Source organism: Vipera berus (genome assembly GCF_964194415.1).
Source record: "Vipera berus genome assembly, chromosome: 2".
Taxonomy (NCBI): domain Eukaryota; kingdom Metazoa; phylum Chordata; class Lepidosauria; order Squamata; family Viperidae; genus Vipera; species Vipera berus.
This window is the reverse complement of record NC_138203.1, coordinates 171,464,644-171,608,822: the sequence shown is the minus strand read 5'-3', so window position 1 is coordinate 171,608,822 and position 144,179 is coordinate 171,464,644. Positions and strand designations below refer to the sequence as shown.

Here is a 144,179-nt window from a genome sequence, read left to right as displayed (position 1 = left end):
TTTCTTTTTCTTTTTCTTTTTCTTCTTCTTTTTCTTTTTCTTTTTCTTCTTCTTTTTCTTCTTCTTTTTCTTCTTCTTCTTCTTCTTCTTCTTATTATTATTATTATTATTATTATTATTATTATTATTATTATTATTATGTTTAATCCACTTGCACTGTTTTATGTTTACATGTTTGATGACAAACAGCCTTATGTTTATAAGTGACAGTTTTCCTACTAAGTACCTGCATGTCATAAGCATTTGAATTAAAATTACCATATTAAAATCAAATCTGATGTTTTTTAATTTTTATTTGGTGTGCGTTGGAAGAGGGGTAGTCTTATACGGCGAGTATAGCCCAAACCCTATAATTTAACAGGAAATGTAGGGGGTTGTCTTATACGCCCAGTCGTCTTATACGCCGGAAAATACGGTAGTTTTGATGTTTGTTGTAACTGTAAATGGTTAAGCGACCATTGGTAAGTTGAGGACAGCCTGTACTTTACAACTTCTATATCAGGGGTCCTCAAACCTGGCCATTTTAAGACTTGTGGATGCAAAGTGCTGGCTGGGGAATTCTGGGAGTTGAAGTCCACAAGTCTTAAAGTGGCCAAGTTTGAGGACTCCTGTTCTATATTGTCTGTCTTTTCTAAATGATGAAAACAGCCTTCATTCTATCAAATGTGAACCAGGAGTCAAATACCCATTTATTGTATTTGTGGCAACACGAGAATGCACTTTAGGTACATCCCTACAAAGGCTTCTGATGTATAGGAAAATTATAAAGCACATAAAACCAAGCAAAGGTATACCAATATCATACCATTAAACTCCTTTTTTACAACCCTATAATCCCTTAATTCAGGGTAGAGTCAAGGTGACTGAAGAGAATTGAGCATTTACTGGGCTGGATGCCCTTCCTGACACCACGTGGAGTTCACAGCAGATATTTTTCTTTGCGTCCTAGGAGAGAAACATCTGCTGCTACCTAGGATTGAACTTTCAACCTTCTGAATGGGATGCGAGCCTCTTCACCACCATGCCCTTACCAATACCATACCATACTATCTTACAAATATGCTCAATGACCCATAAGTATAGTTATAGAAGCAGTACTTTCATCTTACTTAGTGGGGCAGAGTGTAGGCAGAGAGCTGGGGAATTTACTGAAAGCCAGTGTTGGATTCTCTAAAGATTCAGAGAACTTGGTGAAGCTTATTTCTTTTCCATTCCCTTCAGCACCCATGGAAGAAGATGGAAAGCAAAAACAGACTCTGGAGCCTCACCAGATGTATAACCAGCACCTTCCTTAGCTAGTCTGTGGCTCTCTTTTGCCTTTCCTGATTGTGCGGCTTGAGAAATGAGCTCTCTTCCCTGGGAAGGCAGTGACTTTTGCCAAGGGCTGGCAGCATAGAAGGTGGGAGGAGTTTGTTTGTGCTAGTGTGAAGAAGATAATCTAGCAGCTTCCTGGGCTCTTTTTGCCAAATGGGCATCTGGCATCTCCTTCAACCCCTCTACATCTTCTCCTTCAACAGAGTGGCCTTCATGCTTAGCAGGGACTGAGTCTGCAAACATTCATCCACTGCTGAGTTGGTTTCCTTACAAGGAGGCTGGGGTTTCCCTTCCCTGCACTCAGCAATGGGTTTAGTTTATAAAGTGCACCAGGTATGCATGAGTTAAGAGTCTGAGGCCTGAATTAAAATACAGCCACATTGCATGGTTCCATATAAAGCAGGGATTTCAAACTGCCGGCCCATGGGCCCATTTTCATCATACCGAAGCCGTGCCCACCCGATTTCCATCAATGCAAAAAGATGTGACATGGCGAGTTTGACACCCGTGGTATAAAGCAAATAGCAAGGCAAATTGAAGACAGACTGTTAAGGTGTTGGAGGTAACCCTTCTGCTAAATTTTGGTTAGACTCAGTACTTTCTGATGCAATGGCAATTGAGCAGAATTTTATCACATCCCTGGAGGAAATGGTGGAAACTCTGCAAGTAGAAAGCGGATGTCTATGGAGATTCTCAGTCATCTAGGTCATTGTTGTCCAGAAGGTGCTTTTTCAAAAGGCACCTGGACTTTCTTTGCTTTGGCATGAAAACATTTTGCTTATCCAAGAAGCTTCTTCAGTTCTGAAGAACTTCATTTCCGTTCACTTCTGAATTGAAGAATCTTCTTGGATGAGAAGCGAAACGAATTCTGAATTCAGTTTTAGTCATATGTCTTGAGAGTTTTCCTCCCTCTGTGGCAGTAAGAATACAATAACAATAATAACTGAAGCTAAACAAGAAAGAGGTAGGATGACAACTAACAGAAGAATGAGGCAGCATAGTCTTCCTTCAGGTTCAGAAAGGTTTTTAGATCACGGGTGCAAGCAGGAGAATGTGACAAGCGGTGACAGTTTTGGGAAAACAAAAGTGAAGGGAACATCCTGATGGTGTCAGGAAACATGAAAGACAGCATTGTGGTGGCAGGTGCTGTGCTTTCAGCTCTTTGTATTTAAATGCTTCTGGGAGAAGATTAAAGAAAACTTTCTCAACTTTTGGGTTTGCTGGTTGGGGTATTGTGAAAGCTGACATTGAACACATCTGGAGGGTTGTAGGTTGAGGGAATGCTGGATTAAAGGAAAGAATTAAATGTAAGATTACAGAGATGGGGGTGGGGGAGGGAATCCCAGTTCTAGCTTCATGATGAGTCCAATCCATTCCTCTCAAAAAGCCTTCTACTTTCATCTATAAAGCAGATGTTGCTATAGAAGACTGTACCTTCTAGCAACCACATAGCATGCACAGAGTCAGGAAAGATTGCAGGAATTGGGTAGGTTTACTTCAATGGAAAGAAGGACGGGGGGGGGGGCAACATGATAGCAGTGTTCCAATATCTCAGGGGCTGCCACAAAGAAGAGGGAGTCAAGCTATTTTCCAAAGCGTCTGAAGGCAGGACAAGAAGCAACGGATGGAAACTAGTCAAGGAGAGAAGCAACCCAGAACTAAGGAGAAATTTCCTGACAGTTAGAACAATTAACCAGTGGAACAACCTGCCTCCAGAAGTTGTGAATGCCCCAACACTGGAAGTTTTTAAGAAGAGATAAAGCAAATTAGAAATCAGGGTCCAGCACATATTAAACGGATATATCTTGCCTTGATAGAAATTGACTCAGAAACAGAACTCGTTAAGGATTGTATGATTAAATGGGCCCAAAATATCCAAGAAGTTATTACAATGGACACGTGGGAAAAGATTTGGGTGAGGAACGTAAAATTTACACAAGCTCAAAATTTAAGAGAGAACTTTTATAAAATGTTTTATAGATGGCATCTAGACCCTAAAAAGCTTGCAAGTATGTATCCGAATTATCAGCCAAAATGCTGGAGGTGTGGTGATGAAGATGCAACATATTTTCATGTATGGTGGACTTGTAAAAAGATCAAGGTTTTCTGGATAAAAATTTGGTGGAATATGCAGAAGATTTTTAAGCAAAGGATAAAGTTTTGTCCGCAACTCTTCTTGTTGGGAATAATTACGGATGCTACGGTTGTGGACACTAAGTTGATGTTAAATTTAATTACGGCAGCAAGACTTTTGATAGGTCAGTATTGGAAGAAAGAGGAACTGCCGACCATAGAAGAATGGACTTTAAAGGTTTCCGACCTGGCAGAGATGGCAAAGATTTCGGCTTACTTGAAAGATCACTCGCAAGAACGTTATACTATGGAATGGAGAAAATGGATTGAGTATATCCAGAACAAATATAGGGTTAAGAAGTTTCACGTAGCATTTGAATAAATCTTCTTTCTTTTTTTTCTTTTTTTCTTTCTCTTTTTTCTTTCTTCTCTATATATATTTAATATTACTAAGGTTGTATTATTCTATATAAGCTAGAGAGTGATGGATCTTAGAGTTTATGGTTGTTAGTATATGGTTGTTTACGATTGTTTTTTTTTATATATATACCTTGTATTTAGCTCTGGGAAGTGGGGGGGGGGAGGGGGGAGGGGGGAGAGGTAGGGGGGGAGGGAGAAGGGAGGGGGAGGGGGGACTGTTAAAGATAAACTGTATGTTAAAACTTTTCAATTAAAAAAAAAAGAAGAGACTGGACAGCCATTTGTCTGAAATGGTATAGGGTTTCCTGCCTGAGAAGGGGGTTGGACTAGAAGACCTCCAAGGTCCCTTCCAACTACTTCTTCTTCTTCTTCTTCTTCTTCTTCTTCTTCTTATTATTATTATTATTATTATTATTATTATTACTATTATTATTACTATTATTATTACTATTATTATTACTATTACTATTAGTACCTCCAAGGTCACTTCCAACTCTGTTATTCTGTTAAGGTGGAACTGATGATCAACAATATCTAGTTCCTCATTCCTGGATCTAAAAGGAGAGATAAATTAAGTTCTGTTTGTCCTCCTTTCTGTGAGCATTCAGGGATTCATTTGGTAGCCACCTCTTATGTTCAGTTTCCACCACTATCCTTTCCCCTCCATCAGCTGCAACTGATTAAAACTTGCAACTAGAATTAGGTAAGTTCCACTTTTCAGAGCTCTGAAAACACAGCCCCACATTGTTCTGAATGTAGGGTTTGTACATTCTTGGCATAGAGCTTTCCCTTCTCTTCAATAAAAACATTTTGTTTTACATCATACACAGCTGCTTTCTGAGAAGTTGATGGAGCAGAAGGCTTTTTCCTTTTCCACACAACTATTCAATTGATGCTTGTTTTGTGGAACTCCAGCTTCACTCGTATCCCAAAAACAGAGCTGACAACTCTTGAGAGAGTCCCGTAATCCCTTCTCTTAAACACAACAAAGTGAGGGCAAAAAAGAATGGCCACAGTCCAAGGCAGTGTTGCACTTTGCCATACATCTGCTCAGTGTTGTGCTTGTCTTCTGTAATTGCAAATTCTCCCTCCTAGTAATACAGCCTTGGCTAAAAGAAGTCTGCTAGCAAAGCAACTTTCTGATGTTTCAGCTGCTTCCTCCAAAGAGTGGATGGCTTCATTTCCCACCCCCAACACAGACACACAGTTGTTTCCCAGAAACAGCAATTTTGCTGTCTGCCCGTCATTGCTTTCAAGAACACATCAATTAAGCTTTAAGGGGACTTGACTTGGGAGTTGTATTTCAAGCCGTTCTGCTGTTGAATCTGCTGGAAAGAAATTGGCTAGAACCATCCAGCTACTTCACCCAGCCCAGCTCTCCCAATCTCTCTGCTTAGAAGTTACAGCATCTTCAGAGAAGAGGCATGTGGGTAAATCTGCAGAAACTGCCCTTTGCATCCCTTGACAAGATGTAGGCAGCGCCTACTGTGGTTCATCTGATGCACTTCTTTCCCCATTGGGCAAGGTTACTAGATAAATCCATAGGAGTTGACCTATTCAAGCAGCTTTTGACAATCTGGCTGGCTTCACCCTCATTCCCCCCCCCCTTTTTCCTTCTCACCCTCCCCAGTTTTATACATTTGGAGTGTCTGCTTGTAAGGCTACATTTTCTCTTCACTTCTAACTCAGCCTCTCCTCTTCTTAGTAACCTCAGTCCCTTGCATCATCTCTCCCTGCACTTCTTCCCAAATCAAAAGTGGCAGCTGTGATTTATAGGCTACCATGCTGAGAGCCTTCTCAGTTTCTGTTTATTTGAAAAGCAAGGCTGGGAAGAGAAAGCCAGAGGATTTCAAAGTCCCGCATAAGCAGGTCAAGAGGGGGAGAAGGGGAAGAGGCCAGAGGACAAGTCCGAGAAAAGGAGGAGAGTGGCACAAAGGCCCCATGCATGTGGGGGATTGTGGAGGTGATAAATGGATCCCAGACAGTTGCTCCCAGCGAGGTCTTGACCTGTTGCTGCCAGCAGTTTCTGGGAGACATTGGGGTGTTTTTTTTGTCCCAGCCTCATACCAATGCAATGCTGTTCAAATCAGCTGGAGAGAGGAAACACAGCTACCTTTTTGTAAGAACATTAGATATTTGCTATCTCACTTTCGACATACACACACACAGAGTACTTGGCTCCTCATAAGTTTGCCATTATATCATATAAATCCAGTTCTCACTTTTTCTGAGGCTGATCAGCCATCTTGTTCTCGTGATAACAGTCACCAGTTTTTGTCTAGCAAAACACATACATTTTTCTGTTTTCATAATCCCTTATTCACCACAACAGTCATCAACAGAAGCATCCTGGCTAGCCTAACTGAAACAAATGCCAGACTGAGCCCCTTCTAATTTAGCACTAAAAAAAAGGACATGGAGGCGGGGTTAGGCAAGTCACGTGCAAGGTTTTCTCAACAGCCATTTCTAGTTCAGATCACATCACTACTCACTACTCACAGGGTGGTTGGGTGAGAATCCAGAAGTACATAATAAGTGCATAATCCTGGTGGCAGTGTTGGAAGCTCCCAGTAATTCGACTCTTTCATCTATTATATAAAATTTCCTTTTCTTAGGAGAAATTTCCTAACAAGGGAGAATTAACCAGTGGCTTGCTTTCAGAAGTTGTGGGTGCTCCATCACTGGAGGCTTTTAAGAAAAGACTGGGCAGCCACTTGTCTGGAATGGTATAGGCCAGGGGTAGGCAACCTCGGCTCTTTTATGACTCATGGACTTCAACTCCCAGAATTCCTGAGTCAGCTATGCTGACTGAGGAATTCTGGGAGTTGAAGTCCATGAGTCTTAAAAGAGCCGAGGTTGCCTATCCCTGGTATAGGGTCTCCTGCTTGTGCAAGGGGTTGGACTAGAAGTCCTCCAAGGTCCCTTCCAACTGTGTTATTTTGTTCTATTCTGTTCTGTATATGAGATGCAAGCAGCAAAAGCCTTAGGCTAAATCTGAAAACCTCTGCCCAGTATTTACAAGTTACGTTTTTCTCCTCTTTTCTACCAGGGTTTCTCACATTATCTTTCTCCTTACTGTTCCCATGTTGTGCATTCCATAGACATTGTATGTAGGCTTCCTCTTATTTGGAAGAGGCATCAGGCTTGGCTCCAGAAGGAAGACCTGTGCCTCCTGCCTAAACTAACATTTAATGATGTTTTTAATTGCATTGGGAATTGTAATTAGGGCCATTGCTTCCATCTGTCATTTTTTTAAAACAAGCAATCCTCATCTAGGATCCTAATCCAGAGAAAGGAAGCTTGTTTCTCTCCAAATACCACAGTTACGTTGCCCATCATCCACAGCACTGGATCATGATAGCTGGTGGGGGAGGGAGGCATCTCTCTTCCCTCTTGATCTACTATCAATTCAAGTATGACAGATCCACTTCTACCTGGTACGTGAAATACATCTGAAAGCATACCCACAGAGGAGAACCATGGGTCCCAGATTTTAGCCCATTATTTCCTCTGCCTTGCCAGGATGAGAAAATTAGAACTGACTGAATGATAAGGAAAGAATGAGTAATAGAAAGTGTGAAGGAAGTTAAAGACAGTGTCTACAAGGAGCATTGCAATGAAGTACCTGGGAATTAAAAACAAGGGAAATGGGCAGGAAAATCCCCCAAGGCAGGGGTCTTCAAACTTGGCCCTTTTATGACTTGTGGACCTCAACTCCCAGAACCCCTCAGCCAGGCATGCTGGCTGAGGAATTCTGGGATTTGAAGTCCACAAGTCATAAAAGGGCCAAGTTTGAAGACCCCTGCTCTAAGGGGCTCATCATAACCAGAACGAATGATAATATCTTATTCATCATTAAACAAAGAGGCATTACCTCTGAAAGCACAGATCAGCATTTGCTACAGTTAAAAGAACTGCAGGAGATACCATAAATCCTCCCAAAATTTCCACTTGGGAAATGAAATCACAGATACAGTTGATGGAATTTCACAGCAGTTTCTCATTACAACTGGAAAGAGTCTTGGGGACAGCTTGTCATAAGAACCATGAGGGTGATTTAATATACAGGAAGTATCAGTACTATATCACCCCATTTCCCTTTCAAGGCTCCTCAATCCCAGTGAGATATTCAGAACATACTTCTATAATTCTGTTCCAGTTTATTAAGCTCACAGGGTAAGTAAAACTATAAGGAGTATTGCTTGGATCTCTCTGTCTATTTTTCCATCTATCCATCCAACGGATTCATAAAGCCACCTAATTTGCAAAACAGTTCTGAACAACTTACAGTTTGCAGAAGCATAACAACAACAAACAAACCAAGGAAGCAAACAATATCATGAACATCTGGAACAGGGAAAAAATCCAGAATAATTTAATAATAAAGTAACTATCTCATTCAAGACCTTTCATTCTGGATGGGCTTATCCCATATTCTGGCCCAATGCCTCGTTTTCAGGACTTTTCAGAGGGCCAACAAAACATGTCTTCTGCAATCTGCCAGGTAACATTGTTTTCTAGAAGAGAACCTCAGCATGTCCAGTCTGCCAGATCTCATGGAATGAGCAGAGATAATTGGAGATAGATGGTCCTGCAATTAATCAGGACTTGTGCCATGAAAAGCTTTATAACCAGCACCTTGAACTGTATCCAGAAACTTACAGGGAGCTAGTGCACCACACAAAGTTGTAGTGTTTACATGGTCATACTGCAGTATGCCTACAACTCCTTGCACTGCTACATTCTAGACCAATTCAAGCTTCCATGTGGCTTTCAAGGGTAGTTCCATATAGAGTGCATCTCCATTGGTAGGAAATCAAGGAGAACTAAGATGATCCAACCAAAGTAATCTCTAAATGTGAACCAGTCCATCTCAGTATTGTGTCCCAGCCTGAAACACAAAATCAGTTATTCGAAAAGGCTGCCTTCATGGATGATTTCCACCATGGACACAAATATCATTTGCTGTTTTAACTCTTCATCCAGATAGCCTTCAAAGACTCCCCCCCCCATGGCCAGACTACCCTCAAAAAGCACACATCTCCATCAAACAGGAAAGGGAGGGTCTCTTTAATCAATAATTTCCTTTCTTTTGCAGAGAAACCCCCCCTTTAAGCCTTTCAATAGCATATTTGGGTCATAGAGATCAAGATGGCCCTGTCTTCAGTTATTGAATTTTTTATTTATTTTCTCTCATAAAAAGTGCCACTGTCATGTTTGAAAAAGAACAGGAGGGTGAGACAGAAAACATCCAGACTCACTGGTTTGGCAACGTCTGGGTTGTCTGTAAAAAGTAATTAAGTAAGCACAAGAATTTAAAAGGAAAGGAATACTATGGAAGCAATCTGAGAAGCAGTATGCCTTCATTTTTTGTAGTGTATATTGAAGGCACTGTTCTGCATCTACCTCCGTAGCAAATCTGGATTTTATCATATGTTTATGGACTGTAATATAGTTGCAGCAGCAGTAAGTCTCCTATCAGGATTTGTTAATAGTGTCTAGATTTAGAGGTGGTTCTTCTGAGAAAATAACTCCCACTCATATTCCACCCAGTTTCCTTTTTTTTTTGCTGAAGTGGCATGCATAATAAACTGCTATAGTATCAACTTAATGACATACTTGCAAATGATGTTTTTAGCAAATGCCATGATTTTATATGTTTAATATATATCTTAAGGCCAAAGGGCTGAAAGCTCATGAGTCCCAAATCTCCTGCCCCAAAAACCCTAGGAAACTTTTTGCACCCTAGTCAGGTTTGCATTTAACTCATTGTTCTCTGCCATTATTTTCCAGGGGGAGGTCAACATACTTGGAAATATTTCAGTAATATCACTTATATAACTTAGAGCACGGGTGTCAAGCTCACAACGTCACGTGACGTGCCGCGACATAGTGCGACTTTTTTCCCATTGCCGGCAATGGGGTAGGCACGGTTTTGGTGTGACGCATCCGGCCTGCAGGCATAATAGCTAGAGAATGTTGCCCTTCCTATCCTGCTTAGAAGATAAACCTATTGTATCTCACAGGACATAAAATATAATTTAAGTTTTTCAAAAGCTACAATGTAGAGCACCTTTTAAAACTTTAAATACTGTTTTATTAGCCAAAGATTCAGAGTTAACAGATACTTTGCAGAACTGCCCCAACCACAGGAAACAACAGTTGGCAAAAAAAAAAAAAATCAAAGAGAAAGCACCGTGTTCCAAACAGAACATAGGAAAAGGTTGGTCTGTTACAAATGAAGATTTTTCTGCCAGAATATCCATAAAAATACAGGAACTATTTCAAATTATTTTCATTATTGATCACAAACTCTAAAGAATATATAGTCTCATGCACAGAATTCAAGATATAAGAGGGATACCAAACATTTAATGTCATCACAAGCACACGCAGAGGGAGAGAGATTGTGAGAATTTAGCATGGAAAACAAGAATAAGTAATATAGTGCAAACTCCCAGGTACAGTTTTACCTTTTTCTACAAAAAGAGCAGTTCTTTTTCAGAGACAAACAATGCCTGTGCTTCAATCACCTTGCACTTCTACAGTTTCCTGGAATTTTCCAGCTATAATTCAAAGACTGCTGTAGAGATGGAAAAAAATAATAATCCAGTTTTGCTCGTCTTCCATCTAAGACTTCTCCTGGATTCTACCTTTGTTAAAAAAAAGAATTTATTTTCTACATCTAGCAAAAGGAGAGGCCTGGCAGTCTCATTTTACCTATGACTAGAAGCCGTGACCCATGTGGGATTATGCTTTGTATATGTCTGAAGTTGAAGCCTGGCATGTGGCTATATTCACAACATTATTTGCATCAAAATGTCTAATGCACGAGCAGAAGTCACAGCTTTGAATTATGACATCATCACACAGTTTGTCCCTCTTTGCTGACTAATATGACTCACTCTGTGGCTTCATTTGCACATATTACTAAATGATGATTTTTAAACTCATAGTTTGCTAAACCAGCAAACAGGATGTATAGCTTCGTGCGCCAAGCCAAAAACAAATAATTTTGCTATTTAATCTGTTGTGCAGATACATTCAGTAGGCCCCTCTGTGTCACTTTCCCCAATCTGTAGTTAGTCCTTGACTTACAACCGTAACTGAGCCCCAAATTTCTGTAACTGAGACATTTGTTAAGTGAGTTTTGCCCTATTTGTTATAATAAAGCATACGATGGCATAATGCACCTGCCACCCTTCTGTTCAGTAGGTAACTTTTATAAGCAATTTGTTTCTAATAGCTAGCAAGGAGCATAGAAAGCCATTGAAGTTTTTGTAAAGTCGCGTGCTTCACATAGAGATGGACACAGAGCTGGGGTAAAGATGAGTTTATTCTGAGCAGAACGAACTGGGGAAACAGGGAAGCCTGGCGTCTATTTGTACCTGCCCAGGTGGATGGCATCCAATCAGTTCAAATCTGGGCTTCCTGCCAGTGCAGGTAACAATGGGTGTAGATCCTGGCTTCCCACCAGTCTGACCATGCCTGGGGCTGTCAACAGCTTAAGTCATTAGGCTTATCCTGAGTGAGCAGTTATCGCCCGGAGCTGTCCAGCCCCTCTGCTGATCTGCACCATCAGCCTTCTGCTGTGCTGTCCTTTGTGTATGCTGGGAGGCATACACTGCAGTTTTGATGCCTGAACATCTATATATTTTGGTACCATCTAAATGAAGACTGTCCTGCTTTATCTTGCACTACATTGAGGGAAGCCAGGTGACTATAGCCATTGGGATAAATGTGGGATAGGCAGAATCAACAATGGGAAGTTTTATCTGATAGCTTTCTTCTGAATGGAAAATGGGTGGATAGAACTTTCACTTAGCAGTGGAGAAAGGCTCTGCTTTCAATTTGTTCCTTTTTTTTTAACCTTTGAAAAACAAATCCATAGATATTTTGGGCATCGGCTTCCATCAGCTCCAGACAACACAGCAAAGGCAAGGGCCTGCAGAGCTTGTAATCCAAAACATGTCAGGTTCTATAAAGAGAACTTGTTAGGACTTTTGTGACTTGCTTAAACTTTATTACCTGTAATCATCAGTGTGGCTTTTAGAACACCAGGAGGCGATAAGACATCTTCTCTAGATGAAGTGCTGGCAAGGGTGATTTGCAGCAGCTACTAACCTCAAAGGAATGGAAATTATGCTAAGGGACCTGGTTGTGCAATGCTCACAGCTCAGCGAGATGTGCTTAGATTGGAAGTTATGGCTTTTGATAACAACTAAGCTGGAGATGTTCCTGGAATTGTACTCGGGTGGTGAATTGGAATGATTGGGAGATTCTTTAGTGAGTGAAATAACCTCTGGATAACAGCCGGGATGGCTGACCAGACGGAACACCCATGCTGTGGTTTAGCCTAGACTCCTAATGGGACAAGTTAAAGACAATGTTTCTTCTTAGGGCACTGATCCCAGATTTCTCAATCTCTGTGACTCCAGGCTCTTCCTGTTGATCTTCCCGAATTAATGGAGACGTTAATCCCTACTTAGACAGTGAGACTTGTGCATGGATGCCCATCCTTCCTCTCCTTAAGACAGGGAAGATTTGAACTGTCCATATTTTATAGCAGGGGTCTTCAAACTTGGCCCTTTTTTGACTTGTGGACTTCAATTCCCAGAATTCCACAGCCAGCATGCCTAAGGAATTCTGGGAGTTGAAGTCCACCAGTCATAAAAGGGCCAAGTTTGAAGACCCCTGTTTTATTAGGAATAGTTGCAAATTTACAATGAACTATGCAATGCAGAGCAAGGAAAATTGTGACCAGGCTGCCTAAGCAGTGCTGTGCCCTTGCACTCCATTTTAAATATTTCATAATCTTTAAACTGACTGCAGCAGGTGACAGTGCCTACCAGGTCTTAGTTGACCTAAAAAAGCTGAACAAGGTTGGACCTGCATAGTTTGCATGGAAGATCTCTGGAAAGTTCCAGGGCTTAGACAAGATGAAGTCAAACAAACATCCTGGAAGAAAGCAACAGTAAATCACTTCTACATTGTTACTTAAAAAATACACACATGGTTACCAAGAGTCAAGCTTGACCTGAGGGTTACTCTGTGTATGTGTGACTTTGAATCCGTGTTGACTCCTGAAGACTGTCTGGATAAGTCCCTGTAGTTTTCTTGGCAGAGATTGTCAGAAGTGCTTTGTCACTATCTTGTTCCTGGGGCTGAAAGAGAGTAACTGATCCAAGGTCATTTGTACCTAAGGCAGGATTTGAACTCACCATCTCCTGGTTTTTAGCCTGGTGCCTTAACAATTACCAAATTGGCTCTGTTTATCTTTCAAACAGGAGACTAGATACTGTGTTATGGTGTGGGATTATCTGGGTAGTATATTAGTACAGCTTCATTTCTTAGGTGATGGGACTTTATCTGCAGTGTAACCATGTTGCCCAAAATGGATGTGGGTGTAAGATCCTCTGTTTGCAGGAATCAATACAATCTTGCAAGGAAGCCCCTGTTCTCCTATTCTATTCACAGATTTTGTGTGAATGGAGCAAACTGGCCAAAGAACTCTTTCTTCAGTCACTGGATAACAAGCAACACCATCAATGGCCAGTTGGAGCGCAGGAGTAGATGAATGTCATCCCCACTAGGTGGTCCAGACAAAAAGCATAACCGGGTGTACTCTGCTCTACCTTTATTTTAAGATTACATTAACAGAATCTTGCAAGACTGTATGTATCCCCCACCCCTTTCTGGTAAACTAGGGAAGGTTCCTTCTGAAACATTTCCCATGCCCTTGCTCATTTGTGGACTGACACATCTTTTATCTGACGGTTGTCCGGTGTGCCTTTCTTCCCCACGTCTTCCAAGATTATTCCCTATAACATTACACTGGATTGCTGAGTGAGCAAGAGAACAGGTAACTATTACCTTGATTTCTCATTAAAAGTTTTCTCCAAAGAACTATGCACATGTGCATCATTAATGTTCAGTCTTGGCAGAATTATGTGTTCTTTCCCTTAACACATTGCAGGTCTTTAGTTTTAATAAGCCTTGTTCACCAAAGCCAACTTAGCCCTGTGCCACAGATTAGACTACAACTTTATTCTTCCTGGCTCTCAATCTCCAATAGATTGGGCATGCTCTTCATTCAAATGTAATTTTCACATCTGTTCTGTTTCATTTCTGCCTTTTAGTTCTTAAGCTCCATCCATATTCTGTCTTGTTTTCTCGTCTTACTTCTAGCCTCAGATAATCCCTCCCCAGAAACTATTTCCTTTCCAGCCCTGCCAGGCCTTGTCAGTAATCTATCCACCAGGGATTTTGTATCAACACTGACCGCTCACACTTTTATGGGAATTGGAGCAAAGGAAGAAAAAAAGACACTAATGGCTGTTGGAGTCCATGGTTGTTCTTCTCCAACTATCCTCATAAATGAGAGCTCATATAAACCTTATGTTCTGCTATGATCCTGAAACATTTAGAGTTTCTCATTTACTATAAACATGTTATCTCCACTAAAGCATGAATAGTATTAAATGGGATAGTTAAAATGTTTTGAGGCCTGGTGTTAGTCTACAATGGCTGGTTTTCTTCCTCCGCGGTTGCATTTCATCTTTTTTCGGCTCTGCCTGTGTTTTTTCTCAGCAACTAAAAGGGAATTACCTTTCCCATCCTCCTCTCCACCCAGACAAACTGGAAGAGAAAGGCTTAGTCCAGCATGGATTTGGATCACTCTCTCTTGGCCAGTTTATCCATTTGGGTTGGTTGTTGTGAGGATTAACAGAAGATGCTCTTCATGGAAGCAGCACTGAACTCCTGGAGAAATAGCAAGCTACAAATTGAATATTACTAGCCTTAGAACTTTACTCCAAATGCTGGGTGAATTGTCTTTCCATAATTCCGCATAATTTCCTGTTCAAGGAATGACTGATGAATCAGGCCTGACAATATTTATGACCTTTAATCAGAGGAAGCTTTTTATTTGTCCCGAGTGTCAATGAACTTAAAAAATGAAGCTAAATCTTCAAACTTTGTGGCAGTTTTCCCCCCCACACCCCACCCCAAGTCAAGCAAGGCGGCAGGAGAGTTCACCTCTGCCCTTTACATACAGCTCGCTGGGAGCATTAATGTGCTCTGCTGAGCATCTGATCAAGGTGTAATCACCAGCATGATAAATGAGATTATGGCTTTGAATTTGCAGCCTGTCTCTTTGGGACTGCAGATTGAAAATAATAAAAATGTTCACTAAAATTCAAAACCAAAGTCCTATGTAGGTAAGATAAATGAAGTCCATTATCATGTTGTTTTGGTGAAAGTCATTCTTTTGATAGGGAACTCGGTAGATTAATCTACTTCACTTTTTCTCTTCTGCAGGTGCAAAATGTCCTTCTTAATGTGGTATTGTGGTGAAAGTGTTGGAGTAGGATCTGAGCAAACCCAGGCTTAAATGCAACATCAGCTCTGCAGGCTCAGCTGGACAGTTTGGGGCCAGGCATTCCCCTCAGTCTAAAGCAGGCATGTCAAACTCACGACATCATGTGACATTGTGCGACGTATCATGACTTTTTCCCCATTGCTGGCAATGGGCTGGGTGCGGTTTTAGTATGATGCATCCGGATCGTGGGCGGGCAGTTTGATATGCCTGGTCTAAAGGATGGTGGTGGTGGTTGTCAGAAAAGCAGGAGGGTGTAGTGTTATACAAGACACTTTTTGCTCCTGGAGGAAAAGTAGGATCTAAATCTGACCAAAAAAGCCACACTGGCTGAATTTCATCAAATACCAGATGTGCCTCATATGGCTATGTTAACATATGATCCCACTGATCATATAGAAGGCTGTTAGCATGTAGATGTATGGTGGAATAGACTTTTTTTTTCAACTTTACAGAATTTTTAAAAAGTGCGACTAAGAAAAAAGAGGAACAATAAAATAAATTTGAAAATGTTTACAAGCTATGTAAAACCGAACACATATTTTCAAAGTAATATTAGATTAATTCTACATGTAAAGATACTCCTATTTCAATTTTTATTAAAGTCTACTATTAACAATGGCTACAAATACAGCAAGCATCACAAATCAGAATAAACAAATTCATTAATATAAATTTTTACCTAATTTAAGAAAGTCTATCTTTATTATAAAATCTAATATTTAAAAGCCTTATATTAAGAGAAGCCCATTTCAGCTATAATCTCATGAATGTACAGAGTTACAACCCATAAATAGTTCAGAATAAGTTTGTTCCACATCAGAGTTGTTTTTAAATACAAAGTTATTTTGGACACTGAAAAATATTCTCATAGCCTAATTATTAAAGAACATCTTTTGACTTCAGGTATGGCTAGCTCAATTGGCAAAGATTTCATCTTTTCTGATGTAATATATTTTATTAAGCAAAAATGATAACTAAAAAAGATAACAAAGATATGTAAGAAGATATAAGAAAATGCAGGATAATTGCAAAGAAAAAAATGTTATCTCCGTACATCTCTCCATCATACTGGTGGTTCAATTCCATTAAAGAAGCATGAAGACAAGAAGACTAGTTTCTAATGTAACTTTTTAAACAGCTTTGCAGACGGGCCGCAGCAGCTTTCTCAAAGAGCGGCGCCGCTGCCCGTTTGCGCGGAGGTGCGCGCGCACCTCTCCAAAGGTTTGGGGAGGTGCGTGTGCACCTCCGCCCGTTCGGAGAGGTGCGCACGCACCTCTCCAAACGGGCGGTGCCACTCTCCATTTGGAGAGGTGCGCGCGCACCACTGCCCGTTCGAAGAGGTGCACGCGCACCGGGTGGCTGGGAGCCGCAGGAGACGGCTCAAAGAGCCGCATGCGGCTCCGGAGCCGCGGGTTGCCGACCCGTGAGCTAGAGCCAAGTTACAAGTACAGTACCATGTCAGTTCAGGAACTTCAGGACAAACATCCTGGAACTAGAAGTAAATAGAATAGAATAACTTTATAGTCATTGTGTAACTCACAACGAAATTAAGTGCTGCCCACAGTGCACACTACACACAAGTAAAAACCACAAACAAAAACATACATTTTATATACACATCCTTCACATTCTATTCACCATTGTGCTGCCCCTAATATTGCACTTCAATGTTGCACTATACAGTAGTATTTAATACAGTCACAGCTATGGAATAAAAACTATTTTTCAACCTAGAGTTGAGAAGAGCCATTTAGACCACTGAGTTCAACCCTCTACTCAATGCAGGAGGATGAAAGCATTCTTGACAGATAGCTATCTAACCTCCACCCAAGCCTTATTGTTCAAGTCTGCCACTGGATACACATTTAACATTTACAGGTAGTCTTTGGATTACAACAGCAATTGGGACCAGAATTTCAGTCACTAAGTGTTGCAGTGCCATGTCACATGACTGTATTGCATGGTGACGATAATCCCAGCAGCACTGGTTACTCTCCTAATCCCAGGACCATGTGGGTCATTAAGCAGGAATAGACAGGAGTCCCAGGCAAGAAGGCTTTTGAGTGAGAGCTATAGGCCGAAAGTGGGAGTCACTTGCAACCTCTTGCTGTCTTCAACACTGACTTTGCTTGTGAAAGCCAATTGTTACAAATGGCAATCATGCGACTGAAGGATGCTGCAACTTTGTAAGTGTGAGTCATTTGCCCCCTTATAACATGAGAACCGTGATCATGCGACCAGGGGGATGCTGTAACTAGTTGTAAGTCCCCCTCATAACTTTGAACAGTTGCTGTAACCCAGAGACTACCTCTGCATGATAGTAACAAAGCCAGTGTTATCATGCGACAAACTCCAGATCTTGGTTAATCATGAAGAACAAAGGCTACATCATATCTAGCAGGAAAGCGTGTTCTAGAATGTTGTCTGCCAGACTCTTTCCTCCTAACATGCATTCTTCTTTTCATAAAAGAGAAACAAATATGGACTGGCTGATTGATTGATGCTCCAGGCAAACCAGACATCCAGGATTCCAGTCCTGGACTCAAGGCCTTATTCTGGGCTCTAAGCCTCTGCTTTTCAGTGAGAAGCACTTCAATCCTTGGTATCTTGAAGTGGGGCAAGTTGGCTGGCTAAAAAAGCTTGTGGGTAGGATTATCAGGTAGCTGAACAGGCAAAAGAGGACATGGACATTTGGAAAGGAGTACAAATTGGGATGGTGGTGGTAAGGAGAACACACTAACTGCTTAATGCTTTTGGCAGCCACAATAAAATTACCATGGAAAACTGGAAAAAATAAAATACATAGCTTACATGTATGTGAAATTCTTTTTTCCAGCATCAGAAAGATTGGTTTTTTAAGCACAGGAATGTGCTACAGCAGTTAGAAGGCAAAAGTCTTCAGAGTGTAACTAATTAAGATTGTGTCAGTTTCAGACAGGTACTAATCAAGGTCACCCAGTAGAGCTTGTTAATTTGCAGTTAGTCCTTATTAGGGAAGCCCTGAGCAGTGGAGAACAGCCGCTCAGGAAGAGGTTAGTTTGTAGATACTTAAAAAGCCAAACAATATTTGATGTTAAGACTATAGCAATAGCATTTAGACTTATGTACCACTTCACAGTGCTTTGCAGCCTTCTCTAAATGGTTCGCCGTCAGTGTATTGCCCCCAACAATCTGGATCTTCATTTTACAGACCTTGGAAGGATGGAAGGCTGAGTCAACTTTGAGCCGGTGAGAATTGAACTGCTGGCAGTTGGCAGAATTAGACAGAAAGGAGAAATCCTCTTTTTGTTGGTGGCCTGGAAACCTTGCTTGTGGATGAAGAGAATTTCTGGAAAAGGGTCTACTGCAATTTACCATTTTTTTCTCACTGCTCCATTTTCTCTGTAGAAGTGCTATTCTCATTTCCCTTCAGCCTGGGGCGTGGGACATCTGCTTTTTTCTTAGACCAAGTTCTAGGGAGGAACAAACACAGAGAGATGTGGTTTGGGTAAAGCTTGCAAATGGAATCAGCAGTGATATGGCAGAGTTCAAAGATAAGAAAGGAACAACAAATCTTAGCACGTCCTCTATGGAGACTTCCAAGATTTATTTCACACTAGACAGCCATCACATCAATAAATCTGTCCAGCACAAAAAACAGATACAGAATATAAAATATACAAAGAGACTGCTTCCAACTGACTGCAAGGCAAGTTCTGAGACAATCATTTTGCTAACATCGCACTTCAGTCGGAAGAACTCACAATTTCAGAATCGAGGCTTTTTTGTTGTTGTTGTTCAGATAAAACAGCAATCACACAAATGTTCAAGCAGATATATAACTATGAATTGCCTCTTTTTCCCTAGAGATTCTCTGGGGATACAAAGATGCTGGGTATAAGTACAGATTTGTCTTGCAATGCACCCAAGCCTTTAAAAAAGTTAATGGAAAAAGAGAATGAAAATCCTGGTCTTGTTCATTCATACCTCCTATATACATTTAATAAGAAAACCAGTGGTAGGAAGGGGGAGTGGGCAGAAAAACTGGGAAATAAAGCACCCTAGGCCCTATCCTAAGTAAGGCCTCTGACCCAAGTTCTCTTCAACTCTTGCTCTTACACTGTTGCCTTGAATTGTCAGAAGATACAAATCTATGTCACATTTGGCTCTACAGTACAGAAAAAGAGAAATGTAGCCTGGAGTCAAGATCACCCTTATTTCCAGTGAAGGTTTTCCAGCTAAGGGTTCAACTACATAGAGTTGCTTGGTGATAGAGTCTCCCAAAATTGAAGCAGACCCAATGGCTGTCAAAACAAGAACTTGGAAAGAGACCAGCAGTTCCTTCTCTGAAGCCTGTTGGCCCAATATAATCAACATCAATTTTGTGTGTGTGTTTTTCTCATAAAAACTAGCTGTGGTTTTTGGGTGATGGGAAAATAGCAGAATGGAGAGTTGCCCATTCCCACTCATCAAGAACCTTCTGGGACAAACACAAATCTAACTCCAGACAGTAAAGGCCAGGGGCGGGGCGGAAATCCTTGTTCAAAAGAGCAAATCCACCCACTATTAGGTCAGCCAGGGCAGTTTTCCCAGCGGATCTTCTTCCATGGAATACTAGGAGCAAAATGTTGTCTCTTAATCAAATAATGAGATGTTTCATTTCAAAAAAATGGATTACTCTGTATAGTATTATTAATTCTTGGACAAAAAAATATGGTATCTGGAGGTAGAATTGGACGGAAGATAAATTGTTAGAGCCCCAAATAATACCATCCATGTTTGAAGTCAAGACCATCCAATTATTGTATATTCCATGTACCAATTAAAAAGCTGTCATTAATACCACCTCACTGCAGTGGTTTCCTCTCATCCTTAAGGGAGAAGGGAAAAAGCCATTTGGGCAACTGTTATTCCCCACAGTTGACATAGGGCTCATAAAGTCGCTGCATTCTCTTCCAGATGTCAGTCATGCTCTCCAGAAAGCTGCCAGGATGGAATCAAAAGGAAAGAACAGGAGAGAAAAGTACTCTATCCCTGCCCCTTTACTCTACCCCCTTTCTCACACACGTGGAACTACTTTTCATTTTCTATCCATTTCAAATTGAAAGGAAAGGAGTTACCACTAGCTTTCTGCACCCACTTCTCAATTCATTCCAGCTGATTCTGGGCAAAGTCTTTGGTGTTGGACCACTTGCTTACTATCAAGCTATTTGGAGAGATTGAGTTTGGTGAGTCAGGATATTGCCCCAATGTAGATTCTGGAATTTTCTTGTGGCTGTGTTCTTGTACCTTTTGTAATTAGTGTCCACGTATGAGAAAGAGAGAGAAATGAGAAATGAAATCCTTAATATATTATGCTAGTTTTTCGAGAATCAACAAGCAGAACTGTAAGATAAGTAAAAGTTGCTGGTGAAGTCCTGCTAACTCCTTACTGGTGGGAATAACAGTTTCGTGGAGGGACCAGATTTTGATTTTCCATGAGGTAAATCTTCTTCTCGTTATACCACAAAACAAAAAAGAAAGAAAGAAAAAGAAAAGAAAAGAAGGAGACTGCCCTGGAGAACTACAATACAGTAGTTCTCTAGCTGTAGACAGAGACAATGAGCTCAATCACCAGATGGGAGGAAATGGACCTGCAGGTAGCCATTGGAGCTCAGCAGCTCTTTGATCTTTGGAAGACAATTCTGCAAAGTGACACAGATTGTTTACATAGATTGTCTCAGAAAATTCCACTTTCCTGCTAGGTCCCCTTCAACTGCCTTCCATCTGCCTTAGCAGCAGTTAGATAACCAGATGTCAGCTCAAGAAATGACATGTAAACCATCTTGGAATTGGGATTAAAAGGCTTATGGTGATGAGCCCAGGGAATAACCTATTTTCAGAACCGCCCCCCAAAATATTAAGTGCCAAAGAAATACAATTTTGAGGTTCTTCTTTGTGAATGCTATTGCACATTTGTTTTGCCACTTCTGAATTAGGGAACTGTGCTTTTCTAAACAATAATGTTCAATTGTTTAAAAAAATAAACATGGTTAAAATATATCTTCCCATTTAACACCAAATGTCTTCCTTAATTTCAGAACAATTCAATTAATTATGATTAAAGGAAACCAGTTTCTCGCATATTGCCACAGCTATCTTGCATAAGTGTGTGTGTGTGTGTTTATGTATATGTGTGTATATACGTATATATGTATACACACATACATATTTAAATTGACTAGCATGGAGTCATAAAAACATTTTACTGATTATAACCAAATTTGTCCAAATGTAATGGGACATCAATGCTGTGTTTTAAAATGTGATAAAGCTGCAACATAGAGGAAAGTGGGAAATATGTTACAAAAAATATGGTACAATGTACTTCTCTTAAACTTTACCAAACTTTTCCAAAGGGTGTTTATAAGCTTCCACTGTCCAGAGTTGACCAATCATACTTCTACTTCATACACTTTCTCTTTCTTCAGCCTTTTCAGCTTCTGCTCCCTATTCCCAGTCTCTCTTTAATTAGGTGTTCCTTCTGTGACCTCCCCTCTCTCTGTTGGCTAGTAATCAGCTACAAAAATGAAGAAGGCCCCAACAGAGTAGTGATTTTGATGACAGACATTATTTCCGGACCAAAAAATCTCATTAAGGATATGGAATGAGAGTTGTAAAGACTTAATGAAATGTTCCTAGAGGAGCAAGAAAATCTTATTACACAAACTTGCTAGTCATTAAGGTGTTTTTTTTAAAAAAAATCCCGAGTTAAAGGAAAAGTTAGGAAGATGTGAGAACTGAAATGTAAGCTTTTATTAACTGCCTCTTGGAGTTTATATTATTTATAATATCTTCCTCCAACCTCTACAAACAATACAGCAGAGGCAGGTAATGTGGTACCCAGGGTCATTTTCCTGCCAGAGTTATTGCTCCCTTTGATCTTAAAAAAAATCTTTTCATTAAAAATAAATAAGTTAGTGTGCTGAGAACAAATGCAGTAGACTCTAGGATTACAGGAATGTGATTGTACAGAGTGCAGAAAATGCAGAAAGTATACCGGATTGTCCCATACCATTAGTGGGGGTGGGCCCAGAGAAGATGATGGGGAACCTCATTTATCTGCTTTTGGGCAGATGGGTGCTTTGCAGTTGGCAACCCTTTTAGGAAAAGATCAGCCCCTTGATACCATTTTGTTAAGATATTCATGACATGCCCTCAACATTCAGAATGTGCTTACTCCTCCCAAAAGTTAACCTATCTTCTGGATCTGTGAAACTTTAGCTCCATTGTATAAATCTTGAATAGAAGCAATTCAAGCCTTCCCTAAAGATACTTTAGTTCCTCCATTCTCTTAGGCAAATGGTGAACTAACAGGAATAGTACCCCCACTGCTGAGTAGTCTTGCTCTTCTAGCTGCTGCTTAGATATTATATGTCAGTGGCTGTGAGCAAATGAGTTCACAGTAAAATATCTGGGTTAATTGTTTTCCAGTTGAGCATGGGACATGTGTGTTGTATTAGCTGAGTGATACCTAGCTGTGCATCTCTATTTATTTAAATCCCCATTTTGGATGTCTTGGTAGCTTTTCCTCCCCTCATTTCCATTCTTGTAGGAAAATAGCCTTCTCATCATTCAAAACAACAAAAACACTGGAATTGTCATGTTGCTAATTGCCTTTCTCCCATCCGATAGTTCTAGTTATGTTGCAACTACAACTCCCAGTACTTTGGGTAGCATAACTGCCTTGTCCTGGGATTGTAGGTACATCACTTCTAAAATGCAGTAAGTTAGAGAAAGTGAGGTTAGTGCTTCAGATCTGATCAACTGATGGTCTCTTCCAACCATCTGGAGGTGCTCTAGCCTAGGTTGGGGAAAGTTGGAGCAGTATTTATTATTTGTGGTGGAATCTCCATCTAGAGTGGGAGGGAGCACAGAGAGGGGCTGAGCTTAGAATTCTTGTACAGCAGGAAATGGTGCAGATATTACCTCTCACCCCCAGAAACCCTGAAGCCTTATCTGACAGTTCTCAAGAAAATGCAGTCAGATTCCTGCAAATAAGCATGCAACAAAAAGAGAAGTAACTAATCAGCTCACAGTGTCATTCTGGTTCCTTATGCCTGACATATATTTCCTATATATAAAGAAACTTGAGATTCAGAGCTAGCAAAGTAGATATTTGCATGCAACAACATCCTGGTTGAATTCAAGCGTTAAGTGCCTGAGCCTTTTGACTTCTTTCCTGCCCAGCCTGCATTTTTAATTACACTATTTTTCCCAGCCGCCGTTTCATTTTTTCATACATAATTTTTATTAAATGTCTTAAGAATAATAGTTAGAAGAACTTATATATACTAGCTAGAACAGAGGAGAGAAAAGAAAAATAACAGAAAAACCCCCTGAAAGTGCAACAATAGAAGAAAGTAGAAAAAAGAAAGGTATAAAGAAGTAGCTTTCAATATACTTCACAGCAGTTATAAGTACAATTATATTCTAACCCCCTCTCTAAAATTATATCTCTTATATCTCTTCTTTCTATAAACTATTGTGGGAAGTCAGCCTCCTAGAGAAGTAAATATTAAAAGGGCAGAAAAATATATTTCCTCAAAGGATCTTAAAGAGGCAGAAAAGCATGGCTCTTAATAGACCCAAGTCTCCCTCCCCCAAGCAGAAACCAGCTCTGCAGAATTGCAGAAAGACTGAAATCAGGAAACTGGGATTAGGAAGAAAGATCCCTAGAATCAATACCAAAAATCTAAGAGTCATCAGCCCCAGCCCCAGGGAAGCAGGATACGACCCTTGGGACATAATAGGATTAACCCACCACCATCAGAATTCCAGAAAGGCACACTCAGACTCAAGTCAAAGTTCATGCCACAGGAACAACTCCAAACAAAAGGCTCCAGAGGGTATAAAAACCCAACTCCCTACATGTGCTCACTCTTTTTTTTTCCCAGAGCCATCTTTCTGTCTGGTTCTCCTCTTCAATAAACTGCAACCTTCTTTCTAAAGCAGTCACCATGTTGTTTATTCCCGGCTTGGACTGAACCTCAATGAAGACTTTTCCTTCAACACTATCCTGTCTAATCGTCAAAACCATAAACTTCAAGTTGATTTTTCCCCATTTCAAAAAGTCTATATGTATCCAGTCACCAAGAAATGTACCTTAGCTGCCATCCCTATCTTTATGTAAAATATAGTTGGCTGTTTCTCCCAAATCTGCATGCTACGTATCTTTATACTATACAATGGGAGTAAGAAACTGTCATGTACAGGAAGATGGCAAGACAAACGAACTGTTTCAAGTTCATATGTGAACACTTCCAAATTCATATGTATTATGTACCCAACATGCTTTCACATTAATGCTGAAACACCTCTTGGTGCCAAGAACATACCATTAAATGGTTGAGTGACTGAAAACTCCAGTCACACCAGTTTCATCTAGTAGCTTGTACTCCTTGTTGATCCAAGAATAATTCAACTGTTTTGACTTTTGTTGGGCTCATGGGACTATTTATTTCTTTATTTCTTTAGGCATTTACATCTTGGGGAAAAGATTAAAACCACAACACATGTATTTTTCTCAATTTAGGGCCATGGAAAATGTTTCCTCCAGGGTATCTCTTCCCATTACTTTTGCAACAGCATGTTTCTGCAGGAGATCTTAATGCTGCCTTTTCTTGTCACTTGTGGCTTCTTTCTTTCTGTCTTGCAACTTAAAGGCGCAGTGACTTCATTTCTTCTTTCCCGAACTTTACTGGAAAACAATGGCCATGGTTACGAATAGTTTTTAAAACACATTCTTGTGATTTTTTTCCCCCTGGCTAGATTCTCTGCCTGGTATAAAGCATAATGCTTGTTGGGACAAGCTCAGGTTTTGATACAGTAGGTGTGACAGGGGCAAGTGTCATACTTCCTGCATGCCCCAGCATGAGTTCAACCCCCACCTGCTGTGTTGGAGACAAAAATATATGCTGTCATTCTCAACCTCATCCCACCCCAGGCTGCAGCAGATGCAACCTCCTCCCTGTTTTCCTTTCATTGCCTCAGAACCAGGGTTTTCCACTTCCCAACAAAGGTGAGATAACCAACTCATTTGTCTAGTTGTGTCTCACTGGATTGTCTGCAACTATCTTGGCTGTGATTGGCTAGTATGCAGTGCTGCAAGAATGCTGCTTCCCCTCTGTGCCCCGACCTTTTATTGGGCTGCTGAATTCCATCCCATTCAGAGGTCACTTTCCAAGGGTGATATAAGCTGAACCAAGGGAAGGCAAGATCATATAACCCACTCGGATTTAAACTGATCTGGTTATTTGTGTGACCAGCCTCTTATTCTCTGAAAGTCCCTGCACTGCCTTTGGTCAAAAATGGCTGCCTAATTTCTGATGAATCTGTTACTCCAAGTGTGCTTCAACAGCGTGCTAAGTATCATGCTTGCCTTATATGTGAACAGTTCCTAGTCCGAAACTGTCCAGAAACAGCTTATTAAAATAATATTAGTTTTCTTTCCTTGAGCTTCTCATTTTTCCACTGGGCTTTTTTCTTTTTCTTTTGGAGAAGAGTGGTGGTTAATCAATCCACTGGTAGACTGTTGAAATGCTGACCCTTTTTTTCCCTTTTTCAATTGGCCCCAGGTAAATGGAGTGGTAGTCCTTTGCAGCACTTACTCCTCTGAGCTATTTCAAAGCTGGGGTGAAACTATTCTACCTGAAGGGACATAATGAATGAGTGAACCATCCACTGGTGAGCCGTTCATTTGTCAAATGGATGGCTCAAGGAAAGAGAAATAGTGCATGTAGTCCTCAATTTACAACAGTTCGTTTAGTGACCTTTCAAAGCTATAGCAGCACTGAAAAAAAAGTGACTTATGACCGTTTTTCACACTTACAACCATTACAGCATCCCCATGGCCACATGATCAAAATTGGGATGCTTGGCAATTGGTTCTTATCTAAGAAGGTTGGCATATCCTGGAGTTGCCTGATCACTTTTTTTTTCACCTTCTGACTAGCAAAGTCAATGGGGAGGCCAGATTCACTTAACAACCAGGTTACTACCTGAACAACTGCAGGGATGCACTTAGCAACTGTGGCAAGAAAGGTCATAAAATGGGTGAAAATTCACTTAACAAATGTTTCACTTAGCAGCAGTAATGTTGGGCTCATTGCATCATAAGTGGAGGATTACCTGTAGTTTTTTTTAAAAAAAATCTGTCTGTTTTCAAAGGCAGAACCTTTTACAGAAGATGCAACCTTGGATCACCATAGATTATTGAAGCATCATCAAAGCTGTAGCAAGAGCAAAAAACTGAAAATGAATCCTGGAAAAATGCCAAAAAGTACTTTATTTTAAAACTGTCTCCTGTCCCTGCATATGTGTGTGTTTTAATGCTTTGTAAACAGCATTAAGTTTTTCAGAACTAATTTATTTGTTAGGATCCCCATATTTCTAAGTGTATATGCTATTCTTGAGTTTAATTTTTTTTGTAGCAATACAGATTGGGGGAGGTTCATGTTTCTCAGTAGTCCCATTTGGGTTATGGTCCTGTTGGCACTCCCCACTTGTTTTGCCATTGGACTGTGATCTCTGCCTTTGAAAAAACTCACATCCTATTTGACTGTTGTCTGTATAAGAGGGTGAGAGACAGGTATCTTGGTCTATATACCAAACGAATGACCCATTGGGATCCCCATATCAAAATAACTTACCTTATGTCCAGTCAGAACTTGAAAATAACATTTAACGTAGCACAGTATTTAAACAAAATGATCCGGTTAAGATCTGCATATGTGGGACTGATTGGGGTAGATTGCAAGGGCGACTCCGAAATATAATGTTATCATATCTTATCTATATCTTAAATTATTGTACATTATTACAATTTCATTTTAGATTGTATTTTATTACTATTTCATCTTAAATAGTATTTTATTTTAATTCCATTTTAAATTGTATTTTATCAAATTCCATTTTAAATTGTATTTTGTCAAATTCCATTTTGGATTGCTTTTATCAAGTTTTGGTGATGGTTTGTTGCTGGAACTTTGCACTTTGATATGGCCCAAGGGCTAATCAATAAAGTTGTTGTTGTTGTTGTTGCCTTTCAAAAAACACTGGGGAAAAAAGTCCTTTCTGTTCCAAAGTTGGTTAAGAATTTGCTGTGTCTCATCATGGAATTGTGATGCTGACTAATAAAATAGGGTATCGCTACTGATTAGTAAACACTACTTGTTTTGTGAGATGGGTAGCTATAATTTGGCAAATAAATATTAGTATATACTATTTAGCTTGATTTGGTGGTGAAATGTGGGCTAAAGAAGCTAGTAGTCACTTTATGAGATGGACAGCATATAAATTTAACAAATGGGGAACAGAAAACATTCTAGTTATCTGGATTCCTTTAGCTTTGATTCCATCTTGCACATCCTGATGTGGTAACATGATATCATCATGCAAATAATATCATTGTATATTATATCATTTGCACATTACAGTATATCCTTCATGGATAAGGATGGAGGCTCTTGGCCTTTCATTGATTTATTGCCTTGCTTCATTTACCAAACAATGTAATCTGCCACTGGTAATTTTTGTACAGTTTCCTTTTATCTGCACCATGTGAGAAAAGATGCAATTATTACACACTGAGTTCACACCTTACACACATTTCTTAATGATAGTTTATTGTTAAACCACAGTTAGTTGGCTTCATACAACATGGCAAACCACAAGCAATTCACGCTTCAATGGTAGGATTCATTCAAAATCTTAATCCAAAGCCAAATAAATCACATTATGACTTAGCACATATGTGAATGAGGTCATTGTCTTTTGAGTGATATGCCTAAAAACTATTATTCCAGAAGTGCCACCTATTCTTTGTCCATGCACTTACCATGATATAATCAATAACAGATTGTGAATTTTCCACCAGGTGATACTATAATACAGGGAAGCATGTTTCTCTTCCATTTGCATCGTGCAGAGCCAGAGTTTAATTTCCTGCTTCTCTGTAGAGGAATACACAACACACAATACAGCTTACTGTAAATTCATTGCAACAGGATATTTAAGATAGGCCCTTTCTGACTTTCAGGGTTGTTTGAAATTAGACTACTGGCAACTTAATACTGGTAAATCATTCCAGTTCTGTAATTACCTGCATAATTCTGTTAGAATCTTCTGAGAAATAGGTCCTATTAAACCAAATAGCGCTTGCTTCGAAGTAGGAAAATTGCAGCAAGCTTTATGTTTAATTCTATGGGTCTAAATAGGAATGGTCACAGTGATGGACTCTGATTTAAAGTCTGGATGTAACCCAGTCAGGAGTTTCTGCTATGAAAACTTTACTGAAATGAATGACATTTATATAAATGTACTGTGTTACCTTTTAGAGGAATCCAATTCAGCCTCCTTGGTTTCTTCTGTTTTTTCTCTGAAATTTGGAAAAGAAAGAGAGTTTATTTATTTTGGACAGCAATAAGAACAGCAGCAGCCTTTCCTCATGTTTGGCATTTAATTATTTTATTTATTCACTTAAAACATTTGTATAGCTACCCATCCTTCAAACAACCCTGGGCAGCTCCCAATAAGATGACATCAGATGCTACCATCATTCTACACTGCTGGTATTGTATACAATCCTGTCTACCATATCCTGTGCTAAAATATTTGTGTGTTATTATCAGGGTCCTAGCTGCTCATTGGCTGATACGGTTTCTGTAGATTATTACGTACAAAATGAGAGCGTAAAGCAGCTTTTGCTAGATAAGACTGAAAGGTAAAGGTAGAATGTACAATACACTTTGCATCTGAGAACCTTGGTTAGTTTCAGATTGTTGTAGGTGAGGGAGAGACTTACTGCCTTCTAGATTTTGGGACTAACAGCTTTCACAATCCTTTACCAGTAATGATGCTGATACAGGACTGGTGGGAATTGAAATTCAAACTCTCTGGAAGGAACATTTGCCTTCCTTTGTCAAAGGGGCCTCATTATATTATCGGTATATGAAGGAGAACACTCCTTGACTTTTCACTGGTGCAGATTAAGAGACAGCAAGCATCGCCATTTATTATTTCGGTTTATGTGCTCCGATCCAGAAGATCTCTGAGCAGCTTACATTGCATTCTTTCAGTAAGAAGATTAAAAGCGGAAAACAATATAACAAAAGAGCAAACTAACGATAGCCAATCTTGTTAAGACCCACTAATATTATTGAGAACACTGATGGAAGAACTTACTTTTAGGGGGCCTGTGAATGGCCCTGGGCTCCCAGTTTCAGGAGCCACCGAGAGGGAACTGACTAAATCCTTTATGCCACCTTTAAACTACACAGGTAGTCCTTGACTTACCACCACAATTGAGCCCAACATTTCTGTTGGTAAGTGAGACAGCTGCAACGCTCATATGAGTGAAAAGCAGTCCTAAGTCACTTTTTTCAGTACCACCGTAACTTCAAACAGTCACTAAATTGACTGCCGTAAGTCAAGGACTAGCTGTGGTTCTCAAGATCAGCACTATGGAAAGATGCAGTTTCCTTATCATTCACTGCCACTCAAAGGAAGACGTGGGAATTCTGAGTAGATTAAACAAATGAAAATTGCTCTAGGGACGGAGTACAGAATATTATTTTATATAGATCAGTGCAAAATAATCAGCGCCATTTCAAGGAGCCGATCTGACACCATGTAGAGAAGAAGCTTTACAGATTTCTCAGCGAATTCACTCTTTCAAAAATCAGTCTTATTTTGAAAACAATCCAGATCACCTCACAAGGAGGAAATCACTAGGTTACACAAGTGCACGCTTTAAAAAAAGAGAGAGAGAGAGAGAGAGAGAGAGGTGGGGGAAGTGTGCCACAAAACAGTCTATTTGTAAAGGAAGGAAGAGGAGCCGCTTTGTGTGCACAGAATGGATTTGGAGCTCTAAGGAGTGGTAAGAAATGCAAGCATGGCCAGTTAGAGTACAATGTGAATGCTGAAAAGCTTGTATTTTTGTGTTCGGTTGCTGGTTGACTTAGGCCAGACATGTCAAACACAAGGCCCGGGGGCCGGATCCGGCCCACGAAGTGGTTTCATGTGGCCCGCGAAGCCATCCTGGAAACAGTGAGGGAACGGCCCCCACTGCCTTGGCCCTGGCCCAGAGACCCTCCTTCTGCCAGAGACCCTCAGATCTGTCCCACTCCTGCCCGGGCCCCCATAGGCACCCTTGATGCGAATGATGTAGAGCTGGCCACGCCCACCCGGCAGGCCATACGCACTCTAGCCACGCCCACCCAGTAGGCCAGGCCCACCCTGGCCACACCCACCCGCCCCCCTGAGGGCAACCGCAATGCTGATGCGGCCCTCAATGAAATTGAGTTTGACACCCCTGACTTAGGCAGAGCAGTGCCCTCTGCAAGCTCAGGGATCACAAGCACACGGGTACCACTTTGCAGAATGTGTTGTTTTGGATTTGGAGAAGGCAAGTGATACAAAGGGGAAATTGCACATTGGGGTTTAAAGTGTGTTGGGCATACAGGTAGTCCTTGACTTACAGTCACAACTGAGGCCAAAATTTATGTTGCTAAGTGAGATGTTTGTTAAGTGAGTTTTGCCACGTTTTACCACCTTTCTTGCCAAGGTTGTTAAGTGAATCACTGGAGTAGTTAAGTTAGTGACAAGCTTGTTAAATGAATCTGGCTTCCCCATTGTCAGAAGGTCACAAAAGGGGATCACATGGAGTCTGCAATTGTCATAAATATGGGTCAGTTGCCAGGCATCTGAATTTTGATCATGTGAAAAATGGTCATAAGTCACTTTTTTCAGTGCCATTGTAACTTTGAATAGTCGCTAAGCAAACTGTTGTAAGTTGAGGACTACCTGTACTTTGCAATCTGAAGGGGTTGTGATCAGGCACCAGGAATGATCAGATAGTATACTGGATAAGATTTTTTTTTAGTTTTGACCATTTAGAATGGAATTACATAGGAATCAGGATCAGAGGCACAATGGGGGGAGTGCTTACAAAGTTGTGCTGTGGCCACAATCCATTTTCTCATGCTCAGGCTCTCATTTGGTTTGATAACATTGACTGACTTCAATCAGAATAGAGCTGGAAGGAACCTTGGAGGTCTTCTAGTCCAGCCACCTGCTCAATCAGGAGTCCCTATATTATTTCAGACAAATGGTTGTCCAGTCTCTTCTTAAAGACCTCGAGTGATGAAGCACCCACAATGTCTGAAGGCAAACTGTTCCACTGGTTAATTGTTCTCACTGTTAGGAAGTTTCTCCTTAATACCAGGTTGCTTCTCTCCTTGACGAGTTTCCATCCGTTGTTTCTCGACTTGCCTTTTGGTGCTTTGGAAAGTAAATTCACCCCCTCTTCCTTGTAGCATATACTGGAATACTGCTATCATGTCCCCTCTAGTCCTTCTTTGCTTTAGACTGGCCATTCCCAAATCCTGCAACCATTCTTCATATGATTTAGTCTCCAGGCCTTTAATCATTTCAGTTGCTCTTCTTTGCACTTTTTCCAACATCTCAACGTCTTTTTTGTAATGTGATGACCAAAACTGGATGCATTATTCCAGATGTGGCCTTACTAAGGCTTTATAAAGCGGTACTAATACTTCACATGATTTTGATTCTATGCCTCTGTTTATACAACCAAGGAGTGTATTAGTTTTTTTGGCTGCTGCTACACACTGCTGACTCATGTTTAAGTGATTGTCCACTAGGAGTCTAAGGCCCCTCTCACAGTTACTGTTTTTTGAGCCAGGTTTCGCCTAATCTATACTTGTACCTTTGGTTTTTCCTGCCCAGGTGTAAAACCTTTCTTTTCTCAACATTAAATATCATTTTGTTAGATAGGGCCCATTGTTCAAGTCTATCAAGATCTTTTTGGATCGTAGAGGGACAAATCTGACAACATTTGTTGAAAAGGCTATTTTGATGTCTAATTGTATTGTTCTCTAGAGAGCCAGTTTGGTGAGTGGTATTAGGCTAGAAAGCAGGAGACCATAAGTTCTAGTCCCACTCTGGGTACATAGCCAATCACTTTGTCTCAGCCCTAGGAAGGAGGCTGTGGCAAACCACTTCTGAACACCTTGCCAAAAAGACTACAAAGATGTGTCCAGGCAGTCTTTGAGAATTTGACACACTGAATGGAAGAAAAAAATAGTTCTCTAACCAGAATAAATTCCTGCTAGTATTTTGATTGGCATTGGTTTGTACTTTGTGACTAAAAATGTTCTCTTGCCTTTTAGCTTCTCCAGTCTTGATGTAATCTCAATCCAAAATATCATCCCACTTAAGGAAAAATTATTGATTTCCTAAAAGCCATGGGGAATATTTAAAATAAACCACAATTCATATCTGTTAACCTGCTTTTTCACACCCAGGTTTGATTAGTTTAAGGTAGGAACTATAATTTAACATGTGATATGACAAGTAAAAGACAAGTAGGTCTGTTTTTTTCTTGACAAACTCACTTGTAAAATAGTAACTGTGTTTTGAAAAAATAATGCTGACCAAATCTGTTAAGTCCTGCTTTTCTCTTCCTCATCTGTTTACATTCTTGTGCCATTTGATGAAATATCTGCTTCAAGAAATGGTTAATGTTTGCTGTCTCTATAATATGTACTGCTTGATTTTCAGTCTTTTATTGAACCATATAAAATTATTTTTTTCTGCCATTCATTGAATACCTTGTCTTCAATTCTTGATAAAATACTCATTTTTACCACTGCAGTTCTTCCTAAAAATAGATATATTAGATTTCTCCATCTCAAAATAGCCACCATCGTGCTTTTCCAAGACTGTGAATAATTATTCTGAAAAAAGTCATTGCTGTTTTTGCAAAATAAATATTTATTAGGTTGCATTTTTGGACTGCCCCCTCCCTCAAATTTCCCTGTACTTGTCTTTTCATCATTGATATTAAAACCTGTAATTTGCTGCAGTTATTGCATTTTTTTCTTCAGATAAATTCCATATGATTTGAATCTTATTAATCCAATATCCTGACAATGAACTGTACATTAGCTACAATCAGATGAAGGAAAGCTACCTGATATCAACCTAAGCAAGTTGTGCTTCCATTTTTTGGTTATTTGGCTATAACTTTTCATAAAATACAGATAATTGAACAAACTTTGTTGCATTACATTCCTGATTAAATTATCTTTCCATTGATATATAATTTTATGGTACTACTCCAAAAAAGTGGTGTTATTAGCCATCAAACCTCAAAAATACACTTTTCCCAAAAGGTTTCCACAATTTTGGCCACTACTGTATGTATGTTCCATTATTAATTCTAGATAACTCTTTGGATGAGTAACTATAAGTGCAATATTCTTTGTGGGTGATTTTAGTTCATGTTATTCATTTGCCAATTCAGTTATTAAAATTTTATTTTCTTGGTATGCCTTCCTTGGAAATGGTTCCAATACCAGTAGAAATAAAGAGAGGGGCAGACATGTTTTGTCTATTTGTTATACTATATTTTTCTGACAAAACTCCATGTTCCAGTATCTTGGTTTCTTATTCTTTATGCTTTATATTCAAACCACATTTCATCTTCTGTGGAATCAATGAAAGGCCATTCCAAATTATCAAATGCTTCTTCTGTATAAAGAGAAATCATAGTTAATTTCTTGCTTTTTATTCATATTATCTATTTACTTATATTATCAATATATTCAAAATTTAGCTCATCCAGCATCAGTCCCTTGTGAAGAAATCCATTTTGATCTAATGAATGAATTCAGTTAAAAAAACCTTTTAACGCTTTTTCAATGGAGGCTGCTGGCTGCGGCATTATCAACCACAACACCCCAAACACATATTTCAAAGAGATTTTTCTAATAAACTGGAACATTGCCAATATCATTGTTGTATGACTTTACCATTGTGGTATGATTTTATAAATATACCTCTTACATCTGAGTGATTTATCTGTTTAAGACACATTTTGATAGCCCCTGGAAAATTGTTTTAGTGACCTTGGGATATATAGTATTTCTCTAACTGCAGTTAGAGGGAAATCTCTGCACTGTGGAAAGGAAATCTACTGTTCAGATCTTCTCTCCTCCTTGCCAGTCTTTGTGGAGGACTCTTTCTCAAATGAATTAAAAGTCCCCTGAGGGAATATTATTAGACATGGCAAGATGGAGTGGACTGATGATTTAAAGAATCCCCAACACTCTGCCATGCCTCAAATACTTGAAACATTTGGGCCAATCCTAAATTTAGAGGTAGAGAGCAGTTAATATTCTTTCTCCCTGTACTTATGTCCTGTTAGTTGGTAACCAGAAAGTTTTGGACTTGCCATAATATTCCGCCAGAATAGTAAGAGAGCTCTGTTTGTTTGTTGGTTGGTTGGTTTATGAAATTTGTTTGCCACCCATTTTGTATCCAAAGACTCAGGGCAGCTTACAAAATGAAAACATTGAAAAATATTAAAAATCTTCCATCGTAAAAACACAGCAGATAAAAAAATTAACTGAGTAAATGTTGCTGATTACATTTATTCTGTAATATCCAAAAATGGTCTTAATGTAACATGGTGCTTGATTAAGAGACCCACAGATCTTTAAAACACTATTGGCTGGGCTGAATAAAGGTGTTGTCTGACCAAAGATATTGAGATCTTTCTTAGAATTAGCACAGTTTACATTATTCTGTGTTGAATAAAAATGTTTCAAAGTTATTTGCAACCTCCCCAAAAATGATAGTACAGATAGTACAGAATTGTTTGTACAGACTGCACTTCAGACAAAGGTTAGTAGTTCTTCACAGGCATTTTATCCCAACACCATGATATTTATCTCACCCTCAATTCTTATGCCATGCTGTCCTATCCATTTTCTGAAGTTGTTTCCCCTCAGTATATTCTCTTTTTTCCTCTGTCTGCTTTCAGAGATATGGCATTTAATTTCCCCATAGGCTATCACATAAAAGAAACAAAGTCTTTGGCTGGTACTGCATCTGGCAAAGCAGCATCTCTTTTAAGAGCCACAAAGGCTGCTGATATTGAGACAGAAGAAATGGATGGTTAGGGCAAGAAGAAGGTGAATTGCTTAGTTCTTTTGGGAAAGTTTTAAAACTGGGCAGAAAACAGTTGAACTTATTTATTAAAATTTTATTTCAGTAAAGGAAAATAAGTTTGCATATGCCTAAACATGACTTTATTTTTTTTTTAAAAAAAGAAGTATGCTGTGGCTTGGTCATACAGAGAAAATGAATGAGGATTTAGATTTAAAGGACAAAAATAATGTATAAAGCATGTGTGGCTTTCTGGAAGCAGTTATGAATTATGGAGAGATAGAGTGAGTGGGATTGGTGTAAACTAATTGTATCTATTTCTTTTTCTTATCTTACAACAATAATTCATTTGGATGGCTCTTATTCCTTTTCTGTGCTTTGCATAATGTTGCTTATCCTCAACAGGAATGGTGTGATATGTGTATATGGGAATATGTGTGTGTATTATGTATGTACACTTCATTTCTGCACACAGCCGGAGACATATATTAGATTTAAAACAGAAAAAAAAGAAATCTGAACTTAAGTTATTGTAATAAGTTGTATTGAAATAATTTTATTCTTTTAAAATGTTTCTTTGCTAATTTATTTGTTAGACTGGAAAATTTGCTCCAATCAAAGAAGATTCTGAGAAATTTACCGTCCCTATATACAGTAATTAAAATGATATAAATACAAAAAAAATATATAAAATATTAAACTACCCCTTACCAATAACTGGCATCACACTCTTCACAATTCCTTTCCATCCCCAAATCCTACGGAAGAGCTAGGGCAACAGAAATCTTCAGAAACGTAAGGAGCCACTACTGTTATCTTAGGGCAGACATGTCAAACACAAGGCCTGGGGGCCGGATCTGGCCCGCGAAGTGGTTTCATGTGGCCCGCAAAGCCATCCTGGAAACAGTGAGGGAACGTTCTCCACTGCCTTGGCACTTGCCCCGGTCCCATCTCCTTCTGCCAGAGAACCCCAGATCTGTCCCACTCCTGCCCAGGCCCCCATAGGTACCCTTGATGCAAACGATGTAGAGCTGGCATGCCCAACCAGTAGGCCATATGCACTCTAGCCACGCCCACACAGGAGGTCACGTCCACCCTGGCCACACCCACCTGGCCCCTGAGGGCAACTGCAATGCTGATGTGGCCCTCAATGAAATTGAGTTTGACACCCCTGTCTTAGGGGAATATTATTACATAGGAAGGTGGGAGGGGGACAAGAAGCCTTATCTTGAGGTCCTGATGCCAACATTTCTTCAGAGATGGGACCTGAAAGATGCTTTCCCTCATAGATCTCACAGGATGGGGAGATTCCACCCAGATCAGGTCATTTTTAGAGCTACCCAGGACCAAAATAATAGAGAGCTTTCATGGTAACAACCAGGATCTTGAATTTATATCAGCCACTACAGTCCCTGGGTAAGTCTAGTCAAGCTGCATTTTGAACCAACTATAAGGTTAGCCCCATATTTCATGAACTGCAACAGTCCAGTGCAGATTGGAAGGGATAAGGGTGTGACCCACCATCAGCAAAGCTCCCACGGTCTCCTTCTGCTCTTCCAGCAGATGTTTCTGAGTCTAAGGACATCCCTTGATTGTTAACTTGCTTCACCTTCCCTATTCCCTACCATTGCCTTGCTGGGATGAAGGATCAACCTGTGTCTCCACATCCAGTCCCTAGCAGTTTCTAAGCATCAGAACAGAACATTAACAGAACAACCAACAGCTGCTGATTGACCCAAAGTTACAGCTGTATAACTGAATAGCATCCACATATTAATGTTACCTCTCTTTCTGATGACCTGTCCCAGTGGCTATCCAGTGGTCTACATTAAACAGTAAGGGAGAAAGAGCCAAACTTGCTGGCATCCCAAATCAGAAAGCCCGACAGCTCAACCTCTCCTTTGTTCCACTGACCGAAAACTGCCTATTTAGGAAGGAGAAGGACCCATTCAGCATGTCCCCCACTCCTATCTCCATAGCCAGTTGAACGAGGATGGATTTTCAAACCATTCTAATATGGGCTTGACTGTTTGCCCATAAACATAAAATATAACTGTTTTCTTTATGTTGAACAAAATACTGTACAAATGGGAGATACATTTTTTTAAGTGCTTCCCAGCAGGAGCAAAAGAATGTGTTCAAATGTTCAATTTTCGATACATTGTTCCATGGAAAGAAAACGGGTGAGAGAGAATACATTAGAGAGTTACTTGTGGAAAGTGGAAGTGTCTGGATTCCCTATAAAATTCTGTGAATGAGGCAAGCAGATGGCACATTAAAAGCCTCACTAGGATGTGAGAATGAATGAAATAAATTGTGAGAATTTCTTGCCAGAAGCTAGAGATGGATTTAGGACATGTTTATCAACCTAAGGAAGAAAACTGACAGATAAGCAGTCAATACATGAGTTACTACTGGAGACAGCTAATATCTGGTTTTAAATAAAAAAATAATTGTATCCTAAAAGTAGATATTTTATCTGCACAGAAAAGGAAGAAAAGCAGGTATTGAATCATTATGTATGACAATAGGTAGCACTGTTTGGTAGGTCAGTCACTCTGCTTCCTTTATTTTAAGCATTATCATTCATGCTAACATTTGTTTCCTTCTCTGTTATGTTCTTAGCAGTTCATCTAGAAAGAAAATCCGTGCAGAGAGAACCGTGTACATAATCCTGAAATTTAAAAGATGGCAATTTTGCTAGCAACTTATGAAGATGCACTGTAATTCGTCAAAAATAGAAACATTCCCTCAGGTCTTTTCTTTCAAGAAGCTATACTCTTGATTATTAATGACAAATTTCCACCATATAACCTTCATAACCTTCCCTTTTTGCAGCTGGAAATTAACTGCACTAAATGTATAAAATTCAGTCCATGTGTGCAATCCGTAAATATTTATGAATAATGCATAGATATAGAAAACACTTTGGCCACCTAATGAGAAGGAAGGACTCACTGGAGAAGAGCCTAATGCTGGGAAAGGTTGAGGGCAAGAGAAGAAGGGGACGACAGAGAATGAGGTGGCTGGATGAAGTCACTGAAGCAGTAGGCGTGAGCTTAAATGGACTCCAGAAGATGGTAGAGGACAGGAAGGCCTGGAGGAACATTGTCCATAGGGTTGCGATGGGTTGGACACGACTTCGCAGCTAACAACAACAAATAGAAAACACTAAACATCTTAATGCCTTTGACTGACTGCATGACACACATATTTACAGTCATAACGGTGAGACTTATTCGTGATCTGTTCTTTCAAAGGATATCAATGTCTGGATTGAAATCCAAAATAATTTTTAAAATTTTCCATGAATGAAAGTGCCCTATTCATCTGACTAATAATGAGGAAAAACTTTCAGTATCTTCTTTTCAAGGTTTCTATAGGTAGGAAAATGATCTTCTTCACCCAGAAGGTTCTTTTTCATTCTAGATTACAGGAAATTGCATGATGGGTTGGAGTTTCAATTCCAACTGAATCTTTGACAAAAGCTTTCTAACATTAAGAACAGTTTAAGAATGGAACCAATTAGTCAGAGAAGTGGCAGGTTTCCCTTCACCGGATATGCTCAAAGAGATGTTAGCTGCCTGTTGAGGTGCCTTAATTCAGATTTCTGCCCAGAGAGAGGGATTGTTCAACTCCATATTTACAAGATCAAAGAGAGAAAAGCTCTTAAAACAGTGAAAGGAAATGGGGTAGACAACATAGCAAAGATGGATTCAGTCACATAATTTCTGTTGATTACCTATTATTTTACTTACTGCTTAATCAGAAGTGTTAACCAACTTGGTGTTTTCTGGATAGCACACATCTCTCCCTCTCTCTCCCCTTGTGTGTTAGGGTAGGAAGACGGGATCAAATCATTTAATGTTTTAACAAATATTTCCCAAATATCAAAATGAAAGCTAGTAGGAGAAAGGAAGGTGGGGGGGTGGTCTTAGCTAAGCACAATGCATGTCTTGTACTGGTCATATATTGTATTTTCTACAGGGTTGCTGCTGAAGATCATTAGAGCTCAGGCTATTCAGTAAGTTAAGGGTGAAGAGTAGATTTGGATTGTATTCTAGTAGCAACCTCTTCTTAATGCAACACATATTTACCAATACGTCTCATTTAAATATAAGGAAAAACTTCCTGATGCAAAGAGCTTTAAAACAATGGACCAGACTGCCTATAGTGGTTAATGGGTCTTCCATCTCTGTAAGATTTTAAGAAAAGGTTGGACAATCATTGCTCATGGATGATTAAGATAACCATTGTTTATTAAATTAATTCAACTGGGTAGCTTTGCATCAAACACTAAACTATAAATTAGCCACCCAGCTTGGAGGTAAACATTACAGTAGAAAAATATGGGCTTGGCTATTTTGTGAGTCTTAGTTTTGTGTGACTAAAAAAAAAAGCATCCCTTGAGTTAAGCTTGATTCTTTGAGATTTATGCAGACAGATCAAATAAAGTTTATATGCCTTGGTGAACATATTGTATATGCAGCTAGTTTTCCTGGGTTGTTTTTACAACTCCCAGGAGTAGGCAGCCTGGCATTTCCTCATAGTTTCCTATCCAAATACTAACCAAATATATCCAATGGAACAGAATATATGTAAGTCAGAGTTATATTGGGGAATCCTTGGTGCCCTCTAAGCTTGGTTATTTGCTTGCAGACATTTCATTATCTGACTAGGTAACATTATTAGTGCTAGCCACTGCTAGTCACTATCAGCGATAGGATTGATAATGTTACTTAATTGGGTAATGACATGTCTGAAAGCAAACAACCATGTTCAGAGAGCACCAAAGATTCCATATAACCATATATGATCGGGCTTGCTTATTTATTTATGAGATTTATTATTTATTGCTAGCCGGTAATATAGGATTTTATATTTACTAGTATTAAACTTATGCATCAAACACCGGAAGGGGAAGCAGACCAGATTCCCCATATATGCACACACATTTTCTTTAGTGTGAATATGACCTAGCCACAATAAAGATTTGTTCAAAGACTATCATGACTACCTGATTTTCCAGCACTGCTCAGTTCCAACTCCATCTCCTTCTCATTCCATAGACCTAAAGCCCACTGCCTTTCGTCTTTCTCACATACATACACACACACACACACACACAGAGAGAGAGAGAGAGAGAGAGAGAGAGAGAGAGAGAGAGAGAGAGAGAGAGAGAGAGAGAGAGAGAGAGAGAGAGAGAGAGAGAGAGAGAGAGAGAGAGAGAGATGCTATAGGCTGGGCTGTTAAAAGAATAGTATAGAGATAAACTATGCAGGATGCATCTTTATAATGGAGGAAGAAGAGTGGCAACCTCAAATGAGATCCTCCACTGTGCACTTTATAGGACTTCCAAATTCTTAAGGGACTACTCTGTTGCTCTCTAATTTCCCTTTTTAAAATTGAACCATTAAAATGTAAACATTGTATGCTAATAACAATTGACACCCCATTCTTTAGCGGAGCAAAAACCATTGTTACCTAATTACCCATGGCAAGGAATGCTGATAACCACTACTTGAGCAATTTTGCAGACCTATGCAGAATGAAAACTCCAATACTTGCTGGTTAATCTACAAACACTATTTGTCAGTGCACTTCCATTTCCTTTGAAAATGACTTGCTATGGCCTCATCTATATAACCAAGGATAACTATATCCAATTTTGAACTTTAATTGGCTGAAATAATGTGAATCTTTAAGTGTCAACTATTTTTCAGTTGAAAAATAGCTTTGCACATCTGTAACCCAAAGCTATCCCAGATTGAAGGCTTCTGTTTGCAGATATTGGTTTCCTTGGAAAGATGCCCTGTGGCCAGAGCTGTATTCTGGATTGTTGAGATGCATTGAAAGAACAAGATCTTTGACAGACAAGGAAGAGAAGGGAAAAATTATTTACAAGTTTTAGAGGGAGTAAGTACTACTTAATTCAGTAGGACCTCTGGGGGAAAAAAGAGACCTAATAATTTATATAATTATCTCAGGTGTGTCTTTTAACTTTCTCTAATTTAATTTAGAGAACTCAGCTAGGTTTGGTTCTTTTAATCAGTCATTGTTAGCTCCAGTAGGAGAACCAGATCAAAAGTTCAGCTCCAACAAAGGCTAAAACTAATTTTATTTAGATTGACTCTAATTTCAGAATCTTATAGGCCTGATTGTGCTGCAATCTTTCCAGCTTCATAATAGGTCAGTGAATCAGCAAGGCATCTGTATGAGTTGCTTCCAAACATTATCTGGACATTCTGAACTCAAAATGTGCTTAAGTCCTTTTATCCAGGCAATAGCTCCTGCATATCTCTGTCAAGAACATTTTCCTTATTTTCTAGTTATTTGGCATAAGTAATAGGCATCCTCCCCACCAGGGAGAGGCAACCTTGGCTCTTTGATGACTCAATTCCTGAGCCAGCCATGAGTCATAAAAGAACCAAGGTTGCCTACCCCTGCTCCATATCCATCTAAGTTGTTTCAAAGATATACTTAAACTATAACCGGAATCTGACCTGCAAAATCCACACGCCGCACAACCTACTTGGAAAGCAGGATTGGTTTTCATTTGCATACAGCCTACTGCAAATGCCTCTACAATTGTCGATTGTCTGTATTAATTTGGCACTAAAAGAGCTTGCAGTAAAAAAAAAACTTCTTTCCCAAAAATCTAGATATCTCATATCATAACCTCACCATTGTGTGCTATCTTCTCCTATTCTTTATTTTTTTTAAGGTTTTATTAATTATGGGTCATGTGGGCGCATTCAAATATTTGCATATTATGAAACAGTAGTTGATTGGGAAATTATTTTCAGTTTCTACAATTAATGTCATATAAATAATAATTGAATGCAAAATCTTGATATTTGAAACCACATATCAGAGCAATATAAAATAAAGCTCAAAAAGAAAGGATTAATTTATCTTAAAGCCATTACTGTTCCTATATTTCCTTATCTCATTTTTCTTTTTCCCCAATTGCTAACTGGTACTATCTTTTCTCCCCAACTATTAGAGATTGAAGATTTGGGTTTCAACAAGACTGAAATATTGTACAGTACCATCACAACTAAATGAAAGCAGTGAAAACAAAGGAAATAAATAAACCACATTTCCTATAGCAGAGCTAACCACTGCCAACAACAAAGGCATTTTAGAAAGTAACAGCTGAATGTGGAAGCCCATTTTAGGATGTGTTCCTATGGTATGACAAGGAACTCTAAATCTCAGTATCTTTACTGGGATCTAAAAGGTTCTGCTTGATGTTTTGGCACAGAAGGAAAACCCTGCACTGCATTTCATCTCATACACACTATAATTCAACATTTGCCACAAAATTCCATATACAGACTCTGCCATTCAATCCCACCTTCCCTGCTCAGTCTAATCTCAGAGAATTATTAAGCAAAGGAAGGCAAAACATGGCTTGATCAAGCATCAAACAAGCATTAATGCATCTTATTGTTCCAGAATTCATCTTAAACAATATCTTAATTCTTCTTGGGATGGGAATTATTCCTAATAAAACCCTGAATTTTGTGTGTGTCTGTGTGTGTGGGAGGATTTACAGTGACTGATAATTCAGCTGTGTATCAACAGGGTGAATATCACTTTGAAGACTAGTTTTAAAATGTCAGATCATTATTATACAAATTTAAAAAGAAAAAGCTGCCTTGTCATGTCCTACACTGAGCAGGGTCACTCCAAATACACCAGAATTCTGTTTCTCATAGGTTACTAGACAGCCATCCTGAAATTCTCTTGTGGAATCATTTCTATGTAAATTCTTAAGTCCTACTCACTGAAATAAATTTGTTTGCATAGAATATGCACGGATACGAGAAAGAAAAACCCAAAACAACCCAAACTCAGGAGTTTGATTATAAATCTGAGCAAAAAAGGTGAAAGAACCATTTTGATGTCTCAAGATCCACTTTCCAAAAGTCAACAAGAAAACAACAACAATACACACAAACTATAGCTCTCTATGACTAAGGACCAGACACCACCCACCCATAGGCTCATTGTTGGAAAAGCTGCTAAAACTGCTTCTCTATAGCAAGAGGAGGAGACCTACGGTTCAACTTTGTTGAAGAAGCATCGACGTAGCAGCAGTATTAGACTTGTGATGGCCAAGAAGGTGGTGCACATGGTTCTTCCTCCATTACCAAACCAGGGGTATTAGTGGGCTACCCAGAAAGCAACAGGCAGAGTGGCATTGCAGCCCTTGAGCAGACTGCCTGATAGCCTGGGAAGGAGGCTAGGCAGAAGGAGGGGGGGCTGTTTTGTTCCTGGTCACCTGCGGGCTCTCCTGACCCTTTCAGAGAAGATTAGAGGAGGATAAGATGGAATTAATGGGGAGGAAAATGAGGGCACGGGCGTCTAGTCTTTCAGAGAGTACAGCTCAGGATGGACCAAGTCATGCAATGGCTCTGAGTCACAAGCTGAGAAAGCTAAAAGCTTTTTCTCCTGAGGGAAAATCTCCCCTCTTCTCACATGCACAGGATTCAGGTTCTTGTTCTAAGCCCCCACCACCACTTGAACGAAACACGGTTTCTGCAGAGCATCAGGTGTTATGCATGCATCATATTCTGAAGTCTCAGAAAATCTTAATCTTTCCTACGCTTGTGTGATTTTTCTGACATAAGGAATTGTGTAAAATAATGGGGTGAGGGAAGAAAATGTTGCATGAAATGCATCACAAATCTCCTGGAAATCATTTCTCCAATAATATTTTCCTCTGGAACATTATTTTGCTCAACAGATGACAAGCTTTTCTAGTACTTCTGTTTTCATGCTGTCTCCTAACTCCTTTACAGCATCTGCCCCTCCTCTTGGCTGCAGCATTTCTTCTCCTTTTTGTTGGCACAAGATCTTCAGGGCTATTTTCCTCTCCACTCAATGCATCCCCTTCTTTCCTCTAATACTACCATCTGCCCCCCCCCTTTGATAATCTGCAAATCCTTTTGGTTCTGGCCGGCCACCTGTTCTTTTAGAGACTATGTCATTGCTTTCCATGCTTTGCCTTCTTGCTGATGTCCTCTTTCACAATTGCTCTGACTTCTGTCCACTTCTGTTATTTTGTACCATAAGCATTTCTTCAACAACCCCTTCTGAAAGAAGAAGCCCTTCAATTTGTTGTCACATGAAAGATAAAATGCTAGACAATTAGCTGGTTTTGAGCACTGTAAATAGAGAATCCCCTAATGGAAAAGTTAATGCTAACTAATGTTAGTAACAGTACACTATGCACTAAGTCAATCTGTTGTAGCAGGGTGCTGCCTACTTCTTTGCAGATGACAAAAAGGCCAGTGTGAGCATAAGCTTAGCTTTCTTGACTAAGCTGAAGTAAACATCTCTTAGAGCAGATTTAGATTTTGTTTCTCTCAAAATGCTCCCCAATTCCATCTTTTTCCTCTGATTTGCACTGGTGTTGTCTATTTAGGATTAAAGAAAAAAGAAAAAAAACACCAGTTAAGTTCATCAGAATATCAATAGTCTCCACCCTAACGTCAGCTTGTTCTTGCAAGCTGGACATGAAATTATATAATGGATGTATATAATAGAAATTGATTGGCAATTGCTTATGCTTCCATATTACCACATTCTACTCAAACACATCATAAAATTAATTGTCCATCGCTATCCCTTACGAAGCAATTTTATATCTTTAGACACCAAGCAGAAGCTCAATTTTTAAATCAGATGTTTGTCAAACTAGATACCCACCTAATGAAATGGTAATAAAAAAAATCAACAAGGAAGTCTCTCCTTCTGTTTTTCAATTCCTTAAAACAACTTTGAAGATACAGTAGTTTGCAGTAGAATTTTTATCTGCCAATAAAAACATGCTGACAATAAGGATAAAAGAAGGACTTTTAGTTATTGCTCCATTCCAGGCTGCCAGACATCCTGCAGTAACAGACACACATTACACATGCATACAGACACAGGGAAATGCCTTAGCTTAGATTGTCTGCTGTCCTCCATCCTGCTATATGCTTCTGCCTGGACAAACGTAAAGCAAACAAACTTAAGCAGGCTTTATAATAGAGAGCTGGAAAGCTCTCAAGCCATCTTTTCCCTTGAAAGGTCAGCAAAGAGTTAGGAGATTCTACAAGGGAACAGGAATTACTCATAAGTTTCAGAGCGTCAAAGAAAAGACAAGTTCTCTGCAATTTAAAATATATTACAGCTTCAAGCAAGAGTGGCTTCCATATATATTACACATTATGCAGGAAGGAAAAAATAAATATGTAAGGCAGGCTTGCCAAAGTTTATATCAAAATATACCGCAAATTGGTTGGAGAACAAAGAATGGAAGAGTCAGAAATCAAACATTTATATTTATTGTTTAGGGATGTTATTTTTTTATTTTTACTATTTATAAACAATAACATAATGGAGACATTGTTACTAAGCTCAAAAGAAATCATATTTCTTTCCCCCTTTTTAATATTAGGAAAACAATGTACTTTGCTTGGTATCTTTTATTAATGTTATTTTGGCATCAGTTGTACAATTATGGTAAATATGTATCCATGTATAGACATTATCTTTTAAAAAAATTAAACCCATTGAAAATAAAAATACTAAAATATTCCATAGCTAAACCAAAAATAGGTTGATGTAGGAAGTGAATCACGTGAAGATCCTGTGGGGGGGGGGAACCCTTTATTTGAAATTATCTGTATAGAATCATAGATGTGTTGTTTGTTAAGTTATAAATTATAAGCACAGTTTGCCTGTCTAAAAGCACTACAACAATACACTTAGTTGTAATTTAGAGAAGAGAATGTGTTTATTTGGAAAGTTTGTGTTATTTTTTTCCCCACCCTTCAATACATGGGTGACAAACTACATTTTCTTAGAAATCAACAGCAGCTCACATGTCCTTGTAGTTCTTATCCATAGCCAAAGATTGTGTCATACTCATATCAAGACCCCATCCTGCAGCAGACTTAATTTACTCATTTCTTTAGAACTAATTATACATTACCCCAATCTGAATGGACGGTGTTCATGAACAATTGAATAATGAATTTCCCCATACATTAAAACATTCCACACTCAGCATCATGATAAGAGAAAACAATTACAGGTTTTTTAAAAAAAATGTGCCAGAACCACATTATAGTCAGAAGTCTTGCTTAAATAAAAAAATATTTTAAAGGTCAAAATATCACTTCATAGGCAACTCTTCTTCTAATACCACATCAGTTGTTAGAAGCATTTAGCTGCCGTCAGTAAAGAACAAACTTGCCAATCTGAATGGGGAAAAAAAATCAAAAGATACAAATCTGATTCCAGAGGTGGCAATATCCAAAACCTGGGGGATGGGGTAGGAATTGGGACTTTCAATTTCTTGTTTTTATGCAAAAAAAAGTACAAGACTGCTTTAATTATAAAAGACTTGATCTCTAGTTCATCCAGCAGCTTCCTTATATTATTACACAGATTAACCATAATTCTAATTCTCAGAAATTCTAATTCTAAAAAAGTGCACTTAGCCAGGTTTCCAAGAGAGAGCGCTCTGGAGTCATGTGTCTTGTTGAATAGCAGTTTCCACTTATTTAGCATTGTAGATGGAAGTGGTAATCTCTTTGGGGAAAGGATCTTTTGCTTTTTAATCAGGGCTATTATCAGCCTGGAAGGAATAGTCCCAACACTTTGTTTCTTTGTGTTGAGCCCTGTTGTAATTGTAATTTTTAATGTCCTGATTTTGGGGAAGACTACAGTGGTGGAAAAGGGACGCGGTGGCTCAGTGGGTTAGGACGCTGAGCTTGTTGATCAGAAGGTCGGCAGTTTGGCGGGTTGAATCCCGAGTGCCGCGTAGCAGAGTGAGCGCCTGTTACTCGTCCCAGCTTCTGCCAACCTAGCAGTTCGAAAGCATGTAAAAAAAATGCAAGTAGAAAAATAGGGACCACTACAGTGGGAAGGTAACAGCGTTTAGTGCGCCTTTGGCGTCTAGTCATGCCGGCCACATGACCACGGAGATGTCCTCGGACAAGCGCTGGCTCTTCAGCTTTGAAACAGAGATGAGCACCAGCCCCTAGAGTCGGAAACGACTAGCATGCATGTGCGGTGGAACCTTTACCTTTACCTTTACAGTGGGTGGAAGACTTGGGGGGGGGGTTGATTTCCTTCCCACAATAAATGCCAGATCATTCCCAATTATTTTAAGCATAATCATTATCAATAAATAATTATCACTATCTTCTGAATTTCATTTCCATTTTTCTCTTCTATTCTCTCCCACACCCTCATTCTTGGATCAATATAGCAATATGGTTGCATTGTAGTAGACAAGAATCTTGATAACACCTTCCAGATTCAGCAACTTTACTAGGGTGCAAGCTTATGAGAGTTCACATCATTACAATGGGTTCAGTATGCTTGATGGGAAACAGAATAACAGAATAACAAAGTTGGAACGGACCTTGGAGGTCTTCATCAATGACTTAGATGAGAGAATTGAAGAGGAACTCATCAAATTTGCAGATGACACCAAACTGGCAGGAGTAGCCAACACCCCAGAAGACAAACTCAGGATCCAAAAAGATCTTGACAAACTTGAACAATGGGCCCTATCCAACGATATGAGTTTCAATGTGGAGAAAAGCCAAGTTTTACATTTAGGCAGGAAAAATCAAAGGTACAAGTACAGATTGGGCGAGACCTGGCTTAAAAACAGTAACTGTGAGAGGAACCTTGGAGTCCTAGTGGATGATGACTTAACCATGAGCCAGCAATGTGCAGCAGCAGCAGCCAAAAAAGCCAATACAATCCTGGGTTGTATAAACAGAGGCATAGAATCAAGATCACATGAAGTATTAGTACTGCTTTATAAAACTCTAGTAAGACTACACCTGGAATACTGCAGCCAATTTTGGTCATCATATCACAAAGAAGATGTTGTGGGTTTGGGGGAAAAAATTCAGAGAAGAGCAACTAAGATGATCAAAGGCTTGGAGATTAAAACATACGAAGAACGGCTGCAGGACTTGGGTTTGGCTAGTCTAAAGAAAAGAAGAAATAGGGGAGACATGATAGCAGTATTCCAGTATTTGAGGGGCTGCCATAAAGAAGAGGGGGTCACATTATTCACCAAAGCACAAGAAATAATGGTTGGAAACTGATTGAGAGAAGCAACCTAGAATTAAGGAGAAACTTCCTGACAGTGAGGACAATTAACCAGTGCAACAGCTTGCCTCCAGAAATCGTGGGGGCTCCATCACTGGAGATTTTAAAGAAGAGGCGCTAGACAGTCACTTGTCTGAGAAGGTATAGGTTCTCCTGTTTGAGCAGAGAGCTGGACTAGAAGACCTCCAAGGTCCCTTCCAGTTCTATTCTATTCTATTCTATTCTATTCTATTCTATTCTATTCTATTCTATTCTATTCTATTCTATTCTATTCTATTCTATTCTATTCTATTCTATTCTATTCTATTCTATTCTATTCTATTCTATTCTATTCTATTCTATTCTATTCTATTCTTCTAAACCAACTCCCTGCTCAGGCAGGAAACCCTATACCATTTCAGACAATGGCTATCTCAAATGCTCTCTTCTTAAAAACTTCCAGTGTTGGAGCATTCACAACTTCTGGAGGCAGGTTTTCCACTGATTAATTGTTCTAACTGTAATGTATTGGGATTTTGTCTTACTAAAGAGTATCACGTGGGGTTAATTGCTGGGAGGTTGTTTAAGCAGGGAAGTTGGCTAACCACTCTCAGCTCCTCAGACAACCCGTCTCCAGTGCCACCATTGGCTGCCTCTAGGGCGACAATAGGTTGCTTTAAACCTATTGGCCGCCACCTAGAGGCCAGGGTATAAAAAGCTGCATTTGCAGCCCTGTTTCCCAGTTCAGTTCCTGCAACCAAATAAAGAATGATTCTTGCTGAACTCACTCACCTCGTCTCGTCAATCAAGCAACGAACCCAGTATCTAACACTAACTATAAGTAATTTTCTCCTTAGTTCTAAGTTGCTTCTCTCCTTGATTAGTTTCCATCCGTTGCTTCTTGTCCTGCCTTCAGGTGCTTTGGAGAATAGCTTGACTCCCTCTTCTTTGTGGCAACCCCTGAGATATTGGAACTCTGCTATCATGTCACCCCTGTCCTTCTCTTCATCTGAGATAAAGAGGGAAAGGGAAAGAGAGATAAATGGCTGAAATTCTGTCTCACTGATTGTTAATAATCTTCTTTTCAACATTTGGAGCTTGGACAGAAGAGATTAATTAAAAGCAGACTTGATTGATACAGGTTCAAAGGCATGCAATATGAGCCTTGCCCGTGTTGCCTAAACTTTGAAAAACCAAAAAGTATATGAAAAGCCAAGCTTAAATACTTCTAAAGATTCTTTTGGCTTTTATGATATGAATCAATGAATCTTTATGGACGCATCAGGTGCATAATCTGCATCTAAAATGGGGGCCTGCTTTGAACCTGAGCTAGGATCTTTGACAGCAAACACGTCAAGTGCCATGATGAAATGCAAAATGATATGAATATGGTTATTAGCCACCTGCCACCTTGAGATTGCGTTCAGTTTCAGTGGGAGGAAAACACACATACACAGCTCTGTAAAAAGTGTCAGTTTGTTGCCTATCCTTTTCCCACAAAGTTTAAAAAAAATGGAAGGGGCATTTTTTTTAATATATATTATCAACTTCAAGCAGCCGGGCTGGAACAAGGACAGGCTCCAGCTATCAAGTGATCTGATGCATTGTGGTGGAGGAGATAAGAAAATAGCTAACTCCCTGCAGTTGCCCTCCTGCCTTTCTCTTCTCTCTTTTCTTCCTTTAATCTAGGTTAGTTTGTCCTTTATCATAACTGAGGAGGCATTCTGTGTAACTGGAACTAAAGGGGGGAAAAATGGGGACGCATGCCTGTTACCTACTGGGAAGAGAGAAAGAGTTGAAAACAAACTTTAAAAGTGCACTGGATTTTGGCCAACTTGGAAAGTAAAAATAAAGTAACATCATTCAATGCATGGTTGAGATGACTGATCCCAACCAAGTAACGAAACCTAAATTAGTATACCCCTCTTGATGGGAGTACCAGTGTTTCCCAATAAACACCTTTTTATATGTAAAGGTTTGGCATTCTTGTTTTAATCAGGGAAGGTCTCATTAAAGTTTTCCCCACAAGTGAAATTGCATGGCTTCTGAAGCCACACTTTAGGATTCTGGATTAACACAAGCTCCCTCACTTCTGTTTGTGGCAGATAGAGGCAAGGTGAGCCAAAGGGCTAAGTTTGTCCAGCTGGACAAACTCAGCCAAGCGATGGGGAGAGTTAGAGAATTCACCCTGAATGGAATAATCTTTTACCCACGAGAACCTGGAAAAGAAAGTCAGCCAATCAGATTTTAAATTGCCCGTCCTAGCAACTAATGTCATCCATCTTTGCCAGAGAAACAGATTTCTGAAGGGGTCAGCTAAGACAGCTTTTCCTTATCTGTGGTATTTCTTGAATTTGCTACAACACTGTAACAGGCCCTAAGCAACTGGCAGTCTTCAAAATATCCCAAGAGAAAGAAGGGAAAAATCAGGGGAGGGGGAGGGGAAAATAGGTAAAACTAAAGCTTCCACTCCTGTGGAAAAGGGATGAATCAAAAGGACACTTCAGAAATCAGGGACCAAGAGATTCTTGTAATTAGAAGCTCAGTCGCTTCTGCCCACAGATCATTTTACCACCTCCTGAGAATGGCGAATAAAAATGAAGGCTGCCCCTCTGTGCACTTGATCTTTTCCGAAGCTGCAGGAAAGTAGAAGGAGCTCCTTCTGTCTCCAAAGCTGTCTGGAACTGACAAGACTCTGATCCCTTTGCTCTCTGACAAGCAGAAGGTCAGGCTCCTGTCAATTTCCATCTTCTCCAGGGGCAGCCACTGCACAGGGCATACTGAGCCTGCTTCTAAAAGGGATTAAAAAAAAAACCTGAGGAAGCCAGAGACAGAAAACAGGCGGGTAGGCAGTCAGAGTGGGGGAACACACAGGAACAGAGATGAGAGGCGAGAGGAATGGAAGGTGACAGATATGGACAAGGTCCTTAATTAAAAACCTACAGCAGGGAGCAAGTCAGTCAAACAGAGAAGGAAGATAAATTATGCAGGAAGGGGGAATGGAACAAAATTAAGGGGAAACAGGCAGTGGCAGGAGAAAGGAAAATGCTTGGGAGAAAAAGAGGTAGAGGATAAGATTAGCAACTATTGGCTTTAGTCTAGATGCCCATAGGTTGAAAGAGGCCTTCCTGAGCCTATAAAAATCCCGATTTGGTAAGCCAAAAGCTGTCCCTCTCCAAAGTCTGTGCATAATTTTAAACTTAAGTCTTATCAGTGAGTGGAAAGGGACCCAAAAGACCCTAGAAATGAATTGGGAAGCAATTGTTTAAGTGGGGCTGGGAGGACCTGTATGGTTTCAAACACAGACTGACCACTCCCATTGTCCTTACCATTGGCCAGCAGGCTGTGGGTGCTAGGACTTCAGCAGCAGCTGGAGGCTTCCTGAAAATCAGCCTAATTGCAATCAGCCCAAGGATCCCAATCCCCTGTCATCACAGATTTTTATTTGCAGCACTGAGGATCAACAAGCAGGTCCAGGATTGCAGCTGGGGATAATCTGGGGGTCTGAGCAAAGGTATCAATTGTGGGGAGGTAGTCAGGAAGGTGGCTACAGCCAGTGGCGGGATTCAGCCGGTTCACACCAGTTTTGCAGAACCGGTAGCTAATTATTTTTTGCCCAGGCCCAGAATGGACTTCCGGAAGCGGCATTCACACAGACAACTGGTTGTTCACATATTTGAATCCCAACACAGGCTACAGTCATGCTGTTGAAAGCTTGCCTCCTTTTTTTATATGTACTATATATGCCAGGGGGTGTTAAACTGCCGGCCCATAGGCCGGTTGCATCATGCGGAAGCCGCACCCACCCCAGCTCCGGCAATGCAAAAAAAGTTGCGATACCTCGCAACACATCACGTGATGTGGCGAGTTTGACACCTGTGATCTACGCAATATTAAAAAAAGCGACAGATTCAAGAGTACTGTTGTAGATGCCCCCTTGATTTTTTTTTATCTCTTCCACAAATGCATCTGTATCTGAAATTGCAAGAATCCCCTTATTTGCAATCCCTAAAGCCTTCTCTTATCTCACTGCTAACGTTCATTGATTTAGTTGCAATGTTTGCAGACAGTTTAGAAAAAACACACAAACAATTGTGTCAACCTTGAGGCCTGAAAAAAATCCCTCAAAATAATCCCAGTCAAAAGAAAACAAGGGAAAGCCCATGTACTGTAGTTCTATAGCCCAATCTGTTGGTATTATTCCCTTCTTTTTAGTGTCTCTCCCCCACTATGGCTCATAGCTGTCAAAATATATGATTAACATAGCATTTCCTCAAGAAGCAGGGCAAGGGCTCGAACTCTGCATCTGTTTACAGACTCCAGATATTTCTTTGACTCTGTGCAAATAATATGCTATTTCCAAGACAGCTACCAATTCCACAAGGTATTCTCAGCTTGCAATCCTGAAAGGAAGCCATCTGAGCATCAAAACACTCCTCTTGCTACATGGCAGTTTCTGCTTATTGTGTAGTGGGTCCAACGCAAGAGAGACGCCAGCCGGTGTGTGAGTTCAGCTCTTTATTGGAAGGGGAAGTGAACTGGGGAATGAGGGCTACCTGGCCTCCTTATATACCTGGCCAGGTAAGCTAACAGCCAATGGGGTTGGCCCTAGGTTTCCCGCCGAAACTGTCCAGGCCAACGCCCCCTGATGGCTGTTGCTATGCAGATGCCTGCATACATAACACCCCTCCCCCCTTAGAGAAGACCCACATAACAACAACAACATGCAACTACTATAACTATGAGTATATATATATATATATATAAAAAACAGTGGTGTCCTTGTGTGAGGGTCACTTGCACACATAGTCCGACAGGTAGGCTGGTGTCCTGTGTGGACAGGTGGATCGTCTGGGTGTGCTTGGCCCCTGGGCTTGGACCGTGGGTTCCTGAGGCCTTTGTGCAGGGCTGCAAGGAGCCGGCATCAGGAAGTCCTCCTCCTCTGGTCTCTGCCCTGTGACGTCCTCAGCTGGGTTGACCCCTCCTGGAGTGTGGTCCTCCTGTTGATCGTGTGCGTTGAGTTCAGGGACGTGTGTGACGCGCTCAGGGGCGTGTGTGACGTGCTCAGGGACTCTTCCTCTGAGCTGATCGATGTGTCGCCTTATGCGTCTGTCCCCCTCCACCCCTACAATGTACGAAAGGGGTCCTGTTTTCCCGACCACTGTCCCCGGAACCCAAGGATGTCCAGCCCCATAGTTCCTTGCCCAGACCAGGTCCCCCAGGTTGAGGACCCTGTGTGTGGGTGATGACGGCAATGGTGATGGTAGTGATGCTGGTGATGATGGTGATGATGGTGATGTTGCCCTTCCGGTTTCGGCTGCTACCTGGTCTGGGTGTAGGCGGTCCAGCTTGGTGATGAGGTGCCGTCCCCATCGCAGTTCTGCTGGGCTCTTGCCGGTAGCCACGCATGGTGTTGTGTGTTGGGCTAGTAAAAATTTGGCCAGTCTGTGGTGCCAGTCCCCGCTGATGATGCGCCGGAGTGCGTCTTTGGTCGTCCTTACCATCCGTTCGGCCTGCCCGTTGGTAGATGGATGGAAAGGCGCGGAGGTGGCGTGCCTAATCCAGTTCGCCTTCAAGAACGCCTGGAAATCAGCAGCAGTAAACTGAGGCCCATTATCAGACACAATTACGTCGGGGAGGCCATGTGTGGCAAAGAGCGCTCTGAGCACCTGGATTGTCCTCCCCAAGGTCATGTTGGGGACAGGGACTACCTCTAACCACTTGGAGTGACTGTCCACCACTACTAAAAATAGTTGACCCTGGAATGGCCCCGCATAGTCAATGTGAATGCAGGACCATGGCGTGTGTGTGGCCTCCCACCGGTGTACTGGTGCATGTGGCACTTCTGGCCTGGATCTCTGGCACGTATAACAGGCCTTGACCCGATCCTCAACCTCCTTGTCCAACCCAGGCCACCAGAGGTAGCTCCTAGCCAGTGCCTTCATCCTGACCACCCCCGGGTGCCCTTCGTGTAAGGAGTCCAATACCTTGGCGCGTAGTGCGGGTGGAATGATGACCCTGCTACCCCAAAGGAGGCACCCCTTGTGTGTGGAGATTTCATCGCGTCTAATGAAATAGGCCTGAAACTCTGGTCCCGGGGATTTGTCCTGCCACCCTGTGCAAACCCATGAGTGCACCCTGCCCATGATGTTGTCTGTGGCTGTGTGGCTGGCAATGTCCTTGGCAAGAACTGGACACTCGGGTAGTTCCTGCAGGGCTAGGATCTGTGTGGCTGGTGCTGGGTCTGGGTCGTGTGTGTCTAAGGGGAGCCTACTTAGACCGTCTGCGTGGCCCATCTCCTTTCCTGGCTTGTGCACCAGCTTGCAATTGTATGCTGCAAGGAAGATGGACCACCGGAGCATCCTGGGGGACAGAATCTGGGGGGGTTGCCTGTCTGTGGTGAACAGGCCCAGGAGTGGTTTGTTGTCCGTGAAGACAGTGAACTCCCTGCCATATAAGTAATCATGGAATTTCTTGATTCCTGCCACGATTGCCAGGGCTTCTTTGTCTATTTGGGCGTAGTTTCTTTCTGCTCCAGACAGTGTCCTAGAATAGTATGCTATGGAGACTTGTGCCCCATTGGGCTCAAGGTGGCTTAGGACAGCGCCCACACCATAAGGGGATGCATCGCAGGCGATACAAATGGGCTTGGACTCGATGAAATGGGTTACTGTGGACTTGTCCGACAGCAATGCCTTCAGGGCCTTGAAGCTCTGATCATGGGTGGCCGTCCAGGCCCATGTTGCCTGTTTGTCTAGCAGCCTGTGGAGCAGTTCAGCGATGGCTGCCTTGTGTGGGAGGAATGTATGGTAGAAATTCAGCAGACCCAGGAATGCCTGAAGCTCTGCTTTGTTCTTGGGTGTGGGTGCTAGTTTGATGGCCCTCACCTTGGATTCTGTGGGGTGGATTCCCCTGGCGTCTACTCTGAACCCCAAAAATTCTGTGGAAGGAACGCCTATGCTGCATTTTTCCTTTTTGAGTTTGAGGCCAGCTGTGCACAGCCTTGCCAGCACTTCCCTAAGCCTCCCTGCCAGTTCCTCTGCTGACGCTCCTGCGATCAGGATGTCATCAAAATAGGGGCAGACTCCTGGAATGCCCCTGAGTGTCTTTTCCATAACCTCCTGGAAAATGCCGGGAGCAACGCTGACTCCAAACTGCAGCCTGTTCACCCGGAACGCCCCCCTATGGGTTACTATGGTTTGGATGTCAGCTGTTTCCCTAGTGACCGTGAGTTGCTGGTACGCCTGTGCAAGATCGAGCCTTGCAAAGATGGCGCCGCCTTGGAGGGAAGCGAGAACGTGACTGACCGCGGGAACCGGGTAAGCGTGCGGGTTTAGGGCGCGGTTCACTGAGCACTTATAGTCGGCGCAGATCCTTATTTCCCCATTGGATTTGAGGGGGGTCATGATGGGGGTTTCCCACTCCCCTCCATCTATGGGCTCTAAGATTCCCTGGGCCACCAACTTGTCTAGTTCGCGCTCGATTTTGTGTTTGAGCGCAAACGGGACTTGCCGCGGAAGGACCCTAACGGGGGAGACGTTTGAGTTAAGCTTGAACGATATGGGGGCCCCGGTGTACTTGCCTAATGACCCGTCGAAGACGTCGGCGAACTCCCGGCAAACGGCCTCAATGGAGTCCCCCTGGATCCGATGGATCCCAGATACTGAGATTCCCAGGGCCTCAAACCAGTCCAGCCCGACCAGGCTGGCTCTGCGGCCCTCTACCACTACAACATCCAGGTGCCCTTCACGACCCTTAAACCCCACTGAAATGGTGGCCTCCCCCTTCACCTTGACCGGCGAATTCTGAAAATCGGTCAGGGTTAATTTAGTAGGACGTAATTTAATCCGTTGCTTGCTCCGGCTAATTATGTGGTTAAGGGTCTTGTCCGAAATAATCGAGACCGCTGATCCGGAGTCAAGCTCCATGCTGCAAGGGACGCCTTGCAAACGAATTGCTAATCTAATTTTGGGTTTGAGCAGCCGGCGGCTACCTGTGTGGTTAATGGCCAGCCGGCTCTCGACATAGCCAATTTTTGTTTTGGTGGGGGCCCCAGTACCTACGAACGGCGGTTCCTCCAGCTGCAGCTCGTGGATCTCCTCCCGGGGGCGGCGGCTACGGCAGACGGCGGCTATGTGGCCTCTTTTCTTGCAGGCCCGGCACGTGGTGGACCGGAACTTGCAGAGGCTGTGCATGTGGTTCCCACCACACCCTGCGCACCTCTGGGGAACGGCGGTGTTGCTGGGAGGCCTGGGCCTGTCTGGGCGTCTGGCTCGCTGGTCGGGGGTCGACTTCCGCTGGAGGAGGTCGATGCTCAGGTCGTCCTCCTCTGTGGCCCCTTGCCGGTGGACGCTGGTTGCCTGGTTGCCGGGCCGGGTTTCCTGGCAGGCTTGGACGGCCCCGCAGGCCGCTTCGTGTGCTAGGATGGCGTCCTCGGCTTCCTGGAGAGAGACCTCCTCTCTTTCGAACAGGCGCTCCTGCAACCGCCTGTCGCGTAGGCCGCAAATCAGCCGGTCCCGTAGTCGCTCCTCCAAATTTGTGAACCTATAAGCGACGGCAGCTTCCCGCAGGGCGGCGAGGAAGTCGGCGCCGGTCTCGTCGGGGCGCTGGTCCCTTTCCTCAAATTGTGACCGTGCGGCCACCTTGGAGCGCCGGGGCCTGAAATGTGCGTTGAGCCTGGCCACGAGGTCTCGGTACGCGACAGTGTTGATGGCCTCCTGGGGGAACAGGTTCGCGGCGACTTCCAGCAGCGCTGGTCCCCCAAGGCAGAGCAGGGCGGCCGCCTTTGCACCGTCCTCCGATATCTGATTGAACCGCATGTACAGTTCAACGTGAGCCAGGTAACGAGTCCAGGTTTCGGGGCAGCGGGTCTCGAATTCGCGGGGTTGTCCGGCTCTAGCCATGGCGGCAGTTGGTCGTGGATGTGGCACTTGGCGTTGCCGGTTCAGCTGGCGGTCGTGGGGGGAAGAAGGAAAAATGCCTTTCCCTTCAGCTCGCGGAGCGTTTCCCCAGTGACTTCAGCTCTTGGTCGGCAGCAATCCCACCTTTGTCGCCACTATTGTGTAGTGGGTCCAACGCAAGAGAGACGCCAGCCGGTGTGTGAGTTCAGCTCTTTATTGGAAGGGGAAGTGAACTGGGGAATGAGGGCTACCTGGCCTCCTTATATACCTGGCCAGGTAAGCTAACAGCCAATGGGGTTGGCCCTAGGTTTCCCGCCAAAACTGTCCAGGCCAACGCCCCCTGATGGCTGTTGCTATGCAGATGCCTGCATACATAACACTGCTCATTGAGAGCCATATGCCTGATGTGGCCATGGGAGAGAGAGAAAAGAGTTTTCAAAAACTCTGGCACCAAAACCTGTGTTAAGGGCCCCTATATGTTTCTGTTTATCAACACTGACTCTAAGTGGCACACGAATTCAGAACAAATACTATGCCTAAAAATGAATGATACTAAATATATCAATTTACTTTACCCCAAATAAAGAGAAACAACATACCCTTGACCAATGTTTCTCATATTCAGCAAATTTAAGAAATGTGGACCTCAGCTCCCAGAATTCTCCAGTCAGCATGCTGGGAAACACTGCCCTAAAAAAAGCCAAGACTGCATTCCTGCAGACTGCCTAAAACATGGGCACACCCCCAACGTATACCACAGCCTGAGGGGAAAAGATAAGTTTTGAAAGATCATTCCTAGACCTACAGAGTCAGAGTAGTCTGAGCCTCCAGGGAAAGATTATTCCATAGGGCAGGAACCATAGCCCTTCCTATCAGAGGATATTACTTAGTGATTAAGGCCCAAAGCACATCTTCTTTGTTGGATTTAAAGGGACAGGCAGTAATGATGAAAGAGATTTGGTCCTCATATTTACAAGCCCTATATGCCATGAAAGGCTTTATAGGATAACCCGCAATTTGAATTGCACACAGAAGCTCACTGTTGACCAGTGCAGTTGACATAGCAAAGGTATTACATGAGCATACCAAGATCCATACAGAACTGCTTGCAATGCTATATTCTGGATCAGGCAAAGTTTCAAATGGCCTTCAAGGCAATCCCATATATACCACATAGGTATAATTCACACTTAGGGATGATCACAGCATGAATGATTATGAAAAGCAAGGGTGTCAAACTCGCAACGTCACATGATGTGTCGCGACGTGTCACAACTTTTTTCCCATTGGCAGCAATAGTGTGGGCGCGGTTTCGCTATGATGCATCCAGCCCGCAGGCCAGCAGTTTGACACCCCTGATGAAAAGGAACTTGTGATCCAGGAAAGGGTGATATTGTCAAACCAGATGAATTTGTGCAAAGCCTTTCTGGCAGCTATGATTTCCAAATGGTGCACTGGTTCTGTATGGGAATGTACCACTTTTTGAAAACTAAAGATGGGAAATCACCAGGACCAGATTGATGCACCCGTATCTATTCAGCCTTGTCAGGCTTGAGCCTATTCCTCCTTGTACTGATATGAATAGCCTCCAATCACTGAAACATGATCTCAGCAACGTAACTTGCTTGACTAGAGGTCCAGCCTTTAAGCAATAAAAGTTTTGCTTACGGGTCAATCTGGATAGATAGGATAGCAATCTACAAGAGTTCGCCCTCTTTGATTAATCAGTTTTCACAGTCTGGATCCCAAATCATGGAGATTATTATGCAAAGGGTGGGTTCTGTCTCCAGGACATAGTTATTTTAATAATGGAGATAATTGGGAAGAGGAGCAAGGGCAGAGGGTGAATGAGTTAAAACCAAAAAGGAAGAATAATTCTTCAAAAATCACATGCCTGGAATATCTCTCAGAGATCACGCCCTCTCCCATCCTTTGTACAATGGGCAAGCTTGACAAGGGTTAATGACACATTTGAAGAAACAAAATATAGAAACAAAACCTCGGAAGACAAAACTTCTGGTCCCAGTGACTGACCCAGATTGGATCCTGCAACATTATCTTGGGACATATATACCGTGTTTCATTTGTGAAACAAAATATAGCCGGTAATATTTGACAGAGAGATCCATTCCTATTTCCTTCAAGAGAAGACAGTCTTTTCAGTTAGTATGACTTTACTTTCTGGGTTGGATGGGGGAGAAGTCTAAACAAAACTAATGAAAACTATGTTTCTCATCTGTCTTATTGCTTTCAAAAATAATTATTTTGCCACAGACCTCAGAGCTTCTAAAATATGCTTTATTGCTGTGGTGACTGATAGCAAGGATTTCCTCTATTATTTCCAATTCCTCTGTTTTCCAACATAGACAGCCCAGTGTATGTTATTTATAAAGCATCCCAGCCTCTGAGTGAATATTTCCTCCTCTGTTGAATAAAGTTTGTTGGCTGGGAATAATCAGATCCATTTGTTAAACCCTGTGTTTCTAAGAAGTCATTTATTTCTTCAAGTCTATAATTGAGAGGGATATCTTTTTGTTTGTGTGAAAGGCAGGGCTAGATGAATCAAAAGTTGGAATTAAGATTGCCGGAAGAAATATCAACAACCTAAGATACGCAGATGATACCACTCTAATGGCAGAAAGTGAAGAAGAACTAAAGAGCCTCTTGTTGCGGGTGAAGAAGGAGAGTGCAAAACTTGGGTTGAAACTTAACATTAAGAAAACCAAGATCATGGCATCTGGCCCTCTCAATTCCTGGCAAATAGATGGGGAAGAAATGGAGGTAGTGACAGATTTTATTTTCCTGGGCTCCAAGATCACTGCAGATGGGGACTGTAGCCAAGAAATTAAAAGACGCTTGCTCCTGGGGAGGAAAGCCATGGCAAATCTAGACAGCACACTAAAAAGCAGAGACATCACCCTGTCAACAAAAGTGCGTATAGTCAAGGCTATGGTCTTCCCAGTTGCAATGTATGGCAGTGAAAGTTGGACCATAAGAAAGGCTGAGCGCCAAAGAATTGAGGCCTTTGAACTATGGTGCTGGAGAAGACTCCTGCGAGTCCCTTGGACTGCAAGGCGATCAAACCGGTCAGTCCTTGAGGAGATAAACCCTGACTGCTCTTTAGAAGGCCAGATCCTGAAGCTAAAACTCAAATACTTTGGCCACCTAATGAGAAGGAAGGACTCACTGGAGAAGAGCCTAATGCTGGGAAAGATCGAGGGCAATAGAAGAAGGGGACGACAGAGAATGAGGTGGCTGGATGGAGTCACTGAAGCTGTAGGCGTGAGCTTAAATGGACTCCAGAAGATGGTAGAGGACAGGAAGGCCTGGAGGAACATTGTCCATAGGGTCGCGATGGGTCGGACACGACTTCGCAGCTAACAACAACAAGGGGAGTAACCTTTCATATATTTTTCAATTTCATTCACAGCTTATCTACCTTTGATAGTTATTTACATTCATCTAAATATATATTAGGAACGTGGTGGCTCAGTGGTTAGGACGCTGAGCTTGTCGATCAGAAGGTCAGCAGTTTGACGGGTCGAATCCCGAGTGCTGCGTAACAGAGTGAGCGCCTTTTACTTGTCCCAGCTTCTGCCAACCTAGCAGTTCAAAAGCACGTAAAAATGCAAGTAGAAAAATAGGGACCACTACGGTGGGAAGGTAACAGCGTTCTGTGCGCCTTTGGCATCTAGTCATGCCGGCCACATGACCACAGAGACGTCTTCGGACAAACATTGGCTCTTCAGCTTTGAAACGGAGATAAGCACCGGCCCCTAGAGTCAGAAATGACTAGCACGCATGTGCGGGGGAAACTTTACCTTTACCTTTAAATATATATGGCATATCTGGAAAAGTATTCTAAACATTTTCTGAGGGGCTTCCCCCATTTATTGCTTTCTTATTTATGTCATTATTTACACCCAATTTTATTTCCAAAGGGTGTAAGGCAAAACCATTGCCTCTTCCTTCCCTTTTATCTTCATAGCAAACCTATGATATAAAGTTAGACCAGTGTTTCTCAGTTTTGGCAACCTTAAGATGTGTGGACCTGAACTTGGAGAATTCCCTAGTCATCATCCTTGCTGAGAAAGTTGCTAAGTTTGAGAAACACTGAATTAATCTGTACAATGGTAACTAGATAAAATTCCTGGTTGAATTTCTCACCATGCCAAGTCCTCCAAGAACAAAATCTTATTTAGCTGGATCCAGAAGTAACAAAACCTTCTTCAGCATGAGAAAAAAGTCCTTCTAAATCAGCTTTTTATGTTTTTTTATTTTTGTCAATACTATTTTATTACTATAACAGTCACAATTGTACTTGGCTTGTACTTGGCTTTTCAAGATAATCCCACATATCATTACATCTGCTCACAACTTTTTGTTGGTCTGTTTATTATACCTTTTTGATCAATTTTGAGCCACATTATTAGTCTATTACTTCTGTGTCTGTTGCTAAGCCAATTCTATAGTATATTCAGCCTAAAACAACTCCTATTTTACTGAAATTTGTTCTAAAAGATTAAGTCAACTAGAATAGGTGATATGACTTATAAAGTATATTTCAATTATTGTGAAAGTAACATAGCTGTTGACACTTGATGTCAGACTAAGGATCCATATTTTCATAAGGGAGAAAGGGATGCTTTGGGCCATATACCAAGTCAAATCCAGGAAAATTGAAACTGATGTGCTCTTATTTCAAAGATTGAAGCAAAAGTCTAACCAGGAGCTTTGGTGTATTTTTATGTTCTATTTAAATCTAATGTTCTTATTACTTTGTACAAGTAATTGAGTTTCCTATCAGCTGCCTTAATTTCAAACCTTAGAAAGATATTTTCTTTCTTTTAAATTTAGTGTAATGTGAACTGGACAATATTTGGGACTCTCTAATTTCTTGCCAGAGGATCTGAGAGATTTGTAGCAGACCACCACCATCTTGTGGTTCACTTGGAGCATTGCAATTTTTTTTGTCAATTTCTTCTAAGTCACTCCTTTCCCGTGTTCTGGATAGCTTTTATAACTTATCTGAATTCTTGCCTCTTAATTTCATGATTTTTATATTATCTTCTTTTTAAAAAGGTTTGTTTTGATCTCCTCTGAGACTAGTGTACCTCTAAGGATGGACAGAAGGACTGAATTAGAGGGAGATTTCATTATCTTGCAGGGTGATGTTAGTTAAGTGGTGCTCCCTGGGATCATCCACTCTATCAAATCAGCAGAGCTAGATCTGGGTTTTCAGCTGCATCCAGTGATTTAAACAGCTTTAGACTGTCATGATGCCTTAAGAAATCACCCTTGGACATGTCTATGAAGATTCTCAATCATCCAGGTTATGGTTGTCCCAAAGATGTTTTTTTTTCAAAAAGCAACTGGACTTTCTTGATTTTTCCTTGAAAATGTTTCACTTTTCATCCAAGAATTTCAAAACTGAAGAAGCTTCTTGGATGAGAAGCGAAACATTTTCAAGGAAAAACCAAGAAAGTTCAGTTGCCTCGGAAAAGCACCTTTGGGACATCCTTGGACATCATATTTTAAAATGAAAATAATATAAACAAGAAAAGAAAAATTAGAAACATAGAAAGCTACCTTCTGTGGAGTTAAGCCACTGATCCATCCAGCTCAGTAGAAACAAATGAGCAAATAAAGGGTCTGGATCAGGCCTCTTACCAGGCCTCCTGATTTAGTCCAGATCCGACCTAGCCAAACCTGGAAAGGAGGATGAGAACTCTCCGTCGCCATCTTTTCCCAGCAGCTACTGTTCCATTAACTTGTCTAGTACCTTTTGAAAAAATCATCTTATCTGGTGGAAATCACCAGGTCTGATAGTAGCCAGTTCTATAGTTTAGCTACATATTCTGTAAAGAAATATTTATGTTTGCCAGAAGAAACAATCAGACAAAAGAGGCAGGAGCATCCAGTAGCTTAGCAGTCAAAGGAAGAAACTTAGGAAGGATCTGTCCTAATGGATCAAACATTGAAAAGTGGCAGCAGAAAGTTTGTACCTTCAGACTTGCAAGATTCTGTTAATGTAGTCTTATAATAAAGTAGATTTAGCTCATTTAGTTGTGTTTTCTGTCTGGTTTACCTGGGAGAGTTGATAATGGGCTTGTAAAAGCTTTGAAAACTGTTGTGAGAAGAGATTTAAAAAAATGAAACGAAAGCAAATTCTAGGTCATTATTTAAAGAGATTAAATAACACTGGTAAAAATGAAAGGAAAGAATATAAAGTTGTTTTATTTTATTTTAATATAAAACAACTATGTTGTTATTTTTCGTCACTCTTAACAGTTTTGCTGATCAAGACTGAAATGATGAGGTTTTAAGGATTTGTTTGGAGGCAAAGGATGAAATATGGAAAGAAAAGATCATTTGATGTATTTTAAGAGAAGATGATAAGTTACTAAAATTGTTTAAACTTCTGGTGATGAAAGGGGAAGTCATTTCTTTATTCATTTCATTTTTAAATCTTTGTTGGCTGCCAGAGTCACTGAGAATGGGTTGATGTGGTCGTATACATTTTCTTAAATAAATAAGTAAAAATATTTTTTTCTTTACTATATTCTAATTTTTCTTTTCTATTTTTGTTTCTTTTCTGCATCTATTTTTTACCTATTTGCCATTTAAATCCCTTTCTGTCAAAGGGAATTTTGGCAAAGGGTCTTTGAAAGTCCAAATGTTCAATATCTTTTGAACTCTTGACACCCTAAAAAAACCCTTATTTTATCTATGAGTGTGTGTGCTTATGTGTTTGTGTGTGACACCCTAAAAAATACACTTATTTTATCTATGAGTATGTGTGCTTATGTGTTTGTGTGTGCATGCACATGTACACATAGACACACTAAGCTAGGTGACTTGCCTTGGTGGAGCAGTGGGCTAATGCCTCCTTAAGTAACACCAGCTGCCTGCAATTAGTGCAGGTTCGAGTCCCACCAGGCTCAAGGTTGACTCAGCCTTCCATCCTTCCCAGGTAGGTAAAATGAGGACCCAGATTGTTGGGGGCAATTAAGCTGACTTTGTAATAATGCCACTTGGGGGTGGTGGTGTGTGAAAGCCCTAATAAGCAGGCATATACATAGAATGAAGGCTACTGCTAAGCTTGTAAGCCACCCTGAGTCTTCGGAGAAGGGCGGGATATAAATGGAATTAAAATAATTTTTAAAAAAATCATTTTGTTTCTGTCCTCAATCCCTCTTCAAAATGTAGTGTTACATTGATTTTTCAGATTTCCCAACAGATGCAGATCTAAAACAGAAGTTCTGTAGTGTTTTTTTTAAATCAACAAGTGCTTGGAAATCCTTTGGGAGTTTTCTAGAGAGAGACCACTCTGAAGTCATGCATCTTGTTGAGCTGCAGTTTCCACTTATTTAGCATTGTAGATGGAAGTGGGTATTGTGTAGTGGATTCTGGAGCGCAGGGAGGACGCTGAAACGATGAGTACAGCATGCAGATCTTTATTGGTGGAAATGACTGTGCTGGGGAATAGGGGTTACCTGCCCTCCTTTTATACCTGGCCAGGTGAGCAGCCAGCCAATGGGTTTGAACCTCTGTTTCCCGCCGAAACAGTTACAGTTCAACACCCCCTGGTGGTGACTGCTATATAAGTGTGTATGTGTTCTCTTCACCTGGATACATAACAGTGGGAATCTCTTTGGGGAAAGAAACTTTTGCTATTTAATCAGGTCTTTGCTATTTTAATCAGCCTTGAAGGAAAGTTCCCAATACTTTGTTTCTTTGTTTTAAGCCTATTCTAAATTTTAATGCCCTGATTTTGGGGAAGACTAGGGTGGAAGGAAGCCTGTGGGGTGGGAGGGTTTGATTTTCTTCCCACAATATCATTTAGGTATTGTGGGAAGGAAATAAAATATTTAGGTTTAATTCATATATTTTTTTATCAAGTCAATTCTGGTTTTTTTCCTTTGCTTGATTCACGTCCCATGATATCTGATGGCAAAGGTTATTCCTGGTTTGAGGCAAGATTGCTTACTTAGGGCTACCACATCTGGGCTAAAAAATGTGGACATTCATGAAATGCAGAACGTTTTGCTGAAGGTGCTACGCTTTTATGGCCATCTACTGGTTATATGTATTTCTACACCTCAGATAGATGCGTGAATAGCATCTAGAATTTTTGTTATGCAAGATATGTTGTGCTAATGAGAAAACCTCTGCCCCCTTCCAGATCTAAACTGATCAAAGAGAGAAACAATCTGGAATTAAGGAGAAAGTTCCCAACGGTGTGAACAATTAACCAGTGGACCAGCTTGCCTTCAGAAATCGTGGGCGCTCCATCACTGGAGGTTTTAAGAAGAGATTAGAGGTGTCAAACTGCCAGCCTGCGGGCCGGATGCATCGCAACAAAACCGTGCCCACCCCATTGCCGGCAATGGGGAAAAAGCTCCGATACGTCGTGCGACGTCACGTGACGTCGCGAGTTTGACATTAGACAGTCACTTGTCCAAGATGGTATAGGTTCTCCTGCTTGACTAGAAAACTTCCAAGGTCCCATTCTATTCTATTCTATTCTATTCTATTCTATTCTATTCTATTCTATTCTATTCTATTCTATTCTATTCTATTCTATTCTATTCTATTCTATTGAATAAATGATCATTATTTATTTATTTATTTTAATCCCATTTATATCCCGCCCTTCTCCGAAGGGTAAAGGTAAAGGTTCCCCCGCACATGCGTGCTAGTCGTTTCTGACTCTAGGGGCTGGTGCTCATCTCCGTTTCAAAGCCGAAGAGCCAGCGTTTGTCCGAGGACGTCTCCGTGGTCATGTGGCCGGCATGATTAGACGCCAAAGGCGCACGGAATGCTGTTACCTTCCCACCGTAGTGGTCCCTATTTTTCTACTTGCATTTTTATGTGCTTTCGAACTGCTAGGTTGGCAGAAGCTGGGACGAGTAACAGGCGCTCACCCAATTCATTATGATTAGGCATGCATAACTAGATGACAAGGAAGAATTTAATTTTTCTGTACCTCTTTGCTGCCATTTAGTGACCTTCCTGATTTTGCAGTCCAGGTATCATATGCTTACATGTGATAGGTAACCCGGAGTTGAGTTGCATTTTTAGCTGGCAAGTTCTGGGAAATTCCACGCCTCCCTTCAGCCCTGGAAAAAGTAAAAGGAAAATGCTTAAGCGTTTACTTCCTTCTCAAAGCTCAGAAATACAGAACTTATGAAATCTTGCCCAGGTCCTGAAACACAAGAAGGAGCAGTGCAACCTTGCACCCTTGGGAAAGTCCCTTATTGGACTCAAATCTCAGAAGTAAAATTATTTGAAAAAAATGTAAATAAAGGAGAACAGAAAACTCAACAATAGTACAGTAGTACAGACATCCAAATAGTTCATAGCTAAATTAGATATTTATTTGCCTGCTTTCAGGACATGTTCAAAATAGGTTGCCTCTTTTATTTTCTTTGCACTAATCTGTTTTATAGAAAATGGAGGATAAATAGTGTGGTAAGAATGCAACCCCCCCCCCCCAATTCTTTTTAATATGCCTCCCAAACCACAAGAATAAAGCTCAGGAAAAGAAACACAGAAACCATGTTTCACTTATGAAGCTCCTGGCTATTGAGAAAAGCCGAAACATTGAAACAAGCCTGTAGATTTACAAAGAGAGCTTGCTAAAGGTAATAGTCAATAGATAAGGGGATAAAATTAATTACATTTGTTTGACAGGATTAGGACCAAGGAAGCCGATAATTAAGACCCATCAAGAGCTTTTGCAAAACAAGTAAAACCAATCAATAACAAAACACACAAAGCAAGCCTCTAGATTACAAAATGCTGTGAAAACTGTATAAATATCCATGTACTCATCAAACCAAACCAGCTATCCTAGAACTCCATTCTGTTGCTGGTTCTGCTCATTACTAAACAAGAAACTTCTTTGAAAAGCAGCCTCCATTTTATTCCCAGTTTGGAACTGGACTGACCTGATTTTTCTTTCAGCACTAGAAACAGTGTCTTTGGGGGGGGCAGCTGTTGCTTTCTCCTGCCAAGCAAAGTGATCCATTTCTGATTCCTGAATCTAGCTAGCCAATCAGAAATTATCCAGTGGGTAAGCCCTCCTAAGTTTTTTACCAAAGGTGTGTTTTTTTTTGGGGGGGGAGGGAACAAAAGCTGAATTTTGCCTATTCAGCCCTTCCAGAATGAGATCATGTTGGGTAGAGAATACTAGAAATTGAAGTCCAAACATGGGGGTGTTCCCAAATTACAGAAGAAAGTACTAGTGTATTTATTTTGATTGATGAACAGCTGGAATTTAGGAAGATTCAGTTGGAGTTCCTATATACTGTATACATGTTTCATCTGGGCAAGGCCTGTTTCAGAAGATCTGTTTTTCATTGAAAGATCATTATGTGGAAGGTTAAAGAGATCAGGAATGTGTAAATTCATCTCTGCTCTGTTACTCCCTCACACAAAGAATAGCAGTGTAGCCACCAGTAATATTGATGATAAAATTCCCTCTCTGGGGAATTCAGAAGAGAATTTGTGCTCAAAGGCACATGCCTTCTGAAAAGATAAGCACATATCCTCTGCAACCTAGCAACACCCAAAAGGTTACCTAGGTAGAGTGATGACTATAAATCATCTTTGGAAATGGGGGTGGGGATGGCAGGGAAAGAGAACTATTTTCATTCAAATTGTAGGAGTCAGCGATCCTTTGCTTAATCACCTGGTCTTGTTTATCAAATGATTGCCATGAGAGTACTTTCTGCTGTTTACAAAAGTTAATCTAATCAAGTGCTGTAGCAAACTTTCACCTTGGTTCTCCTTTGTCCAGGACTTTATAACTTACTCTTCAGCCTACAGGAACATTGTCCATTTCTAGACTAGCATGCTGTTTCCTAAGCATGCCGTAAAACTGATCTGGAATTCATTTTGATCCTTGAGATTCCTGCTTAGCATGAAGTCTTTTTTTTTCCTAGCGCTTCCCTTATGTTTTAAGATCCATAGTTCTTTTTTCTTTGCCAGTCTTGATTGCTTTGCTACTGCAAGATATAAAGTATTTTCTTCTGCTTTTTCCTGAAGAAGGGAACATTTTAGTCTCAGGGGGAAGGAAATATTACTACCTAAGAGTTAAGAGTGAATCTCAAGTTAAATATAAGTTCTGGATAATTGCAGCTCTATTTTTAACAAAGTGTTTGGCCTTGCGTAAGATTCGATTCTAAATTCAAGATTCTACTTGCACACAATAACCTTGCCCAACAACTACCGGGAAATTATAAGTTCTTTTGCAGTCCATCTTCTCAAGGACAGGTAAGTATATTTTATTCTTGTTCTCTTTCTTTGAAAATATTTAGTTTTACCCATTTGTACCCTTTCGTTTTGCACTTGCATTTTCTTGGTATTGAAGAAGTATCAAACTCGGTTTTCTTAGGGCCATCTTCCCAGCCAAATTTGGCAACTGTCATTCTCTCCAATCTTTTTTCTTGGGTTATTTAGAATTAGCATGCCTATCCATGTGCTGTCTATAGGCCTACTAAAGAAGCCTTTTTCCCCTCTGTTTCTTGAGTTGTTGCTTCTCCATTTCATGTAATCCTGAGTGTATGAGAATCAAGCTAATGTTGTTGCGCTATATATAGGTATGGTTGTATGTCGGAAATAAGCCGGTTTCCCTTTAAATAAATTTATATATGAAGTGGGTGATCTTGGCATTGTTGGCAACATTCAGAGTTTGCGCTCATGTCTCCGAAGTTTTGCTGGTGAAGACAAGTACCTAGAAATCCTTTGTACCATAGGGGGGAAAAAACCAAGAAAAGAATCTAATAAATGGATACTGACTTCCTCATGTTGTGTGGATCTATTATCCCATCATTCAGAATGGAAATATTGGGAATTTTCATTCAATGCATCCAGAAGGAACTAAGTAACTAGGGGAAAGTAGACAGGCCCTCCTTCCTTCATTTTCCAAACTAATGCAGCGGCTCAGACAGAGAAGCCATAATGATGTAGAGGGAAAGGACAATGAAAATATTTCTTCAGAGATGCCTCCAGCTGAGTTTTAGAGTTACCAAATCTGGGCATCAAAATCCAGGATAATCGTGAAGCAAGAGCAAAGAAGTTTATAGCATTTAATAGCTATCTAATGGTGGTCTAGAGTTTTGCAGCCAGGCTATTCTAGCCTATCTTGGTGTGGGAAGTCATTTCCTCAGAGAAGGAAATATTAAAAGGGCAGAAAAATATATTTCCTCAAAGGATCTTAAAGAGGCAGAAAAGCATACCCAGTTTTTCTTAATAGCCCCAGGTCTCCCCCCCCAAAGCAGAAACCAGCTCTGCACAAATGCAGATGTAAATCCAGAAAGGTTTCAGGCCCCCAGCTGGAAGACTAAGAAGATAAAGACCTAAAATCTACATACCCCATCTAAACTCTAAGAGTCATCAGCCCCAGCCCCAGGAAAACAGGATATGACCTTTGGGACATAATAGGATTAACCCACTACCATCAGAATACCAGAAAGGCACACTCAGACTCAGGTCAAAGTTCATGCCACAGGAACAAGTCCAAACAAAAGGCTCCAGAGGGTATAAAAACCCACTCCCTACATGTGCTCAGCCCTTTTTTTATCTCCCTTTTTCTGCCAGAGCCATCTTTCTGTCTGGCTCTCCTCTTCAACAAACTACAACTTTCTTCCTAAAGCAGTCACCATGTTTATTCCCAGCTTGGACTGAACCATGATGAAGGCTTTTCTTCCAACATTGGCATTCCTTTGAAGGAAAAATACAAACTCAAAATCAAAAGAATCCTATTAGTTTCCTTAAATATTGAACCATGGTTGGGAATCTTTTTAATTTCACAATAGGTAACAACATGTCACACATAGCATGTACCTTTTTAACTTGTTTTTTTAAAAAAAAATATTGTGTCCTCCATAATAATTGTTCAGTCCTTCATTTACAACAATTCATTTAGTGACCATTGAAAGTTACAACGTCACTAAAAATGATTTATGATCAGTTTTCACATTTACAACTATTGTGGCATCCCCGTGGTCATGTGATAAAAATTCAGATGCTTGGCAACTGACTCATATTTAGGACAGTTGCAGTGTCCGAGGGTCATGTGATCACCTTTAGTGACCTTCAGACAAGCAAAGTCAATGGAAAAGCCAGATTCACTTTACAACCATGTTACTAACTTAACAACTGCAGTGATTCACTTAACAATTGTGGCAAGAAAGGTAGTAAATTGGAGAAAACCTCACTTAACAAATGTCTCACTTAGCAACAGATATTTTGGGCTTGATTGTGGTCGTAAATCGAGGACTACCTGTAATTACAGTTCCAAAGAGGCATTGCAAATCTGATTGTTTTGCAAAAGAAACCCGAGGAACGTGGAACTTGGCTTCTACTACTGGATGCTTGTTCTATGGTCAAAGCCAATTTTTTTTTCTTGCCCTCTCAGTATCCCAATCTGTTGTATCTTGAGTGTCACTTCAGAATCAGATTTCTCTTTTCAAAAAAATAAAATAAAGCCTCCTCTCTTGTTTTGTACAAATGTGATCGAAACTAGAAACTGACAACCCATATTCAGCTTCTTAACAAATACATTCCATTGCACCCAAAGAAAAAGTATGGAAACAGCGTCCAAAGCCTGAAGTAAATCAATTATATTGTTTTCCGATACCACCAGTTGTTTTTATTTTGAAAATGTTCATTAAGAAGTAACATTCATAATCTGTTACATAGGTATCAGCTCTATTCATAAAAAGGTACTGAAAATGAGCATCGGAAGGAACACAATATGCAAATATTATGCTTGAATTAAAATGAGCTGTGTTGCCACTTGATACTTGAAGAGTGAGGCAACCTATTCCACAAACATCTGAGTCCATTTTTTGCTCATAACAATGAGAACTATTGAGCTAATGCCTGCTGTCACATGTTCGATTCATTCTGAAACTGTAATTCACATTCACATTCCTGCTTTTCCATGGGCTTCTAAGTCCTGGTGAGAAAACCCATCTGATTGGATCTCTTGAAGTATCAAGGCTGTAATAAAGTAATTCTGACTTACAATGACAGTTGGATATGTAAAAGATTTGACTTTAAATACAGCTTGATTTAAGTGTGATTACCGCACTTTATCCACAGAATAACTCTGAAAAGTGGGATGTACAATGAGACTGAAACAGGTTTTAGACTCAATAGTAATATGAAGCTATTTTATTTACCCAGCAATTTTGGTGCATTGAATATTTATTGGTAACAATTGTTCTAAACATGAGCAAGTTTTCAGATTTTGCTCAATACATTCCTATCTGTTTTCTGCTCCATTGGTTTCACCCAGCCAGCTATTTACTCTTTTAAAATGGATCCTTTGTTAACTCAGGCATTATACCTCTTGATAACATATTCGGTATTTGGAAATGCAGCCCTTCCTTCTGTATAGAATCTCAGATCTGAATGTCAGAGAGGGACACAATGCTGGTTCTTAATCCACCCTGTAAACCTTTATTTTGATTTCAGTATTATTTAAGGATTAAAAATAATACTTAACATAAAACTATTTTTCCTAGAAATGCTTGGACTGGATCAGTTCCAATTTGGAAATCATCCAGACTATTTGGATTTTTTTTTCTGGACACTCATGCAGTTCTTGAAATCATACAAGTATGAGAGTCCTGGGTTACGTCCCATTTGGAAACTGTTCATAAGTTTGACTTAAGAGTGCACAACTGCCTCCCCCCCCACCCCCCCACCAGTCTTAAGCCGAGAAGCCAAAAAGCAAATAGTAATCTTGAAGGGTTAGATGATTAAATACATAGGAAGTAATCATATCAACCATATTTAATTTTAATTATATTTAATCAGACTCAGCTTTTATCCTGCAGTTTTTTTTATCGTGGCCTTATCTTATTTACTTGTTGATTTTGGAATGCAATCTTACCACATTGCTCAAAAGCTAACGGCAGCCCTTCTTGTCTGAAAGAGGCTGTTTGTGTCTTAATCAAACCATCTTGCTATGCAAAGGAGGATGCTCTAAGCAAAAAGTAGGGCCTCAGTACCCCAGTTCAGGACTGTCTATGCTGCAGAACAGAAGAGCAAACAAACCAGGATGGGGAGGGGTCACAGATCAGCCAAGTATCCACAGTCAGTTATAAGCCAGGTCAGAAAGCAGCTTGTGATTTGGGTTTAACAGCAAAGGCAAAACATAAAACAAAAATGGAATTAAACGCAATTTATTTTAAAAAAAAACCAGATAGAGAGAGATCAGACTAGTCAAGAAGCAAGCACTGAACTCAGTGGACAAATAATATTCTACTGGTAGCTGCTAAAAGTTGAGAATTGTTGAAGCCATTCTTGAGCCTTCATTATTAGGCACCAGATCATCTACCCAGAGTTCCTTTTCACTGGTAAGTCCCTCCTTTTGTGTAAGGATTTGCTCACGGAGAGACTTGTTTGTTAATTGTGTGTTATGTCCCCAACCTTTTGAGCACCAGGGACTGGTCCCTTGGAGACAGGTTTTTCCACAGACCGGCCATGGTTTCATGAACTGCCTGCATCCCACAGATGGGGCTTTGCTTGTTTGCATGGACCATTTTCTGGCATGCTGCAGCCTAGTGCTGGTCCATGGACCAGAGGTTGGGGACTCCTGTCTCAGAGGTTTGGCCTATACCTGCTCTGCTTTCTGGCTTTAGTATATTTTGTCTTTAAAGCTTCAAACCTGGAATTGATTCTTCAGAGGGTCCAGAACATTCTGGAATGAGCCGTTGGTTGGATGTTTCTAAGGCTAAACAATGAAGTTTCTTTATGACATTCATACATTTCTCAGTTATTTGCCAATCTGATTTGAAGTCCTCTGCCTGACACAAATATGTATGGTGCTGCCTAAATTTCACTGTCCCATTTCATAGCCTTTCAGTCACAATTCTGCCAAATGCCTTTTGAAGTGGCTTAAAGACCACTCGGAGACAGCTGGCTGGGTCTAACAGGTTTATTGAGGTACTGGACAAGTAGGTGCTCAGCTTCAGCTTTTTTTTAGCCAGCAGCCGGCCGGCTGCGCCAATCCACTGTTTGTTCTTCTCCCGCGGGGACTGCTGAGCCGATCAGCTGCGGTGTGTGTTTTGACAGCTTCACGTCCGCGTGGCGGTGGCGCATGCGTGGTGGAGAACTTGTTTGACAGCGGAGATCTGTCAGCTGGCTGTGCATGCGCCTTTGCTGGCGGCAGCTTTTGACAGCTGTCAAAAGCTCCCGCGTGTATTCCTGTCACAGTGTTTACCTCATACAACGTTAACATTCTTCTAACTCTTAACATTATATTTAACATATAACACACCTTTCCTGTGCAAACTAATGTCCCTGTAGTCTTTGCATTTATTCTTATTACAGGTAATTTGTCTCTTTGGGGAAACTGCATTTTCCAGTTGTCAGGTACAGAATCAGTCTCTCTCTCTGTCTCTCTCTCTCTCTCATAAGCAAACAACACTAATAATTTAACTTTTTTACCAATTACACAATTTACATCTGACAATTTTTTAACATTCTGAAAACATGTTTCAGTTCCTTTACATCACTTTTTCATGAATGCTTCCAGCAGTGTTCCACTATCTCAAGGGTTGCCACAAAGAAGAGGAAGCCAAGATATTCTCCAAAGCGCCTGAAGGCAGGACAAGAAGCAACAGATGGAAACTAATCAAGGAGAGAAGCAACCTAGAAATAAGGAGAAAATTCCTTATAGTTAGAACAATTAATCAGTGGAATGACTTGCCTCCAGAAGTTTTGGGTGCTCCAACATGAGAGGTTTTTAAGAAGAGATTGGACAATCATTAGTCCAATCCCTATAGGGTTTCCTACCTGAGCAGGGGGTTGGACTAGATGACCTCCAACGTCCCTTACAACTGTGTTATTCTGTTATTTTTGTCATCCAAATAATGGGTTAAGTTTCTACATAATGGTTTACTATTCTACCAAACATTTCTTTCTCATATTTTCCATTACTTGGTGACATTGTGTCCCATAAGGGTTTCATGTAGCTCCAGCATTTTCTTTTCTTACCTCTATTCATTCTGCTGAGAGATTAACTTAATACTTTTTCATATGACGCTGATTTTCTCCTCTTGCAGTGATTCTGCTTCCAACTAATTTGCCTCACTTCTTCCTTTTCTTCCATTTCTTCATCATGAATTCCCTTGTTTATTAGAAACAATAAAATCAATCATACTTTATTTATGTTCATATCCTTGCCATGTGTACATATGAATACATATTGGAAAGAAGCATATTTTTTAAGATAATGTTCTCCAATCACCATTCTAATTCATTTTTAGATGCCTAAATGCTCCATTCATCTTTTCCTTACTGTTTCTTCTCATTCCTATCTATCCATCCATGTCCCAGAATAAAACTACTTTCATCTGGATTACATTCATTCTGAATATTACACAGTTGCCCCCAAAATACATCTCTTGTTCTTTCATTATTATCACCAACTGGAGTATAATCTATAGATCCATACTTTTCTTTACAGCAATCTAAATGATGCCAATTCATAGTTATTGACATTGTAAACCTGCAGTTTCAATTCCCTGCATGTATTCTTCAATTCCACACATTCGGACTATCTACTTTCAAATTGTTTATATCTCCCATTTTCTATTTTGTATCTCTCACACAAAAATCTATTTGTTTTTCCTTTTATTTTCTTCCTTTCATGCTCTTTACTCCTTTTACAATCTGTGCTTATCTCTGGAGACCATCTCTGGAGACCTCCCACCTCCCACTATAGTTCTGGTCAATCAAATTTTCAGGTAATATTTTTCAGTAATGTTGAGAGGATATAGAAGACTACATTATCAGCCTCACTTGCATCTGTGCCACATGCAATATTCCTTGTTAATGTGAAGAACAAAATATTCATACAAGTTCAATACTTCACTGTTATTGGCAGCTTTTCAAGGTGAAGCAGATTAAGAAATCAAAGTTATGAATGCTAATACTACTTTTATCACTTCTGTTATAGTAACAGACTCTTGCAAGTCTGAATGCACTTCCTCCTTCCCTCCCCTTATTTTCATGAGAACTAGGGAGAATCTTGACTGAAATGCTTACTCAGGTTAAAGTTCTGAGCATGACTCATTTTTCTTTTACCTGACTTATCTTGGCAGTGGGTCTTCCTTCTGTTCCTCAAGGTTATTCCTTCCCCCATTACTGTTATTCATTAAAATCAACTGGTTTGGGGGAATTTGGGTGAAAAAAAATCATTTGAATATGTTTTTATTACCCAGTCAAAATATGAGGTGAAATTAGTCTGGTAACAAATCTATGCTGATCTAATAATTACCGGTACTGTATTTTCAAGTCTTCACAGATGAATCTCTAGAATCTTTCCAAATATTGATATCGGATTAACTGGCCATAAGTCAGCAAGTCCTTATTTTCCTTCTTTAAATTTGTGATTATTTGTAGTTATCATCATTGTTATTCTCTTAATTAGTCATCCTATCACTTTGTTCTTTCAATATCCTATGATGCTCTTCATCTAGCCCTGGAGATTCAAACTCATTGAGTAAATAGTTATTACTTTATCATGTTTCTTTTCAACTTTAAGCTTCAATCTTGCCCCTTCTATCACACTTATCTTCCCAATTTCCTGCGAAACATGTTGTCTTGTTAAAGAAGATTGAAATGCCTGAATTATATTTATGATACAGATCTGTATCATCTTTTCTGATAGCTTGGGCTGATTTTTTTTAAAAAAATGGTTCAGTCTTTGGACCCTTTGGGTCAGATGAATTCTAGTGGTGCAGTTCTTTATTAAGGCCACATTAAGTGGCTATCCTAGTCCACTAGGCTCTTTCTCCCAGAAGATTGATAAATGGGTAAGAATTTTCTTAGGAGCCAAAATCCATGTTAATCCACAATCTCTTCCTTCTGAAATGTGGGCAAAGTGCTTTCAGTGCTTTGAGATAAGAAACTGTAAGAAAATCTTAACTAACAGAATGTTTACAATGTACCCGGCAATATAACCAAAGGATTGCCTCTTTTGAAAAAGTAGTGTATTTCATTTAAATACAACAACACGTAATGTCCATTGAGGTAAACATTCTTGTAGTTTTCACAGCAATAGGATTTGTGTTTTGGCATGGATAGACATTTCAAGGGTTTCCAAGGAGGATAAGCACAAATAGAACCTGACAAAGTATTGATGAGAAATATCGGTGCTTCTCTGGAATAATTGTATCTGCAGTTTGGGAGGAGGTGGTTCATACATGTCCGCCCTCTATGAAAAACAACATACGTCATTCTTGCCACTCTTGCTGGCTAGACAACTTAGCCAGGAGCAGCCCTAGGAGTCAAAAATAATTACTTTCAGGTTAGAAGGGAAGCTGTCCAGCAGGAAGCTCAATGGGGAAATCAATTTTATAAGGGCTTGATTCCAACGGAGCAAATGTTATTCTCCCTGTTGTTATGAGGGCTCTGATCCAGAACATGATTTCTTTTGAAAGTAACTCTCAAAGATAGCATCTCCTGAAGTGGTGGAATTCTTGGGTAGGATCAACATTTTCCAGATCCTTTTGATCTAGTTTAGGGCTCCTCCTCCAAGATAGCCACCATTCCCAGGTAATTTGACCAGGAGGGTAATAGACTATTATAGCCCAAATTAGTTAAAGGTAAAGGTAAAGGTTCCCCTGCACATGTGTGCTAGTCGTTTCCAACTCTAGGGGCCGGTGCTCATCTCCGTTTCAAAGCCGAAGAGCCAGCGCTTGTCCGAAGACGTCTCCGTGGTCATGTGGCCGGCATGACTAGACGCCAAATGCGCACGGAACGCTGTTACCTTCCCACCGTAGTGGTCCCTATTTTTCTACTTGCATTTTTACGTGCTTTCGAACTGCTAGGTTGGCAGAAGCTGGGACGAGTAACAGGCGCTCACTCTGTTATGTGGCACTCGGGATTTGACCTGCCAAACTGCCAACCTTCTGATCGACAAGCTCATCGTCCTAACCCACTGAGCCACCGTGTCCCTCCAAATTAGTTATACAGAACTAATTTGTTGGTTCTAGCCAAAAGCAAGTTTGGGTTCTGAGAGTTATAATCCGCAAACCTAGAAGGCATCAGTTCTTGGAAGGCTAAATTGGTTCTGCATATGAGAAAGAGAAAGGGAGACACAGAGACACACACACAGAGAGAGACAGAGAGAACAAAATGAGTTAAATATCAATATTTCTAATCCGTTGAAATAACAAACAAACACATTGAGCCAATCTACTAGTATTCCCACAAAGCAGCAATATTTGCTTTAATCTATTCCTTCATTCTTGACTGAAAAAAGCTATCTTATCTCCAATCTATTTCTTTCACAAGTGCTTTCAACCAGATTATTTCTCTAATATCTGATTCACAGATAAGAAGGAAGTTTTTAAAAAAACAAGCCTTGTATAATTAGAAACATTCCTTCAGAGGAAAGATATAATTCAGATGGTGCAAAAGATAAACATTGATTCAAGAGTGTCTTTTTCCTCCCAGTTCTCCCTCCCTCAAAAATAAAAAGGGGGGGGACCCTGAGAGATAAGGATTTTTTGCTGCTGTTGATAAAAACAGTCTAAGCAGATGTTGGGGGGTGGGAAGCCATAAAAAAGATCATCTCAGCTAAGCCAGCTGTTGGGATAAGTTTAACTGCTCACTTCAGATGCTGCATTTTCTCCAAGCCATTTGCAGATGCAGAAAACAGAGAAAGCACACAAGGCATAAAATAGTCAAAGCAGGAGCTTTTGACACTGATTTTTCCCCTCTCTTCCTCTCACTCACTCACCCACAAATGCACACACAGGAGGAGGAGGAGGAGGAGGAGGAGGAGGAGGAGGAGGAGGAGGAGGAGGAGGAGGAGGAGGAGGAGGAGGAGGAGGGAGGGGAGGAGAGCGAAAAGTGAGCTCACATTCTCACATTGGTAAAGAGGCTGGTCTTGCAGTGCCTTTGAATATTCTACTTTTTGCCAGTTTCTCTTCCGAGTCATGCAGACACACACATGCTGAGCTGAAGGAAACCACAGCAATGGGCTGCTCTAGAAGATCTGAAATCTGATCACACACCATCTCCCTCCCTAATTACCTCTATTACATATCTCGGTCTGTCTATATAGGAAGCCACTCAGACCCAGGGAAGAAGGCAAGAGCAGCATCAGCCACCTCATCACAATCCAACAGAGCACCTTATCTCTTTTTGCTGGACACGCACAAACACACACACACACACACACACACACACACACACACACAAACCTACACAGACAAAATCCACAGAGCAACAGACTCACACATCTTTTTATTCTCTTGGCTTCCTTGGAAGATTTTTGCTGGCTGTTTTTCATGGAGAAAGTCCAAGGAGAAATGGAGATTGAGAGGTGGGAAAGAAGCGAAGAGCTGTCAGATGCCGAAAGGAAGGTGATTCAAGAGACGTGGAACAGAGTCTATGTGAACTGCGAGGACGTTGGAGTCTCCATTCTGATCAGGTATTTACAATGACCACAAGAAGCCAAATTTTAGTTCAAGGGACAGGGTGGAAAGGTAGTAACTGTTCCCTTCAGTGGATTAGCTGTGATTGGGAATTATTGCATTGCATTTCGATTTCCAATAGTTTGGGTAGAAAAAAGAGAGGGGGAAATATGCTCTGTGTAGCCTAGTTGGTGGCAATCAATATTTCAGCCATAAAGGTCATCTCATTCTTTGTGTACAACTGGGGGATTTATAAAGAAGGAATGGTTTTGGCTTAGCTCTTTGCTGATAGAAAAAGATATACATCACACTCCTGGGTGAAATACTGCAACTTACCAGCCAAGATAAATCCAAACAGGGCTGCTGAAGCTTGTCGGCACCATCTGCTCCTCAGCTGGGTGGCTGTATCAATGTAAAATATGAGGTTGAAGTTGTCTCTTGAGTCTGCCATGAAGGTTACTAGCCAGGGGGTTGGTGTAAGGGAGACCAACAGTGACAGGTAAAGGATAATTGGATGCTTCACTCTGCTAGAAAGCTCTTGGCAAAATTGCCAGAGGGCAATGGGTTATAGGAAACTTAAGAAAGAAGCTGGTGGCTAAGTTTACATATGGCATGGAGCAATAGTGTGGTTTGTTTCACTTTGGCATAGTTCAGAGTACAAACCCAGCCTTTGTGGCTTGAAAACCATGATTTCTGGCTTTGCATGTTCCGTGGCTTGCTTCAAAAAATCATGATTCAAACCATGGATTAGTGTGATGTGTGAATGTACCCTGTGTATTTATTTATATGTCACCAGATAAGTGAAATAGAAAGCTGGTTTAAACTAAGGCGGCCTATGAGTAGGATGATTCTCCAGACTAATTTATTTTTCTATAGCCTACCTGATCCTAGGTACTTTACTGGGCTCCACATACTACAAATAGTAAAGTAGCCTGTGTACAATGGCCATGTCCCTGTCAAAATTATCTTGAGGATTATTTCAAAATCTGACCTTGTTTCATGTTAACTCCTGCAGACTCTTATGGAGGTATGTGGAAGGGGCAAAAGAGTTGTTGTTTTCTAAATCAGGGTAAAAAGAGCTATGCAAAAGACCCGAGAGAAATAGTCACTGAACTGATCTGGATTTGAAACTATTCCCAACTATAAATTAGGAAAAAGGTTCACACATTTCCAATCTTATTGCTCCTATTTAATCCAAAGCCTGCCACAATTCCCATTTTTAAGCTTAAACGAACCTTAGGAACTCCAGTCATAGCTTTCAGCTATTATTCAAAGTTTGACTTAGAGGCTATATAAACTGGCATTCAAAAAGAACTAAGATTCTTTTATTTATTTAACAAGCATGTTCTCCAACAAATTGTTAGGTCAGTTTATAGCAACTTCTCAGAGTTCTGAGCAAAAAAAAAATCCCGTTCAGTCCAAGTATATCCAATTTTACTAGAGAGTAGAGAAGATTTTGGATTTTGCAATAATGAGGACATCCACAAATGTACTATGGTGGTATCTGCCCAGTTTTTCTTAAAGTTTCTCATCAGTTTATCTGTGGAAAATTAGACTGGTTGTTGTTTTCAGAATTTTTCCAAGAACTAATAGTTTGAAAACTGTATAAGCAAATCCTATTGTCCCAATGAGACAACAGCAGGATTGCCAGCCACATATTTAAATATGTTTTCAGGTAGATCCTTTCGGGGGTGGGGTGGGGAATGGGAAGAATTCATTTTCTTACAGATCTGCTTTCTGGGGAAAAAAATCTGAAGAACTAATTTTAAACCCAAGATGTTTCATTCCTAATTATTTAAAACATGTTCTTTTTTTTGGGGGGAGGCCTATCCATCTTTTTAAATGCTTCTTGTATTTGTTTCACAAAATATACTGAACATTCCTTATGATTGTGCTAAGATTTGCAATCTTAACCAAGACAAGATAAGGTGCATTTATTCCAGTGTATCCCTCAAACTTTAAATAGCTGATCAAAAAAGAACCAGCAGTCCATATACCAACAAATGTATCTCTTGAATTAACACCAAATGACTTTTTTTTCAATTGAATGGAACTTTTTTCATTTTATTCTTAAGTAGGAAATTGGGGTAAATAATCTATCTGGATCATTTTGTAGTGATTTTAATTCCTTATCCCCATGCTGAGTGATAAAGATCATGCAAGAGCTTAACTTTTCCTTCAGTATTGCCCTAAATTTCAGATCACAGTTCCATTTGTTTTTCTTGATTTGAATGTTCAAAATTGTACATTTTTCCATCCATCTTCCATGTTCCTCAATAATGTCTAATTGTCTAAATGATTCTTTTCACTTTATTATTATTATTGATTTGAATGTTCAAAATTGTACATTTTTCCATCCATCTTCCATGTTCCTCAATAATGTCTAATTGTCTAAATGATTCTTTTCACTTTATTATTTGTAGATGTACCTAGCTAGTATACATAGCTGCATAAACATATACATACACACAGAAGCTGACAATGTATTTACCAGGTAGAAGTACCCATTCACCTGGGTCAAAAAGGCAAAAGCTGTTATTGTATAAAGATCCAGGATGTTATCTGATAACTTTCTTTATAAAATATCAATCTTAGGAAACTGGAACAAACATTAACTTTCTTACACAGATATACCGCATGATCACAGAAAAATTTACAAAGATGGCTTGTACAGTTGTCTAATTTTATTTATTTCATAGACCATGACTATGTTCCATGATTATCTTTTGATCCATAAAGTAACAGATTTCTGATTTCTATATTTCTGTCAAACATTTGGTTTCCACTGAACCAAAGATCAACACAGATTATATGAAATGGAACTCACAGGTCAACTTCACTCTATGGCAGAGGTCTCCAACCTTTTTGGCACCAGGGACCAGTTACATGGAGAGAGGTTTTTCCGCGGACCGGAGGGGGTGTAGTTTTGTGTGCTACCTGCATCCCACGGATGGGGCTTTGCTTGTTTGTGCGGCTCAGTTGCTGGCATGCCACAACCCAGTACCGGTCCATGGACCAGGGGTTGGGATCCCCTGCTCTATGACATGACAGGCTGAAATTAAAGACAGAGGAGGATGAATAAAACAAAACAAAACAAAATGCTCTCTGGAACTATGGTTCTGATCATGGGTATAAGCAAAGCATTTATTCAGATTATTTCTTTGCTATGTGCCTTGAACAATAAGAAAGAATCACCTTTTCTGCCCTATCAACATGGCCTTCACTTCAATTTTAAGGTTCTAAATCAGGGTGTCCAACCTAGGCAACTTTAAAACTTGTGGACTTCAACTCCCAGAATTCTCCAGCCAGCCAGGCATTCATATTCTAAATGAATAGTGGAAAGAACACAACAGAAGTAGGAAACCTGTCTTTCCGTTTTCAGACTTTTCTGCTTTCCGTTTGCATAGGAAAGCAGATGTCTAAAAAATGTCCACAGGCAATCAGAAATCTCTTTGATTTTCTGAATTATTATAGCCAATTATAACTCAGAAGAAATTTATTGTTTTGCTTGTTTATGATGTGTATTAAGCTTTGCCCATATATGGCCCAATTCAGCTGGTGTAGATACATTGGACAAACCGAACTATTTGTGCATCAGTAAAACAGTAAATCAAAATCTCACTGAGAATAATGCATTGATGGACATCTGTATTCAAATCCCTAATTACTTTTGGTTTTTTATTCCTTCTCTTTTGACTTCTCTTGAACAAGACTTTGTACCTCAATCCAGCTTGTATTTATCTCGTTTCCCACCCTGCTCCCACCTGAAAGGAAAACAGATATAAAGAATATTTAGATTGGGATAAGTATCCATTCCAGCAGCTAAAAAATATCTTGATTTAAAAAAAAAACTTGACAAATTTCTGTGGCATCGGTGACATGATTTGTCTGCCAAGCCAAGCCAAGACAATAGGGTATATGGATAGATTACAGTGCACAGTTATGAACAACTGGCCCTGAATTCATTCTGTGCATGTACACAGTGACTGCAAAGTCATTACTCAGTGAAGGATGTCAAGGGCGGGCAGGAGGGAAAATGATAGAATCACTCCAGGAGAAGCAAAGAAGCCAGTACATAAAAAAATACATGAGATTACCCTGTTTCTTACAGCCTGCAAGCCATGCTGAAATTAATTTCCAAGCAGGGCTCCAGAATAGCCTGGAAAGATAAATGCTGTTTGGATTTTGTTCAACAGATCTAAGCATGATGGATAAGCAGGGAAAGGTGGGAGGGAGAGAAGAAAAACTGAATCTAAATAAGCTGCCCTTCGTTTAGATTTCTGAAATACAAATTAGACATTTTTAAAAATAAAACGTCCCTCACACACACCCATAGGAGTCAGGCAGCTAAATGGTATCTTTACCTTTACTTCACACACAAACACACCCGTGCAAACACACTAAAAATAATTTTGAAAGTTTAGCCACCTCACACACACCCATAGGAGTCAAGCAGCTCAATGGTATCTTTACCTTTACTTCACACACAAACACACCCGTGCAAACACACTAAAAATAATTTTGAAAGTTAGCCATGCTACCTCTGGCTCTTTGTGCCAGTTGCTAACCAGATTTCAGTTCTGAAGAAAGTATAAAATATTCAAAAGAATATTCTGCTTCTAGGGGTAAAATGTAGGAGTAACATGACAAAAAAGATAAATATTTTGGCCTTTCATTCAACTTCCTGTTCAGCCACAATTTGAACCACAATTTCTTTTATCATCAGATTTACCTCACAGGCTTGTTGTGAGAAGAAAATGGGATAAGATTTTGCAATGGTCCGAAGGCTGCTACAGAAATGCTACTGTAAATAATAAACCTTAGCTTTGCTCAAACAGAGAAGTTTAACTAATCCCAATTCCAAATATGCTTGTTTGAAATAAGAGTCAGCAATAACCGAAGAATAAAATACCAAGGAAATAAAATATGTATGCTTTTCACAACAACTATTTTATCAATCATAAGAGTAGGTTTTTGCATTTAGCCATTCCAGAATAATATGCAGTCCCAAACTAGCTGGTATTATGTGAACATGTACACATAATAACTGAAGATAAAGTATAAAAAAGCAATATATAGTGGATGATTAGCAATCCAAGTTCAACTATATAATGAACAGGATGGGGGAAGAGAAAGAGAGAAAGAAAGAGAAGTGTGAAACTGATTATTAGTGAAAATTTGCTACTAAATCAGTGATACCTAAAATGCAGGAATTCTATCTCCAAAACAAATAGATAGTCTTGCTATGCTGTACAGAGAAGAAACCTGGAGGGAGGGAGAGCAAATTCAGGAAGGCAGAAATTGTTTCTGGATTAATACATAAAGGTAAAGTTTCCCCCGCACATGCGTGCTAGTCATTTCCAACTCTAGGGGCCGGTGCTCATCTCTGTTTCAAAGCTGAAGAGCCAGCGCTTGTCCGAGGACGTCTCCGTGGTCATGTGGCCGGCATGACTAGACACCAAAGGTGCACGGAACGCTGTTACCTTCCCACTGTAGTGGTCCCTATTTTTCTACTTGCATTTTTACGTGCTTTCAAACTGCTAGGTTGGCAGAAGCTGGGACAAGTAACAGGCGCTCACTCTGTTACGCGGCATTTGGGATTCGACCCACCAAACTGCCGACCTTCTGATAATGTGTTGATCCAATATGTTGAGATGGTACTGGGCAAATATAATCACGGTTCAAGACAACTGTAGGGGTACCTTGATATTCAACTGCTTTGAAACTGATTGAATTTGGTACTCAATGCAGTTTGACATGAAAATTTTGTCCAGGTACTCATCATTCATTTGGTACTCAATGCACAAGCTAGAACTTGTTGGTGTCAACTGCCTTGTGACTCACTACATTATTCCTTATGGGAAAAAATTGTTTGGTACTCATTGTTTTTGGTACTCATCATGTCTCCCAGAACCAATTAACAATGAGTACTGAGGTACCACTATATTTAGCCGTGTAGCAGTTTACATGTTTTCTTTTCTTCATGTCGCTTTCACAAGAATATTAAATTTATTTCAGACCAGATAATCTTAAACAAAGTGATGTTTTGCAAGAAGATATAAAGTTAATTTTTCTAAGGTAAACTCTAAACTTTATTCCATACTTCAGTGACCACGTAGCTTGCAGTTATTTGTTTAAAACTCTTGCAGTCAGATAATGAAAATACGTGGAAGGATGTTGTCTCATCAGGTAACTTTTAAATAGTTGTTGGATATTTAAAGAAAAGTATCTGTCTTTAATCATTTACCTTTAGAACATGTTACTAATAGCTTGAGAGAAGATGTGGAAATGATAAAAAAAGCTGAAAACTCTTAACTGTAACTTTTCCACTGGCATTGTATTCATGGAAGCTCTTGATTTTAGTTATCTCTAACTGCCTCTCTAATGGGTTTTAGATGGCTAAACTAGCTAAACTAGCTTGGGAATTACTTGTTTAATTAAATCCAATGCAGTTTGCATATCCTTGTAGTTCTAGCAGTCAGGAGAGAGAACAGGGATGGGGGATGAACACTAATTTTAAAGAATGGGTTTTGGCTCTTGATTTTCTTCAGCTGCATAAATACTTTGGAATAAATTCAGTAACAAGAATTTACCTGCTAACCTTCCTTTAGAAAATCAGAGCTGGTTTTTGTGGAACTTTTCCGGAAGAATTGGATGTTATGCATCCTCATTCTCATATATAAAGTTAAAACACTTTTTTGTTTTTTGTTTTAAAAAAAGAAGGATATTTCTCGAACTGAAAATTCAGCAATTATCTCCCGTTACAAATATTTTAATAATGTCTTTGGGCTACAGTGAGTATAGAAGCAATTATATCGAAGCAGGAAGAACACCAAAGATAGGAGCCAACTCAGCAGAGAGATTACCATAGCTTCCAAAATGCATTGAGCTGTTGATCAATGTAACCCAAGTATAAATCACCTTATCTTTGTATTCAAATTTGCAGTGCTTGAACCAGTAATTTATCCATGAGCTTCTCCTAAGCCGGTGCCTTCTAGAAATAATAATAATAATAATAATAATAATAATAATAATAATAATAATAATAATAATAATAATAATAATAATAATAATAATAATAACACATTATTATTATTATTATTATTATTATTATTATTATTATTATTATTATTATTATTATTATTATTATTATTATTATTATTATTATTAAGTTGGAAAGGACCTTGGAGATCTTCTAGTCCATATGCTGAAGCTGGATTTCTATCATTCATAAGAATTCTTGTTACTGAAGTCTAATACAGATAGCTAGCTGTGGAAGACTGCTTCATGATATACAAAAGACGGTAGAAGTGGAGTGTTAGTGTTTGTGTTTTAATTGGGTGTACAAATGTCTTGCAATAAATACAGTAGATACAAATAGAAACCTAAGCATATTGACAGGGTGCCAGTGAACTTTCTACAAGAAAGGAAAACATGTAATGCTTTCCACATTATTAACAGAATAACAGAGTGAGTTGGGAGGGAGGTCTTCTAGTCCAATTCTCTGCTCAAGCAGGACACTCTATACATTTCAGACAAATGGCTGCCCAATCTCTTCTTAAAAGTCTCCAATGATGGAGAACCCACAACTTCTAAAGGCAAGCCATTCCACTGATTAATTGTTCTAACTGTCTGGAAATTTCTTCTTAGTTCTAGATTGGATCTCTCTTCGATTAGTTTCCATCCGTTGCTTCTTGTCTTGCCATCAGGTGCTTTGGAGAATAGCTTAACTCCTTCTTCTTTGTGGCAACCCCTGAGATATTGGAACACTGCTATCATGTCACCCCTCATCCTTCTCTTCATATCACACAGAAGCCTTTTGACCCCGCAGTCATTTTTAACAGTGTGAAATATTTGAAAGCACATAACATCCATAAACATTTGCTTTTGGTTATTAAAATGGCTAAAAAAGTTACATCAGTATTGTAGTGCATGATTTTTTGTTTCTTTATTTGAAGTTGCCATTTCTTCATATCTGTTCCCAGATGTAGTTCCATGACTAGCACCTTTTTCTGCAGCAAAGAAAATCAAACTTGGAAGGAATAGTTACTAGGAAATCCCAGTTCAAAACAGATCAGACAGTGCAACTTCCCCAAATAATGCCAAGTATGATCAACAAACATGCAGGTGATTCTTCACATTTTATTATCTAGATTATAGGATCTGGCCCAATGAGGACATCCCAGAAAAAGGCCTTGAGTTGCATTGATTCTGCAAATCTTGCCAGAAAGTTTCATTGTTGCTGCTAATGCTGTTATCTGCATTAATAGCAGCAGACTTTGAACAGCTTGTAGCTCCACATTATCTTCTGAAAATTAAACTGGATGGTTTCCATATTGTTAAGGTATAACCATATCTTGGAGAAGGAAGGATAAACATTACATTAACAATTAAAATAAAAGGTAAATCAGGGCTATATCCAGGACCTTACAGATCTCTCAAACAAACCACTGTTCCCAGCTATATTGGCAGAAAGCATGATTAAACATATGGAAATATTAAATGTATGGAAAAAACACACTTTGCAGAAGAAGAAAAAGTTTAGCTTCTCTAAATGACCTTTACAATCTTGAGTGTAGCTTCTCTTTCTTTTGCTTTAGTTTTGGATTTCAGCCTATCCGTATCTTAACTTTACACTTACTTCAAGACTTAAACTACCTATGGAAAGGGTTCATAGAACACACTAAATCATAGTTTGTTTACCCATGATTTATTTAAACCAGAATAATTTAAATTCACACATCAAAACCAAAGCTCAGTATGTCTTAATGTATTATATGAATCATAAAGTAAATTAATAAAGTATATAGTTATATGCATTCATGTGTTGGATATTTTTAAATATCAGGTAATGGGAAATGGCTGTGGACCTCGTAACTACTTCTTCTTCTTCTTCTTCTTCTTCTTCTTCTTCTTCTTCTTCTTCTTCTTCTTCTTCTTCTTCTTCTTCTTCTTCTTCTTGCTTTCTACAAGCAACTGGCTATTCCCTATTAGAAACAAAATGGCAGAGTGGATTGACCTTTGGGTCTGGACAGTTTGGGCTCTTTTTTGATTGATTAATTATATGCCATCAAGTCAGTATCAAATTTGTCACTGTCAAAGCAACTACATAGACAGATTTTCTCCATGGCAATTTGTCCATCACCTGGTCTTTCAGCTCTTCCAACAGTGTGCTCATTGCTACTGTGACTTCATTCACCTTGTTGCTGATTGTCATCTTTTCTCTCCTTCTACCATTCATAGCATTATGTCACGTGACGTGTCGTGACGTATCACAATTTTTTTCCATTGCCGGCAATGGGGTGGGTGTGGTTTCGCCATGATGCATCCAGCCTATGGGCTGGCAGTTTGACAGCCCTGCATTAGAGCCTTCTCCAGAAAGCTAAGTCCTTGTGTAATGTGTCTGAATAGGATAAATTGAGCCTGGTCATTTGTACTTCAAGTGAGAATTCTGGGTTGATTTGTTCAATGATGTGTTGGTTTTCTTGGCTGTTCATGGTACTCTTAGGAGTCTTCTCCAACATAATCTACTGTTATGTTCATAACCTACCATTAACTACATGCACCATGTATTTATCTATCTCTTACCCTCTTTCCAGAGAGCTGAGATTGGCATAAATAGCTACTTTGCACATTAATATGAAATAATATACTGTATTACAATCTGATAAGAACAGGCGGATGATACAGAAACATTAGGAGGAAAGGGAAAAAGCACACAAAAAAATTAATTTTATCACTCCCTTTGCCGAGTAGCACTTTGAAGCTACTCTAGCAAATGTCTCCACACCCTCATATTACAGCAGTAGTGGTTTAAAACGAACAGTACCTGTGATCACAGCTCTTACGCAGCTGGCCCCCTCCCTGTATTTCACAGCTGGATGATAGATCATCACTCCATCCTGGAGAACTAGGTCATTTGAAGAAACTCTTGGGAGGCACAGTGAGATGAAAATCAGTCCAGATTGTATCTAGCCTGCCTTTGCAGAATTTGCTTCTCTAAATGATCGAGAAACCCCATCCCTACAATTTTTTTGAAGTATTTTTGTCTCTTTTACTGAATCAATTCATATTTCTGAGAGTCAAACATGACCAGAGAATTAGTCATGTGAACCCCACTGCTGAAATCCTACCTACGTGAGCCTGAACATAATGGTCCAGCATTTAGGTTGTAACATTTATTAGTTTATAAATGGCCAAAACCGAAGCCCTCTGTCATCAACAAAGTAAACTGGGGACTGATGAAAAGGGTACATGTTTTATATTGTTCACTTTGCCCTGCAGAATCGACACATGTTAAGTTAAAGATAAGAAACTAGAAAAATGTGATAATTATCATAATTTGGTTATTTTTATAGCAAATACTTGAGAAATTGTCATGCTTCTAACCCACTTCTTAGTATATGAATTTACCTTTATTAGAGGAAACTCACAGGAATCTTTTATAATAATAATAATAACAATCTGACAAGGATCTGCTGAAATCAAGCAGACTTCCTTATACAAGGTCTCTGCCAGTCATATTTTCCAACTATCAGTTCAAAATCTGTAGAAGTTGAGAGCAGTAGAGTCTATGGGATTCATCTAACTATATTGCAAGACCTTGTGGAAGTGTTTGCATATTGACATGTCCTGGTCATGTCCTAGACTTATAAAATTTTCTTAAAATAAAGGATGTATTAAAGCTCTATCTTCTCTCTTGGCCTCCCAAATTTTATAACATTTTTATTTTTCTATCCTTTAAGGATTTTAAGATGTCATCTTTCTTTCCCCATTTAATTTTATGACAAACTTGTCATGCCCTTCTAATATTTATAGATGGAAATACAGATTTATAAGGAACCTTATCTCAGCCAAATGCTCCTCTTTTGAGTAGTACGGTTCAATAGTTGTTTAAGCTCGGTTTCAGTTGACTTCTGTTACGTGACCCCTCTTATTCAGAGAAGCTTGCGTATTAGTTTTTGCAGATGGAAAGGCAATCTTGAACACTTTAGAGGCCTTCTTGTTCATTCTATTGAAAAAAGCCTTAGACTTCTACCCAGCTTGAAGTCCAGCCTGAATTTCAGCAGTCCTATTTTTTTGACGTATCTTTGAAAGTTCTTCCCAGTCAGATCTTATATTCAATTATTGCACAGCACTCTGTCCTCCATCATTTAAAAACCATCACTATTTCTTTAGGAAAGAGATACTAAAAATAGTTGTTACTTTTAGTTCAAAATATTCTCAGTAGGTGTAGGTTTGTAGAAAGGCAGGCTGTCTATTGCAAAACAACTTGGTCTTCAAACACATAGTTTTATCTATATATTCATCTGCTAAGAGATTTTATTTCTGGGGATGCATCTGGGGAAGTAAAGAATGGAAATAGGAAAAATGGCAATGCTGGCAAATCACAATAACAATGTCTCAACCTATCAAAATATAAGGGCAGAATAGGGACAAGTATTCAAAAATAGAAACTATCCCTCTGGCAAATAGACTAGACTAGCTAAGAAATTTGATCAGCTGCTATTCTCCCACATGTTTCATGGTTGGGGTCCAGTATTCCCCCTTCTCACCCTGATTTTCCTCTTGGTTGCAAAAACATTTACCCAGTAAGGATGCAGCTCTCAGGAATGATTATTAGATGTTATCACACTGTAGAGAAAATACAAGTATGTTGAACAAAGTGGGAATGAATTGGATTCTGCTTTTTTTCTGCAAAACAGACTTCCACACTCCACATTCCTGTTGGTGGAAAGGGGGGGGGGTAATCTTTGCCAATTTCTCTCTCTCTCTCTCTCTCTCTCTCTCTCTTTTTTTTTTTTTACTCTTTTGCAGACCCTTGCCTTATTTCTTTCCATGTTACTGCGGAGCTCTTGAGTAATTAAGAGAGAACAGCAAAGTATGTGAGAGAATTGATAAAAAATCGTCTTAATCCATTTAAAGGATCGTTGGCCCCATGAGGATGGAAAGATTTCTTCCATCTGTGGCTGACGGTTCTGGAGTTAGTTCAGTGCAATTTGAAGTGAACATCGCCATCCCAGGAACACATTTACTATTTGAAATCAGAGGGGGCAAACTACTCTTTGTCCTTTGTTGAACCAGGCATTTCAAGCAGCATTTAAAAGGAGATAGATTTATATTTATGGAGCAGGAAAACCATTGGTACCCTAATTTCAAATCTGGTTTATGACCTATTACTATAATAGCAGTTCAGTATTGAAAAGAGCTTTCTGAGAAGATTTGAAACTTACACAATGAGAAATAGAAAAGTTTGAATACATGTCACCCATTCACTGAAAACCCAACTGCAAGGCTATGTGAACCATACTGTGGGGACTTAAGCTGTCATTTATTTGTGGATGCTCAAGTACAAAAGAGACAAAAGGATTTTGATCATGTCAGGGAATTTCAACATTCCTTAATAGGAACAGCTCAGCAATGTATGGCTTCCATGGCAACCATAGGCTTGTCTCTGTTCGTTTTGGGACTTATATATACAGCAGGGCATATGGATAAAGAGATTTTTGCTATTCTGGATGAAGGATGAAGATCCAAAAATCCCGCTGTCCTGGAGAGAATATTATCTAATAATGTTTAGAATTTTGATTCTTTTATGTTATACAGTAATGGGGAATTTATAAGTGACATAACTTCAGGGACTAATTTCCAGGGGGTTGTCTACCCACAAGAGCTAAAAATCCTGTTGATTGATCAGGAGAAAGTGGGGATGGGGGGAGAGTTGACCCAGGCAGTTCACAGTCCCTCCTAAATCCTCTGCTTGGTATATAGCTCAGGCATATGGCTACAAAATGTCGAAAAAGCTGCTGACTGGGGAATGCTGGGAGTTAAGTCCACACCTCTTCAAGTCGCCAAGGTTCAGAAACACTGCTGTAGGGCAGAGGTCCCCAACCTTTTGGGCACTAGGGACTGGTTCCGTGGAGAGAGGTTTTTCCATGGACTGGAGGGGGCATGGTTTTGTGTGCTGCCTGTATCTTGTGGATGGGGCTTTTCTTGTTTTTGCAGACCTGTTGCTGGCTTGCCCCACCCAGGTACTGGTCCATGGACCGGGAGTTGGGGATCCCTGCTGTAGAGGTTCATCTCTGTCTTTGTTACATAAGCACAGTTTCAATCCTGCAATATAGCAAGGAAGAACTATCTAAAATGTGTTGTAACAAGCATACAAAACACTTGTGCCCTTTTGGACTTTGACTTCACTCTGAAAATCAAATGACAGAGGCGGCCTATTGGTCCCGCTTTGATGGATGTGTTTTCATTTGTTCAGTCCAAATGCAGGAACAAATTGTTGGAAGGGTGGAGACCAATAGCATGATCTTTAAACCCATTTCCATTCTGGTTTTGAAAAACTGCCAGAGGGGAATTAGCTAACTGGGTGTTAGAAACTATGAACACTTCCTTGAAGAATGCTTATTTTATAACTATTCTAAAGAAAATAGCTGTAAGACCCTTGGTAATTATTATCCAGTTTTCAAGCTTCCTTTTCTAAATAAAGTCTCCAGTGGGCAGTGGCATCTCTGAGCTTTCTTGAATGAAGCTGATTATTTGGACCCTTTCCAATCTGCTTTCAGACTTTGCTTTTGTAATTGGAATAGTTGAGGTCACTTTGGTGAAAGATTTATAAGGAAAATTGGGTAGAAAAATGAACATTTATTTGACAATATCCTTTATAGGCCACATAGTACTGATAGTGGATCAGTTTCCAGTCAACTTTTAATCCATCATGGGTCTTCTGTACAGAGCCATAAATGTCTCTGGAACAAGACATTGTGAGGTCATCGCACAATGTAAATTATAGGGTTTGCCTTCATTACATAATTCATATCATACAGTATGTGCATTATATCACTTGCCTCCTTTTGTCTTCTGTGCAGATGCCCATCAACCACCAGGACATCTGAAAAATACCTCTTACCATGCTCACAGGCTTGTAGTTTGCAAATGACATTGATACCTAGTTGCATCTCCCATGATCTAGAAATATAATTTGAAATACAGTATTTTTTATAACAGCATCCTAAGTATGGAGCTCTCTTTCTAGGAAGGACACTCTCAATAACCCTTAATTATTATGCTTAAGCTGCAAAGACTATATAGTTCTGCTGAGATTTTAAGCTTACTTCTTCCTTCCCTGAGGTTAGCTCTACATTCCTTTACATTCCCCCACTGCCCCAGGGATGCCAACAGGAAATGTTCTGGATTCTTATCACAACATATAATTAAGCCTTTAATAATCTAGTGTTTTACTGTTGTTTTTTATCTGAATTTTGTAAATATCCCAAATGACCAGTGGGGAAAAAGAGATAATTATAAGTATGTAAAGGTCTCAAGTGTCCTATTTTATCTACTTCTTCATGCATTTTCTTCCATCAAGTTTACTTGATGGTCCTTCTTTTTGTCTGTTGCAGTAAGAAATATTTCAAATATGGTGACATCTGAGAGTCTCATGCTTAACTGTTCTATGAAAGAGAGACATGTTTTGCCACTGGGTGTACTCCTTCATTAAGAACACTTCACTCTGGAGAAAACGGTAGATTAAGCCAAGAGAGTAATTAGCTCAAAGACACGGAGTGGGAAATGCTACTCCAGGCATTAGCCCGAATCATCATTGTCTTGCATGGAGGACTTCCATCAATGAGTTGATAAGCAACCAGAATGCAGATTAAATAGAACTGCAGCTTGTTATGTGGCAAATTCTATGAACATCTTTTATATATACAGTATATACTTGCTGGAGGCTATGAATATTCAAACAAAGAACTACTTCAGCTTCATAGCTGGTTTTCTCAGTTTTGTGACTAAGTAGAATTTGCCTACTTTCCCCTAACAAGTCCCTACTGCAGTGGTGGGATTCAAATATGTGAACAACCAGCTCTCCGTGTGGATGCCACTTCCAGAAGTCCATTCTGGGCCTGGGTAACAAAAAATTAGCTACCGGTTCTGCTGAACTGGTATGAACTGGCTGAATCCCACCACTGCCCTACTGATTACACAGCCTGGCTCCTGAACAATAATCCTGAAATAATATGGAAAATATAGATAATCTGAAAGCAAGATCCTTGAGAAAGTGCTAGTTTGGAATTTGACTAGGTATCCAGAAAGACACTCAAATTTTATTTTTCTTGTGAAAACTACAGGCTGGAAGCACAATGCAACCAAGCAGCATTCCTTTTATAGCCCACAGAACATTTCCAAGTGAATTGGACTACAAATGACAGTTCTCCCCTATTTTTTCATGGGGGAGGATGAAACCCCCAAACACACCCTAGTACTTCTGAGGTTCATTCTCCAAATGTGCTATGCCACCCAAATCCTGTGCAATCTAATTGGGCATAGGTGCACTTCTGCTATACTGAAGCCAAAATGAAAATGGCAGCATTAGACAGCCTCAGTAAATGCTCAACTTTTCCACATTCTTTTTGCCATCTTTCATAAAGGAAGAAGCCCAGCTATTCCCTTCTGGGATGATGGCATTGGTCAGTTGTGGAAATGATGCTATCCCTGATATCATCCAAGGGGCTAGGAGCTGCATGAGCTTCTTAATGCCCTTCTCTTTCAAGCTGTCCAAGATGATGACTTAAGAGATTTCATTGGGTTCAAGACAGAATGGTTGGTAGCTGCATCCAGACATTTTTCAGTTGCACATCTCTCTACTCCTGATGCTGAAGCTAAGTTTTTGACTGGATCTGTTCAGCCATACAGCGGAACAGATCCAGCTGGTGGTATTTTTCTGGCTATCTAGCCTTCAAAGGAGTTATCAATTAGCCTGAGCTCAGTAGAATAGCAAGAGACTCATTTAATAGATACACAGATAGATGTATTAGTAAAGAATAAATAGCATTTCTGGCAAAATGAGCAAGATCTGAATAAGTGATAACTTCCTTTTGTAGGAGAAACCTTCCTGAGTAACAGAATATCCCCTCCTGTGGAGAAATGCTTCATTTACATTATTTTCTTTCATTAAACAGTGACAAAACAGGGCAGCCTCATATCTGGCAATATGTTCAAAGATTGCAGTCACTGACAGGGTTCTCGCTGATACAGAAAGCAAAGGATTGCTAACATCCATAATTGATGTTTGATTAGAATTGGTCATTAAAAATAGCAACGCAGCTGTTTACTTTTAACTGTTGCAGGAAATTTAGTATTAGGAAGTGCTCCTTTACCTAATAAGAAATAGCCTAGTCCAGGGGTTAGAGTTAGGGTTAGGCACACTGGCTGAGGAATTCTGGGAGTTGGTCCATGAGTCATAAAAGGGCTGAGTATGAAGACCCCTGGCCTAGTTCTTTTATTGTCTTAGTGTAAATATTTTTAAGGCAAGCATATGCAGCTGACTTGGAGGCAGACTAAGTCACACTTTAATTAAAACCATTGGAATATTAATCATGGTTAGGTGCTCCCCCTGATATAAATGTAAACTAATTTCAAGTAGTATTAAGAACATTGCTCACTATGTGGAAATTAAGGAGTGGCTCATCTGCTACTTCCAAAATCCTGCCAATTTATCAGATGAGGTAGCATACAAGGCAAATTTTCTGTTATATTTCTAGTGATTAAAATAGACAAACAGATTAAAATAAACAAAACCCTCCCACTGAAAACTAGAAGAATTCACCCTGCCAGCCCACGGCGAGTTGACCATGGTGGTGAGTTGGCCATAGCGAGTTGACTGTGGCGAGTTGTCCCATTCTGTTTAGACACGCCAATGATCACATCCTTTGACCTCTTGAGAGAATGGACAAGCTTTAAAACCAGTGGATCCACCGGTGGGAATGCAATAAGAAGCAAAATTAATGCTAGTGAATTTTTCACAAGCACAACTGGTGGTAGTAAAAAGGTACTTCCAGCTCATAACGCTGCTATTCAGCAGATTATCCGGGCTAGTATTTCTGTTATTCTGGATTGATTTTAATTTCTTTAAAAAAAACAGTGCCAAGAAAGGGACTTATTTCTCTGTTAATTAATGTGGCATAAGTTCTGATTACCATAAATCACAGCCTAAAACACCACCTGTAACTCCTCAAGAAATAATGATGAAAGAATTATTATCCAGTCAGCATAGCAGATAATCTTACGTATTGATTTGATTTAGGAAAAAAATGATGACAAAATTTAACTAAGAAACAACATATAGAGTAATTGTTTCATAGAAGGTTAATATATTTTGAACCTAGTAGGTTTAGATTATGTAAGCTCTGTGTGCTTAAATACCAGGCAGTTCCAGCAATGTTGGAATATGATAAGCTTCTGTTTCTTCTCTCCTTTTTTGGCTTAATTTCATATTTATTATGAAGTTTTTCTTTGCTGTAACTGTGCAGAAACCCTTTAAAAAACTAGTCACTGGTAAATGAAAGGAATGAATTAATATTTTAAAAATGCAAATATCTAACCATCAGTATGGCCCTTCAAACAGTCTAACATTTCCCAAAGCTGAATTGACTTTAGATCAGTTTTTCACAGATCACTCCGGGCTTCAGAAGCCAAATGCTTACATAAAGGAATTGGTGCAAGGGGGCAAAAAGAAGGAAAAGTCAAATTCTTTTTGAATTATTTAGTCTGTACCTTTGTGTGACTATGTATCTTACCCACTTTAATGTCTTCACAATGTCTGGGAAGTCATATAATTCATTACTGTATAATGGTTATGCTGTTAATATGCCAATAGGGAGATCTCGCTTAACTGTAGTCCTCACTGGGTAATTTGGGGCCAGTCATTTTATTTTTATCCAGCCAAATTCAAATAATGAGCCACTTTGGTGTAGTGGTTAAGACAACAGGCTGCAAACTGGGGGACCATGAGTTCATGTCCTGCCTTAGGCACAAAGCCAGCTGGGTGACCTTGTCCAGTCACTTTCTCTCAGCCCTAGGAAGAAGGTAATGGCAAACCACTTCTGGAAAACCTTGTCAAGAAAGCTGCAGGGACTTATCCAAGCAATTGCCAGGAATCAACAATGACTGTAAGGCACAGGAAAAAAACAACATGTTGGTTGAGATAAAAGATAAAATGAGGGATGTTGGAGGAAAGATGCAATGAGCAAACAAATCATACTATTTTCAGATTGTTCCCTGGCCTAGAATAAAGATACAGTATGCTGTATCTCACACCATTCATATAAAGAGATGGCTTGTGGAACCACAAAATGATTTATGAATCAAGGGATATTTCAATTTCTGGCCATAGCCACAGGATAATGAAGACAGAGTGAATGTTATGGCCATTACCTGGGTCTTATGGAATAGATTGCCTATGATAGTTAAAGGACTATTGAGCACAAGATTGTGAAAGATTTCATAATTATTTCAGAGCACAGCAGTGGCTTCTGCTCTTTGAAGTGAATATCTTTGAAATGTTTTGATCAATCAAGATAACAGAATTATGGGAAGGACAAGCAGTTGCCTAGATAAGGTCAAGAGCAAGGGCTTAGTGCTCAGACAGAAACGGAAACAGCAGTCCTTCTTTTGCTAGGTTGTCTACAATTTAGAGGAGGAGGAGGAGGAGGAAGCAATAACGGAAAGGAAAGAGAATCTATAGCATTTTTTTTCCATATGTCCAGAGAGGCCGCTAGTAGATCAAATAAGAGTAATGCATGTTTTTAATTTGTAAGCAAGATAGTAGAGCTGCATGTTTTATCAACAGATTACATAGAAAAAGAAGAGATGTTATGTGCTTAGCTTTCACCAGCTTCCCATAGTCTCAGTGGGGTTTCTCAATATTAGTGCAAAATTGTATAGTTTGTTCACCAGAGATTGAACCCAAAGGATCTGAGATGTCTCAGGTCTGAAACATAGTAGCTGTTTTCCTGCTTTATATAACTCTAAAGCAGGGGTCTTCAAACTTGGCCCTTTTATGACTTGTGGACTTCAACTCCCAGAATTCCTCAGCCAATGCCTGGCTGAAGAATTCTGGGAGTTGAAGTCCACAAGTCATAAAAGGGCCAAGTTTAAAGACCCATGTTCTGGAGGCTGAGAATTTTTACTTGCCTTCTTTTTCTGGGGCAATAAAATTAACCATAGTATTTACCGTCAGCTAATGCCTGATCAGCTGGATTTCTACTGCCAGTTACAATGCAATGTTAAGCTTTGCTTTGTTCAGACACCTAAATAAGAAGCCTCACTGTGATTTATTTACAAGTTATTCATGACTGGAAGCCACATCATTACAGTTCTGATAATCAAACGGAAAACCAGCATTTCCCCATTTTTTGACTGCATGTTGCCTCAGGTTAGGGAGTATGGCCCAGTCCAGACTATCAGATTTAAACTATGGCTTAGAAAACGAGCATCAGATCTAAACATATTAGCTGTTTTCCTCCTTTATATAATTCTAGAGACTGAGAATGTTTACTTGCCTTCTAACTAAACTTCTCTATCATGTATAGAATTAGAAATCAGCCAACTAATCAATGAGGCAATGGAAAATAGGAAAGGATTCCAAACTGATAAGGCACACGCTGTGCTACAACTTATATTATCATCCATCACTTCTGCTTCATTGGAGTTTAGTGACATCAGGCGGGTGGGAAGGAAGCAGACGATAAAGCTTCACATCAATGCAATGTAGGTTCTGCACTTTTATAAATGTGTCATGATATCACACGTGTACAAAAAGGGCAGATCTAACTTATGTACAATCCCTTTACGGCATCTTGAAGGGCCTTGTTGACTTGAATATTGTTTTCTTCTGCTAATTTCTAAACAAGAAACCCCCATAAATTAGAACACTGAATTAAAAATAGCTAACTAGGATCAGTTCATAATATAATTTGTTGTCTAACTTGGATCTCATCTTGAAATTCTCCTGCTTGAGCAGGGGGTTGGACTAAGATGGCCTACAAGGTCCCTTCCGACTCTGTAATTCTATATTGCTAAATCTTCACACTCCTCCTTTGTACTCTAACAGGGAAGACTAACACCCAAGTCCAAGGCTAAAAAATGCCTGAAAAATAGTTTACCCAATCACTGAAAACAATACACCCTCTCACTGGATTAAACTGATCAGCAATACTTTTCCTTATTTTACCCCAGGCTTGTTTTATGTCTGCCTGATTTTATTTTTCAAGATTTTTTTTCATTAAAAATAGATATATAGAAAGCTACTATATAGCAATATTTTTTTTCAAAAATGCCCTTGTCTTGGCATAGGCCAGGGGTGTCAAACTCAATTTCATTGAGGGCCGCATCAGCATTGTGGTTGCCCTCAGGGGGCTGGGTGGGCGTGGCCTGGGTGGGCATGGCCTACTGGGTGGGCATGGCTAGAGTGGGTATGGCCTACTGGGTGGGCATGGCCAGCTCTAAATCGTTCACATCAAGGGTGCCTATGGGGGCCTGGGCAGGAATGGGACAGATCTGAGCATCTCTGGCAGTAGGAGGGACTCTGGGCCAGGGCCAAGGCAGTGGGGGCCATTCCCTCACTGTTTCCAGGATGGCTTCGCGGGCCGCATGAAACCACTTTGTGGGCCGGATCTGGCCCCCGGGCCTTGTGTTTGACATGTCTGGCATAGACATATCTGAATAATTTAAAAAATGGCCTCTAATAGCCAAGTGCTTTTTCTAGAAATGTGCTCATCCTTCCCATCCTCTCCAGCCCCAAATATAAAAGGTGAGCTGAGGGGGCAGGGATGGTGAGGAAAACTTTCAAGGATGGCCCTCCTGACTAACAGCCATTTTGTGAAAGAGTTTATGATAGGGTCTCAAAATCCCAGTCGTACCTATGGGTTAAGAACCCTGGGAGCCTCTGCTGGGTGTGGTTTTTTAATATTGCTATCTTAAGGAAGGATTAAATTTCCAGTAGGGCTTGCTAAGTCTTGTCAAGTTCTATCATCCTTTACTTTACTTCCTTTACTTACTTTTCTGATAGAAGTTATAAATTATTCTAGAATTATCTTATCAGATTGGCAAATGTATAATGAACCATCAATAATATTCTCACCAACACCGACAGGTCAAACCACCAGTATACAAAAATAAGAGCAAATCCCACTCCCTCCTAGCACTGATTATGTTACCTAGTTTGGTAATGAAATGTCTTCAAAAAGACCACCAAGCTCAGAGAGCACCAAGAATCTCACATGGCAAATATATTTCATAAGTAATATTGGAAAGATTACAAGGATAATAAATATATACTGCACTGTTTAATATTGAAATCATTTTTCCAACATACTGAAGAAATTTCATATTTCAAAGACATACAAACTGAAAACATATTATTCTCAGCCCTTCTAGAAATCTTTCACCTGAATACAACCATTTTTCAAATTCTGCTGTTAAGGAAGGACACAACAATTCACAAATTTATGTTTTCTTTCCTTAACAATACCACCTTCCCCAACAGCACAGTTCTTATCTTGGGTCCTATTTCCCAATAGATACACCCAAATAATAACTTTGATCCTGCAAAAAATTAACATAAATCCATGAACAGAATATTTTTTTTGTTTGCCCCACTCACAGTTCTTAAGAAGCAAGTCAGATTTAGAAGTGGTCTCCAATTTTGAGCACGCTCATATTTTTGATTCAGGAAATTTCTAACTTTTAAGGAGACACTAATCATTGCCAATAGGACCAAGGAGGAAATAGTTTCATTTGTTTTGGTGTTTTTACAACTTTGAATGCCTTATTGGTAGATAAGCAAGTTATAAATCAGGATAAGAAATAAGAGAGTACTATAAATAAGTAGTGAACAAATGAAATATCTATCATTAGCTCATATCATTTTAAAAAATATTTATTATTGTATTTCTTTATTCTGGAAAACTGTTCACCTTTCAAAGAATATAAAATTATTTCAAGTTAATAATGTTTTTTTTAAAGAGAGATCTTGTTGACAGCTGGCCAGGAATGAGAGAGAACTTGTATTTAATATTTAGGCAGCAGATCTAAGACTTGGCCACTGTCAAATTGTCATCTCCTTTTGCCTCTTTTTGATGTTAGAGAGCTTCAAAAGAATAGATTGCAAGAGTTCACATTGGTTACTAAAACAGATTTCTCTAAAACTGTGCCACAATTCTATCACTAAGGTCAGAATTCTTCACTGTTCGAGAAGGAATTATCAAAATTTCTATCAGCCCTGAGATACCCTTCCAGGAGCCATAGAATTACACTCTTCTGTAGGATTATAATCTCAGAAACAAAACCTATGTATGTTCCCAAAAGGCCAAGGGAAAAGAGATCTTTTTGAAAAAACATCTTGTACACATTTATCAGCTGTCTGTCTCAAAAGACAACAGAAGATGCTTAAAAGAAGTGCGTAAGATAAGCAGTCCCATAGAATTCATACTTTGACAGCTGCCTTTTATCAATTTTATTTCCATGTTGTGCAATAGCAAGTATTAGATCTGCAAAGCCAAAGCTTGGCAATAACAGCAAATATTATTGTAGTAACATACAATAATATTTGTTGTTGTTATTGCCAAGCTTTGGATTCACACAATTATTTTCTCCCATCTTGATGTGATATTTTTTTCTGTGGGGAAATCCACATGTAAGCCAAGTTGAAAGATAGTTGCAACTCCCAGCTATTATTCAAAAGGCTGATGGTTTAATTTAATTAATTAATTGCATGCATTTTTTTTACCACTCATCTCTAATGATTCTTGCAGGTTTGTAACAAACATAGCTGAAGTCCAGGGGAAGCAAAACAAGGATCAGATTAATAAAGCATACCTGCAGAATGTGTTTTGAAGGAGCTTTTTCAGAACTTAATGATGACAGTCAGGTTTAAGTGCACTTGCTTGTATAGTCAAAATACCACACTTCATACTTGAGAGGGAATGTCAGAAAGCACACTTTTTTCTTTGCAGAAATATAAATGGGTTAAAAGGGAAGCCTCTTAAAAGTGATTTAACTTGGTGCTGAGAAATCAGCTCTCTAGGGTCTCCAATAGTCTTCTCGGATTCCACATTTCCTACCCGAGAGTTACGTTTAAAACTGGGCGAAATCTCACTCTGTTAATATGTGTATGGGCACCCAAATATGTAATTGAAAGCTCCTTTCACTCTGTCCTCTGCCTTCTTTTTAAAACTTTTTAACACCCACCCTCCAATTTAGCACCAGAAAGGAACAAGTGAAGCTCTGATATGGATGCATTCATATAAATCAGCATGGCCAGTTAGGAAACCATAATCAGTAAGGATTTATGTACAATTTATTTCTACTAATATATATGTACAAAAGCAGATTTTAAATAATAGCCATAATTTACAGAAGAAAAAGCACAGCTCTTATCACAATGACTAGGTAACCAGTCATCCACTAAATCTGGATTTGTCCAGATCTTAATTTTTGACTGACACTTTCAGAGCTCTTCATTCTCCCTTTTTTACCCAAGGCCGTTTAATTAGACTTGGATTGCACACTCATTCAGACAGAAAACACCTTCAAAGAGAGGATGCATTTAGTGAAATTTGACACATAGCTTCTGCAATGTATACACAGAAGTGGAAATATAAGTTGGATTTGCCGTCCTGAGACAAGAAATCTGATAGTAAGGAAAGAACAACAGGGACAAATATATTATACAGCTAATCCTCATTTAGCAACCACAGTTGGGATGGGCAAGTTGGTTATCAAACAAAATAGTTGCTGGCTGAATTGTGTTAATGATCTTACTGCAGCTTTCCTTTGCTTTACAAATCTGCAAGGGTCAAAAACCCAAGGATAGGTGGCAAAGCTACTTTTGCACCTTAATAACCCAACTGAATTCTGTATCTCTAGTGAAGAGTAAATTAATCTTGGCAGCTTGGTTTTTGTAACAATGCTTGCTTGCGAAGATGTTTCAAAGATTTCATACTTTTTCTGCCATTTTGGATCATCCTAATTAAGATATTAGAGGCGTCAAGTGTCCTTTGGCTTTGACTTCTCATCCTCCTCCTTTCCTCCTTTGTTCCAGTATTCTACTAAGATATCGATCTTGCATCCACTTTGTCTCACTTGCTTGGCTACCTCTTTTTCCAGAAAGGGGTAAGCTGCTTTGGGACCATCTATCAGACAGTTGCTTTTTGACCCCGGGGAAAAAAATTGGGCAGAAAAAATTGTTTCTGGCACAAATAAGCATTGAACAGATTTGTACCTGAGTATTTTGCAGAGAAACCTGAGAATGAGACTTAGTCAACAGCAGCCTTCAATCAGAGTAGAGCTGGAAGGGACCTTGGAGGTCTTCTAGTCCAACGGCCTGCTCAAGCAGCAGACCTTAGGGCCTACACCATTTCAGACAGGTGGCTATCCAGTCTCTTCTTAAAAATTTCCAGTCTTGGAACACCCACAACTTCTAGAAGCAAGTTATTCCACTGGTTAATTGTCCTCACTGTTAGGACATTTTTCCTTAATTCCAGGTTGCTTCTCTCCTTGAGAGAAGCAACTTTCCCTCTATCAAAATCAACTGGAGAGACTGGCATTTGGACTGGATCAGAAAGAAAATAGAAAGAATATTTAAAAGGCAAAATAAAGCACTTAATCCTCCCCCTGCCGCTCCCTGTCTCTCATCTTTCCTGTCCTTTTGCTGCCATGCACTCTTCACACTTCAGAACTTATTTTTGGCAGGCTAATGAATCCCAGATGTCTAAGGAAAGGCAGCAGGAGATGCGGTTATTCCATTTGCGGCTTCTCATGGCTTCCCTGACAACCTCTTGTGTGAGACCAGCCAAGTGGGAACAACCTAATCAAGTGGAACCCAAAGAGTCTGCTGCTCTGTCATGGTGTGTGGGTGAAGGAAACAGTCAGGATCAAAAACAGCCAGGTGGTTGTTTCCCCCTCCCCCCACCCCCATCTGTCTCCAAGTGAAAGTGGCCTACTAGGAATTTGCTTGAAGAGCAAACTGTACAAGCATAAGAAAGCAGCTCTCAAAGCCATGGCTAATATACCCCAGGCTGCCATTCTGTGCCACATGGTTCAAGGCTTTTGAACCTTTCCAAGGACAAGATGGATTTGGGAGTAGAAGGGGAGAGCTTGGCTGAAATTTTGATTCATTCAAATGCTAATCCTTTCCCATGTTTTTAGCAATAAAGCACTCTAGGTATCTGTAATCATTATCCTATCTCCCCAAAATTGTTGGAAAGGATAGAAATGTGCCCCCCAACTTGGGTTTCTTGGGGGGGGGGGAAAGCAGAATATGAATGGAAGTTAGTACATATGTACATAGTACATTAAGAAAATGAACTAGACTACTGTTTCAACCAGTTCAATGGCATTATCTCTCCTATACACGCATCACTGAAAAAATTTGGAAACAAACAGACCAAAGGGCTGGGTGGGTGTTCCCGCAAAGCAGAGTTTTGCATGAACCAAATGTTCTCATCATTAAATTGTGATATATTGGCCCACCACCCTTGTCCTCAGACTGGATGACTTAATCATTTTATATTGTTTATACCATTTTTATTGTGTTGAAAGAAAAAATCTTCATCAGGGTCCAGTCCAAGCTGGGAATAAACAAAATGGAGACTGCTTTAGAAAGAAGGTTGCAGTTTATTGAAGAGGAGAGCCAGACAGAAAGATGGCTCTGGGAAAAACTGACTACATGTAGTTGGGAGTGGTGGGTTTTTATACCTTCTGGGGCTTTTAAAGTTGTTTCCTGTTCCTGTTTGAGGCTTTGTATTTCCTGTGTCATGTACTTTGACCTGAGTGTGAGTGTGCCTTTTTGGTATTGGTGGGTTAATCCTATTATGTCTCCAAAGGTCATGTCTTTTAGAGTTTGGGTAGGGTGTGTAGTTTTTAGGTGTCTCTGTCTTCCTAATCTCTTCAGTTTCCAGCTGGAAGGCTTTAACCTTTCTGAAAGGATGATTGAATTTGCATTTCTAAAAGCTGGTCTATGCTGAATTTTCTGGCTAGGGGTAGGAGAAGTTTCTGCCTTTTTAATATTCCCCAAAATATTTCTTTCTCTGGATTCTTCCCACAATTGCTTACACTGTTTTTATTGTACGTTCCTGTGAGGCTAATTTGAAAATTTAACAACACATCAGATAAAATGAATGAACAAATGAATGCTTGGTAGAGTTTTATGCAGTGACTTAAAAGTGAGGTAAAGTTATAATCATCTCTACAGAAACTTAAAAGTATCATCCTGGGGAATATATTGGCTGAAATAAAAGCACTAGGCTTGGTTTAAACTAGCTGCAACCGACAGGCAAATTTTCAGTGAAAGGAAGTGATAAATATGGTGATATGCATTCACCCCAGCAGCTCTTCCACATAAAAGTAGATTTATTTTACTTCCACCGTAAAATCACTTGAAGTGCAGCCTTCTTCCAGTTTTAAAATGCTCCCATATAAAATATTGCCTCATTGGCTCCCCAAAATTCGTTAAAAACAATTGACTTTTCTGCTGGCATGATTACAATTCGTCTGGAAGCTAACACTGTGGTAGAAGCTGTCCTAATGATGTGAGAAAAATGGCATCTGGGTCTCCCTCTCAAAATCTTTACTTTTAAGGCTTTCACTTCACTTCCATTGCTCTTTCCTCCCCACCCACCCCAAAACACATTGGGACATATTGTTTTACAAACTAACTTGGCACTCTTCTCTCTTTGGTATTGTGCAGATTTTTTGTCAACTTCCCATCTGCCAAGCAGTACTTCAGCCAGTTCAAGCACATGGAAGATCCACTCGAGATGGAAAGGAGCCTGCAGCTGCGGAAACATGCCAGGAGAGTCATGGGGGCTATTAATAGCGTGGTGGAGAACATATATGATTCAGAAAAGGTCTCCTCTGTGCTAGCTCTGGTGGGCAAGGCACATGCGGTCAAGCACAAAGTCGACCCTGTCTACTTCAAGGTAAGGGAAAAACCATGTTCTTGAACATTGATAAGAAAACCCCAAACCAAATAAACCACACATAAAATGGCAATAATGACTGGCTAACAGTCCTTGGCAATTTCAAATTTGGTGCTTCAATACCTCAAAGTATTTAAATGATGAAGAATCTCCATCTAATTCTAATAACAGAATCTATATATCATTTTGCAGTGTAATCATCAATATTCCGTTTACTTGTACAGATGCACAAACAATGAAATGTGTACATTAGGGGCTTTGGTTTACAATCATTCCCATTTGTTTTAGCATGAGGACTGAGTTGAGACTGTTTTCAATATCCTAAGAGTACCTGTAAGGGAAAGGCAGAGACCAGCAAATACATATACATTTTTTCCCATTAATCATGCTACAGGGAGGCAGCAAACTCAGACTTGAATTAATTGCAGTTTTCCAAAAACAATTTTTTTAAAAAAATTGTGGGTTAAGGACTATTTGAAAGGTTAATCAGGTTGTCATTTTCAGATGGAAAAGACTAGCGTGTCTTTCTGTCCTTCAGAAGTCTTTTACTTGAATGGAAAATACTGCAGTTATATAATGCCACTCTTTAGAAATTATTATTTTGTGTCTTTCTCCAGGATTGATTTCCTCTGAGAGTTCTAGGGAACTATATTCTTTCTGCTAAAGAATCTCAAGTCAGTGAGCCCTTATTAGCTCATGCCCTTTGACCCTAGCTATTGACTTTGACTGAAATAGAGCACTTGGAGTAACTTCACCTCACTGCAGATCTGTTTCTATTGATTTTGAAGTCTAGATCTGTCATTGGCCACAATTCTACTTGATGATTGATGGATGAGACCATGATTGTCCTTCAGCACAGAAACGGTTTTATTTCACCCACTAGTTCTCATAAATATGTGTGAATTTAGTTCAAAGAGTGTCCAAAACAAAGGGAAGGTGTGCTGCAGAGCAAAGAGAACCAAATGTATTACCCAAAAATTTCGATGCATCATAGTTGATAGGTGATAGATTATATAGCTTCATCCTTAAACCCTATGCCCTTCAATAATTATGAAGAACTGAAGTAAACTAGTATTATTCATTAGTATTATCACAAGAATTATTTCATTGTTTTGAATTTGCCTGTACAGTTGATAGAGAATTACAATGGGTAATATGATACACTACGATAGAATGTAGTGATAAGAGAGAGAATTCAGATACAAATGTTGTCTTGCAATCTCTCAAGAGACATTAAAAGCTCCTGTACAAAGTTCTATATTAAGCATTTCCTCTTGTAACCATACCAAATAACTGACTTGACTGAAATGGTTCTCCAATTCAACTAAGAATTCTAAAAATTGTAACTATATTATAGTATAGGTAATACTTTGTTAATGGTTTCTACAGTCATTACTATTCACATACTTTTTTAAAAGTTCATTATTAAAAAGATTTCATATTGATTTGTCATAGAGAAATGCATAATATATATCTAATAATTTATACACAGAGAGAGAGACACACACAGACACACACAGACACACACACACACACACACACACACACACACACACACACGTATATGGCTGATTTATCAGAATGCCAACTTTCCAGGAACTCCCTAGCATTTTTGGATTTGGCTTGATCTAAGATATCAACAGTTTCCCAACTGAAACACTAAAGATTATAGCAATCACAATGTAGAACAGACAGGAAGAAGATTGGCAAAACACATTCCAGAATATCAGCTAGCAATCAGATACAAATTACCTTGTTGTGACATGCCCTGCTAATTTAAAGCATATATAATGTTTTTAGGATAAAAAAAAGCTTAGCTGGCATGGAACAAAGCATTTTCTTTTCTTTCTAAAACTGTCACTGGTTATTTTTGAGCAATGGGGTGGTAGCTAAAGTCCAGATTTGGTTTGTTTTATCTAAAGTGTGTCCCAACCCAGAAAAAAGTTAAATGGTAAATTGAAAAAAAAGATGAAACAATCTCAGCCTTTTACAATGAATAATGAATATTTGCAACATACTTTTAAAATATCAGAACTGCCCACTATTCTGTCAAGATTGATGCCTTTTGTGATTGTGGCGCTTGAAACTTCCGATTAGATTTTCAGATACAAACATGAAGCTAGGGTCATCAGCTATACGTTATATTATGAATGCTCTCAAAGATTTTATTTTTAGTCTCTTTTACGCTGTAATTCTATTATTTCTAATCTATAGCAAACGGGGGGGGGACTACTTGCAGTCTCTCCTGGATAGAAATACTTTTGTTAGAGTTATTTATGCAATGGGATTCTTCAACCAGGATTGCTGTAGTGAGCTGCAAGTGGACTATCTCTGAAGGCAGACCAGCTGGGAGGCTGTGCTTACTTTGAAAGCAATTCAGAAGTGTTTTAGACGTGGTGTGTATGAAGCACTTCTCTGCAGTTTATTCAAACACACCCATCTTTTTTTTCAGACTTCTGTACGAGTCCACTGCTTAAGAGTCAGATTCCTTCTGATTCCTTAAAGAAAAACATATTTTTTTAGGCTTGTGAAGAAGCTGTTTTCATAAATAGCAAAATAAAATAAAATACTGCACTCACATGAAGGCTGAAGCACTTGCCGAATCATTTTCCAGTTCCAGGGGTTAGCACAAAATGCACCTGCTAAAGTACTAATTAGAACTAGTAATTGAAACACATATCACTTGGGTGGAAAATAGTCCCCGTCCAGTTTGAATGCAAATACTTAATTTTAAGGTAGCTACTGAAAAAAAATCTGCTTCTAGATGAGCTATCCCATGACTCTTTATTGACTAAACAAGCTGTTTTCTTAATAACTTTTGTATCTGTTGATGATAATTTTTGGGGCTCCTGCTTGCAGAATTCTCTTGGCACATAGTTTTTCCAACATCAAGAAAACACTTTCCTAATTCCCTTGCTTTTATTAAGTATTTGGTCGTCTAATTTTATTGCTGATTTTGTTCTATTGATTTGATTTTGGTAATATGTTGTGTTGCCATCCCAACAGTCTGCTCTACAGTTCTCTCAGCGCAAGCTGTGGTGCAACCTTGGAGCTGGAATTCAGAGTCCCATAGGCTGCTAAAATGGTCACATAGGACATGTCAGATGATGAGGAAAATAGTAGACAAGCCCAACTTTAATATAACTAAATGCTTATTTTTCAAGTTATAAGCACCGTATCACTAAAATGAGTAACTCATAAAACAGTCGCAAGTTTTTAGCACATTAACCTGCCTGGTTGAATAGCAGAAAATGTGCTGTGCTCAAGCTTGAATATCCGAAGCATTTCTTCTGCGTCATTTTCAACGGGTGCATAGTCTCACCACACGTGCTCAGAGCATCAAGGACAAATCTCATTTTGCCCCCTGTGGTCTTCTAAGAATGGACAAGCAATTGTGAAGCATAAAATCGCTATGAGGTAAAGGAGAACTTCTAGTTTTGTGCTTCTGAATTGAAATAACCTAGTCATCTAAGATGATTAGGAAAGATCAGGAAATTAAGACCTTTATACCCACGCCCTAAAATTATTTAGATACACCTCTTAGCCTAAAATAACCTGCCAAGGAATGAAAGAGTTATAGTCTAAAATCCCAGGGAAGCACAATATTAAGGAAGGCTGCTTTTATGTTATTATTAATTACCTTGTCATTCGTCTACTGGGTATTGTACAGAAACTAAGAATAAACTTCCATTATGGCAGCACACAGCCAAAGCAATAGCAGTTTAAAAAAGGGGGAGGAGCTAACGGTCATGCTTTGTTTTGAAACTACAGAGGAGATGAGAAATCCTGTTCTCCTACTTTTCCTCTTCGTCCTTCTCCCAGATTCTGACTGGCGTCTTGCTGGAAGTGCTTACGGAAGAGTACACCAATGAGTTCAGTGTTCCAGAGGTTCAGAGAGCCTGGGCCAAGATGAGGAGCCTCATCTACACTCACGTGACGGCTGCATACAAGGAGGTGGGCTGGATACACTTTCCAAACTCAATAATGGGAGTGTAATATGGCAGGGCAGGCTTGGGATACCTGCACAATTTCACCCTGATTCTCATGACCCGTCACCCCTTCACTCTACTTGCTATAGGCTCATATGCATAACTGCAGGTATTTAAGAAGAAGACTTAAAAATACTTCTTTAGAAGTATTAAGTACTTCTTTAAAGAGTTAGACAATTATTGGTACTGTACTACAGCAGTCCCCAATCTTTTTGGCTTTGTGGATTGGTGGGGGGGGGAAGAGGGGATGGTTCCACACAAGCGGTGGGTGAGCACGCACAGCTGCATTTGCACGAGCAGCAGGCATGCGTGCCCACCCGCCACACACAAATGGAGTTTCATGCAGACGCTCACACACTGGTTCCATGGCCCGGTGTGGGCCACAGCTGGGCATTGGGGATCCCTGTTGTACTGTACTAGCATTAGTAATCATGTTAGAATGGAAAGCCAGCATAAAGAGGATGAAATGCGTTCAACTGTGACTTTTAGAATTACCAGATTTGTTAATAATACAGTGCTAGGATGTATGAACCCATACTATATGGATCTTGTAAAGAATCTTGTAGCACAATAGTTGGTAACTGTATAAACCTTTGTGGATCTGAGTCCTTTTCATCAGATAAAGTGGACAATGATCCACAAATCATGCAATAAATCTTTTCTTTTAAAGTATTGCAAGAGTCTTTATTTGCTTCAGCAGAAGCCAGTTACCATTCTAAAAGCTATTAGTTTATGGTAATAGCTTTCAGAATGTATTTATTTCAGATTTACTTATTTCAGCTTGATGTTAACAGACGCATTTAATTCAGAATCCATCAAGAAAAAAGTGGAATTCTACAAATCTTCCACTGATGGATGAACATGAAGTCTTATTAGACTGGTAATTTTCACTACCATACACATGACTTGTCTGCAGTCTTTCTACAGCCCAGAAAATACAATTCATACTTAGTGGAATTATAAAATAGCTTAATCTTTCTTAGAGCAAACCCTAGCTCAAAATTAAATCCTCCCAGATTATAAATAATAAGAAATCAGGTGATCTCTGCCCACTGAATCATCCAACTTCATCTCTCTCCAAACTCAGTTATATTTTTATTCCTTCACTGATGCTGATTCGTTTACAGTTTTTCAAAGCTGTGATTCACCTCAGTGATCTACTTAGGTGGCAAAGCATGTCAGTTTTGGCCTATTTCCAGAGATATTAGAGGAATGCACTGGGATTCCCCCTTCCGGTATTGATTCATACTGGGTTAGACAGAACAAAGAATTAGTCAGCCAGGCTGATGTAAAAAGCAAATCTGCCAAGGCTCTGGATGCTCTCCCAGAGACAGTGCTGCCTCCACAATGAATCAGCCCATGGTAGGCAGGGCAGTTTTTAAACTGGCACATATGAAAAGCAGTAACTGGAAGGAAGACAAGGAAAATACAATGATGGGGTGATGTTGTTTGACTCTTCCCGAGCCATTTGAAAAATCTGGTTTAACTTAACAAATGTCTCACTTAAGTTGAGGACTACCTGTATAGGCAGGCTAAATGATGTCAAAGAAACAGCAGGAGCATGTGCGTTCCCATTCCCCAAATAGTTGATTTTGGTTGCTGAAAGTATTTTAAGTCGGCAGTGCACTGCTTGAGGTCCTTGGGCTGCATGAGCCCGCCCCCCGAAAAGCCCTGGATTCCACCTACCAAGATCCACCAATTAGTCAGTCATAATGTGATGGACCAGATCAATTATTTTGCTTGCAGACATTTAACTGCAGTACCCAACTAAGTAATATGATCATTGCAAGTCAGTTCCCTGATGGTGGCTAACAGTGGCTAGCACTGGTGATGCTATCCATATCCAACCACGTTTGTAGGAATACTGGGCAACTTACATGCAACAAAATAAAAAACTACACAAGGAAACTCTAATACCATCTTTAAAATCCTATAGTTAAAATATTATAACATGTTGCAGTTACTTAAGATCCAAAGCTTTTTGAAAAGCCAAGTCTTAAAAGCTCTCCTACGATTACACAGTTCCCAAATCTCTTGAGGCAAATTATTCCACAAGAATGGGTCCGTTACTGAAACGGACCCATTCAGACTCACTCAAATCTGGAGTCCTCCTCTACTTAAACACTTAGGAAGAGGATCCTGCAAACATTTTCTCCCAGGGTGATCCAACACAATGGGAAGAACCGCACACTCACTCGCACTGATGACGTTACCTACTTGTTAAAAAAAAATAGGTAAAAAATAAAGCTGTTGAAGTTTTATAATTTCCTCATTATGGTTCAGTGTTTGAATAAATTGATCCTAAAGTAAACCACCCCATGTTGCCCATTCTTGCCTCTCCATTGTTACACAATTGATTCAATGGCATAGAGCTGACAAATGTCATTAAGTCCAACTTTTAAAGTCTGGAACAGAACCATTCAAGAGCAGTGATGGCACAGTGGTTAGAATGCAGTAGTTCAGGCTAATTCTGCTGACTGCTGACTGCCAGCAATTCAGCATTTCGATCCTCACCAGGTCAAGGCTGACTCAGCCTTCCATCCTTCTGAGATTGCTAAAGTGAGGACCCAGTTTGTCGAGGGCAAAAGGCTGACTCTGTAAACTGCTTAGAGCAGGCATGTCAAACTCGCAACGTCATGTGACGTCACACGATGTATCACGACTTTTTCCCCATTGCCGGCAATGGGGTGGGCATGGTTTCAGTATGACGCATCCGGCCTGCGGGCCGGCAATTTGACATGCCTGGCTTAGAGGGAGCCTAAGTCCTATTGCTATTCATTCACGACTTCACAACTGCTTTTTTTTTTGCTGCAGTCCAAACTTAATACAGATAGTCCAAAATTTCCATTGCTGAGTGAGACATTTGTTGTGAGTTTTGCCCCATTTTATGACCTTTCTTGCCAGAGTTGTTAAGTGAATCACAGCAGTTGTTAAGTTAGTAACATGGTTGTTGTTTTTTATTGAAAAGTTTTAAAATACATTTTAAAAACATAAACTCCCTCCCTCCCCCTTCCCCCCCACTTTCCCTCCCTCCCCCTCCCCCCACCCCAACTTCCCAGAGCAGAATACAGGGTATTAACTTTTACCAACTTAAGCTAAAATATGCCAACTAACTAAAAAAACACTTTAAATTCTATCACACTTTAACTCCACTTAAACATAACTAAATAATAATAACTAACTAATAATACATCATATAATACTAATACTTATTCATATGCTAAATGAAACTTTTTAGTCCCATATTTATTCTGAATATAATCGATCCATCTTCTCCATTCCAAAATATATCTCTGTTGCGATTGTTCTTTCAAATATGCTGAAATCTTTGCCATTTCCGCCAGGTTTGAAACTTTTAAAGTCCACTCTTCTATAGTAGGCAGTTCCTCCTTCTTCCAATATTGTGCTACCAAGAGTCTTCTTGCTGCCGTAGTTAAATTTAACATCAATTTAGTATTTATAACAGTACAATCTGTAATAATACCCAACAGAAATAACTGTGGAGAAAACCTTATCTTTTTCTTAAATATCTTCTGCATGTTCCACCAAATTTTAATCCAAAAAGCTTTAACTTTTTTACAAGTCCACCATATATGATAATAGGTTGCATCATCACAACCACACCTCCAACATTTAGGCTGATAATTCGGATACATACATGCTAATTTTTTAGGATCTAAATGCCATCTATAAAACATTTTATAAAAATTCTCTCTTAAATTTTGTGCCTGTGTAAATTTTACATTTCTGACCCATATCTTTTCCCAGATATCCATCGTTATGGGATCCTGAAAATTCTGAGCCCATTTTATCATGCAATCTTTAACAAGTTCCGTTTCTGAATCTATTTCTATCAGTGCATTATATATCCTCCTTATATGCGCTGGACTTTGATCTCTTATTTGTTTAACCAAATTTTCATCAGTTGTCAAAATACCAACTTTCTGATCTTCCTTCCATCTAGCTTGTAACTGCCCATACTGAAAACAAGTCTGCACTATTTTTTTTTCTTTTAAAATATTAAATGGCTTTAATTGCCATACATTCCTTTCCATTCTAAGAATTTCTTTATATGTAGTCACATCATGTCTAAATCCCACACTTATATTTTCTATTGCATGTTTAGGTATTGCCCAAATTGGTATTTTATAATTTAGCTTACCGGTATATCGATATTTTTTCCAGACTTGCAACAGTGCATACCTTAATATATGTGTCTTAAAAACATTATCCACCTTCTTATCATGCAATAAATATGCATGCCAGCCAAATAATAAATCACATCCCTCAATATTCAATAATCTCCCTTGTGTTAGATTAAACCAATCACTAATTGATGATAAAGCAGCAGCCTCATAATATAGTTTAAAATTGGGCATTTTAAGACCACCTCTTTCACGTACATCTTGCATTATCTTAAATTTAACTCTTGGTCTTTTCCCTGCCCAAACAAATTTATTAATACCTTTCTGCCATTCTTCCAAATGTGAGTCTTTTTTGAGTATAGGTATCATTTGAAACAAAAATAAAAATTTTGGTAAAACATTCATTTTCACTGCTGCGGTTCTTCCCAATAAAGACAATTGTAATTTTTTCCAACTATCTAACTCTTTTTGTATTTTTAACCATAACAATTCATAATTATTTTTATATAATTTCACATGGTTGTTAAGTGAATCTGTTGTCCACATTGACTTTGCTTGTCAGAAGGTCACAAAGGTTGATTGTTTGATCCCAGGACATGGCAATCGTCATAAATATGAGTCAGCTGCCAAGTGTCTGAATTTTGATCATGTGATCATGGGGAGGCTGCAACAGTCATAAGTGTGAAAAATGATCATGTCACTTTTTCAATGCTGTTGTAACTTTGAATGGTTGCTAAATGAACTGTTGTAAGTCAAGGACTACCTGCATATCTCTCAAATTCTTCACAGATTGAAAGAATCCAGATTTGGGGGATATACATTAGCAAAACTTTAATATCTTTAGCTGTTAACTGCCTTCCAAGAACCTTGTTCTTGGTACCTTGCAATGGTAGCAAAACAATAGGGTATTAGAAGCAGATGTGCCTTTGAGATAGATGCCAAATTTCCTTCCAAATTATGTCTCCAACATAGACAAGATAAAAGCCAATATATTTAAAACATATTTCAAGAACTTCAATAAACCCTCCCTCTTTCCCTCCCCCTCTTTTGGTGAACTAATCAATTTTTAAGTCTTAAGAAACGTAGCTAACATTCCTTAAGGCCTGAAGAATCCATTCATTGGGAAATATAAAATACTCCAATTCTCTATTCCAAATTTCTTGTATGTCAGAGATTCAAGACTTTTAAATCTTTCAGTCCAGATTACCCACTTATTCCCCCCTGTATCCTAAGTAAGTCCCTTTTCTCTCGCCATATGGGAGCTGGGCTACCAACCCATCATAGCAAGTAAAGCAAATTAAAAGGTGTTGCCTCAAAATTCTAGCACCCCAGGTTTGGTGGAGCTGATAAGAACTTGATCCATGGATTTGAGAGACATACTTTTATCCTGGCAAAGAGAAGTACAGAAACAAATGATTCATATATTTAGTATGTGTCATACATCAGAAAGCAGGCGATCAAGCAAGAAAAAACTTTGTATTCTTCGTGTGATAATCACACTAAAAGTCCAGACTAAATTCATAAAATGTTTCATCCAGCTGAATAATGTTCAATTAAAATTGTGGGGTTTTCTCCAGGCCAGAATGAAATGTATGTCTAAGATAAATGGAATTATATACTACCCTTTGAATGAGACAGCCAGAAAATCCTGATACCATTACACACACACACACACACACACACACACACACACACACACACACACACACAAATGTCTGATTTCAAACAGTAATTATCAAGACTTTTTTTCCCAGTTTATATTTCGCCTCTCCCAGTTCAAGCAAGGATAGACAGAAGGTTGGCTTCAATGCATTTGTGTGTGCCATACAGTTTTTAAAAAGGAAAATTACATTTCTCTGTTTATTTTTAAATTAAAACTACGGTATTATGAAGAAAGTCATGTAAATTGAATGGCTGTGTGCTTTAAAATATGAGAAGAAACTGGAGATTAAGTTCAGGAACAGATTATGACCAAAAAAAAATTCAGATGGGAGTTCTTACTGATCATAGGAAGGAAAATAATGCGAACCTTCCTCCAGGAGATCACACACACACACCTTTTTTTGTCACAAGGATTCTCCAGTGAAAAATATTTCTGACAAGATGACACTAGTCAGACTGAACATCCAGATTTTCCTTGATTGTGTTCAACTGGGGAGGTCTTCACATTTTTAAACCAGATGTCTCCCTTCAGCCCACCTACAGAGAAATTGGGGTGAGGAGGGAGAGAACACCTTTGAATTTTTCTGCCCCCAAACCTAGAATTACAATGCAACTGACAGCTGTGCAACTTTGCATTCCACTTAACAACTGTCTCGCTTAGCAACAGAAATTTGGGGCTATCTTGTGGTCGTACGTTGAGGACTACCTACACACACAAAGAATCCTATAAGCCAGTAATTGCTCATTATCCAGTTGACCAATAAATAAGGACAAAATATTCATTTGGTGGCCTATCTGAGCTACCAGAAACCCAGGAAATCACAACACAAAATCCCTTCACACAAAAGGGACATAACCTTAATTTACTAATATACTGTTCCTATTGACACTTTCAGTACATGAGAAGAAAAGCTGGCAGCAAAGACTCTGTTCCTTTGTCATATTTAAAAGAAAAAGATATTTGCACACTGTAAGGATAAGCCTGTCAGATTTGTTTTCAGTTTTTACAAGATTCATATTTTCCCCAATAGTAGTAATAATAATGGTTACTGCTTGTAACTTGCGATGGCTGGAGTCTAGGAAACATATGTCAGTGGACACATACTAGAATCTAGGTGCTGTAGGTTTTTTTTGGGGGGGAGCTGGGGGGGGGAGATGAATGACTGCCCTGAGTCAAGGGGCCAGGAAGTGAGATGAGGTAGGAGGTGCCACAATGGGGGAACAGGTTTCCCATAAACCCTGCAGAATTATAGCCTTGCACAAGGGAGACCCAGCTTTGCTGCAGGTTAAAGTAAATCTATGCAGAATCAGAAATAAGTTGATTAACTGCCCAACCCCGCTGATAAATCGGATAAATGCCTATGATTTTTGCTGTAAAGTGGTCGTGTCAAAGTGCCCTCAATACCACAAAATGATATAGTATATTTGCTAGCATTAAAAAAAAAGGAACAGTTGGAGGGATGTATGACAGAATACTGAGCCAGACTTTTTTCCTGGTTTTTTTTTTTAAATGTGTGAACAACACTGTGTGCAACACATCTGCAGTTGTGTGCTTCCCCCTTCCGATACTGAGCATTTCTGATTGGCTAAATGTATATACTGCCTTAATTCAATCTGGGCAGTAATAATTACAGTAATAGTACAGTGTGGTCTATTGGGTGGGGAACTCCTCTTCCATCACTTTTAAAAGGCAGATTTGCAGAATCAATGCCACCTACAAAGACTTTCCAATCAGGACAAGACATTATTTTGCGGAAATAATGTTTACTAAACAGAATTCAGTTGCTTGCAGCATTTGGTATCATCATCCTGAAAAATTGCCACCAAGGAAATGCAAGTTCAGAAAAACATTTATAGTTAGCAATAGCAATAGCAGTTAGACTTATATACCACTTCACAGTGCTTTACAGACCTTTCTAAGTGGTTTTACAGAGTCAGTGTATTGCCCCCAACAATCTGGGTGCCCATTTTACCGTCCTCGGAAGGATAGAATGCTGAGTCAACCTTGAGCTGGTGAGAATCGAACTGCCAAACTGCAGGCAGCCGGCAGTCAGCAGAAGTAGCCTGCAGTACCGCATCCTAACCACTGCGCAACCGTGGCTCATAGTTAACTTCATTATCTTAAAAAAAAATCTGTCATATTTTAATATAAACGGGACATATAAATCAAATTTAAATCTGCCAATTAAATAATTTTAAAAACAGGGAAATTAAAAGGAGAGAAGGAAAGGAAGATTGATTGACTTGTGACTTTGGTTGGTGATTCTAGTAAATATACTTTGAGCCAGCTGCACCATGTTTCATCAGATTTCCTATCCACATTCCATATGTTTCCTCCCTCTCTCTTGACCTCAGAGGCAACAAATATTTCAAAATGAAAATTCTTGGAAACCAGAGTTCATTTATCTTTCTGTTTTCTCTGTGCCCAGTAGATATGTCATAGATTGCATCACATCATGTTTACTCTGCTGAATGCCTTGCATAGTTCTAGTGGCTTGCGTTGTGCTTTGGGTGGAATTAGTTGGATTATCTGAGAACTCATTGGCTGATATACCTCAAGAAAATTATAGCACTCTAGAGGTGAGGGTAAAAGGTAAAGGTAAAGGTTCCCCCGCACATGTGTGCTAGTCGTTTACGACTCTATGGACCGAAGAGCCATTTCAAAGCCGAAGAGCCAGTGCTTGTCCAAAGACGTCTCCGTGGTCATGTGGCCGGCATGACCAGACACCAAAGGTGCACGGAACGCTGTTACCTTCCCACCATAGTGGTCCCTATTTTTCTACTTGCATTTTTACGTGCTTTCGAACTGCTAGGTTGGCAGAAGCTGGGATGAGTAACAGGTGCTCACTCTGCTATGCGGCACTCGGGATTTGACCCGCCAAACTGCCGACCTTCTGATCGACAAGCTCATTGTCCTAACCCACTGAGCTACCACGACCCTTGCGGAGGTGAGGGAACACCCTTCAAATGTTTGGGATGGGACAGAGAGTTCAACTCATCCAGTGATTATCAAGTAGGAGGCAAGCTTCCATTTACAGCTATCTGCATTAGAAACAACTCCTAGAAATGACTGAAGGGCTTAGAAGACACCAGCTTCAGCAAAGTTCATTAAGGAAATCTGTCTGTCACGAGGAGAAGCAGAGGGTTGCTTTTAATTCTCCTCTTCACCTTCCAGTCAGTTTATAGATACAACGGTCTGATAGAACTACTCTAAATCCTTGGTCGAGCAGTGGGCTAATGCCTCCTTAAGTAACACCAGCTGCCTGCAATTAGTGCAGGTTCGCATCCCACCAGGCTCAAGGTTGACTCAGCCTTCCATCCTTCCGAGGTAGGTAAAATGAGGACCCAGATTGTTGGGGGCGATAAGCTGACTTTGTAATAATGCTGCTGGGGGGGGGCAAAGCCCTAAATAAATAATCAGGCATATACATAGAATGAAGGCTATTGCTAAGCACATTGATTTGTGCTTCTTAGATTGTAAGCCACCCTGAGTCTTCAGAGAAGGGTGGGATATAAATGGGATAAAAAAACAAAAAAAAAACAAAACCCAGTCTCCAAAGATACTTTCATGAGGCCTGAATATCACTTAAATATATCATTCTTGCACAGGTTGGCCAAATTCACATCACTTGCTCCTTTAAAAAGTGTATCAAGATGTGAGCGGCATATAAATTTCCCAAATAAAATAAAACAGGACAGAATAAAACAGTAATCTTAGATTCCAGTTGTATCCTGCCAGTTTCATATCTGTCATGTTAGCCTTTAAAATTTAGAACAATGCAGAGCCTTGAAGGTGACAGTTTTGATCCATTTTTGCCTGGCATTCAACCTGGTATGGATGAACTTGCCTGAGTGCCATAACTGACCACCTAGGTGAGAGAGTAAAAAAGGGCTGAGTGGCTTTCAATCAAACCCACACTGCTCTTTTTCTGGATTGTCCTAGGAACTGCTACCTTAAGATACTATTTTGTAAAATCTCTACTCCTACATTGGAAGGGAGGTTTCTGAAAGTGATGGTGGCAGATGGTGGTTCTTCCCCATAGAACCATCCTGCAAGCTTCTTCATCCATTTCGATCTGCTCCATTTTTAGCAGAGAATTCCCTAAACAAAACTTTGTAGTTGATGATGAATTAAGGGAGAATCAATAAATACAAGTTCAAGACAAGAATGGATAATTGTTGGCTGTCCGGCCAGGGTACGTGCTTGTCCAGGCTAGCCTTGGCCAAAATAATAATTTTCAACTTTTGCTCTTTAATTTACAAATACGAGCCATGACCTAGAATGTTTCATCAGTTTCGTGAGTATGTTCACTGTGCTTAGTGGTGTTGAAAGAAAAATCATCAGGTCCAGTCCAAGCTGGGAATTAAAAATGGAGGCTGTTTTGGAAAGAAGGTTCTGTTTATTGAAGAACAGAACCAACAGCATGTGGTTCTGGGATAGCTGACATTCTTTGGGTTTTGTGATTGGCATGCTCCAGGGGGTTGTGTAATGAGGGGGGGCTTTTGTGTTCTAAAAGAGTGTTTGGTAACTTCTATTGTGGCTGATGGCTATGACCTGTGTTGGATTTTTTGGGTGAGAGGTTGCTGGTTCTAATCCAATCAGTCTGCAATTGTTAGCTGTCAAATCTTGCTCTAACAGATTTTGAAAGATCCTGTCCTGACTAGGCTTCTGCCCATTGTTTGTTCATGAACGGGCCTCAGTCTTTCTGATTAGATTACTGAATCTGCATTTCTAAAAGCTGGTTTCTGGTCAGTTTCTGCTTGGGGCAGGGAGACTTGGGACTGTCTTTGCCTAAGATTTATTCATTATTCCTTTGGGGAAATATAATATTCTGCCTTTTTTTAACATTCCCCAAAATATTTCCTTCTCTAGCAGGATGGGTGGGTGCTGATTTCCAACAGTGATAATATCCTGATTAGGCTACTGTTTTGTATGGTCTACATGAGGCTGCACTTGAAGATAGTTCCAAAACTTTGCTGATATACAGTGTCACATTTAATTATTTATAGGGACCAGTGGGTATTATATTTTAATATATTTTCTCTGGCCTCTGTATGATTTCTTAAACCAAACAGGCTACGATCTTAGTTCTAGAGCCCTGATATTGACAAGTAGCACCTGATTCCAGATGCCCTTAATATGGATGCTAAATTTTCTTCCATGAAATTTCCAATAGCAGTCTTGGACTTCCTTCACTTCCTTCACCCCTGCCAATTTTTCCTCTCCTTTCATTTTTGTTGTTGTTGTTGTTAGTTGCGACCCCATGGACAACGTTCATTTTTAGTGGTTGTTAAAGAATTTTGTATTTCAACATATCTTTTTGGTCAAGTATTTTAGAGAGATTTGAGGCATATATACATTCAGCTCCTACATACAAAAATTAAAATAAGCAAGAAAATAGTGAACACCTGTCTGACCTTGACAAGTATAAATCACTGGGACCCGACAGATTGCATCCCAGAGTTCTGAAGGAGTTGGCAGATGTTATCTCAGAACCACTGCACCATATCTTTCAAAAATCCTGGAGCAATGGGGAAGTAAGTACCTGAGGATTGGAAAAGGGCTGATGTGATTCCCATCTTCAAGAAAGGGAGAGAAAAAATGGACCCAGGAAACTATAGACCAATCAGTCTAACATAATACCTGGGAAGATCCTGGAAAAGATAATCAAAAAATAGATCTGTGAACAACTAGAAGCAAACAAAGTTATAACTAGTAGCCAGCCCAGCTTTATCAAAAACAGATCATGCCAAACAACATATCTTTTTGGTCAAGTATTTTAGCATGGTTTGTATTGCTCTTTTCTCACATTGTTTAAGTTACTGTTGTTGCTGGTTTGCATTAGTAAGTTTCAGAAATGTTAGATGCTGATGCTGACTTTAAATTCTTTTTTAAGCTGTCCTTTCAAAACTTCAAGAACTGAAAAGTGAAATATAAACATGCTACGCAAGTTTTAAAAACACATATTCATAATAAAAATAAATAAATTGAACAGTAGCCATAAAAATATTCTAAATATAAGATTCAAAAATTTATTAACTCTGTGCTATGGCTATGATAAGCCTCAGAGAACCTGAAGATTGTTCCCAGTCATTAATTACAGAACTTTTTTGAAGTGAGCATTATAGCCATTATTATTGCTGAAAACTAAAAGCAGGTTCTAATTATAGTTTTTCCTTGTTGATATGCAGAGCTGATTGATACATCGATCACTCAGTATGAATTCCCTAATTGCAAAGCTGCTTCCAGATCAACTTTCAATCAGTACTGTGCTGAACAGATGTTTAGTGCTACAGTTGTATTTAAACAATACATTGAAAATTATTTTTCCTTGAAATGTTCTGTTTGTGCAAATCTTCTTAAGCAAAAAAATATATTCTGTTGAAACATTTTCTCTATACAATACCAGTACTACTGAGATTCTATATACTGTAATATCTTTTCTACTTATAAATAAATAAATAAGAAAGGGTTACAAATAACCATTTTTAAAGAAGATCTACCAAACACTTGATTATATACTGCTTTTATTTATAGAATATTGCTGACTTTATGCCATGGGTAGTAGGTCTTGCAGGAAGTTGATTTAGCTGTTAAATAGGATTCAGAATTGAAGATATTGTATACCATTATAAAAATAGAACTTGATAAAACCTTTTCCCGTTTTATCATTTCAGTATTATTAAACATGTTATTGTTTATAGCATATTAAATATCATATCCTGAAGTTTAGTAAGCACCTTATTGTTTTGGAAGCTGAAGATATCAAATATAAATATGATAATTTTATAGCATTTAGAGGCAGACGGTAACAACTCTGGAACTTCCTATCCTTGTTAGCCATTGATTTCATGATCTCAATCGTATGGTCATCTGCCCCACACAATGATGTCAAAGTTCCTGCACCCACTCTTTGGCTTGTTATATCAAACTAATTTAGGTGAGTTAGTTCTGCTGCTGTTCACAATAGCAATAGTATTTAGGCTTATATACCGCCCCATAATGCTTTACAGCAGTCTTTGGGCAGTTTAAAATGTCAGCATTATTTGCATATTGCCCCCAACAATCAGTCAACCTTGAGCCTGTTAGGATACAACTCCAGACTGTGGGCAGAGTTTGCCTGCAATACTGCACCCTAACCACTGCATCACCAGGGCGCTTCCCAATCGTGCCCTCAATCCTCTCCCAACTGTCAAGCAGAGATATTTATGTTGGAGTAAATATGTCTCTTCTTTTATAGTAGAATCTCTAAAATAAAGCTCTAAGAACCAAGCAGAAGCTGGGCAGCTCACTGAAATACTGTTATTTGGCAAAGTTTCATATACAGTTAAGCTGATTTGCAGTCCAGCTATATTACTTACTTTGTTATACAAACACTCTTTTTCTTGCTTTGCTGAAGCACTGCTATGCATAAACTCCTTGAAAAGCAACTGATTTCCTGTTGGCCTCTTCCCCCATGACAAGAGCAAAAACACAGCATCAATGTGGCTGAACCATCATTGACTCCTCAGACTGTAAGTCAAATAGCAGGGTATGCTTTGGCAAATTTAAATTAATGTCTGAAGGCACCTGGAAAATACTTGTCTAGCATGGACATCTGCATCTAAGACAGACAGAAGAAATTGATTGCAAGTGACTGATAGACAACACCGTTAGAATGAGCATTGTAATTAGGGAGTCAGAGATGAGATTTAAATACATAGTCTACTCTATATGCATGATGTATTGCAGTGATAAAAGCCTATGGTGAAGATCATAGAATCATAAAAGTGAGAGGCCATTTAGGCTCAACCCCCTGCTCAGAGCAAAAATCCATATTAAAGAATCTCAGTGAAAAGAAACACACCACTTTTCTAGTAAATTAGTTTCAGTGTCAAATTGCTCATACTGTTAGAAACAAATTATAGTACAACTCTGCCATTCTTTAACTTAAATCCATTATTTTATGTCCTGCACTGTAAAATGGAAGAGAACGGTTCTGAAACTTTTTCTATGTAACATGGAAATTACTTGAAGAGGTGTATCAGTTTAGTCTTCTTTCTCAAAGCTAAAGAATTTCCCTTCATAATACATTATTTGTAGTATTCATCATGCTTTGATTATGCAGAGGAAGCATTAATACATGCACTTTTGAATCCAAGCCACTGAATGTGAATGTGTTCCAGATATTGTTGGTCTGATAAGGGTTGCTCTTGATAAATTGCTAGTCAGCTATCTAAGGTATGTTTGCTAGTCAGCTAACTAAGGTATTTATTTATTTATTTATTTATTTTATTCGTTTTATATATCGCCCTTTTCCCGGAGGACTCAGGGCGGTGTACAGAGCAAAGTAAGTATACAATAAAGCAACAATAAAACAAATAAAACCCCAAATCTATCAGGCCAGGCCAGCTTGCTGGAATAGATAGGTTTTTAAATCTCGCCGGAAGGTGCGAAGGTTGGGGGCCATCCGGATTTCGGCTGGTAAGCGGTTCCAGAGGATTGGCGCACCCACCGAGAATGCTCTCCCCCTGGGGGTCACCAGCCGGCATTCTCTGACCAGTGGCACCCTGAGGAGGCCCTCTCTGTGGGAGCGCACAGGACGGAGGGGTGTTGACGCTGGCAGTAGGTGCTCCCGTAGGTAATCCGGACCCATGCCATGTAGGGCTTTGTATGTCATCACTAGCACCTTGAATTTCACCCGGAAGGCAACTGGAAGCCAGTGCAGCTCACGAAGCAGAGGTGTAATATGGGAGTATCGGGGAGCCCCCAAAAGCGTTCGTGCAGCTGCACTCTGTACCAGCTGAAGCTTCCGAGTGATTCTCAAGGGCAGCCCCATGTATGTATGTAGGTATGTAGGAAGCACATCACAATAGTAATGGGGGACTTTAATTATCCTGACATCAACTGGGAGACAAACTCTGCACCAAGTGCAAGATCAAACAGATTCCTGACAAACCTAGCAGGCAACTTTGTCTGCCAAAAAGTAGTGAAGGGAACTAAGGGATCAACCTAATTCTCACTAACAGAGATGAAATGATAGAAGGTGTTGAAGCCACAGGAACCTTGGGGGGGAGCAAAATTGGAATTCAACATTATGCAAGCACAAGCAATAGAAGAGAGTCAAACTAGAGTCTTGGATTTTAAGAGAGCTAATTTCAATAAATGTAGAGAGAGCTTGGGAAGGATTCCATGGATGAGAATCCTCAAGGGGAAAACAACTCAAGAAGCTTGAAAATTTTTGAAAAGTGAGATTATAAAAGCCCAGTCTAGCACAATACCAACAAAGAAGAAAAATAACAGCTCTCAAAAGAGACCAGCATGGCTGCAAAAAGAACTCTCTGATAAATTGAAAGACAAAAATGACAACTATTTAACTCTTTTATTTGCATCCATCTTTACACAAAGGGAAAAACAGTCCAACCTATCAAAAACAGTACCGTAAAAACAGATTAGAAACACAAGTTAAGATAGGCAAGAAAATGGTAAGTGAACACCTGTCCACACTAGACGATTTCAAATCACCAGGACCAGATGGATTACACCTGGTGAAGGAACTGGCAGATGTGATCTCAGAACCACTGGACTATATTTTTCAAAGATCCTGGAGCACTGGGGAACTACCAGAGCACTGAAAAAGAGCTGATGTAGTTCCCATCTTCAAAAAAGGGAAAAAATGGATCAAGGAAACTACAGGCCTATCAACCTGTCCTCAATACCTGGGAAGATTCTGGGAAAGATAATCAAGCAATGAATCAGCGAACACCTAGAGGCAAACAAAGTCATTACCAAAAGCCAACATGAGTTTGTCAAAAACAGATCATATCTAATTGCATTCTTTGACCAAGTGACAAAATTAGTGGACCAGAGGAATGCTATGGATATAATTTACTTGGACTTCAGTAAGGCATTTGACAAAGTAGATCACAACCTACTACTTGAAAAGATAGAAAAATGTGGGTTAGACAGCATCACCACCAGATGGATTTGTAGCTGGCTGACCGGCCATAACTCAGCATGTGGTCCTCAATGGAACTGCATCTACATGGAGGGAAGAGTGTAGTGGGGTACCCCAGGGCTCTGTTCTGGGCCCAGTGCTCCTCAACATCTTCATCAATGATTTTGATGAGGGGATAGATGGGGAACTCATCAAATTTGCAGATGACGCCAAGCTGGCAGGATTAACTAACACTCCAGAAGATAGGCTTAAGATACGGAAGGATCTTGACCAACTTGAACATTGGGCACTATCTAACAAAATGATATTCAGTGGTGAAAAAAGTAAGGTTCTACATTTAGGCAGGAAAACCTAAATGCACAGATACAGTATAGGTGGAACCTCTCTCAGTAGTAGTAACTGTGAGAGGGATCTCGGAGTCCTACTGGACAATTATGATGATGATGATGATGATGATGATGATGATGATTAATCATCTCAGAGTCAGCCAGATGTTCAGACTGGATTTGGCATTTTTGTCTACCTACTGAGTCTTTACCAAGGACAGGCAGATGTTGTTGTTGTTGTTATTATTATTATTTCTTCTTCATCTTCATCATCATCATCTATGATTTCTGGTTATTACTGCATTGTTTTCTAAGTGGTTGGAAATAACTTCTTTATGATTTGCTATAGAACTTACCAGGTACTGATGTCAGGCTGGGCTTTATGTTCCTCCTTTTCCAGCTCTCGTGGGGGGGGGGAAGAGAACATTTTTCTCTTCTAGAAATTTAGTACTTGACCAGTTCTTCAGGAATTCTCAAGGACAATACATATAGATTCATCTAAGCTAAGTTTTTTTCAGTACCCTACTATGCATTTTACCTCATCCTGTAGATTTAAGCTGACCATCTCTACCCATCCCTAGCTTCAATCCTGTCTATTTTATCTTGCTCCTCATAGTTTTCACATAGAATGTATAATTTTGTGATGAACTAAAGTTTAAACTGAAGTAAGAGTTGTAGCAATGTCTTCTCTTTTTTTTCGTTGCCTGTTAATATTTTGCCATTGACTGGCTGATATACTAATTATTTTTGTTTCCTTTTTTTCTATACTTGGAGAATATATTTAAGGAAGGCATTTTTGTTATTTTTAGCTTTGGTTGCTAACCACACCTTATTCTGAGATTTAGCTTGACAGTTCCAGATTATCCCACTATACTCTTCCTTTGTAAGAAGCCTGAAATAATAAAAAAAAATAGCATAGTGCCATATTTTCAGTTTTAATGCTTTTAATCCAAAACATACCACTAAGATGAAGACACTGAAATAACATTTTGCTAAAGCTTCAAACCATTCCTGGTGGCACAGTGGTTATTTGCAGTACTTTAAGCTACTTCTGCTGACTGCTGGCTGCCAGAAGTTCAGCAGTTCGAGTCTCACCAGCTCAAGGTTGACCCATCCTTCCATCCTTCCAAGGTCGGTAAAATGAGGACCGAGATTGTTGGGGCAATAGGCTGACTCTGTAAACCACTTAGAGAGGGCTGTAAAAGCACTGTGAAGTGGTATATAAGTCTAAGTGCTATTGTTATTTCATGAAACTCGTCAACAGCAAGTTTCCCTTCCCTTTTTTCAGAAATGGAGGGAATTCAGTGGCTAAAAGTAATCACTTGTTTCATTCTCCTTTTCCATGTGTCTCTAAGCTTCTCTTCCGCAAACACATTAACAAATTCTATAGCCAAAACAAGGGAATGAGTCAGCAAAAACATCTTGAATGAACCATTGAGGAAGGAGAAAGTTATGTAGCATTAATAATTGCCCAGTTAAACCTTACTTTATGCAGATCCCTAAAAGGCAAGGAATCAGCATTCCATAGAGTGAATGTGTTTTGGAGAAGTAATCCTGTGGGTTTTCACCACATCCTTCATGCAGTTGGAACACATTAACATCAAATGTTTTCACAAATGGCCAGGGGCAGGAATTTTGCTTGAATGAGACTAAAAGACTCCAGGGAACCTAGGATTTGATAAAAAATTGTAGCTACATGTGGCTCCAACTAAAGGTCAATTCATACCACATACTACAATGTGGTTATCATCTCATCAGCCACTCAAGAGTCGCGTTATTTAATTTTACTTTATTTAGAAAATTTATATTGCTGCCTACTCACACATGGCGACTCAAGGCGGCTTACACAAATATAAAAACACCATATAAAAGAAGTAAAAATAATAATAAGAAAAATAATAAAATAATAACCCACCACCACCACACCCCAGCAACAACACACATTCATACTAGTCATTATCAGGGAGATGAGTGGCATATCAATTTAATACGGGCAGTCCTTGACTTACAACCATTTGTTTAGTGGCCATTCAAAGTTACAATGGCACTGAAAAAAGTGACAGGACTGTTTTTCGCACTTAATGACCATTGCAGCAACTCCGTGGTCATGTGATCAAAATTCAGAAGCTTGGCAGCTGGCATGTATTTATGACAATTGCAGTGTCCCGGTGTGTGTGTGTCATGTGATCCCCTGTTTGCAACCTTCTGACAAGTAAAGTCAATGGGGAAGCCTGATTCACTTAACAACCATGTTACTAACTTAACAACTGCAGTAGTTCATTGAACACTGTAAACAAGACATTACAATCTTTTTGTACAAAAGGGGCAGGCCTTGGATTGTGATGTTGCATCCTCTGTCTTAGCCGTTTTGACCTCTCACCCCCACCCAGATACCAATGAAGTCAAATCTTATTGATTAGCCACCAACAGTGCAGCCTTGCTGTGTAGTCTTACAATAAAGTAGAGTGTGTTCATCTGGTTTGTTTCCTGTTTGGACTACCTGGAAAGGCTGATACTTTCAAAGTATTTGTAAGGATGGCAGATGTTTTTCTAAGCCTCACAAACATGCAAGAATAATTCACATAACAATCAGAACTCAGGAAGGAAGGATTAAACTGCTCTTCCACTTGCAAATTAGAGTAGAAGTTACCCTTTGCCACAGCATTTAACATAACATGGGAGGTGAGACTTTAAAAATTGCTGTAAATGCATAATTTTATTTAAAAAAGATTTCTGATTCCACTCACCTTCTTTTCTTTTATCTGTTCTAACATGCTTGAATTTGACCTTAGCATGCTGATTTTATTTTCTAACGCCCCTGCGCTGTTATTTCTGATTCTGGTTGTTGTCCTTTTCAGTACTGGTGTATTCTTTTCAGATATCCTCTTCTGGTTGGATTTGATTTATAATAACAGATCGTTAATTCTTCATTTCCAGTTTTTGTATATTTGCAAAGGGTAAACAACTTTTCTTCCAGTAGTCCTGCAGCTGCTGGCCCTGGTTGCTCAGCCAACATTTCTGAGATCTATTGCCCATTTGTCACTGGATGTCAGGAACTCCAACATGGCAGTAATGAGGAAGCTAAGAAAGTTAATTTACTTTAGGAAGCCTCCTGCTGTCATTTAATTTAAATAACCTTTTAAAAAAATAATAATCCCGGCTTCCTTTCAGGAGGAAACGCAGGAAAAAGAGTGTTAGACCAAAGATCTATTGAAGCATGCAAGAACTAGGTATGTGACTGCAATGCTTAGCCAACTTGCCCACATAAGCAGATCCTCTATGGATTTTTGTGCAGTTTTTTTTTAATTCCATTTATATCCCGCCCTTCTCCGAAGACTCAGGGCGGCTTACAAGCTTAGCAGTAGCCTTCATTCTATGTATATGCCTGCTTATTAGGGCTTTCGGGGCCCCCCAGCGGCATTTTTACAAAGTCAGCTTATTGCCCCCAACAATCTGGGTCCTCATTTTACCAGATTATAAAAGGAACTTTATCAATATGAGGGTTTCTAACTGTTTTCAGCTGAGCCCTCATCCAAGTTCAATCTTTTAAAATCCTTTTAAAAAAAATTTTTTTAAAAAACCCTGTAATATGACACTTTTCCCAACTGTCACTTGCTCTGAAGTTCTAAAGACAAAGTCATTTGTAGGAGATTTGAGGCATATATACATTCAGCTCCTATATACAAAAATTAAAATAAGCAAGAAAATAGTGAAGAGAACACCTATCCAACCTTGATTAATGTAAATCACTGGGACCCGACAGATTGCATCCCAGAGTTCTGAAGGAGTGGACAGATGTTATTTCAGAACCGCTGCACCATATCTTTCAAAAATCCTGGAGCAATGGGGAAGTACCTGAGGATTGGAAAAGGGCTGATGTGATTCCCATCTTCAAGAAAGGGAGAAAAAAAAACAGACCCAGGAAACTATAGACCAATCAGTCTAACATCAATACCTGGGAAGATCCTGGAAAAGATAATCAAAAAATAGATCTTGTAACAACTAGAAGCAAACAAAGTTATAACTAGTAGCCAGCCCGGGTTTATCAAAAACAGATCATGCCAAACAACCTTATTTCATTCTTCAATAAAGTAACTAAACTAGTAGACCAGCAAAATTCTGTGGACATAGTATACTTGGACTTCAGTAAGGCATTTGATAAGGTAGACCACAACCTACTCCTTGGTAAGCTAGAAAAAGGTAGAATAGACAACATCACCACCAGATGGATCTGTAGCTGGCTGGCAAACCATACTCAATGAGTAGTCCTCAACGGCACTACCTCTACATGGAGAGTAGTAAGCAGTGGGGTGCCACAAGGTTACATCTTAGGTCAAGTACTCTTCAATATCTTCATAAATGACTTAGATGAGGGAATTGAAGGGGAACCTATCAAATTTGCAGATGACACCAAACTGGCAGGAGTAGCCAACACTCCAGAAGGCAAACTCAGGATCCAAAAAGATCTTGACAAACTTGAACATTGGGTCCTGTCCAACATTAATTAATTATTTATTTATTTATTTATTTATTTATTTATTTATTTATTTTATTAAATTTCTATACCGCCCTATTCCCGAAGGACTCAGGGCGGTTTACAGGGCAGCATAAAATACAATATAAAAATAATATAGAATTAAAATACATTAAATTAATTAAGCCCAATTAAAACAACATTTAAAAAGCTAAAACCCCTTCAGTCCAGGCCTGATAGATCGAAAAACCAGGTTTTCAGGTCCCGGCGAAACGAACGCAGATCGGGGGCGGTCCTAAGTTCCACGGGTAAATCATTCCAGAGGGCAGGCGTACCCACAGAGAACGCTCTTCCCCTAGGAATAACCCGCTGGCATTCCTTAACCGGCAGTATCCTGAGAAGGCCCTCCCTGTGGGAGCGCACGGGACGAAGGGAGCTTGATGCCGGCAGCAGGTGTTTCCTCAGATAACCCGGACCCAAGTCATTAATGAGTTTCAATGTGGAAAAAAAAGGCAAGTTTTACATTTAGGCAGGAAAAATCAAAGGTACAAGTACAGATTGGGCAAGACCTGGCTTAAAAACAGTAACTGTGAGAGAGACCTTGGAGTCCTAGTGGATGATCACCTGACTATGAGCCAGCAGTGTGCAGCCGCCGCCAAAAAAGCTAATACAATCCTGGGTTGTATAAAGAAAGGGATAGAATCAAGATCACATGAAGTATTAGTACCACTTTATAAAACCCTAGCAAGACAACACATGGAATACTGCAGCCAATTTTGGTCACCATATCACAAAAAAGATGTTGAGAGTTTGGAAAAAATTCAAAGAAGAGCAACAAAGATGATTAAAGGCCTGGAGACTAAAACATACAAAGAACAGCTGCAGGACTTGAGTCTGACTAGTCTAAAGAAAAGAAGAAATAGGGGAGACATGATAGCAGTATTCCAGTACTCGAAGGGCTGCCATAAAGAAGAAGGGATCACATTATTTACCAAAGCACCAGAGGGCAGGACAAGAAGCAAAGGTTGTAAACTGAACAAAGAGAGAAGCAACCTAGAATTAAGGAGAAACTTCCTGACAGTGAGGACAATTAACCAGTAGAACAGCTTGCCTCCAGAAATTGTAGGCAGTCCATCACTGGAGATTTTTAAGAAGAGGCTAGACATTCACTTGTCTGAGAAAGTATAGGCTCTCCTGCTTAAGTGGGGGGCTGGACTAGAAGACCTCCAAGGTCCCTTCCAGCTCTATTCTGTAATAATATATACTTTGTCCTTGCATATTGAACATGAGATCGAATGATATTTGAATCACACACACAGCTCAACTGTAGGAATGTATGAATGCTTCACGTCAGCTTCTTATTTGCCAGAAATCCTTCCTTGATTATCTTTCCCCCTCTTTTTAACCTGCCTGCAGGCGTGCTTCATGACTTTGTTTGACTTTGGCCATGTACACAGTTGTGTAAGAACAAAAGGAAATGAAAAAGTGAAAGGCAAGATGGATTGCCCCTGAGAGAAGGATTTCAGCATCCTTGAGAATGTTGTGTTCCCCTGCCTCAGGCTTGCACTTAGAATTTGATGCTAAAAACAACCGTTTCTATCTGACCCGCAAACCCAAATTCTGGGACTTAGACAAGCAGGCACATAATATTGCCTTCATATTTATTAGCTGGCTTTATCTAGGTGCCAAAATGTTTTGCCAAGGACACAATGTGGCAAGCTGAAGGAGATAAAGGGGATGTAATGGAGCTAAGTCATACACAAGAAGGAAATGGCTCTTCCCTATAAGAAACAATGTCTATTTCCCTTTGAAACTGTCCTTGCTCTTCTCTCCTCCAAGCAGCCCTGCATAGATTTTGCAAAGCTGATCTGAACAACTGGGGCAAAGAATTTAGTAGGAGAATTTCAGGGAAAGACAGACTGCCCAGAGATGGCTGCAGTTACAGTACTTTCTCCTATCTCCTATTTGTTCAGTAAATTCCCTTTACTAAAGGTCTGTGGAGATTCTCAACCATCCAGGTTATGATTCTCCCAAAGCTGCTTTTCCAAAAGGCAACTGTACTTTCTTGTGCTTTTTTTTTCCTTTTGAAAATGTATCGTTTCTCCTCCAAGAAGCTTCTTCAGTTCTCCAAGAAGTTTCTTGGATGAGAAGTGAAATGTTTCCAAAGGGAAAAAACCAAGAAAGTCCAGTTGCCTTTTGGAAAAACACTTTTGGGACCTTTTGCTGAAGAAAACTATGCAAGGGGCAAGCATATATATGAGATATGGCTGCAATTGTAGCATTTAGTTTGGCCCCAGAATCACGATGTCGATTTATAAATGAAGCTGAGTTGACAAATGTGATACTCTTAGAGCTAATGAAAATTCTCCCACCTAATATATTGGGTGTGCAAGTAGTAGGACGTATGTGACACTTACTATGTTAAAATTTCCCACTCAAACGCATTGGGGAGCTTTTTTAAAAATTTGTTACTCAAATTTTATAAATTGCTCTTATTGAGGAGGCTTTGTCTGTGCCAGTGGGTAGGCAAAATGTTACTTTCCCTTTGTGGCGAAGATTGTTGTCTAACAGAAGTGCTGACAGACAATCCCATCTATGCCAGGTGAATTGCTCTCAATGGCCAACTCTAGCGTTTACTGATTCAGAGCAAAATGAGGGCACAATAACTGGCTGCTCAGTGTATATTCAAGTTCAGAGTATGGTACATCTGTCTATAGTACCTCAAGTCTTGTATCTTTCCTTCTCTTTGAGAGATAATTTTTTTAAAAAAAATAATACCCCACAACCAAAAGGAAAAAAAAATAGGGAATTTGTGGAAGTGCCAGCAAGGGAGGCTTGTTAGAATAGGCATGGACAGTCACATTGCACAACTATCACTTTGAATTAGGAGTGGGCATTGTTTGTCCCTCCAGACAAAATCCCACAATCCCTGCTTTGGACCAGTTTATTTACTCAGTGATCTCAAAAAAAAGTCAGGCTACTTATTTACTGCTGTCCAGGGTGAATAGCTATCACCCTCTGAATATAAAACCCATAGGAATTCTACTTTATTTAACTCTCCTATTTAATGTCAGCATGAAATTGCTGAAAAAGAGATAATTGGGAAAGCAAGCAAGCAATGCCATTAGAATATTGATGACAATCGCAGTTCTATTACCGTATATCCTTCATCCCATCCAGCTGAAGCAACAAAAGGGTTAACTAATACGTAGGTATGGTAAAGAAATGAATGAATCTCAGGCCAGATAAGAAAAATACCTTCAGCATAGGTGAGGTTTAATTTAAAGCAGGCACTGCAGTCCTTAGCCCTCTTATTTTCTTGAAAAAATCCAGTTTTCATGGCTATTTGTGGGCCATCAGGGTGTTTTCCCATTCTACCAGATTAACTAGAGTGGGTACAATCCAGGTGTGCTCCCTTAAATGTTGCCACCTGATAGATCAGCTGAAATGCACGTTCTTAATGGCAGTTCTAGCCCTTTGGCACAGCCTCCCATATGAGAGCCAAGGCATCCATACATTTTTTAACCTTCCTGGTGGGCTGTCTCCTGATGTACTTTTGAGGATTTGGAGGCTTGGTTATTTTTATTTTTAAAAAGCAATTAAAAATTAATTATTTTTAGGCTTTTTTGCAAACAAGAAAAAGTGAGGTTTAGCCTTCAGTTTTAATTGTACTCAAACAAATTTATTTTATTTTTTATTATTTTATTTTTATTTTATTTTTTTATTGGACACCTGTCTCATATCCAAACGATTCCAAATACTGAAATTTGACTTTTATTGATTGCTTTAAAAAAACAGAGCTTGATGTGCATAGCTTTGCTCAGTAGGACACATGGTAGAAAATTGCATTATATTATCCCAGTTCTTAGAAGAAGTATGAACTGTGAATTTTGGACTGCAAACGGAAAGAATCCTTAAAATTGCTTGATTATATACCACATCAATAATATTAAAAGTGAGGTTAAATAAGAAAAAAAATCTCTGTAAACATTCATACTTTCACCCTCCACATTCAACAGGAATTGCAAACTTATTCTCCTCATTAAGTGGAGAACCAGGATTGAATATATAACTTCCTATTATGATGAAATTTCTCTCAGATCAGAGGGAATACTTTATATTAAAGGGCTGTCAGCCTCACATTCCAAACCCACTGCATTTCTCAAGACTCTATATTTAATTTTAGATAGCTTGTATTATTTCCAGCAGATTCTTGAATTCTGATGAGAAAGGTCAATTCTGTTTGAAATGTTATTAAGTAGTGGCACTACCGAGTTTGAGACTCCTTGTTTTATCTATGTTGGTGTGACTTACCATGATTTTTATCTTTATAGAAATAATAGAACTTTTTTAAACACAGTGCATCCTGCTTATTAACTGCTTTGACACTTCTCATTTTGAAAAGCTAACAGGGCAAATCACTGTGAAATTGGTTGTTGCCTACTTCAGACAGCGTCCTGAGTCTACACCTCAAAAGAGAGTTGAGATGGGGAAGTTTGCCTTGATGGCCTGATCTGCCTCATGAACAGTAGTCTCTGTATAGAACATGCCCGTATGCAGAAGAACCTGCTGCCAGATGAAGCAGAACAGCTGTTTTAAGGGGGCGGGGGGGAATCCTTCTACTTTGATGAAGGGATTTGCAGGAATGCTTTGCTCAAGTTATTATTGAAGAAAAGCACCTCTATATAACCGTGCTGGTTTTGGACAATAAAAGATAGTCCTCGAATTACAACAGTAATTGGGACCAGAACTGCTACTGCTAAGTGATGCAGTCATAAAGCATGTGTCATGTGACTGCTTTGCTTAGTGACAGCATTAACCAAATCCTACCAGATGTTAGGCCTTCTTGGCTTGGTCCCTTTCAGTCCTGATCCTTGGTAAAATATCTCTACCCTTATCTTTTCTCTTTTGACCACCCTGCCCAGTGGCACTCCTTTGTGGTGGCAGCACCAGGGCAGAGGCCCAGGTGTCAAGGAGCCAGGGAAATCAGGAGATCCAGGCAGTTCAAATGGGTACAAAGATTTATTGCAAGCTTAAGGTCTCTACAAGAATCTGAACTACAAACAGCCCAAGCAAAATGGTGGTAGTTTAGAGTCAGAGGAATTCAAGGTGGGCTGGACGTAAATCTCTTGTGAGTGTGAACAGACTCATGACTGATGATGGGTTTGACCCCCTCCCTCAGTCTCAACCTGGTCATCTCCTACAACAGAGCAGTTGACAGTTTCAGCCATCATCTGGGCTTTATTTTAGTCTCAGCACCACCAAGCAGAGCCACCTCAAGCCCCACACTGGGTGGCCAGTCATCCCAGTGCCACAGTGCAAAGCCCCAGTCAACCCAGCTGGCCTGCACTCCTCAGTCCTTGCTGAGTCCAGCTGACCTTTACTGTCTTCATATGTGAGACATCTGCTGACCATTTCTTACTGAGGCTGCTCCCACTGTTCTCCAAATAACACATACCATTCCCCAAATGGCGTGTGCCATTCTCGTAATGCTTCAGAAAGCCTTCGGAAAACTTTTGAGCCCTTGCAAAGCATCACAAGAACACTGCATTGTGGTCCAAATATGCTATTTGGAGAATAGTGTAAATGAACTTGGGAAGAAGGCCTGGCACAGCCAGCCCACTGCCTTGCAAAGGGTTAGGCCAGATGCATCCTGTCAGCACTGGGAAGAAAACAGTGAAGATTAGTTGGCTGCAACAGGGCCTGCAGAGCGCAGGGTGGCAGACCAGCTGGGACTTTGCATATGGAGTCGGAGTGCCTGGCTGTGGTGAGAGTTTGAGGTGGCACTTCTTGGCTGAAGTAGTAGCCTGCGGGTGGTGGCATCTGGCTGAGATTGCTGAAGGCCCCAGGTATCTAGATCAGCCCCAGTACCATCGTCAAGAGTGCTGCTGTGCAAGTCAGCCAAAAGGGCTGAGATGGAGTGGGGGTGGAAGTGCCCCTATAGTCATAAGTGCTAGTGAGCTACCAAGCACCAAACTTTTGCTCACAGGACACTGGGGACACTGCAATTATCATAAATTTGGGGGCTGGCATAAGCATTCTTTGTTCAATGACTTGTAACTTCAAGTTGTCTCTCAGCAAATGGTCATATTGTAAGGATGACTACCTGTATTGTTATTGGAAAGCACCAGATCCTTTCCAAATAACATGATTCCCACACAATCCAATTCAGTATTAGATGGTTTAATACAATGAACCCACCCCTGAAAAGTGCTCTTGGTTTTAACAGTCAATCTCAGTTGCTTTCATCCCATGACTTAGATTTTCTTCTAAATTCTTGCAGAAAGGAAGGGAGGGAGGGAGGGATTTAATTTCCTGCTGTGATAAGCAAGAACTGACTTTATTGTCTCTTCTTCGTTTGCTCAAAACAATTTGGTTTATTTGAGGAGTGCTTAATATAAACTATGTCAGCCTGGACCAAGATTAATTCCCACAGTGTTTGGCAAGAAAAAGATTAATTACTAGGTGGTGAAGACTGAGGTGGAATATGTGGGATCCAGAAATATATTAATGTTTTGGGGGGGAGGGAAATCTCCGGGGACAGGTTTCAACCTTAAACAAAAACAAAATAAAACCCAAAACAAGATAAAAAAGGAGGCACAAAGAGAATTTGTCTTTTGCCACTGACTTCCTGTTCTGTTCTCCACACATGGGAAGCTGGTTAATGAGCAGAAATTACACAGCATCAATCTTCATATTTCACAGAGGGATAGAATATGGAAAATTTCCGTTTCTGTCTTCATGCAAAAATCCTGCCAATAGCCCTCAAGGTACCCCAGAGCCTCTAAGTATCAAATAATTGCCAAGCCTTTATTTTAATGGACTCAGCTAATTCCTCAGTCCTCTTCCCCTGGCCACACAATGCTTCTTTACTCAAAAGGAAGAGTTCTTGTTTGTTTTCATAAGATATTGGCTCTTCAGATTGGTAAATACTTAACAGCTTTATTAAGGTCATCCTTACCACTCAGCTACGCTAATCATGCTAATTTATAGATATAGTATAGTATGAGAAGATTTAATCAACATCTACAGCAGGCAACTGAATTATTCAGTGTCATTTTGATTCGAGCTATAAGTCTCAGAGGTGATAGAGGATATTTTGAGTTTTCATCTGCAGAGGGTGAGAGAATTCTGACCCTGGTGATGGGAAATCTAACATTAAACAAACAAACACCATTTCCTCCTTCCATTTCTAGAGCTGGTTTTTCTGACAGCAGAGTTTCTGCTTTGGGGATGAACCAAAAAGACTTATCTTGGGAATCATCTGCTTAGATTCTTTTCCTGTCCTGGATTTAACACAGAGGGGATTTTCACACATTAACCAGCTGCCTAAGAGACAATCAGCAAATAACACCTGGCAGATATTTCTACGGGTGGAGAGGAATGGGACAGCACTGGGTAGTAATGGTAATCCACCATTAAGCCCATTTCAGGAAATGAACTAAGTGTACAGTCTATTGACACAATCCTAGTATAAATCGTGACCAATATTGTGTTGAGAGTAAGTACATGAGAAGACCATCTTCACTCCTTCAGCCAAAAGATAGTCCAAACTTTTTCAGGTAAGAAGCAGTTAGAGAAACAACTAATGGTTCCCAGCCTGCCCAAACAAATACACTACTACTAGGCAAGGCAAAAGAACCAAGGAAAATATTCCTCAATTTTATGCCATCACTCATGGGTCACAAGATGATGGAGGGGAGGTGCATGGGGCAACATACTCACAGTTGGATGAAGAAATGTTCTGGCATTCACAGAAAAACAGAGAAAAAATCCTGCCATTCCCCAACTTCAGATACAAAGAGAAACAGCTCAGGATGAAGGAAACATCCTGACCTTCCCATTAGGGAAGAATCAACCAGGCACAAGGTAGATATGTGGTTTGCTGGGAATATATCTCAAATATGTGGTAGCAGGGTGAAAAGCCAATGGCCTATTTGTCTCTATTACCAGCAGGCTGCTTTCCTTTGGCAAGGAACAGCGTCTCTCCAGCAGCACAGCCTATATCAACAGCTCTAATAGAAGGAATCCCACCAGCAAATAATTGTAGGGTGGTAACCTGAGCAGAACTATGTACATTTATTAAGCATTATAAGACAAACATGTTTGCCTGCACAGAAGGTACTGTAATGTCAACTGTTCCAGTGGGAGGAATACTGCTTTAGTTTGTCCCATAATACTCGCTACTAACTGCGTTTGCTAAATGTTATTTATTGCTCTTCTATTTCTTTCCATTTCTTGCCCTTTGCTCTTTTTTTCCTGTTGCAATTGTAGAAATAAAGCACCCACCCACCCCCAAGAAGGAAATATTTGGGGGAATATTAAAAAGGCAGAAAAGCCAGCCCAAGTTTTCTTAATAGCCCCAAGCAGATAATCCCTTCAGAAAGACTAGAGCCAGGAAGCTTGATGCTGATGGGATTAGAAAGACAAAGATCCCTAGAACTAACAACCCCTAACCCAAAAAAATCCAACACAGGACATAGCCATCAGCCACAGCCACAGGGAAGCAGGACATGACCTTTAGGACATAATAGGATTAACCCACCACCATCAGAATACCAAAAGGACACACTGAACCTCAGGTCAAAGTTCATGCCTCAGGAACAGGAATAACTCCAAACACAAAAGCCCAAGAAGATATAAAAACCCACCACTCCCAGCACCATGTGGTCAGCCACCCCAGAAACATGCTGCTGTCACTGAAGTTTCTGGCAACTAAATAAACAAGAACCTTCTTTCTAAAGAAGTCTCCATTTTGTTTATTCCCAGCTTGGAGTGGACCCTGATGAATATTATGAATTATTCAATTAAAAAAGAACTTGGAGTACATTGAGGTGAAGTCAGTGCACTTATCTGAAAGGGAGAGGATTTTTCAATGGGGTATGAGAAACTCTTAAACTCTGCCTTCCAACTACCATAAATGGCATTACCTCTTCCCTCTCAGATCCATGTTTCAGCAACCAGAAAAATACCTCATTTTTCAAACTGTGGCCTGCAATCAGGTGAATCCATAGCCATTTTAGAAAAATATAGCAAAAAGGGCAGGGCTGGTTAGCTGACATTAAAAAGCTCCCAAGCCCCAGGAGATATTTGGGGTAATGACGACTCCTCACTTTCTTGTGTTTGAGAGGCAGAGTGAACATTATTTTTACTTTTTTTTATTAGCAAGTTCTATGACCAGAAAAAGCTTTAAAAAAAAGCTTTCCATGAGGATGAAAGGACAATGGAGGATGTTTTATACTCTCTAGAGTTGCTCGGATAAAAGGTGTGATGAATATATCAAAAATAATAATGTATGTAATTCCTCTTTAAAAATCTGGGTGAGATCGATGTTTCCAGTAACGAAGCTCTGTTTAGCAGAATTGGGAGGGGAATTCGACCTCTTGGAGGGAGGGGGGGGGAAAAAGCAGAAAACCCTAGTAAAAATTTCTTTTCATGTTGTGGATATTCATTTTCAGGATTAGATGGTTCACAGAGCAATTTGTGAACGTCAGAAACAAAGAGCTGCAATCCTATACACCCCTTGCCAGGAATAAGGCCCATCAACCGTGGTAGAATGTGAGGTCCCTCAGATGGACATCATGAGATCATTGCAATCACAGCAGACATCTAGCAATATCTTACTGAGCTGTCAAAAATCCCAGAAGTGAATAATAACTGAGCTTCCTTTGATTTTGTTTTCTCCCTTTTCCCTTTTCCTTTTAGGAGCCCCCAGGTGACAGCGGTGGCAGCAGCAGCTGGAACAGCAGCAAAGTGGCAGAACCCCTCCCACAGACCTGAAATGCCGTCTCTCAGAAGACGGAAAAAGGATAGCACCCAAGAGAACTACATCTGTCTCCTTTAATTATCCCGTGTACATATTAGTCAGTGGAAATGCTTTATAATTTCTATAGCTAAGGCCAGCTAAGCTATAGAAGACCAGGTGTGCATAAACACTCTCCCTGAGGTTAGCCAGGCAAATTCAAATCATGTACACTGTGACGGGGGGAGGGAATGTATTGAATTTCCCCAGAGGGAAACAAAAATTATATAGATCTTGACTGTTATGATTCATCCACATTAATAACTCTGGAGACTTACTGTTTTTGTCTGTCTTGAAGAGGACTTTTCATCAAATGGCATTGAATTGATACGTTTCCATCTTTTGTACTAAGGTGAGAATGTACAAGTTCCAATATTTGATTTCTGCAAGTACTTTTGTGCCCATATATTGCTGATGACAATGTGAGTGTCCTTGCTTCCCCACCCCCCAAAATACTAGTGATATGTGCATAAGTGCTTGCAGGATCTCATTTCCGCATGATACATTCTGACCATGTCCTTAAAAAGACATTTGATCTCAATACATTTAGTCTAGATTTCAAAATCTGCACCGTGAGACGAGGCTTAGTCTTGTCTTATCATTTACGCTTTTCTCTACTGCTATCTCCTCTGGACTGGAGTTTCTCTGGAATTATATGAATTGTGTTTGCAGTCCTCACTGTTTTCTTCTTAGTTTTGTATTTCATTACAATGTTTTTTCCCCCTTTTACAAAACTAACTTTAGAAGTCTTGCTATTGTAGAAGATTTAGCCAAAGCTTGAATACCTAAAACACCTGAAACCAAAAAATGATGTATTAAAAGAAGAAATCAATATATTAATTTATAGTTATTTCATGATGCCTAAGAAATTCTCTGTGTGGGTTGAGTTGAATCATTTCATCCAGTCCTATATATGTTGGTTTTCTGAGGTCTTATTGGGCTTCTTACAAAAAAGTGGACGTGGAAGGACATTCTTCGTTACACCCCTTTTGTGAGCAATTGTAACAGAATAAATCCCATGTAAGTGAATGAGGTTTATGCAGGTCTAACTGTACATAAGGTTATTGCTGTGGAGTTGGCAATACCGTGCCAAGATAAGTTTGGGATAACAATCATTTTTTTAATCTTTCCCTTTTTAATGCTTTCCTTCCAATTCCCATAATTAGATTTGAAAGGATTTCTGATAAGATTTTTATGTTCATACAACCACCAATCAACTCCAGCAAGTAGCACTGCCACCTAAGTAGAAGGGAAAAATCTGACCATTGGCTGACTTGGCTGTTCATTTAATAGAGAACAGATTTGGAAAAATCAGAAGGGAATCCTTCATGACATGGAAATAACGAATCAGCCAATCTGCCATTAAAGATGCAAGAATCTAGACTGGTTACAAAATATGACAGTTCTAATGTTTATAAATACACATTTTTCCTGCTAAAAGGGACTCTACTATTACTAAATTCCAACACATTCCTCAAAAAATATGACCTTAAATTCTGAAAGTCATCTACAATAACACCATATCACAATCTAAATGTATTTTGAAATTCATTTTCAAAGTACAATGACATTTCTGGAAGGAAAATATGTGCACATTAATTTACCCCTGTAGCAATTTGTTAGCCCTTAAAAATTTGGAACTATATTATTTCAAACCATAACAATTTGTCTTCTCTCTCTCTCTCTCTCTCTCTCTCTCTCTCTCTCTCTCTCTCTCTCTCTCTCTCTCTCTCTCTCTCTCTCTCTCTCTCTCTCTCTCTCTCTCTCTCTCTCTCTTTGTCACACACACACACACACAAACAGACAAGATGGTGGGAAAATCTTGACTGTTACATTGCATACATAGACTAAATTACTTTAGTGAAAACTCTGTGTGTGTGTGTGTGTAAGTACATACACACAAACTAGACAGTTTTGACTAAAGTAATTTTATTATAAATGAAAAAGGGATAGCCAAGCAAGAATGCAAAACAAAAGCAAAAACACAGCATAATCTTGCCTGTAGCAAGCTGGTGATGGAAATGTAAAATGAACTGAAAAACTCAGAGCTTGTGCAGGTCAAAGGCAAAGTAAGAGTAGAATAGCCTTGGCCAGCCAGGGCCCTACCAATGTGCTGGGTTAGAATTCCCGTTGGCTATGCTGGAAGGGGTGATCAGAGTTGTTTAGTATAGCTGGAGGGTACCAGGCTGTGACGGTCTTATAGCTTTTTACTGACTCTCATTCATTTCATTCCCAATTCTTCCAAACTTTGAATTGTAGGGTCCTTGGGAGCAAAAAGCTGTTTCTCATGGGGATTATCTGTTAAACAGCCATGCACAAGAATACGGCACTGTATAAAATAATAAATATTAATACATATAATTTAATATTGTATTTTATAAAATGGGCTTCTGGTGCTATGAACAGTGATTTGTGAATGTTTTCCTCCTTATCGTACTAAATCCTCTTGTTTATTACCCAACGTACTGGCTGAACCCTGTTGTAATTTTCCTCTGTATTATTTGTATGACTTCTGTATGCTGCCAATATATTGTCTTGTGATTTTGTTTAATCTTTATACATCGGTTCCTTGTTATAAGTGTTACCATTCTGTGTTGTCTCCATAGAAAATAGAAAATCATCTATGGCAGGATAGGTTAATCCAGAGATAGGCAATATGGAGCCTTCTGGATGTTTTGGATTACAACTCACAATGTCCTTGCCATTGACCATGCTACTTGGGGCTAATAGAAATTGAAGTCCAGTACATTTAGGGATCAACACACTGTATCCCTTTGGACTACCCAAGAGTAATCAATTAATATTTTATTATTGTTAATTCTACAGCAGACCAGTCTCAGACTTGTAGATATTCTAATGCTCAAAATAAACATATAGATTCAGGATTTTATATTGCCCTAACTCTTCCCCTGTGATTTCCTTTATATCTAAACTCCAACAAAGCATGCCTTCATTTGCAAAAACGTGCTTTTTGCAAGTGTGTATTCCACTTTAAGGCCGTTAAAAACAGAGGTTAAAAGAATACAAGTTTATACACCAAGTGTGCTCCTCTACCAGGCCTGTCCACCACTTATGTGTCCACTGGTTTTTAATCCTGCTTTTACTATAGCAATGGCTGTAGTACGTGGGAAAGTATAATCATGTAGCTGCTGTGTTTTATGCCAAGAAAAGGAGAGCCACGAGACATTCTAGTTTATAGCATGTGGATGGCAGCCCGTGAGGCAAAATGATGGACTCTGTTAGTCTAGCTCAGGGTCAGCCCTCCCAGGTATACCAGACAGATGAGCTCATTCTACTTTATTGTAAGGCTACATTAACAAGACTTTCCAAAGTACAAATATCCCACTCTCACTTTTAACAGTCTGATACATTAGGGCAGATTCTTTTTAACTTTCTTTCTTTGCCCTTTAAGCCCTTTAAGCAGTTGCAGGCTCCTCCCCTTTTTATCTGATCATTACCTCAGTAGCATCTTTTCCCCTTGTCTCGCAAGGTCATTCTCACATACCGTTACATCCAGTGCCTCCCGAACATTTTCCTTCATAGCCCAAAACCACTTATCAAAAAGTGTTATCGAAATCTGAGAACCAGTCATAAGTCCTCTTCCTTCAACACCATCTTAACTTCAAACAGTCACTGAACAAAGGGCCGTAATTTGAGGACTACCTGTATCATAAAAATATCATCGCATGATCTTTGGGTCATTTCAACAAATTACCATTAATAATTTCCTCGATTTTTATCTTAATAGGAAAACTTTGGGAGATTTTCAAATATGTTATGTGTGGCAATCTTTAAGTCAATTTAAATGTCCCTGTTGTGATGGGTAATGGTTTCACGTGCCATTACCCAAAGAAAACCCACTTTTAGCCAATGTGGGGTAATTTATCCAAATTTGGGAAGCACTGGCCTAATCCAATATTTCATCCAGCTATTATTGGAACACAGCAGCTGAAGATCTGTGGTACCATTTATAAATAGAAAACTGGTAAAATAGGTTTCTAAGGCCCTGCCCACTTTGCATCAGCACATTGCCTACTGTGACTTTTATCTCTTCAAACAATAGTTAGTTTTGCCAGCAGCCATCCAAAGATTATCTAGTTTTGGTCTGGAGCATATCTATATGGATGAATTGACTCCCTCACTACAAGGAATTTGGGAGGTACAGTTTTGGACAGAGTGGGCATTGTTTGTTTTAGAATTCTTAGTATCCTTACAAAACTACATTTCCCAGGATTGCAAGTATAGAGCAGGAGAACCTGCATAAAGTGCAAAACAAATAACAATAAAAATATCAGTAAATCCCCAACTATTATTAATAGAAATTAGTATTAGCATTAGCATTATTTGGTGGGAAGAAAAGCCATGAATATTGAATTCTACATGTAGAAATCCCTGTTTTGCCTTTTTTATTTAGCTCATGACACTTTCATAGCCTTT

At 39.7% G+C, this 144,179-nt stretch overlaps 1 protein-coding gene across 1 annotated transcript; it reads left to right on the top strand.

The window, feature by feature from the left end:
* The first annotated feature begins 78,479 nt into the window (after positions 1 to 78,479).
* CYGB (cytoglobin) lies at positions 78,480 to 139,757 on the top strand. Its single transcript, XM_081315509.1, has 4 exons — positions 78,480 to 78,658; positions 105,175 to 105,406; positions 109,229 to 109,360; positions 139,646 to 139,757. Exons 1-4 carry the CDS (start codon positions 78,516 to 78,518, stop codon positions 139,718 to 139,720), a joined length of 582 nt encoding a protein of 193 aa, XP_081171635.1. The 5' UTR covers positions 78,480 to 78,515; the 3' UTR covers positions 139,721 to 139,757.
* Positions 139,758 to 144,179: the final 4,422 nt, after the last annotated feature.

What these genes read in the sequence shown, in the direction of transcription:
- CYGB (XM_081315509.1), top strand. Translation starts at nt 78,516, where the DNA reads ATGGAGAAAGTCCAAGGAGAAATGGAGATTGAGAGGTGGGAAAGAAGC. An exon ending in GGAGTCTCCATTCTGATCAG is followed by an intron (nt 78,659 to 105,174) that starts GTATTTACAATG and finishes GGTATTGTGCAG; the next exon opens with ATTTTTTGTCAACTTCCCAT. An exon ending in TGACGGCTGCATACAAGGAG is followed by an intron (nt 109,361 to 139,645) that starts GTGGGCTGGATA and finishes TTTTCCTTTTAG; the next exon opens with GAGCCCCCAGGTGACAGCGG.